The 119,634-nt window shown below is 39.9% G+C and overlaps 7 protein-coding genes, 2 long non-coding RNA genes, 7 other non-coding genes and 1 pseudogene across 21 annotated transcripts; 3 read left to right on the top strand and 14 right to left on the bottom strand.

The window, feature by feature from the left end:
* Positions 1-216: 216 nt before the first annotated feature.
* Positions 217-12,577, bottom strand: p2rx7 (purinergic receptor P2X, ligand-gated ion channel, 7). 2 transcript variants are annotated; one of them, XM_085426395.1, is made up of 13 exons: positions 12,400-12,577; positions 11,671-11,818; positions 11,501-11,572; positions 11,279-11,351; positions 10,264-10,360; positions 9,653-9,733; positions 8,931-9,066; positions 8,280-8,416; positions 8,006-8,096; positions 5,474-5,539; positions 4,582-4,686; positions 4,375-4,482; positions 217-3,599 (listed from the first exon to the last, which is right to left on the bottom strand). In XM_085426395.1, the coding sequence occupies exons 1-13, from the start codon at positions 12,519-12,521 to the stop codon at positions 3,093-3,095; spliced, it is 1,743 nt and encodes a 580-aa protein (XP_085282521.1). In that variant the 5' UTR covers positions 12,522-12,577; the 3' UTR covers positions 217-3,092. The 2 variants fall into 2 exon arrangements, with proteins under 2 accessions (XP_085282521.1, XP_085282524.1); XM_085426398.1 differs by lacking the exon at positions 9,653-9,733.
* A 2,975-nt stretch (positions 12,578-15,552) lies between these two features.
* Positions 15,553-20,949, bottom strand: LOC146658004 (glutathione S-transferase theta-3-like). The gene is made up of 5 exons (XM_085426399.1): positions 20,536-20,949; positions 18,203-18,290; positions 17,539-17,695; positions 16,637-16,813; positions 15,553-15,937 (listed from the first exon to the last, which is right to left on the bottom strand). Exons 1-5 carry the CDS (start codon positions 20,642-20,644, stop codon positions 15,737-15,739), a joined length of 732 nt encoding a protein of 243 aa, XP_085282525.1. The 5' UTR covers positions 20,645-20,949; the 3' UTR covers positions 15,553-15,736.
* A 929-nt stretch (positions 20,950-21,878) lies between these two features.
* LOC146658005 (uncharacterized) lies at positions 21,879-27,857 on the bottom strand. The gene is made up of 11 exons (XM_085427092.1): positions 27,581-27,857; positions 27,280-27,448; positions 25,550-26,495; positions 24,506-24,624; positions 24,295-24,417; positions 23,568-23,633; positions 23,358-23,446; positions 22,578-22,683; positions 22,275-22,380; positions 22,065-22,126; positions 21,879-21,971 (listed from the first exon to the last, which is right to left on the bottom strand). Exons 1-11 carry the CDS (start codon positions 27,754-27,756, stop codon positions 21,879-21,881), a joined length of 2,055 nt encoding a protein of 684 aa, XP_085283218.1. The 5' UTR covers positions 27,757-27,857.
* Positions 27,858-28,861: 1,004 nt separating this feature from the next.
* Positions 28,862-31,255, top strand: LOC146658006 (uncharacterized). The gene is made up of 5 exons (XR_014914222.1): positions 28,862-29,290; positions 29,767-29,921; positions 30,174-30,282; positions 30,388-30,509; positions 30,652-31,255. It is a non-coding gene; the product is annotated as an uncharacterized LOC146658006 (long non-coding RNA).
* A 164-nt stretch (positions 31,256-31,419) lies between these two features.
* Positions 31,420-35,964, bottom strand: LOC146658007 (uncharacterized). Of its 2 annotated transcripts, none has more exons than XR_014914141.1 (4): positions 34,807-35,964; positions 33,917-34,074; positions 33,371-33,428; positions 31,420-32,441 (listed from the first exon to the last, which is right to left on the bottom strand). It is a non-coding gene; the product is annotated as an uncharacterized LOC146658007 (long non-coding RNA). The 2 variants fall into 2 exon arrangements; XR_014914140.1 differs by having other exon boundaries at positions 34,800-35,962.
* A 15-nt stretch (positions 35,965-35,979) lies between these two features.
* LOC146658008 (glutathione S-transferase theta-1-like) lies at positions 35,980-40,147 on the bottom strand (annotated as a pseudogene). Its single transcript, XR_014914139.1, has 5 exons — positions 40,019-40,147; positions 39,443-39,530; positions 38,966-39,118; positions 38,246-38,422; positions 35,980-37,478 (listed from the first exon to the last, which is right to left on the bottom strand). The product of XR_014914139.1 is annotated as a glutathione S-transferase theta-1-like (transcript).
* A 3-nt stretch (positions 40,148-40,150) lies between these two features.
* On the bottom strand, positions 40,151-46,863 carry LOC146658009 (uncharacterized). Of its 2 annotated transcripts, none has more exons than XM_085426400.1 (7): positions 46,702-46,863; positions 45,944-46,215; positions 44,574-44,727; positions 44,245-44,491; positions 43,494-43,594; positions 41,982-42,087; positions 40,151-41,239 (listed from the first exon to the last, which is right to left on the bottom strand). In XM_085426400.1, the coding sequence occupies exons 1-7, from the start codon at positions 46,767-46,769 to the stop codon at positions 41,207-41,209; spliced, it is 981 nt and encodes a 326-aa protein (XP_085282526.1). In that variant the 5' UTR covers positions 46,770-46,863; the 3' UTR covers positions 40,151-41,206. The 2 variants fall into 2 exon arrangements, with proteins under 2 accessions (XP_085282526.1, XP_085282527.1); XM_085426401.1 differs by lacking the exon at positions 40,151-41,239 and adding an exon at positions 43,159-43,309 and having other exon boundaries at positions 42,010-42,087.
* A 5,754-nt stretch (positions 46,864-52,617) lies between these two features.
* Positions 52,618-52,689, bottom strand: trnac-gca (transfer RNA cysteine (anticodon GCA)). The gene has a single exon. It is a non-coding gene; the product is annotated as a tRNA-Cys (tRNA).
* Positions 52,690-54,827: 2,138 nt separating this feature from the next.
* Positions 54,828-54,899, bottom strand: trnac-gca (transfer RNA cysteine (anticodon GCA)). The gene has a single exon. It is a non-coding gene; the product is annotated as a tRNA-Cys (tRNA).
* Positions 54,900-64,569: 9,670 nt separating this feature from the next.
* Positions 64,570-99,573, top strand: LOC146658012 (stromelysin-3-like). Its single transcript, XM_085426402.1, has 8 exons — positions 64,570-64,886; positions 79,077-79,297; positions 87,882-88,025; positions 90,308-90,441; positions 92,131-92,426; positions 95,013-95,217; positions 95,921-96,178; positions 96,780-99,573. Exons 1-8 carry the CDS (start codon positions 64,770-64,772, stop codon positions 96,902-96,904), a joined length of 1,500 nt encoding a protein of 499 aa, XP_085282528.1. The 5' UTR covers positions 64,570-64,769; the 3' UTR covers positions 96,905-99,573.
* Positions 80,152-80,223, bottom strand: trnac-gca (transfer RNA cysteine (anticodon GCA)). The gene has a single exon. It is a non-coding gene; the product is annotated as a tRNA-Cys (tRNA).
* Positions 80,657-80,728, bottom strand: trnac-gca (transfer RNA cysteine (anticodon GCA)). Its single transcript has one exon. It is a non-coding gene; the product is annotated as a tRNA-Cys (tRNA).
* On the bottom strand, positions 81,458-81,529 carry trnac-gca (transfer RNA cysteine (anticodon GCA)). Its single transcript has one exon. It is a non-coding gene; the product is annotated as a tRNA-Cys (tRNA).
* On the bottom strand, positions 82,361-82,432 carry trnac-gca (transfer RNA cysteine (anticodon GCA)). Its single transcript has one exon. It is a non-coding gene; the product is annotated as a tRNA-Cys (tRNA).
* Positions 88,484-88,555, bottom strand: trnac-gca (transfer RNA cysteine (anticodon GCA)). Its single transcript has one exon. It is a non-coding gene; the product is annotated as a tRNA-Cys (tRNA).
* A 562-nt stretch (positions 99,574-100,135) lies between the features above and the next one.
* Positions 100,136-106,328, top strand: LOC146658018 (derlin-2-like). 2 transcript variants are annotated; one of them, XM_085426403.1, is made up of 7 exons: positions 100,136-100,273; positions 102,148-102,213; positions 102,302-102,375; positions 102,475-102,568; positions 103,390-103,585; positions 103,759-103,849; positions 105,333-106,328. In XM_085426403.1, exons 1-7 carry the CDS (start codon positions 100,142-100,144, stop codon positions 105,433-105,435), a joined length of 756 nt encoding a protein of 251 aa, XP_085282529.1. In that variant the 5' UTR covers positions 100,136-100,141; the 3' UTR covers positions 105,436-106,328. The 2 variants fall into 2 exon arrangements, with proteins under 2 accessions (XP_085282529.1, XP_085282530.1); XM_085426404.1 differs by lacking the exon at positions 102,148-102,213.
* Positions 106,329-107,802: 1,474 nt separating this feature from the next.
* On the bottom strand, positions 107,803-115,524 carry smarcb1a (SWI/SNF related BAF chromatin remodeling complex subunit B1a). The gene is made up of 9 exons (XM_085426405.1): positions 115,389-115,524; positions 113,367-113,478; positions 112,753-112,882; positions 111,869-112,006; positions 111,083-111,210; positions 110,831-110,997; positions 110,557-110,747; positions 108,838-108,969; positions 107,803-108,267 (listed from the first exon to the last, which is right to left on the bottom strand). Exons 1-9 carry the CDS (start codon positions 115,470-115,472, stop codon positions 108,228-108,230), a joined length of 1,122 nt encoding a protein of 373 aa, XP_085282531.1. The 5' UTR covers positions 115,473-115,524; the 3' UTR covers positions 107,803-108,227.
* Between the last annotated feature and the right edge of the window lie 4,110 nt (positions 115,525-119,634).

Raw genomic sequence — 119,634 nt, forward strand, 5'->3', positions numbered from 1 at the left:
TAAATAAATAAATACTAAATACTAATACTAATACAGGAAAGAGACAGTTTGACTCCCTTCAGATGTGAAAAGAATCAGCAGATTGAACCTCAAAGTTCAATATGTCACAATCTATTAGTATAAACAACAATTCACTCTTTATGTACAGGGCCCATGAATGTGAGGGCTTAGAAGGACATAGCAAGCATAACATGCAACAGTGACTGCACTATCAAAAAGAAAATGCCAGATATTTTAATCAACATAAAAGCAGCAGTACAAAATCTCTTTGTAACGGTCATACCGCATATTAAAGATGGATGTGAGCGTTGTGACATCACCCTGAAGGCTCAATAGCTGCTACCATGCTTTTTAATCTTTTAAGAGACCAGTGGCATCCAAATGGACTACATTGTAACATTTTAAAGGGTCCAGCTTTGGTGAAGAAGTGCCAGATGTGTAAACTTTCGTGTACAGCATTCACTGACCTTAGATAGATAAGGATAAGATGTGTTGCTGTCAAAACTTAATTATCAAGATGGTGTATTAAAAAAAAACCAAAAAAAAAACCACATAGACACATACACATTAAAAAAGGGTGAAGAAGATGTGAAAAAGCTGGAGTCCCCAAAGTCCTGAAACTAGCAGATTTGGTAGCAGAATAATGCCACATTTAAGATAATAAAAAGCACTTTCAGTCAGCAAAACTGGAGCACAGACCCCTTAGACATGCTGTTAGTACAGTTAACCACAAGCCACGATAATTACCCATTCAACACATTCAACAAGAATCACCAGTTCAAATCCATCACTATCTGACTAGTATGGCATCAAGTACCTACAGGGAGTGCAGAATTATTAGGCAAATGAGTATTTTGTCCACATCATCCTCTTCATGCATGTTGTCTTACTCCAAGCTGTATAGGCTCGAAAGCCTACTACCAATTAAGCATATTAGGTGATGTGCATCTCTGTAATGAGAAGGGGTGTGGTCTAATGACATCAACACCCTATATCAGGTGTGCATAATTATTAGGCAACGTCCTTTCCTTTGGCAAAATGGGTCAAAAGAAGGACTTGACAGGCTCAGAAAAGTCAAAAATAGTGAGATATCTTGTAGAGGGATGCAGCAGTCTCAAAATTGCAAAGCTTCTGAAGCGTGATCATCGAACAATCAAGCGTTTCATTCAAAATAGTCAACAGGGTCGCAAGAAGCGTGTGGAAAAACCAAGGCGCAAAATAACTGCCCATGAACTGAGAAAAGTCAAGCGTTTTCTAAGGTTTTATGGACTGATGAAATGAGAGTGAGTCTTGATGGGCCAGATGGATGGGCCCGTGGCTGGATTGGTAATGGGCAGAGAGCTCCAGTCCGACTCAGACGCCAGCAAGGTGGAGGTGGAGTACTGATTTGTGCTGGTATCATCAAAGATGAGCTTGTGGGGCCTTTTCGGGTTGAGGATGGAGTCAAGCTCAACTCCCAGTCCTACTGCCAGTTTCTGGAAGACACCTTCTTCAAGCAGTGGTACAGGAAGAAGTCTGCATCCTTCAAGAAAAACATGATTTTCATGCAGGACAATGCTCCATCACACGCGTCCAAGTACTCCACAGCGTGGCTGGCAAGAAAGGGTATAAAAGAAGAAAAACTAATGACATGGCCTCCTTGTTCACCTGATCTGAACCCCATTGAGAACCTGTGGTCCATCATCAAATGTGAGATTTACAAGGAGGGAAAACAGTACACCTCTCTGAACAGTGTCTGGGAGGCTGTGGTTGCTGCTGCACGCAATGTTGATGGTGAACAGATCAAAACACTGACAGAATCCATGGATGGCAGGCTTTTGAGTGTCCTTGCAAAGAAAGGTGGCTATATTGGTTGCTGATTTGTTTTTGTTTTGTTTTTGAATGTCAGAAATGTATATTTGTGAATGTGGAGATGTTATATTGGTTTCACTGGTAAAAATTAATGATTGAAATGGGTATATATTTGTTTTTTGTTAAGTTGCCTAATAATTATGCACAGTAATAGTCACCTGCACACACAGATATCCCCCTAAAATAGCTAAAACTAAAAACAAACTAAAAACTACTTCCACAAACATTCAGCTTTGATATTAATGAGTTTTTTTGGGTTCATTGAGAACATGGTTGTTGTTCAATAATAAAATTATTCCTCAAAAATACAACTTGCCTAATAATTCTGCACTCCCTGTAGATGTAGAAAAGCATGCTTGTGTGAATGGGTGTGAATGAGGAATGTTGTTTAAAACACTTTAAATGCTCCAGTAGGGAAGAAAAGTCCAGTCCAAAAGAACCAGTCCAGTCCAAATCATATAAAAAGGCACCAACAACACAAAAATAGTCAAGTGTTCCATTTTTGTGACATGAATTTGCTTAGTGAAGCCCAGCAGACTGCCTATATGGGCGCACCTGTCAGTAAGCTTGATAAAAGTTAAACTGGTCAGTTATATAAAAATGTACCCTCTGTGCAGTAGACTGTTTCTTTACATGCAGAATGAAATCAGGAGTACAGAGTGAAATGGCAATACTGAAAAACATAAACCCCAATAACACGATGACTTTCCTTTAACCCAAAAAACCAGCTGTTGTTTTTAGTCTCATCTGTGTACAAATGAAAATACACACTCAGGCTCCCCACCTTACTGCAGTTAGTGAACCTTAGCGGAGATAGGAAAAATATGTCAAATCTACTCAGGGCTGTTTCTCTCCCATCCTGGAACAAAACTCTCCATCTTTCCATATAATTTGATGAATGTGAACACATTCCTGGCAGGAGAAAATCTTTGTCTGAGCCCGATTAGAGTTATTCCTGCCCTATAAAAGGCAAAAAGCAGCATAAAGAGAGAGAATGTAAGAAAAATGGCAGCCAAGCAGCCAAACGACTTGACAGATTTGAGAAAATGCAATAATTTATTGACTTAGTGAAGTTTTCCTTCACCGAACACAAGCTGACAAACTGATTAAGTTTCATTTTCCGGACAAATGAGTAAAGTTGTTGCATTTTTGTTTTGCTTTGTAAGGCAGACAGTACATGAACACTGTTAGTAGGTCAGTTAGTGAGGGCTTCCCTGCTCTGTAAATTGAAAACACTCCTTTCATAGTTCTCCGTTTTCACAGGCTTGCATGGAAGTCATCTTTACAGGTCTGAAACCACTGTACTGTCCATCTGGGCTCGGGTACTCCCTCCTGATTCTCCACACGCAGCAGCTAGGAATGGCAGGATGGGTGTCATTGGGTGGGACCCCAAACCGCCAGCTGATGTACTCTCTGTAGGCACAGTGACGCAGGGCGGCAGTCTGAAGCTTTTTCACTGAAGGAGACAGGGGATCCTGGTACAGGAGCACTGCTTCCAGCAGGGAGCGCCGCAGCACCAGCTGCCCAAACAGAGGAGACGAGGTGATGCAGGTGCCCTCGGTCCGCCTGCAGCACAACTCCTCCTCTGGGAGGGAGGAAGGAGCACAGGAGTCACACATACACCAGGCTGGACGATGGGGTTTGGCATTTGGATCGGTTTTCTTGCCAAGGGAAGGCTGAACATCATCATTGGTGTCATCACTTGGCTGTAGGAGGCAGAGAATGGCTCTCAAGTGTCCTGGATCCTCCTGCAGAGATGAGAGCATCATTTTAAAAATCTGTCTCTACAGCAAGAAATAATGTTGCATGACATCACACACAAAAAACACACAATTAGGTTTTGTCATCATTTTTTTTTGTTTTATTTTTTTAAATTGTGCTTATTCCGGTCCCTCAAAAAGGACCGATTTGCCTTAGGAGATAGTACCAAGTTCCTGGGATCACCTAAAACCCCTAAAACACAATAAGGTAGTGATTCATGGAGAACTCTGGATGCCTCAAACAAGAGGAATTCTTGGAATGTCCAAGTGAGAGAACTCGAGGCCGACCCAGGACACGTGAGAGGGATTGTGTCTCTCAGCTGGCATGCAAACATGTCTCCCAACAGAAGAACTGGTGAAGGAGGAGGTCAGGGTATCTCTGCGGATGGATGGAACTTCTTTTTGATGAAGATGCTCAAAACTTTCCTTATATTTACATCATGTGTCTATCAGATATAATTCAATTCACAATAGAATTTTCAGCGGTAGGGTATGAATTACGACCTCTTTGTGTTTTGGGAGTAGAAAAGACCTGCTGTGAGTGAAGAATGTGCTACAGGTGAGCACAAATATTATTCTCATCTCGCTGCCATTTATAATCTGGGTTTGCTCATATGGTGTATTTAAAAGCAGTTGAATTAGCCATTAGCATCTCCCGTTTCTTTCTGTAGGGTTGTATGTGCAGGCTACTATCAAGCATCTTTTTTTGTACATTTTCCTCATTTACACTTTGATTTCTGCACTCTGTGCTCTGTAGGTTTACCTTACGTGGCTGAACAGACATCGGTTTGATGACCTGTAAACTTTTCTTTTGTGAGCGTTTTACCAGTCGAAGGTTGTTCTCATCAATGTAGGAAACACAAAGGATGCACTGCAACACACGGTCACATGAAATAACATTAATCTATTACATTCTTTGTCACTGGTTCAGAGCTGCAGTAAACACAAAATCAAATCAAAACACCTTCACCTTCACTTGATCTTGGATTGATTCCACTTTCCTTTCAGAGTAGTTTTGACCGACCTCTGCAGAGTAACAGCTGGTTACAATCAACCAGTCGATCAGGATGGTTGTCTGGACGGAAAGACAGACTTTCACATAAATAGAGATGAGGGACACTTTCCTTCAGTAAACGTGAACTTTACACTAAATATGATAAATTACATTAGACATGTACAAAATACAATCAAGTTGTTTAAATCAAAATTAAGTCAAAAAGTTACAATTTGGACATAAAACCCACATTTATGACCAAACTTTTCTTGCCAAATTAAAAGGTTTACTTGCCATATGTAAACAAAACTAAAATTACTTAATTTCTTTTTTCTTTTTTTACTGTGGATATTTGAAAGGTAAGCTTTTAACTTTTTGAAAATTTTATAAATTTTGTAAAATTTTATTAAAAATCTGTCAAAAGACAATTTCAAAAGTTTTTAAATAAGTTCTTAAAATGTATTAAATAATAAGGTAACTATGACATTCAAAGGACAACATCATGTAAAAATGTTATAAAACTATAATTAAGGTAAAAGTATACATACAAAAATGTTTCTAATGTTAAGTCTTACGTTAAAAGACACTCTACACATGAAACTTATTTGGACTTTTTACTGTGAGCAATTAATACAATATAAGAAGATTAAAATCATGTAAATTTTATGAAATCATGGATAACTTCTCGATTTTTTAATGACATTAATAAGCTTGCTTTGATATTTATGGTTGCTCCCCTGCATCTGCAGAGGAGTTGAATATATTTTCCATGCGCTGCACTCCCACTCTGGACTTTAACACTGAGTCCCACTGTGCTCACTCCTGAAGGAGGATAAAAGCATGAATGGACATGTGTGTGGTCTCTCACCAGGGCATAGTAGGACAGCGTTGAGCCGATGTAGATGATGAGTTGAATGAAGCTAAACTTTCCCGCCTGAAAAACAAATCACATTTTCCCCTTTACATTCTCCTCTCGCCAAAAATTTGGATATACTGACGCCAGAAATTCCCCAAGAGCAAACAGGCAAGCACAAATTGAGTTACTGATAAAGTACATCTTGTATGACTTGTCAGTAATTTTATTTCACTAACAAGATACAAAACTTTTTCTCTTTCAACTGAAAAAAAAAAAAAATGCACATAGCCCGCTAAACATAAAAGCCAAAATTCACAGATACAGAGTCTAAAAATATTACCAATCATATAAATCTGATTTGTCTGATTTGATTACATTTTGATTCTCTGTCCAACATCAGTTTGAATTTTCCAGTGTTAAACTTAGATTATTTCCTACAGCATCACACAATCAGTCCAATTTTAAGCATTTTTTAATTCAGATTCCAGCTGACTTGACATTTGCACAGTTTTAAATGGAGTCAAAGTTGCATAACAGGAGTAGGGAAGAAGTAAATACATAATTACATTAAAACAAGGGGGGGGGGAGATGGCAAAGAAAGTAAAAGAAAAAAAAGAGGTTATGAATGAGTTTTTCGAGAATAGTTTGAAAGAGTTTTTCAAAAAATAAGTCATGTTAAAAAACTGGAGGCTTATGCAACCGATTTCTTTGAATCCAAAAATTGTTTGACATGCAAGGTCAAATGACCCAACTGTAATACATTATACAGTGAACTAATGGTTTGCAGAAAATCTGATCTCCTGGAAGTACATCTAAAATGACCACAATTTCTTCACACAAGGCAACAAAATGGCAGGAAGCAGGTTCTATTACAGCTGTGTGAAGTTCAGAATTCAGAACATATCAGAAATGACTGGTATGAAATAGAAAGGTTAACTATTAACATTTACATTTGTCAGTGATGTTGACTGTTTAACGGAGCACCTCATTGCTGTGCATTGCCGTTATCGCCTTCTAAGTGGATTCACTGCTAAAAGAGGTAATAAAGGAAGCACTGACCAACAATCAGCTCTCAGATACTTCAGGGTCACTTCACTCATTTCAGAGCCTTCCTGAGAAAAGTTCACTTTTCAGCCACAGTCCTGGAACTTTTGTCTTAATGAGGGCTTTTTGATAAATTATTAAATAGGAGGAAAATATACGGTGGCCCTGAGAGGCCAAACGGACTTCAACTTAAGAAACACCAGCAAAAAGAAAAACGCTGCAAAAGCACACAAAACACAACGGAAATAGGAAAAGGAAAAACAGATTTCCAAAAGCACAGGGGAAGTGATTCTGTGGAGACAATAACCCGACGGACCAGTTGCAGGAACCAAAATATGCTAAGAATTGCTCTGGGAGACACTTAAAAGAAGTGGAGGATCTATCGGTTTTGTGAGGAAAGAAAAGATCAGAGGTAAGTGTGTTAGCCTAACTATTAGCCTAAAAACCCGTCATCAGTATTATATGAATCATGATAAAATACATCTACCATGTTTTGGGTTCCTGCAACTGGTCCGTCGGGTAATAGTCTCCCCAGAAACACTTCCGTTGTGTTTTTTCCTATTTCTGTTTTCTTTTTTTGTATATCCATTGTCGTTTTTCCTTTTTTCCCCCCCTATGTCCATTGTGTTTTGTGCACTTTTACAGCGTTTTTCTTTTTGCTGGTGTTTTGTTAAGTTGCAGTCCGTTTGGCCTCTCAGGGCCACTGAAAATATATCATAAACTCACATTTTTCCCACTGGGAACCCATCAGCTTATCTAAACCAAACATTTCCCAAATTAGCATGCCAGTGTGGCTACAGTATGCAAGGACTATAGCAGTGCAGTGATTAAAACCGCTGCCTTGCAGGAAGCAGGTTGCTGGTTCAAATATCCTGGTTGGCTTGGGCCTTTCTGTGTGGAGGTGTGTACAGTGTGCTCCCTGTGCCTGCGTGGGTTTCCTCCCACAGTCCACAGGCATGCATGCTCGATTAACTGGTGGTGCTAAATTGGCTGTAGGTGTCAGGTAGTAGTGTTTTAGGTGAATACTGTGAGTGTTTTGTTCTAATATGATTTGTAATCTGAAGTTCTTTGGCATTACCATGATCGATATCATGGTTTGGGTTTTTTTTTTTATGGTTTCTTGCTCATTTAATGAGAGTCATGCTAATATGCAGTAAAAAAACAACAACAAAAAAACAAAACAAAAAAACAACAGCAGCAGGAGCAGATTGATTTCTCCCAAAACAATCATCTCAAGGGGGGAATAATTAAACTATTCTGAAAACATGACAACAAAAGAGAAATTTTCAGTTTTGTTGTGGTGTCTTATATTAATATTGTATTTTTTTACTCCTCTGGGCCACAGTAGTACATTGTTAGATCGATTCAATGGCTCAATACTGTGATTTTCTAACGAACAGCAGTCTTACTCATTGATGAATTAATTGTTCTGCATTAGCAGTCAGCTTTACTTTAACCCTTTAACAGAGGGACGAAACAATAAGGAAATAAAAACCTCACCTGTCCGAATACCATGACATCAAATCTGATCCCAAATGCTTTGTAGAGTGTTCGCTCCTCCACTCCATTCACAGTGTTGTACTTTGCAAACCTGGTGAAAAAACACAGGATGTGACAGATACAATAACTTTGAAGGGCTGACGTAAATATTAAAGCAAGAGAAGGTTTGTCACCACTTGTGTATAGCTTTAATTGTTTTCATTGTTCCTTTAGTGACTCTTGACTGTCCACTGCACACAGAGCACGATGGAGGTGACCTTTGACCTGCGCTCACCTGAAGTTGAGGCCTGGATAGAGCGTCTTGTTGCTCTCTTTTTCATCTAGTCGCTTGAAAGAGTATCTGGGAAGGCAGCGCTGCATGAGCCTGTCGAGGTTGCAGTCCCATTTGATCAGGATGCCGATGACGCCTCCCTGTGGTCAAAAGCGGGACTACAAAAGCTCAACATTTACAGAGGAAAACCCAGAACTGATTTTTTACATCAGTTCATGTTTCAGAATTTAGAGTTTTTATTGATTACTGTGCTTGTGTAATAAGGTATATTTTTCCCAACATATTAAACTTCAAACCTTCAAATAAGAGTATTTCTACTTATGTCTGAGAAAGAAAGAAAAAAAAAGCAGGACAATAGCAGCAATTAAAACAAAGTGCACCCTGAAAACAGAACATAAAACAAAATTAAACTATTTCTTTATTTTTATGTCCACACACAGTTTGTTGTGGCAACGCTTCCTTTTCTTTCTTTCTTTTTCGCCCATCAGCGGTTTTTCATTTCTATTTGATGACAGAAATGGCTCACAAAGAGGAAGGATGTCCATTTTACTGACTTTAAAGTTAAAATCTCAGGATGGAGAAATATTGTGGTACCAAACCACTTGGGGATGAATTCTGCTTTCACCTGAGAGACCCGTGAACACATTAACTCACCTCCACTGACATCTCAGAGAACCTTTCCCCGGCCTCTCGGACGATGTCTCCCAGTCTGAAGATGGGGCACAGGGAGTCGTTTCCTCGGTGGCAGTTCCTCAGGTAGGCGTCGTTCATCTCTGGGAGGATGTTCCTTCTGTAAAAGAAAGAGGACTTCAATATTTAATTTAAAAATCTGAAGTTTCAGTTCCCTGGTAATGAAGAGGGTCTTTCTGAATGTTTTTTTATGCCAAATGCAAAATATTAGCATCATTAAACACAATGTGCAGTTGCAGCAACCCAGCAACAAGGAGCAAAGGTAACACAGCAGCATAGGGGTTTCTGTATGTATTTGTGCAAACAGATTTGTAAATGCATGGACTGCTGAACAGTTTTGCTCCTGCACAACAGCACAGTAAACCTGAAGTGAAACAACTGTGATCCAGTTTAAGTGATATAACATCATTGTTTTCATTGAAGATAAAGATCTGCAAGATGAACTATAAAAATAAAATAAAATAAAAAAAATCTCCTTAGCATTAAAAAGAAATTGTCACAATGATCAAGTTCCAAGAATTAAAAACTAACTCCAAAACTGCTGATGCAAAAAAAAAAAAAAAAAAAAAAACCCTGAAAGAAAAACAAACTCATTGAAAAAATACAAAATCTCTGCATTTCTTAACTGAAGCAGCTGAAGGGGAGAAACTGAATCTGCTGTATCCGCAGGCACAGAGCAGTCTCACCTGATGTAGTTGAAAGCTGGGAATCGGATGTTGTTTTTGATGAGGACAGTGAAGTTCTCAGCTGCTGCCAGCAGAGCAGGTCTGCGTCACATGAAGCGATGATTATTAGCCAAAACGCTTTTGAGAGCAAACTAGGCCAATTAAAAACTGCTGGGAAGTCCTGTCAGCTTCTCAAAATGCTTCTTGCTCTGTATAATCCATAGATGTTAATATTTATATGAGTGGTAAATGTATGACTCTAGTATTCGAAGATTGTGTGGTGGTTTAAACTTGGTTTCTACTTATTGGAGGGGGTGTGATGGCATGTATTAGTATGTTTTTCTCCTGCTTTACAGTCCAAGCTTTTGCAGAGGACTACTTGTATGATGTGTCTTCCAGCTGTTATCATAACAGAGCCAAAGAGGGTGTGGAAAGAAGGGAACAAATCATGGAAGAATAACAGCTGTGTCTCTTGCTCCCGATTGAGTTGGTATAACCACTGCACAGTCTACATGCATCTAACTAGATGTTGTACCCATGTTTTTTAGATCGAGCTCACATGATGTGGCTGTCAGTGAACTTCAAAGACTTCTGAAATGTCACATTGTGTAGAAAAAAAACATTTCTCTTACCTTGGAGGAGTCGATCTGGTTTCGATCGGACACCACGCAGAAACTTCACAGGTTTTCTTCGATAAATCAAACTTCACACACGATCCCGTTTGAATCCCTGCAAAAGGGAAGCAGTCGTATAAACCCTAAAGGATGTTTGATTCCTACAGCAGACTCAGAGCTGCATAGAACTACAACCATCTGAGCTGCAAACCAGAAATTATTAATTCCTCTGATTTCTGTGGACACAGGACGTCACTCTCATTTTGGGAACAGCACAGGGATCCAGTGGTTAGCAGAGTCACGTCACAGTGGGGCCTTTCTGTGTGGAGTTCTCCCTTCACATTGGGCCTGTGTGGGTTTCTCCCAGCTTCCTCCCACACAAAGATATGCATGTTAGATTAACCGGTGATTGTAAATTGGCCGTGGATGTGAGTTGTAATGTGGGAAGTAACCATTATATAATATAAACACATGGTTAAAGGTGCTTTGTAGTCTAAAGCACTTTGAGTGGTCAGTATAAAATGAAACATACAATATTTTTAATGCTGTGTTTTTATGTTTTGTTACTCTCGATTGTCTCACAGTTTCAGTAAAATGGTTTAGCTGCTCTACTGTTGTGTATGAACCACCTGAAGTTAGTTTTACATTTCTAATCTTTACAGAAAATCTATTTAAACTGACAAAAGCGGGATAAACTGACACCAACAAAGTGTCAGTTTATCTTTTAATACTTAATGATGTCTTTATTCTTAGCTTCAAGCTTATTTATTGCTACTGAATTTCTAATTAAATACTAATTAAAAACTAAAGTTGGATCAAAAACTGCAGTTCCCATATCACTGGTGGAGGCTGACTCCAAGACTGAGTGAATCTCCATAGACTCTCATGTTAAAATGCCCAATTTTAAAGTAGAAACAAACATGTTTAAGGTGAACTGGACCCCTTCTTGTTTGCTGCCCTTCTAGCAGCTAAAAAACCTGCAGTCTGTTGGCCCTGGACATGAAACAAGGTGTATTGAAAGAAGTCACTGTACCGTGTTTCTGCTGGTCCCAGGCTCCTTTCTCACAGTCCTTATCAGTGTGACAGAATCTGCCTTTGAGAGGAACCTGAGAAATAGACAGTGCAGAAAATTGGAGTTACTCTTATTAACAACATCTTCTATTTACTGTAATCTTTGTTAGCAATACAATATGTGATGTCATTAAAACAAGATGAACACAGATAATAATAAAAAATACAAATGATGAAAAAGCACCTGCGCACATTTCCCCTGCTTCTGATTCTTTGTCACAATTGCGTTGGTCACCACAAAGAAGGTGTTCTTCCCCTACAAAGATTTTTAAATAAATAAATAAAGGAATTTTTATTTTTAACAACCACAAAAAAAACCTTCACAGCTCAGCACCCAGAGGATCAAGTTCCCACCTTCCAAGGCCCGCTGTAGTCCACCTCATCCCAGACCATGTTCCCGACCTCGGGCAGGGGCGCCTGAGCCACACCCTTTACCTTTGTGGTAACCGAGCTGACCACCAGGTCAAACTCCTGGTACTTCCTGTTCCATAACATCATGATACTGCAAGATAGGAAATAAATGAAATTTTTAAATGATTAGAGCTTGGGGATTATGAGTCACATTGTCTGGTTTAGAGGATAAAGACTCAAAACTGAAGGAATACGTTCAAGTTGTAGATATTTACCGGACACTGATGGTCAGCTTTTTGTAGCTTAACCAGTTTTAGGCACAAAAAAAGCTGCAATTAGCTTTTATGGTGATTAATCAAAGGCCATTTTGATATCTTCTTGTCTAATAACAGAAAGGTCATGTTTTCCTGCAGCTGTCTCTGCTACTAGCTATGCTACTAGGATGTTTGGTGGGAAGCAACAGAAATGCTCCTTTTCCAAATGGAAATCAATCAAAATGAGTTAAAAACTTGCTGGATATTAAATTTGTTCCTCCACTAATTGAAGATAATTTTAAGGATCTCAAACTGGAGTTCAGACTCAGTCAGATATTCATAAACGATCACTCGTGTCTGTTTCTCCCTGCAGACGCTTCGAGCTTTAACGGGACTTGTGAAAGTGCAGAAGTGAGAAGTGTCAGCTGAGCCGCACTGTGCGTGCGTGCGTGGGCTCAGATATTTCACATCCACTCACCAGATGAAGAGCAGAATGGCTCCGTTCAGACTCCACTTGAGTGAGCCGAGCCGGACGCTCTGGATCCGGACCAGCTTGTTGGTTTCATACTGACACAGAGCGCGCAGCCTGCAGCACGGCATGGTGATGATGGAAAGGCGCTCCGGGCTGGATTTTTAGGACTTTTTGTCTGATTTCTGTGCGGAGGAGGAATCTCTGACTCATTTCTCAACTCCTCTTCCTGTGTGGATGGTCACATGGCCACACTTCTGCAGATGCACCATGCGCTCTCACGGAGGGAATTAAACTGCAGCGCATGTCACGATATCAGGATTTGTATGTCTAACAAATGTAAAAGGTAACCTAGACATCCAAATTAGTTTTCTCTGTCGTTATTTAGTGTTCCAATATTAATGATAGCCCTTAATTTCATTTACTGGGAAAAGCTTCCTACGGTTCCCAGTCTCATTCCCCTCCTAGATAATTTGTTTAATCTGTTCTGCTGATTTTATTTGTGATGTTTAGTTGAAATGTTTCCTGTAATGAGGGATCATTAAGTCTGATATCAGGCTGCTTTTGACTCTTTTTAGCGCGAATTTATGAGCTCAGGTGTGTTTATTCTATAAAATGTTTGCATGTTCATACATATTTATGCTTTTTGTTGATTTATTTTTGATTCATCTTACTGAAACTGCTGTTTTGGTTTTTGTTTTGTACATGATAAAAGTCGGTTGGACCGGAACGCTGATTTAATAAAATAATAATAAGCGAGAGTGTGTGGAGGTTAGAATTTATCATTTATCCTTTTACTAAGACTGCAACGCACTTATTAACTCACAACCGTCACCGAGCAGCTTAGAGATCAATGTGCACAGATGGTTGAGTCTGAGCCGTTTTCAATAACTGGAAGTAGCATACAGGACATATAGGCTACAGGATGTTTTTAAAATATGGAAAATGAAAAGTGACACAAGAATAAAAAATCATTAAAAAGTATTTTAGCTTTTCCATGTTTGTTATTCCACTGCAGTTGTGAATTGCTGCTGCACCGCGCAGCTCATGTTGTTGAATATTTTCTCAACAGTTTTGGAAAATATACGTTCATATTTTTAGTAATATATAATTTCAAAACACAAAATTAACCAGGTCTTTTTGTGTGTGTGTTTATTTCTCGTCTCTCTTGTGAACAAACTTACTTGATTTTTAGAAGAAGAAAAAAAAATCGAATTTTTCCTTCTGGCGTTTTGCCTTTGTCCACCTGCCTGTGTACACAGAGCCAGAGGAGAGGAAATGCTGTGCCACTGCTGACACTGTGTTTGTGTTGTTGTAGAGGAAAATACATTTACCTCTAGACTCATTCGATTGTTCTGTGAACTCATAGTTCAAAATCATGAAAGGAGGTTCAGGATGCAGAGGGGATCGGGAGAAACCACTTTAGGACTGTCAGAAAAGTTCCAGATGAGGACATCAAAATTATTTTTGAGAGGACGAAGAATAAAGAAGAAGGTGTGAAGCTCTTATGTTCAATGTGTAACACAAACATGAAAAATAAAGGTACCAAGACTTGAATCTTTCTTCTGTTTTTTTCTTCGTCTTTTAAATAAACGCCTTCCTGTACTCTAGATGGCAGTGTTGTCTCGAATGAGTTTAGGGGACTCTAATCAGATCACTGTGGAAGGATTACCTCTCTCTGTCTCCATGCAGGCTTATTAAAATTATTTTTAAAAATTTATTAAATTAAAAAATACCAAACTGAAACTTCTTTCCATGCAGCAAAGAGAGAAAACTAAACAGCAACAAAATGAAGAATTTGGTTGTTCCATGTTTGCTTATCTTCCAGATAAAGAGCTTCTTGTCCCCAGCAGGACAAATGGATTGTTGTGACGGGACAGACTTTCCCATGAGGAAACAATGAAACAGTCATGTGTGCAGAGCTGGAATGTCAGTGAGAACATTTCACTCAGGTCAGGGTTTCTATCAGTGCATTAAATGTCAGACCTTTTCCTTTCCATGCAGTAGTTTAAAGCAGGAACTATAGAGCCAGTATCATATTTATTAAATGTGCCTTTAGCATAAATAAGATCAAGGTGGCATCCAGAATTGAACCAAAAATCTCTTGATTTGCAGTCAAATTCTCTACATCTGAGCTCTACCCTACATGTCCCCAGCCCTGTGCAAGCCCATCATACAGTGTGGGTTACAGCGAGCCTGAAGGCAGCACTTTCGTAATCATACAGAGAAGAGGACACACAAAGAGCTCCAATCCTGACATCTCTTCTCTTAGTGGTATTAAAAGTATCACAGAGCCATGGCATCCCCTCACTGCAGGATTCAATAATTCATTTTATTTGTCCATTTTGCCCAAAGTTCCTACATCTAATTTTCCAAAAAATAAAAATAAAACATGATGCCCCCTCTCATATCAGAATTACAGCTCAAATCCTGTTTTCCCTCAATTTGAAATTTTTTTAGAATCTACACATCTTACACAATATTTTTTCATCCTTTTAAAATTAGATCTAACCTTTTTGCTTTAGACGTCCCAAACAGAGTTCCATCAAGACCCTCGGTGCATGAACGGAGATGGAGACTCAGCTGTCAACCTCTCCAATCATGCTATAAGGGACTCTTATTTTAAATCCAGGGGCAACGTTTGAGTTTGTTGAGAAATTTTTATAATTTGGCTTTTTCTTGGTCATTCATCTTGTTTGAAAATGCACGTGCGTGGTGTACAAACATATGCAAGAACCTAAGCTCGTGTCAGTGTATTTAGTTTGGGATATTTTTATTACTGTGTAGAATTTATCTAAATTGTGAAGCATTTTTTAACTGTAAGTTAAAAAAAAGTGATACTGAAATTAGGTTATTATTGTATTTTTTAAAAGGCTGCGGATCTCCTATGGTGAGCATCAGTTTTCTTAAAAACTCACTACAAATGTTTGATTTCAGACGTTCACTGCTGGAGGATGGTGTCTGTCAGTATCACAGATCTGTGGGGGAAAAGCTGAAGATCAGGTTTTAAAATATTTTCTGGGGAGGATAGCCTTCTTGTGACCTTATCTTGACTTTGTGATAGCCACAGGCTTTGTTATTCAAAGTATTTCACCCGTTACATTTGTCTAAATGGAAAAATGTCTAAATCTGTTCTTACATAAGAAGTGATTTCCAGAAATTCTGTGACTGGCTGACAACTTAGTTTTAATCAGATGTAAATTTATTTATTTTTTCTTTGTACAAAGTGCAGATGGTTAAATGCTCATGATTTCTTTAAGTATGAAAACATCCCAATAAAAACAAACTGGACTGATCAGTCCGACCAATAAAGTTTGATTTTGTCGGTTTGCATACAGAAACCTCCTCAGTGGAAAAGCTTCTGCAGTATAGGTTTAAGCTGGGCAAAATTGCCGCTGTTCTTCAGCTTCTGTGGCATGTTGCTGGACTTCATGAGCGCCTCGTGAGCTTCTTCAAATAACTTCTCACCGAGCTCTTTCTTCACTCTGTTCCTCCAGGCGATCAGCTTCGGGCGACCTTCAAACCCATCAAAACCAGTTCCAAAAGGCTGCAAAACAGACAATAGTGCAGTTATATTTGTGGAAATCAGCTGGCAATTGTTAGAATTTAACAACAAATAAAAACTCAGAAGACAAAATAAAGTTAGAACAATCCGAGCATATCATTTTCATTCAGACAATTCACCTGATGGACTATACTGCAGTTATGACTGTCTGCCAGCTACACGCTTATCATCTGGCCCTAATGTGCTCCATGTGAAGCAGGCTTAATGTAGGAGTGGCCCTAATTTAAATATGGTTTTATATGCTAGACATGCAGATGAGTTGAGGTACTCATCACAAACTCATCACAAGTCAATGCTGCCAGTCAAGGCCAAATGTTGTCCATGAAAACAGTTAGATACGACTTTTGACCAAGTCCAAGGGATTTAGACCCGGAGTAAACTGCAGTTTAAGACAACTTAACTCGACCACAATGGACTGGTAACACAAACCAACTGAGCACAGTACCATGGATATGACTAAACTAAAGACTAAAGATTAAAACCTGTACACACGAATGATTTCAATTGGCTTAAATGTGACAAGACTCTTGGAGAAGAGATTTAAAGCTCCCTCTTCACACACGCTGTGGGAGTTTAATGTATACGCAGTATTTACTTATAATTTTAGTTTTAAAATTAGTTACGACAGGCAAAGTAGAAATCCTGCGACAGAAGCAGCAGTAGTGATGGAAATATTAGTACCTGCATGATCTCCACTATGGCCACCACATCAGCCACAGAGATTTTGTCCCCGAGGATGAACGGTTTACTCTGGAGGAATTTCTCCTCCAGCAAGTTGAGCGACTGCTTCACATTCTCAACAGCAAAGTCCATCGTCTCCTTCGGGATTTCAGAGTCCATGACAATCTGATACAGAGCCTGCCATCACAGACACACAGAGATTAACTGTTGGCACCGGCAATGCAGTCAAGAGCCTAAGAGAGGTAGTTATTGCTGATCCAAAGAAAGAGCTTCAAACTTTTCTGTTTAGTTTTGTTTCTGTTTTTCTTAGTTGACTCTTTTAAATGTTTTTCCGTGTGGAATGTGCATAGATTTCCAAATGTTCTTTTGGATATCGTTATGCTTAAAATCTTTAATTGTTAGTGTCTGACTGCCAGGTGGTCATAAACTCAACATTTACTGGATGGACATTCATAGCACGCAGAGGATACACTTTTTGACTTTTCCTTTTGTGGCACCAGCAGGTGATCCTGTGAAGTATCTCAATATCCTGGCACACTGTTTACTGGAAAGTATTACTGTAAATATTACAAACAAAACATTGTACTAATGGTGCTTATTCTGTGGTTTTTTTAGAAGTGCCAGTTTTCAGCTCAGCCACCCTGTGTCATTTAAACTTCATGCAAAGCTGCTGACTTTGTGCCACATTGTGCCTTTCTCTGAAAGAAGAGTCAACTCTAAATTGGTGCAAAAGTCTAAATCCAAAGTGAAACTGGTCCACTGAAACGTCCAAACAGACGTGTCAGTGGGGACCGTAAATCATATCATATCTACAAAAGGAACCAATCAGACAAACGAGGCTGATGAAATGTGTGTGTTGAAAAGCGTCAGGTGAGGACAGTTGATTGAACTGGGACACGAACCCTGAGCAGGAAGACCTTTGAACAGTGAGCTCTGAGGTTCATGTGCTGCCAGGAGAAGTATTCGTTCACACGTGCTCGCTGCTGCAGATCAGCAGGAAACCAGTGATCTGCCACTGACCCCGAGTATTTCTGCATAAGGTACTCCAAGATCGCAGTACTGCAACACAAGAGAGAACAAAAACAAATGATGTTTTAACCCCTACTTGCTAAAGTGCTGAATTTAACGATTCTTAATTATCTTTTAGTTTGAGAAACTCTGTTTTGTAGGTTCAGTTTTAGCATTTAGGATGTCACAGTCCTGTTTTTTGAGCTGTAAATGACCATATTTAGATTACTCTCACAAATATCTGCCAATTACTGCCAAGTATCAAACAAGTGAAAAACTCAAAACTCACTGAGCAACACTGAGGCATAGACTTCTTAGATGTACTCTTAGTACAATTACAGTAAATGCACAGGAAGCTGTTTAACGTGGCACAGAACTGCATGCACAATGGTCCAAAAGGCACAAATGTGGAACATGTGATATTAGCTATGCTGCAATCTAAGTAAAGTATGTCAGAGATACAGGACAAGTAAAGTATTTCAATTAAATTATGTATATAATTATATCATTTAAATAATGTGTAAAGAAGCCAGACCAAAACTCAGACGCCCGATGTACCTCTCAGTCAGAATGAAGCCTCCATCCTTCATGACAGGAACCTTTCTCACGATGCTGAGGTCCCCAAACTCCTTGCTGTACTGCTGCCCTGAGACAAACACAGAATCCATGCACACGTTACAACACGTTAAAAAAACAGGTCTAGACTGCACAACTCCATAAATTGTTTCAGAATGTGGGAAAAGAGATCAAACAGACTAAACTGTCTGGAAGCAGAAAGCATTGCAATGTTTCTCTGCAGAGGTGGGACCAAGTCATTGTTTTGCAAGTCTCAAGTAAGTCTCAAGTCTTTATCCTCAAGTCTCAAGTCAAGTCTCAAGTAATGTCAGGCAAGTCAGAGTCGAGTCTCAAGTCACTGGTGTAAAAGTCCGAGTCAAGTCACAAGTCTGAAACTTTGAATTTCAAGTCCTTTCGAGTCTTTAAAAAAAAAAAAGAAAAAATAATGTTGCAGTTATATGCTAAATGTAAATATTAGACCATGTAATTTTAAAATCTGTGTTTTTCTCAACACATGACAAAATAGTGAACTTAGAAAATATACACAAATTGTGAAATTGCACCTCTTTAAAATGCAGCTCAATTAAACCTAGCTCCAAGAATAATTTTCACCGACAGTTCTGAGATAAGCTGCATGTTATTCTTGGATGCGGTTGTAGGACCAGCTTTAAAATCGCATGACAAAAATATCATACACATTAAAAAAAAAAACTGCATCACCAACGTAGCCTGGACAACATTTGCTAGTTAGATGAAGTCAGCTATCTCATCTTAGCATATTTATATGCATATTTATAATCATACGGTTCTTGGAGTGAGTGCATACACTCATGAAGTTTAGTAACTTCAGGTCACTGCAACAAGCCCAGGTACAGTTTACCGACGGATGGGTACAGGACCTTGAAACGCACCGTGTAGAACGAAAGACCATCGTACGTATCATAAGTTTACCAGTCTCACAAATCGTCGTCATAAATACACATTCCTTAACCGTTTATTAATAGGACCTTTGAGCTCAACGGTAATTAATTAGTAGTGGAAATAATTTCTGGTACCCATCACAGAAATGTAGCAGTGACAATAATACTGTATGCTGTAATCGTACTGGGCAATTAGTGATACAAAACAACTGTTTTATCCTGTGAATAAAAGTATATGTTTTTGTCAATGTACCATAATAACAGAAGCGAAACGCAATATTGTGTCAGGACAATTCACTATTTATGCACAATAAATAAAGGAGCATAGCGCGACAATTTCTGTTCAGCGCCAGACTTGCTTGTAACCTATATCACTAATTATGTTATGAAAATGACGCATTAACTACAACAGCAGACTGACCTTCGTGTAAATGCTTGGAGCAGACTAACCTGTGAGCTGGAGTGTTCTGGGACCTTATATTTGATCTTTGAATGGCTGCGATCCAGGCCATCCGTCGCGTCTTTGTTACTTCGGAAACATGGCTTGAACAATTTCTCTTCAACGACGTAATCCGATAACAACCGATCTCTTTACCCGTCAGCTTCTCGTGGCTGTCATGCGACCGGCTATTGCAGTTAATAATACAACAGCTTCTTGACATTTTTGTGTTTCTTTTTATCGCTGTATAACTGATTTCAATCGAAAGCCTGCGTGCGCTAGTACCGCTTGCCACGAGTTCCCAGAATCCTTTGCGGTTCTACCCGTGAATGACGTCACATTTTCAATCTCTATATAATATGCATGTTAAATTTTATATTTGGGGTAAAATATCAAGTCTTTTCAAGTAAACCGGTTCAAGTCCAATTCAAGTCCCAAGTCATTGGTGTAAAAGTCCAAGTCAAGTCACAAGTCTTAGAACATTTTTTCAAGTCAAGTCTAAAGTCATAAAATTAATGACTCGAGTCTGACTCGTGTCCAAGTCATGTGACTCGAGTCCACACCTCTGTTTCTCTGTTCCTTTGTCTTGGGTTTTTCTCTCTCCCTGTTTTACTTGCTTGAAAAACGTCCCTGTCTTAAAGAGTCGGGTATCTCAGAGTTAACAAAACTCTTTCTGGGTGAAATGTGAAAAATGTAAACTGATATCCCAGAGGGAGATTTTGTGAATGTTAGCAATTACAGCACAAGTTAAAAGCCGTGGGGGCATTCATCTCCTCTGAACTCTTGCGAAATCCTTTTCCAGTCCAAATTATTCGCAGACAAAGAGAACAAGCGGAGTTCAAAGTCTACAGATCATTTAGCTCTATATTTTTTTCCAAAATATACAAATGCTACTATTTTAGAATGTGAGCTGAAACTTTTACAAAAGCATGCATGAGTCAAATATAAACTATCATCTCTGTCCCCAGCAAGATTACCTGTGGCAAGGTCGACAACCTTGAACTCAAAGGGAATCCTGAGCGCTCTGGCAAACAGAAAGACAGAGCGGCAAGGTGGGGATATCAAATCGAGATAGAGCTCCATCATGTCGGAATGTGACGGCTGCAGATGCTTCCCTCTGTGTTGTGGCTACTCTCCTGCCTAGCCTGATATAGTCTATCTGACCAGAACTCCGCCTCTACTTGCTACATGACCTACTAACGTTTAAGTGATAGTGATCGTTCAAAGTAAGCAATGGTTGAGCAATCTGAGCTTTGGTCTCAACTTAACCAAACATTTCATAAACTCTAGTCACTTTTTCATCTACTTTATGGGTCTCTTAGCTCAGCGGTCCCCAACCTTTTTTGCGCCACGGACCGGTTTATGCCCGACAATATGTTCACGGACCGGCCTTTAAGGTGTCGCGGATAAATACAACAAAATAAAACTAGTACAGTGCCAAAGTAGTTACCCCCGTCAAAAATTGTTTCCCCATTCACGGGAGCGCGCAAAGTAGGAGGTGCCACTTGCCCAGCTCCGTTCTGTACGCTACTTGTCACTGATCTGCAGTCGACGCGATAAAGAGTAAAAGCTGGAAAACAGCAGACTCGATGAATTTAATATTAGTTTCGTGACATTGTAATGTGCCGTGTGGAAGACAGTTTACCTTATACTGTACACTGAAATAACCTGCTGGGAGTACTTTGTCTAGAAAAAGACTTTGATACTATAATACTGTAAAACCAGATGCGATCATGGAAACACGTCGCTCTCCAGTGAATTTACACTCGGTTTACATTTTGTAGCGAAGCTATCACGAATGAGTTTATTTGCAAAATCAATCTCAGTATAACCAATAAGTACAGTAACTTTGGAGAAGATGTCTTATTCACAGCAAAAGTTATGGAGGGATACAGATTTTATCAGGCTGTATGGCATCGGCTGCCAAAATGTGTGCCCCCCCATCTGTAATCCATATTGCCTTTGCCATCCCAAAGGGTATATTTGCCAAATAAGTCACAGTATAACCAATAAGTACAGTAACTTTGGAGAAGATGTCTTATTCACAGCAAAAGTTATGGAGGGATACAGATTTTATCAGGCTGTGTGGCATCGGCTGCCAAAATGTGTGCCCCCCCCCCATCAATAATGCACCTTGGTTTTGCTATCACGAAAGAGTTTATTTGCAAAATAAATAACAGTATAACTAATAACTACAGTAACTTTGGAGACCATTTGGTTTTTTTAGACTTCTTAATTTAACATCTACATCTATATATGTAGATATGTGTTCTCGACAATGTGTGCCATAAGAACACTAGCTGTGGACCTTTAGTGTCAACTATGTACAAGCGAGACAAATAAACACATCTTCTGGTGGTGGGCTTTTCACGCAGAGCTGGTGGAACCACTGCAAACACATCTCACACTGAATCTGTAAAAAAATAAATAATTACAAATCCCAATGTTAAAATTTCATTTATGGGAATTGATCATAACATTTAGCAGTCTTTTTTGATGTCATTACCCATTTGTTGTCAGTTTCATGCTCTTCTTCCCCGCAGAAATGACAGATGTTTGTCAAGTCATCTGTTTTAAAAAGTGAAAAAATAGCACACAGAGTATGCTACCTACTGCACTTATTACTTCATTCAAACAACTATATGGTTTGTTTCTACAGCCATCATGATGAAAATATTCATGATGTGAGAACATTGAATGGTGGAAAATGAGTTACCTGTCTCTAGGAGAAGAGTGGTGGCAATTTGCAGCCTGTGTGTGTTTATGGCCTTTTTTGTAGACGGAAAGTCTATTGACTCTTTTCGCAAGATCTTTTCAGCAAACTGAAAAAGAGATTCTAAGATGACTAAATAGGCTAATATCGTAAATGTTATTTTATAGTAATTTGTTTCCTGTGAATCAATTTCTTTCTTTTATTGTGTAATTATCTTATATTCCTTTTCCTGTCATTAACATTTATTACAACACAACATTTCCAATATTCTCGTATATATGTATGTATTACGGTTAAGACTGGTACTTTCAATGCAAAGACTCCACATGAGGTAGCGTCCACTTGTTTTGGGTGTTTGACTGTGTCACAAGTCCATCTTGAGACGTTGCATCCTTTTTTTCGCATGAATGCCCTGAAAGATAAGTACAATAAAAATAAATAACATGTTTTAAAATTTTGGTGACACAAGAAGGTGAACAGTATGGAGAGCTTAAGTGTCTGTTGAACATCAAGTTAAGAACTGACCACACTGTTTTGTTAAAATCATTACTTTTTAAAAGTCTACAACGCATTTCCGTGGACAATTACTTGTGCTTTTTTTTTTCCCGTTTCCGCCCATGATATAGAAATCAATCACTTACACAGTACACTTTGAAGAGATGTGGAGGAGGAGCAAAGATGAAATTCACACATGTATAACCTATGTGAAATTATTTTAGACATTTGTCTGATGTTTTAGTGCTAAACCTCCGCAACACTTTATGCAACTACTAAACATTATTCTCCCCGTGCTATATTTTCTAATGTAAAAACATCATCTCATACAGACATCAGGTCCTCAAATAAACATTGAAACATGGGGAGACTTCTCTGTAAAGGCAAAATTAACCCATAACACCACAATATCAGAAGGCCAACACAAAAATTCAAACCTGTTGCTGCTATTTTTTTAATTTTGAGTGCCAATTTTTTTTAAATTTTTTTTGATTGACATCATACTTATAATTGTCATAATAAACACAAAAATAACAACAGCAACAAAGCGTTTAATAAAGGGTCAAAATAAATTTCAACATTTATCCTTACCTTGTTGATTCCAAACAATTTTGGATACCTTGTTTAGTTTCTCCGAGTGGATCAAGATAGAGTGACTTCTTTTCTTGTGGGTAAATGACCTACAGTAAAATTATGTGGAGAATTACATGTAATAATTCAAGACTTAAGATTATCTGCATGCCATGCATTTGTCTTATAAAACTGATTTGATGAATATTGTAAATGCAATTATTTTTTTACCACTAATGTCCAGTGATGATGTTCATTTACAATTCCCAGAATGACTTCATGCTCCATGGGTTTGCTCTTAAATTGAAACAAAACAATAAAAATATTCACTTCAGAAAGAAATGCAATAACATGTTGTTTAGAGTCCTTTTTTATTAAAGCTATTTATGATATATTATATATCATCCACTTATAAAGTACTCTGCGACAGCCATGATTCACCCCTCATTTCTTTAACCTGTGCAAGAAGCTGGACTATCTTATATTTTTTATAAGTGGTTTTGCACATTACTTCCTCCAAGACTAATAAAGGTCTTTCTAAGGATTTTTTTTGGACATGGAGTTCATTTTCAATCATTTTCAATGCGATCCTTTTACCATCTGCAGAATAATGTTTAATGCTTTCTTAAGCCTCTTTAACAGTGACGTATGAATCACTTGATAATAAAAAGGTACCTATTAAAGAGATGAAGCAGTGTTGATGATTTCAAAAGAGATATTAGCCTAAATGTTTGAAAATCTCAAATCAAGCATTGATTGGAGTGTGTACAAAAAGAGGAGGAAACCAGACAAGCAGAGAACAAAAGAGAACTGTCAAGTCTAATAAACTATCCACATCTACTAACCCCAGTCTCAATTCATTCTTTCTGCATAAGCTGTTATCCAATCTAAATCTGGATGTGGATATGATCTGAGATACTTAAACAATACACACAAGATTCTTTCTAGAGATACCTACCTTGAGTCTTGGAGCTTTTCTCTTCCAAATGGCAGTCATTGAAAATGAATCAATGAATGCTGCTTTTGCTGAATTATGACGATTGCATTGTCTCACCATGATCGCAAGATATGCATTAATAGACTGCGAATACAAAATGTAAACATTTGTTAACTGTTGTCAATGAATAAAACACTGATAGTTGCATTGTTGTCAGTAAAGATCACTGTACCTCACTTTCCAACTCCATGTCTGGACCAATTTGTTGGATATCCCAGTAGAATAATTTGTAAGCACCAATTCTGGAGAGTAGAATGTGAGGACTCTTTCCAGCCCAGGCATCCATTATATCTACAAAAAGTAATGAGAAAAAGAGATAAGTCAGCAGGACTAAATGTAAATCAAAATTTCAAATGCATAATTTCTTATGTAGTTGTCTGACAAAAGACGTGTTTCAGGGTAAATACTTTTAAGACGCTGATAAAATGGGCACATGGTTTAACATTGTATTTTGTAAAAAAAAAAAAGGAGAACTTAAATTTGCTTTTATTTGGGGGTAAAGTTACACTTGCAATGTTCTACAAAGAAATTTAAATAAATTCATATTAATAAAAGAAAAGAAATTTAAATACATAGCAATAGAAATGCTCTTGCCCCCTATCATATCTTTTTTCCAGCAGAAACACCTATTACAACAATTTTTTAAAATTATGTTTAGTTGAAGCTACATGGCTAATTTGAAGAATCTAAGATATAAAAAATATTTTTGGTTCTTTCATACTTTTTGGTTTACTACATCATTTGTGTTAGGGTTAGTGCTCCATATGTGTCCATTCATAGTTTTGATGCCTCGAGTTCTAACAATGAATCTACAAAATAGACAAGGAAATTAAGAAGCAACATTAAAATGAAGGTGTGTCCAAACTTTTCACTCTTAGTGTACATCAGATGTACAATATCAATCATGAACATTCTGGGTTACACAACAACAAAAGAAAGATTCACAGTTTTGAAGGACTCACTTTTTCATTTGTGTAATTTTACACATGTGGCTTACATCCTTTTACAAGTTTTCTATAATGTTTTGCCCCATGAATGTTTTTTTAAAGCATTAACATATTGTTAAATTTAAATATTCTGTTAGGAAATATACCTAACAAAATCTTTTTAAAGGTGTAAAATTTCCTATGCCATGATCTACAGAGTACTGAAACAAACACTGTCATAGGAACAAAAGTCCTTTTTTAAAAAATAAAAAAATAGTATATTTATTTACATTTCTCTGCAACTGTTGGTTCTATGGTTTGTGCTGTAGATTGCTGGGCTGTAATCTGTGGACCTGAGGCTTGTGTGGTTGTAGCATTTGGAGCTGTGGTCTGTGAGGCTGGGTCTGCTGTTGTGGTTTGTGAGGCTGGGTCTGCTGTTGTGGTCGGGTCTGCCGTTGTGGTCTGTGAGGCCTGGTCTGCTGCTGTTGTGGTCTGTGAGGCCTGGTCTGCTGTTATGGTCTTTGAGGCTGGGTCGGCTGCTGTTTTGGATTCGGTTTGTAGAGCTGTAGCGTGTTCTGGTGCTGTAGCACTTGTGGCTGGTTCTGGTGGTTCGTTCACTTTCTGTGCTGTTGCTCCTGACTCTGGTTCTGATACCGTTATTGGTATACCTTGTGGAACTGGAGATGGATGTTGTGTTTGAACTGGTAGTGATGTAAGTGATGCCATTGGTGCTGTAGCCTGTGTAGCTTTAGGAGGAGGTGCTGGTGCTACCGCCACTGGTGCTGCTGTAGCCTGTGAAGCTAGAGCAGATGCTGGTGCTGCTGGATCTGGTTGTGCTGTTAGTAATGTGGCTGGTGTTTTCTTTAAACCCCGGTGTGGCACTCTTGGCATGTTGTCTTTGCTTAACTTTAGTTGGTCAATATTTACTTTTGGAATGATTGTCCCATTGGAATCCTGAAGATCTGCACTTTTACCTTGGATTGCTGTAATAATGTAAGGGCCTAAAAAGTTTGCTTCAAGTTTCCCCCCTTTCCTCTGCTGGCTTCTTATGTTAGCTCTTAAAACTTTGTCACCAACTTTGAAGACGACATCTCTCTTCATCATTTTTATTTTGCCCTTTGTTTTTTCCTGAGCTTTGACCACGTTGTCCTTCACCAGTTCCAACAGTTTTTGATGCTTTTGAATGTCTTCCGACACCTCCTCCTGCCCCACAATGTCTTCCACAGTCTCATCAACCTTTGAATCAAAAGACATGTCTATCATTACTATAATTTGTGTACGATACACAGATAATACATAAAAGAACTGAGAAATACAGTGAAAATTTCAGAGCGTTCTCACTCCCGAGGCGTAACATGTCGACGTTTTGTCACGTCCCGCGGCGTTCCTGAGGAACGCGAAAGGAGACCTTCGGCGTTCTTATGGTACGCGGCGGGTTATTGCTGGAATCCAGTGCAATGACGCTCCCGCGGTAGTAGACGTTCCAGCCCTGTATTTCAGCCCTAAACCTAACCTTATCCCTAGCCCTGACCATAACCTTATTCCTGACCTTAACCAGGACTTTAATGATGTTAAATAGCGTGTTTCTAAGCGATTTGAAGAAAAAGAGCGAACATGTGTAGGTTCAGTCCAGACGGTTCTCATATTTCCTATTTTTCCGAGGTCGTCATTTAGGAACGTGGTGGGTAGCCGAAAACGTAATATGGTGACGATTTGTCACCTAGCGTAAAATGTTACGCTTTGGGAGTGAGAACGGGTTGGAAAATTTACATTAAGTGTCTTTGGTAAGGTTTTAAGACACAATGTATTTCTGGCAAAGCTTCAGTGTATCCTGGAATTGATTGGACATGAAGAAAACTGTTATTAAGGGGTGGAACAATCCATAGAAATATTCAGTGTTGTTGTCCTTTTATGGCGGTGACATAGCATCCATTGAAACTGATCTGCCTGCGCCTCAAAAACTAAAAAAGTTTCGTTGTGTGGGATTTCCGTGTAGTTTGTCACAGACAAAAAGACATACCATGAACTCTTCTGGGATTTCGGAAGGATAGCGAGCCTCTCTGCCAAACATTAGGTAATAAGGCGAGTATTTGGTGGTCACTTGTTTTTTAGTTCTGAGTCCAAACATTACAGCATCCAGGTACTCATCCCACATTTCTGGTTGGTCGCCAACGACTTTACACAGGGCTCTGACAATGAAAGCACATAGAAGACATTCATATGAAAGATCATTTACATTTTTTAATAGTTTAATGTCATGCATTAATGTTTTGTTTGAAGGGAACCCCCATAAATGTATAACATGTACTCCAAGAATTTACCTCTGGATGGTGCCATTCATTTTCTCCACCAGCCCATTCGTTTGAGGGTGATAAGGGGAGCAGAGGCTTCTTTTAATTTTTAACAGTCCGCAAACCCTTTTGTTGAGCTGCAAAAGAAAGTTATATACACTGGCTATAAGCACATTACAATAAGAATTTAAATAAACAGCTGTCATACTAATATCTCAACAACAGATTTATAAAGACCAGAAAATTAACCATTTTCAAAAAATTATTCAAATATGAGTTCACATATTTTTGCCAAAGACTAAAGTACTTACAGAATTGACAAATTCTTTGCCTTGGTCAGTCAGTAAGAATCCTTTTTGGGGCTTCGAACTGGTGGACGAATTTTATGAGACAGTTTGTCACTTCCCCGGCTGATTTTGACTTTAAAGGGTATGCTTGTGGCCATTTTGTAAAATAATAAATAAAAACACATATGTATTGATGTCCATTGTTGGTTTCAGTAGGTTTTCCAATGAGGTCCATCCCAACCAGTTCAAATGGCTGAGAGACCTTAAAAAGAAAATCATAGTTAAGTTAATAATACTGAAATTACACAGAATGCTAGTCTACTGTTATAATTTTTTCAAGTATATAATCAGTAGGTTTCTAAGCAATGAAAACATTGTGTGATTAAATGTGATTATTTGCTATGGTCGATGACTAACCTTTATCGGAATGTATTCTGCTGGTTTTTTAATTGTTGCAGCACTTGCCTGGCAAAGTGCGCACTGTGAAACCTAATCAAAAATAATACCTGTCAGCCTGGACGAATGTGCTGTGTGAAGGAAATTAAATTAAATCAGATCTGAACTGCGTACATTTAAGGAACCTGTTCATATTTAATTGAAATATGAACCAGTGATTTTTTGATTGCTGATTCCAAGAGAGTCTTTGTGGAAATCCTGTTTGGCTTTTTGTTATTTTAATTCTCTTCTCTGTTTTCCAGAACAGTTCTCCACAGTCACTGTCCACATGGGTCAGTGGGACCAAGAAGCACTCTGCTAATGTGTGGACTCTGACCAGCAACATCCCGCAAGACCCAGACAGTGTTTTCTATCTCCCAGCTGGAGTTTTTTGTTTGTCTGTGACTGGAGAGTCAGATTTTTGTTGAGCTTCACACTTGCAGAGGTAAGTCAGTTGGCAGAGATTCCTCCCACCCTGGTTTTTATATGCTAGATTTCTTATCTGAAACAGTAATATTTCAGTGACTGCTGCTTATACCACAGGTTAATACACGCTACTGATCCCTGATGGGAGAATCATCAATTTTGGCAACAAAGAAGCCTGGTGGATGTTTGTTTACAGTCTGATGGTGGGACATCATGCTCTGCCTCTTCAAAGTTTGCCTCCTCATTATTATTCATACCCAGTAATGTGAAGTATGCTTATATCTACTATAACTGAACAAACGCGGTGGTCTTCATTTATGGAGGCTGTTGAGTCTGAATGTTGGATGTTGTGTATCTCGTGTTCTCTGGGTTTTGTTGTCCTCAGTCTTTTCGCAGGATCAGAAAACAAAACCAGGAGGTGCGTAAATGTTTCTTCTCCATGATGTTTCTTCAAATGTTTCTTCTGGATGATGACACGGGATGCCACCTTTGGTCTTGTGATGAAGCAAAGCTCAGGAAGAAGTGTGATTAAATGGTACCCACATGTTGAGAAGGATGTACAGGGGCACCTGCAGCCAAATCCAAGCTTCAGGTTAGTTGTAGTTGCAGAACGCTATAGGACTGAGACAGCTGAGGCATCAAATGTTTGATTAAACGGATGAAAAAGAGAAGTTTCTTCCCTATAATTATCACTTAAAATCTGTAGCAACTTCAAGTCTGTCAGCGTGCTGAGCATGCTCAGAATGTGACAATATATTTTTGTTCAATATTTAATTTCTTTCAGTTGCAATTGTTAAATGAAAAATATATATATATATATTCTTATAATTTAGCAAACTAATTTATCAAAAAAAAATGTACATATATCTGTATTAGTTTTAATAAATTAATTTGACACCTGTATTGAAAATACCATATTGTATTCATACAGAATCAGTTTGGTATCATTGTTTGTCTGATTGCTGAAACTAAGAGCTACTTTGATCTGTTTAGATCTAAAGTATCCAAAGTTGAGCTCTAATGTTTCTTCACTCCTGTGTGTGATATGTGATTCCTACATGCTGGCAGAGCAGAGCAGCAGTTTGTGCTCACAGATGGTGACGGTGTGGAGAGACGGTGGTGTTTCCTCAGAAGAGAGTCACAAAGGACACCAGTCCATCTCACCACCTTGACTTGCTGACTGATGTTTGTCTGCACTGCACAGAGTAAATCAACTGACCGAGGTTTGTCCAGTGACGTGTTATGAATTGTATATTTGTTTTATGCTTACAGTTATGTTTTTCTTGACAGAGGTTCTGCAGAGGTTAGACAAAGCAGAGCAAATATGTGCTTTACATTTTACTGTTATTTTCTGGGATATTTGTTGCCTGATGTTCAGCAGGAATGAAGAAATAGAATCAAAGGGAGATGTTTTTGCTGTTTTTGTAATGATGTAAGTAAATCTTCAATATTATTTATTTGCTTGGTTATATTAGGAGTGTTTCTGAGTGAGGGAGAGAGGAGTCATCATCCAGTTTAAGTGACGTAGATCAGTGGATACACTTGTCTCCCCTTTAAAGGAGGCGATCCAAGTCATCCTTAAATGTTAGTGCTTTCAAATACACAAACATTTTTAAAGGACAAAAATGAACATCCAACTTTGACTGTAATACAAAATAAATCTTTGCATGTGTGTTTTCAAACTCTCAGATGGGCAGGATATCAGTCTTGGACTGTCAAACCTGCCGGAGCAGCACTGAATGACCACCGCACATGAGCATGTTCCTGCAACATTCAGCATCTGATCTGTCATCTGTGTGCTTCTGCTTTTTGTAAGTAGAGTTACCCAACTCCAGTAACTCTAAACACATGCCATCCATTTCTAACGGCCTGGTTACTTCCTGTCAGTTACTTTAGAAACCATGTGGTCACCTGACCTAACACTGTTTCTTCTTCTTCCCCTTAATGTTCAAGTGTCACATGTCAAACAGCTGGAGAGGAAACTACACCAGCATACTGGGATGTTTCAGCAACACGTGCCAGATGCTGTTCCTTCATGGTGACATCACCAGAGCATCTTCTCTTCAGTGCCATCCTCTCCTGTCACCCTCTCTGCACGCAGCTCTTTGAGTATGGGGTAGATAAGGGCGCAGAGAAACCCTTATTATTAATTTGTATTATAATTCAATTTTCATGAAATATTCATATTCAGTATCGGTCCTTTTATATTAATAACCACGTATCCACCCAGGCTCATGGTGGGGCAGGGCTCTGTCCTGGGATGCTTGAGTGAAAGGTAATGTACACCTGACCAGGTATCCAGTCTGTCAGAATTGTTTTCAATATTTGGTTCAAAAACATGAGTGACAACAAAAATCCAACTAGGATTCTTGCATGTGATGAATGAAGTCTGTCTTTGACTGTATTGTCCAGCTGATCCATCAAACCCCCAGCAGGTGAACCTTATTCATGACATAACACGGCAACAATGCAAAAAATGAAACAGCAACAGTCTAAATGTAAAGTGTATTCTAAACTGCTCTTCAATAAATCATATGCAAAGAGTCATTCAGGACTGTAAAACGTGAACTACAGAACCCAGAGTCTTCATCATTAAATCTCTGGTTGCTTCATTTTTCTATCCTATATCAGACACTTTAAGGTTAGGTTAGGTAAAGTTGCATTCTCATGGTGAGGCAAAGTGCTTTATGTGTGTGTGTGCGTGCGTGTCATGAACGGCTATAAAAGGCCTATAATTAAAGAACAAAGCGGGGTTTGAGTTCGAGTTACGGCAGACTGTCACTACTTGTAAGTGGAACGCAGCCTCCCTACGGCGGACAGCTAATAACAGGAATCGGACGCGGTCCACCCGAGTCCACAGCAACCACCATTGCAACCGCCTAGCATGACCTTAGAAACATATTCTGTCTTCATAACGATCAAAAACATGAAATGATTTGCAAAGTGTGAAAGTACAGCTGCAGAGAGCTATGGCGGTATCTTTGGAAGCTGTTTACATAGCTAATAATATACGATGTAACCATGGAAGACAGTCAGTCACGTGAGCTAGCGGTGCATGTTTACTACAGTGAATAAGGTGATTGCGTGTACACGCTGCAGGGGGTAAAGACATTACTTCAATATTGTTTTATACTGATATATATTTGCCTTCTGTTGACCATCACCTCAGGTTCACCATTACAGTTTCAGCAGACAGATGCACACTGTCTAAATATGAACACACTCAAAAACTCATGTCTCAGAAATAAGCACAGATGTTCATGTTTGTCATTAGTTTTATTTGTAAGAAAATTATGAACTTCATATTGTTTATCAAATAAAAGAACATTTCACAACTCTGAGTCAACAGAAACAGGTAACAGAAATGTCTCTAATGTGTACAGTGTAGTGTAAGCATTAAAAGATCATAAAGGAAACACTAACATTTATGTGAAACTAATTGTAATAAAAAAATGAGCAGGTGGTTAATAGATGTAAAAGAAAGAATCTGAAAACAACACTTTTTTGGTCTAAGTGATCAAAGTAGAAAACAGAACTGATGTTCAAGAACAAACCGTAGCTGCACTAATATTACACATCTCCATTGTTGTGGTGAACAGACATGTTGCTTTTAAAACCACATGCAGTGTGTGACCGTGACTGTTCACTGAGACCATGAACGCCACTTCGCTGAAGCCTTCGCCTTCTTCTTCTTCTTCTTCTTCTAAATTGGAAGCAGAAGGAGCACGAGCTGCTTTGATCTACTGAAAGGAAAAAGCAGAATATCTGAGTTGAAACCAGTCAGCTGAAACCAGTAAGACAGGAACAAATTCAATGCAGCGTCTCAGGTGGCTTAGCCTGTTACAACTGTTGATACAAGCTAAATACAGTTAACACACAGTGTCAGGGAGCTCCAGTGTGGGAACTAGTGGCTTTAGGTTTGTAGTCATTTAACTTTCATCCCTTCATTCATTTAATTCAGGAGGAAGAAATGTCAGGTGGGTGCAGGCTGGTTACATGCATTTGGTCCCATGCTGTCTTTAACTTGGTTCATTTTATGGCTGGGCTGTATGTGGGGTTATATCATGTTACTTGGGCAGGAGTACCTGTCCCCTGTTAGACTTAGAAAGTTTCTCCATAAGTAGAGCTTCTAACTCTTCTAGCACATCTGTGGCTGACAGCTTTTTGGTGGCTCTTTTTACCCCACACTGGTTGTGAGTGTGTAAATAGCCCCACTAGTTATTTTGGGTTGCAGTTAACTTGGGAGGAAGAGGTAGGTCTGCCATGACTAGATGAATAACAATTATCTGGGATACATAAATTTCATAATGCATGCATATATCTCTATAAACCTGCCTGAGGGCTGCCATTTTTTACATTCAGTTATTTCTCTGTTGAATCTAAATAATGAATGTGTTACAGTTAAACTGACACTGATCAGTGTAAATGGCTCATTGGGACACAGAAACCTTTAAATTAAACCTGATATCGAGTGTCAAACAATATCAAAGCTGTAAAAGCTGTTTACAGTCAGAATTTATAAAACTATGATTGTAAATAAATTCAAACAAGTGAGCTTTTCTCTTTGTGCTGAATATCAACACTGTGATTTCTTAGACTGTAAGCTTTACTTTAGCACAACCAGTTGTAGAAGCTGCCACTCCAAATGTCTTTGATAACAAGAAAAAAAGACCTTTTCAGTCCACGGCCTGAAGTTCTTCTCTGACATCTTCTGCCATCAGCTTTGTCTGCTGCTTTGAAGACAATAAACCACAAAAAGATGATTTAGTCACTTTGTCTGCGTCGTGCAGCTCGAATGTGTCGTGTAACGATGTTGAATAGCTGTCGTTATCCCTCTGCTGTGTCAGTAGGATTGTACTGTACAGCATCTCATTGATATGTGAGGAATGCTAATGTAAACAGACTTACATCATTAAAATATAAAGGGCAGGAGATATTTAGATATTTTTATATTTATATTACATTTTATAGCTGACGGATATTACTAAATAGATAGAATTTACTAAATAGCTGGATGAACATGAAAAATATGTCTATAATAACAAATGACCATGAGAGCCAGTAGAATTAATTCAACTGGACACTCAAAAGACGTCCTTAAATGCTCTTTAAGTGGCGGAACAGATGAACAAACAGTTGTATCTATGAAGCGCCTTGAGGCGACTTATGTCGTGATTTGGCGCTATATAAATAAAATTGAATTGAATTAATCGCTTACTTGAGATGAAATCTGCTCAGCTACTTTGAAAACAGCTTCTAACTGGTTCCTCCTTTAACAGGATGACTGCTCAGGGGTAAGGCCATCATGCAGTCCAGCAATCTTTATGGTTCTGCTTTGATTCACCAGGAACTATTAGGGAAACCTTCCAGCGCCTCCTGTGAAAGACACAGGGATAAACACACAAACATTTATTAACATGTTCCACAGTGTTCCAGTTTGATTTTCTCATCCTGTGGACAACAACGTACATGGATGCAGGTTTATTGTTAACTTTTGTAAGGTTTATTTAGTGAACATATCCAGCTGCAGCTCCACTGTGATCCTGAACTGGATAAGCACTTAAGAAAATGTGTCAATAAATGCACATACATCAACTTACTATATTTATCCAAACAGACAGGACCAATAATGCTTCACTGAGTCAGAGACTTTAATGTCTCTTCTATGTAAGAATGTCTCGTGCTGATATACCTGCAAACTTGACAACAAAGGTTTTTCAGACTGCATGTAGCTGTCCTCTATGTCAGCTAACACATTTACATTTATGTCACACTTATTTCTGCTTTCCCATTTTATAATTATTACTTACATTTTGATTATAAACCTTGAGTTTGTAAATGATCAGATTACATAATTGGAATACAATGTATCCAATTCAGGGTCGCGGGAGGATGAAGCCTATCCCAGCTGATACAGGACAAAGACAGGCTGCCAGTTTATCGCAGGGCTAACACAATATGTGTAACAGAAAATCCACTTAAATGTTTGATATTTCTTATAATAATCATAATTATGACTATTATTTAAAGGTTTCTTTATAAATACATTTTGATTTTTTATAACCCCTAAAATATAAACCTGAGCTGTTTCAGATTCTGACCTCTGACCTCACTGCAGCTCCCTCTTGGAAGTACGTCTGCTTCTTGTCTACCCCCAGTGTTGACCGCCTGCCCTTGATATCACGTACTGTACCTGAGGAACAAAAAAGGACAAACACTTGCCTTCATTTAAGAAGTACATTCATACAGAGGTAATCTATGGAAACACACTAGTTCAACCTTTGGGAGAAATCAGTTCCTGTGAAACATTTCTGTAAATGAACATCATGTGGAGAATGAATGAAATGAGTTCTTCAGGTGACTCAGCAGTCCCACACTGACAAATGAAATCTAGTTAAACTATTAAGCATATTTGCTCTTCTGAAATCTGTGTTAAACAACAACAAACATAAATTAGTAACAAAAATACAGCTGAGTAGAGGCTTTACAAACCACCAGCAGCCATAATGCTGAATTTTAATCTTCAAATGTTTCTGAGCCGTCTTCAACCTGCTTTTAACACATTAACACATTTTAACACAGTTCTATCACACACCACACAGAAACTTTTCTTTTTTTTTCCTCACACATCAGACTTCACACATGATCCTCTCCAAATGCCTGCAGGAGGTTAACATTCATTTAAACCTTTCAGACCTTTTTGATTCACAGATGAACTGAAACAACCTTGAAATTAGCACAGAGCTGCAGAGCTGTATGACTGAAACAATGTATGTATGTATGTATGTATGACTTTTAGGCTGAGCCTAAAAGTTCAACACAGTAATGATAAATTCCTCTGCTGTCTGTGGAAACTGGTGGTTTCTATCATTGCTTCTTTTTTCTCCCCTTAAGGAGCTTTAATTTTGCTAAAGTTAAACATGTTAAGTGTTTAAAATGCAATATTAAAATGATCTGAGACTTTTGCACATCTTTTTGAGGCCTTCTTTGTTTGGTTTGTTTGTTTTTAATCATGTGCTCTAGATGGCAGTGTTTGCTCAGCTTTGGTAATAAGCGACTCAAATTAGATCACTGGATAAAAGAGTTAAAACTACTGTCAAACTGAAACGTTGTCCTCACTGCAAAACAACCAAGAATTTGATTGTTACATTTTGGTCTTCTCCCAGGAAACAATGAAACACATATATGCTAAAAGCTGAAATATAACTCAGAATGTAATATTAGTGTTTAGGTTTCAACACTGTTTTGAAATAAATACCAGCTCTTTAGTATGTACGTGGATCTATTTACCCTTGTGACTTTATATGTCTACATCACAGAAGTAGACATGCTGAATAAAGGCCTTTGAGTATTATAATCGTCCTGAGCGGGAGAAGCGTTGCAAAGTGAGACCTCATATCCACTCATAGTAGTACGAAATCACCCAAGATGTAAAAGAGTGATAGGATCAACTAAATGCAGTGGGCAGTAGTCTGTTTTGTCTAAGTTTAAAAAAATAAAAGACCACAATACTACATTTTGCTCTACAAGGGCCTGCCTGATATACTCTTCTCAGAGACTACATCAGGTAAAAACATAATTCTTTGTCTTTACATTCATCAGGTCCCAATCAGCCCAAATAGCAAAGAGAAATTAAAAAGGCATCAAAGAGTTCGGGTCTTAGGAGGTTAAACACACACAGAATATTGTTTTTTTGTCTTAATGATTAATACAAGTTAAAAATCACCTAAAAGTTGCAGGAAACAACATTTTTAGCCCTGACTTCAATGAGCTAACAGATTCCACACACATCAGGTGTGAAGGGTTTTTCCACATCTGGGGAGCATGAACACTAAATGCAGTTTGGCTTTGCTTCGTCCTAAGCATGTTCCTGATGGCCTGTAAAACTATTAGAACGACTTTTAAATCTCTCCTTTTATACACAGGGAGCCATTGCAGCGATTTGATGACTCGTGTCATATGGTCCATTTTCGTGGTGTTGATTGGTTTTCAGTTGCCTACTGAAAAAAATAAAATAAAATATATAAAGTTTTTCTGTAACTTTTTTCACCAGTAATCCCTTAAGTCTTGCAATATTGTTAATTAATAGGCTATCTTAGGAGTGTCAGTTTGTGCTGTTGCCCTGTTTGCATAGGAGAATGGAAACAGGGCGACGGGATGCATATTTTAAAAATGCTTTATAGAGAAAGTTATAATTATTTTGAAGTTTCTTTGCAGAGAACATGTCCAGCCATCCATAACGAGCCATCAGACTCCAAAATAGATTTATCTTAAGAAATCACAGATGGTCAAATTTACAGTAAATGATCAATTAAGTTATGAACTTGCATTGCTTGATGGTGCTGTCATTTTCAGGGAGAGTGTGCTGTACTACTACATACAAGTTTCTTTTCTTTTCCCTCTACAATGTGTTAACCACTGGCTTTGTTATACACAGTTTTTCACCCATTTCATCAATCAAAACAGAGAATCCTCCCCGTGTTTTCTTCATGTATGAAAGAAATACAGCAGTAAACTTTAAGATGCAACACAACAGGCAGTCAAAGATTTATTGTGTCTGTTTGTACACGTAAACCTCCTCAGTTGAAGAACCTCTGAAGTCTCAGTTTGAACTTCTGAAACTCGTTGCTGCTCTTCAGCTTCTCTGGCAAGCCGCTCAACTGCATGAGCGCTTTGTGAGCGTCGTCCATCAGCTCCTCACCGAGCTCCTCCTTCACTCACCCTCTCCAAGCAATTGGCTTCGGACGGCCTTCAAACCCATCTACACCAGTTCCAAGAGGCTGTAAAACACATATTGAGAAAAGCAGTTATTGGTATGTGGGATCTATTCCTGTTCAAAAATTCAAACCTTTTTGTTCCTATTTACATAATTTAGATCCTAAAATGTAGCTTTTGAGCATGTAGCCATCAACAAAAACAACTCTGACATCTTGGGCTGAAAATGTGGGAGAAATAAGGTGTCATGTGTGGCTGTGTGGCATGCAGGATCAAGGATCCATGGAACGTAAACAGCAGCTTTATTTGCTGGAAAAATCCTCCACAAAATAAACGTACAAAAAAAACAAACCAAAACCCTGAACATGGAAACTAAGAACTAAACACTAGGATTTGAGGATCACAGAACTAAGAATGACAGAAACCAGAAAAACTGAGACACCTACAGCACATGGAACAACACGACAACAGGCAAAGGAAAACACAGGGCTTAAATACACAAGGGAGTAATGAGGGAAAGAGACACCGCTGGGAGTAATCAAACATAACGAGACGGGGAGGAAGAAAAACTGAAAACATTAACAAAGGACGCGAGACTGTCAAAGTAAAACAGGAAACACGAGACGGGCGCAGAGACACGGATTTGACACTGAAATAAGGAGAAGCACAGACATGAAAACATAACTTGACTAGGACGCAAGGAACACAGGAGAGGCACAGAGACAGAAACCTAAAGACCAGGAATTCAAATCCAAACCATGAAAAACCACAAATCCAAGAATATAACTTAATCAAGAAACACAAATAGAAGTAATGACAGAAGCTGTGGTACCTGCATGATCTCCACTACAGCCACCACATTTGCCACAGAGATTTTGTCCCCGAGGATGAACTGTTTGTTCTGGAGGAATTTCTCCTCCAACAGGTTGAGCGACTGCTTCATATTTTCAAGAGCAGCATCCATGGTCACCTCCGGGACTTCAAGACCCATGATGACCGGAAACAGAGTCTACTCAAACAGACACACAAAGATCAGTAAGCAGCAGTACGGATCCAGCGTGGCAGCTTATAGTGGCCGGAAGACCAGTAGGTATTTGTTAGCATGGTCAAAATATGACAACATAAAACACAAACATAGTAAGGAATTATATGAGTATGTTATCTTTTGTTCTCCAATGTGTACCTTTCTATTGTTTTTGTATATATTTTGTATATTATTCTCCTGACTATTATTTATATTTTATTTCAGCACAGTTGGTGTGGAGCAGACACAAATTCATTTTACGTGTACTATGATAATAAAGGGTTATTCTACTCTATTCTATTCCATTGTATTCTGTTCTATTCTATTGTAACCTCAGAGAACAGTTGGGCTTAAGGAGAGCTTCACAGAGCTGCTAACATGACTGTAGCAACATTAATAGTAGGAGAAGAAGGATATTAAGTATTATATACCTTATAAAATCAGCTACAGATAAGAACTAATCTAGCAAATGAGCTGATGAAACGTGTCATGTGAGGACGCAGCACTTGGTCAAACTGGGACACGAACCCTGAGCAGGAAGACCTTTTGACAGTGACCTCTGAGGTTCGCGTGCTGCCAGGACAAGTTTTCATTGGCACGAGCTGCTGCAGGCCGGCAGGAAACCAGTGATCTGCCACTGACCCTGAGTATTTCTGCACAAGGTACTTCAGGATTGCAGTACTGCAAGACAAGACAGAACAGAAACTAATGATGCTTTAACGACAGGAAATGTGACAGAAACTCTGCTAAAACTGAAGCGCAGAGTGGCTGGATGGTCATTTTGTTCAATTAACTGCAGAATCATCCATTACTGTTTTTCTGATAATAGCACTATTAAGTGTTAATAGTACTAACAGCAGCATTAAACCATTAGATCTTCATCATTAGTAACTTACTGTGAACAAATGAACCGACCAGACTCCCAAAGCAGCTTCAGGCAGCAGCTTGAAAAAGAATCAAACTATTTGAAACAAAGCTAAGCGGAAACTCGACGCCCTGCTGTACCTCTCTGACAGGGTGAAGCCTCCATCCTTCATGACAGGAATCTTCACCACGATGTTGAGTTTCCCAAACTCACTGCTGTACTGCTGCCCTGACACAAACACGTGAAATTCACAGGCGTGCTGAAGTTGTTTGTGTTGGCATCATGTGGAGAACACAGAAATAATAAAGACAAAAATGTCAAACTGGTCTCAATGCCAATGGTTTTAATGACTCATAACCCCCCTTTTTCTTCTTTGTATCTGCTTTGAAACAGTTTTCTTAATTTTCTTTCCCCAGCACGTCTCCATTATACACAGTCAGGAAAGGAAAAGTTGTGCATTAAGACTTAATGTAAATCTAGCTTTCTGGGTGAAATGTGAAAAAGAAAAGCAGCCCAAAGGAGCATTTTTGTTATTGTTAATGGTTACAGTACAAATGAAAAAGCATGCAGGACATTTTAGTCCCCTGAACTCTTGAAGAGTCTCTGTGTAGAGTTGCAGAGCTGCAAACTTCCAAGTTCAGTTGCATTCTGTTAATCTCCAAACTGTAAATAATAATTACCATTTTACTGCAGAAAGTGAGCTGCTGTGAGATTACCTGCATTCAGGTCGACATACTTGAACTCAAAGGGAATCCCGAGCGCTTTGGCAAACAGGAAGACGGCGCGGCAGGGTGGCGAGATCAGGTCGAGATAGAGCTCTATCATGTCGGAGAGTGAAGGCTGCAGAGGTTTCGTCTCCACCGACCTTCCTCTGTTTTCTCACTCCTCTTCTATCTGTCCAGAACTCCACCTCTCCTTCCACTACACCTCACTGACTTTTAAGTGGTGCCAGCTATTCAAAGCAGGAGGTCACTGCGACAGAGTGAGCTGAGCTTTGCCCTTAGCTTTGCCACCATTTTTTAAAAATGCTGAGATTATCACTTTTACCTACTGGTGCTTGCAATCGGATGCACATTTTCAGGGCAGCAACTATATAATAATACCAGCCGTTTGTCTTACGACTGAAGTTCCTGACACAACTTCAAGCTAGAAGATTTGGATTTAACACTTTTCTGTGCAACCACTCACTGAAATAAACTGCTGGAACAAATCACCCATGAGGTATACAACTTTAACTCCACTGATTAAGCTAATTGTGATTTATGGCTCAAGAAGGTTGTAAAGTAAAGCTCAGCAGCATTCCTGTTAAATCAGCTGATCTCAAAGCTAGCCACATCAGCTAACGGTTTCTACATAACCACTGGGAGATGTCATATGGAGCGGGCTGTTTAAGCAGCCTTAATAAGCCCACAGTTGTCACGCATCTATAAGCCGTTTTGCATGGAGGAGTCCCAGGAAAGGACAACATGGGAATATTCTTCTCTCTAAAAACCAACTCATGGTTGGGAACTCAAAAGAACATCCATCCATCCTCTTATCAGCTTCATGTGGGGATTGAAACTAGAGGACAATTTAGAATCACCCAGTAACCTACCCCAACTAATTGTATGTCTTCGGACTGTGGGAGGAAACCAGAGTACCTGGAGAGAACCTGCAAACCTCCACACATAAAGTCCCCAGCCAAACTGTGGAGTGAAACTGAGGACCTTCTTGCTGTGAGGCAACAGTGCAAACCACCACGCCGCCACACCGCCCGCATAACTTTCTGTAAATGTAAATGTTCTGTAGCAAAACGACGGTGATCATTTGCAATAGTACCAGAACAGGCTTAAAGAGATGTTTATTTTCACACAGGTGACGGACTCATAACCACTTTTTCTTCCTCACTTTTGACAGGATTTTGTTCAGCTTTCTGCAGAAGCTCCTGTGTCTGATTCCTGAGGGAGAAACAGATTTTACACGCTGCACACATACACAGGACAAGATTAGGAATGTTACATTTACTACCTTAAGATTCTTTGCTGAACGTTAACACCTTACGTTTACAGAGACTAAAACACATTTTGACTATTTGTCAAAGAAAAATGCAAAATATGTGCAGCACACACTAGGAAGGCCACATTAGAAGTATCATGTTATAAAACTGGAAGGAGGAATTTGTTAGCAAACAGCTGCTTATTTCCACATTCATCAAAGTAATATTACCACTCAGTGGTCTTTGGTTTGTCTGCAGTCGTCTTTTAACATCTGCAGATTCACTTCTAAGTGAGATCAACCCATAAAATAGCCCCATCCTTTTGTTCTTCTTCCTTCACTCTTTATTCCTATTTAAAGGAAAATAATTTAGGTGCTGAACTACTTTTCTAAATATCTGGCATTCATGCAGAAAGGGCAGAACGTTTGAGGCCCAGGACACTGGCTTACTCTACTGTGTGTTAAACTTGAAGCCTCATTTAGTGAGGAATGCATTGTTGTTCAGCTACTTTGATGAGAAGTGTTAACAGCCATTCTGGCTCTGTTAGGACTCGGGCCTCGCAGGGCTCTGATCCAGCTCACTGAGCTGCTGAGAGGAAACAGCTTCAATGAAAACAAGAGATCAGCTCCCAGCAGAGTCCGCACTGTTGTTTTCACAAGTCATGAGAGTATGACACACAATCCAGTGAAGAGCGGTTCCAGTACCTGACTGGCATGAGGCCAGAGGTCATCTTCAGAGCACGGCGGTGCTCTCCAGGATCTCCAGCAGCCTCTGCACCTTCCACTGATTCTCAGACGACTTCTCTGCATCCTGCAGATGACAGAAAATGCAAAGCTTTGATAATGACTGACAGACATCTCAGTGGACAGAGGCATAGAGAAAGTTTTACTCAAATATCTGATCTAGTTGAATATTAAATATTCTTAAAACGACTACCCAGTACATTTGTGAGAATCTAACAGATTATAGTTAATCCTTCTCAGTAGTGGATATGCTAATGCATTAAATCAGGAAGGAGGTGCAGGTACAAGTGAGTAAGCATGAGCTTATAAATATAGTTCATTTTTTTCTTCTAACTGTAGGTTTTACTCCATTTTTACTGCTGTATTTCAGCTCTTACTAAAGTCTAACCATGTCTTGTGTGTTTTTAAGATAATGTTTGATATTTTTCTGTTTGACTGTGGCTCAGGGGGTTGGGAAGCATATCTGTAACCGAAAGGTCACCGGTTTGATCCCTGGGCTCTCTGTCCTGGTCGTTGCGTCCTTGGGCAAGACACTTTACCCTACTAGTGTTGGCCAGAGGGGCTGATGGCGCGATATGGCAGCCTCGCTTCTGTCAGTCTGCCCCAGGGCAACTGTGGCTACGACCGTAGCTTGCCTTCACCAGTGTGTGAATGCGAGAGTGAATGAATAGTGGTGTTGTAAAGCGCTTTGGGTGCCTTGAAAAGCGCTATATAAATCCAGTCCATTATTATTATTACTTTTCTCCTCTGGGAGGCAAAAAGACAACTTGACATTTTAAACTTACCTGTAAACATGACATTCTCCAACCTTTCAAAAGAAACGCTGCAAATTCAAATGTTTTTAAAGAAACCATCATTTGTTGTCTTCGTGACATCTGTCTTTAATTTACAAACAAATACTCTGAAAATAAAGAAAATATTATAAGTTCTGAATATAAATCTTTACTTTGTCTACAACTCTTGCACCACTTGATGCGTGTGTTAAGAATATAAATGGGATGTTTGCCTTCTCTTGAACAAACGCAGCTCTCGTGGACAGTAACCAATATTTTCCTGCCCTGCAGCTGCCACACATATCCAGAGTTTGAGTTTCCAGGGGCACTAAAACAGCGGCACTGATACCCTGACTGTGTTTTACCGACAGGATGTGTCCGAGAATGATGGCTGCTTCCTGCTTGACACCCTCCAGCTTCAAATTCTTGCACCTGACTTTCTGGATCTGGTCTGAGAGTGAAGTTATCCTGGCTGATTTTTGACGACACTCCTCGTGCACTAAAGACAGACTCTGGCTGAAAACAACGGTTAAACACTCGGTTAGAGCGTAGCTCAGTTTAAATGTGTGACGAGAGATGAGCTAAAAATGTGTTTAATAGCCTGAATCTTTTCTTTTAATGTAAGTCTGTCAGTTGGTACTAAAATAAATATGTGTCTGATCCTGTTCTGTGGACATTTAAAAAGACATTTGTCTTCTACCTGAGAGTCTTGATTTTAGCCAGTGTGCGCAGCTTATCCAGCGTACAGTCCTTCAGCTCTGTAGTCAACTGCTGGCACTGTTCTCTTAGCTCATGTACGTTCTGAAAAATGGAAGACAGTGAATGATTTTAGTGATAATTGTGCTTTAATTAATGATATTTAATGTTACTTTTATTTCATAGTCATAAACAATATCAAGCTCAATGCTGGGAGCTGATATATTTCAGGCGTTCTCGTTGCAGAAGCTGCAAACATAATGATTTCATACATCCTATCAGATAAAACATCAATTTTCCATCTTCTTCTTGGGTTTGACCTTCGACACTAAAACAGATATCTTTAAGTATATGTGTAAGTGCAAAACACTGAGACCAGTGCTTGGTCCTCACAGGAAATGGAAGACATGTGCTGTTCATTTCTTATTTGATGTAGAGAAAAAAAATGTAATAAAAAATACTGCGAATTCTCAAAAATCTCAAAAATACTGCTAACTTCTTGGGAAGCAGCAACTTTGAATGATAGGTATAAGTTTGTTTTTTCAGTCCAACTTAAAATCACTCTCATCAGTTGACTGTCTTTTTTAAAAAAACTGAAACTGAGTAGATTTATATAAACTTTCAGTCTCAAACCCGTTCGGGGAAGCTGCTGTGAGCTGTCCGCAGTTCCTGAGAACACTTGGAAGGCGCTTTAATATGAAACATCCAGCGTCTTAGTGAGGTGACATTACTGTCACGAACAGCTGTCCTCTCACCTTCTTGAGGATGGATTTCTGCTGAATAATCTTAATGAAATCTTTCTCCAGTTCATCTTGTTCAGAACAAAGATCCCTCTGTCTGGCTTGCATGGCGTCTACGTCCTCCTGCAGGGGCACCAGCTCACTCTTCAGAAAGTGAAGCTGCTCCAGCCGCTCCTCGTGCTCAGCCCTGTTTTTCGTAAGTATTTTTTCAGTCTTCAGCTTTACAGTAGGCTCCACGATGCTCTGCAATCGCTCAACTTTCCTGGTGAGTGGACGAGAGAGAATAATGGATGAATATTTATTGCTTGTTGTGAAGAAACAGTGAGATCCTGACTGGACTTCACCTGTCCATCTCCACCTGTTCTGCCACCTTCACTGTTTTGGTGGCAATGTCATGCTCTTCCTTCTGTTTTTCCAGCTGCTTCCACAGAGACTCCATGGCAGACAGACGCCAGTTCACTGAAATCAGGTCCTTCTTCTGCTGCTCCAACTTTTTCACTGAGGGGAGGAGAGGAGTGTACAGGTAGCAAAGAGATTATTGATGCATGCTGGGTAATCCAGGTAAGGAAATCTAAAAAGTTGATTCTGAAACTAAGCCTGTGGTTCATTGTTAAACAATAGTGCTATTTTTAGTCGTTTCTAAGGTTTGGGATTTAATGACGTAACGAAATATGTCTCCCTGAGCTAGAGAAGAGATGACGCTCCACTCGAAGGTGTTTGAAACAGTGTGTAAGCACCACCTGTTCAGTGGGGACTGTGACCACACTGTCCTCACTGCTTCTTACATTTTATTTTTATTCTAAATTTCTCTATTTGACATCACACTGTAAACAGCCCTTTACTAAGTTATTGCATCTATACGTATCCAACGTTTGTACATGCACACACCGGCCATTTCATTAGTTACACCTTGCTAGTACTCGGATTAAACTCCTCTTGCCTTAAGCGATGCCTTAATTCTTCGTGGCATGGACTCAACTGTAGCTCATCTGCTATCATCGAAGTTCTGTGCATTCAGAGATGCTCCTCTGCATACCTCGGTTCTGCTGAGTAGTTATTTGAGTTACTTTTGCCTTATTATCAGCTCAACATGGCATTTTCTCCCAGAGAATTCACTGGATATTTTCCCTTTTTTAGCCGATCCTCCGTAAACCCTAGTATTAGCTGTGTGGGGAAAATCCCAGGACATCAGCGGTTTCTGAAATACTGGGACCAGATCACCTGGCACCAACAACCACGCCACATTCAAAGTCACTTAAATCCCCTTTGTTCCCCATTTATGTGCTCGGTTTGATTTTCAGTCGGTCATCTTGGCCATGATGGTTAGATGACGCCTCACGGAGTGTGTGGAAAAGTCTGCTTACTGTGTGGAGAGAGACTGAACTAGAGTTAATCATTCTGACATTGCAACAACAAATCAGTGAATACTAAATGCACTGAGTCACCTCCATGCGAGTGACTGATTAGATATTTGTGTTAAAAAGCAGCTGCAGATGTGTACCTAATAATGTGGCTGATGAGTGCACATGGTTATCTTTCCCTTTTCAAAGAGCTCCTCAAACAACAACAGTGTAAACCCAGGAAGTGCTCTGATGTGCTTCCTGTCCTGTTTTCAGGTACTGAAGAATTAATTTGTAAGAATATCAAATAATCTTTTTGGTCTCATTGATAATTTGCTTTTTTCCTATTGGTGCTGCTGTCAAAATGTTCTCACCCTCTATCTTGTTCTCTGACTTGAGCTTTTCAATCTGCTCACGCATCTCCTGCATCTCCTTGCTGTGCTGTGGCATCAGGTTGTCTCTGTAGCGTTTGGCTTCCTGATGCTCATTCTCCAGCTGTTCCAACAACTCAGTCACCTTCTTTTCTTTTGCAGTCAGGATGCGTTTCAGGTGACCAGTCTGGATTTTTGAGTCCTCCTGCAGCACGGCGAATTCAGAGACGAGCTCCTGGTATTCTTTCTCCATCTGCTCTCGTTTAGGCCGACAGCTGCAGGTTGAAGAGGGACATGGCAGGCTCAGGGATTAGAGTCAAGAATCTAGTTTGACCTTTGTTATACATACAGTGTGCATCATTGCATTCACTTGTTCACTTAATTGTTGCTCAAGGCCGCTTTAAAAACATTTACAAGGAGAACTGGCTCCTTGAAGGCAACACTTAAAGAAATGGGGGCGGTGCCTCAAGACTGTTGCCTGGTACTGCACTTTAAATTAATTCTCTGTTATATTTAACGTAAATATAGTATTCTCTCAATTTTATTTGCATACTACACTATTTGCTTCCCAATAATCTAAATTTCGAGATTTAGGTTAGGCAAGTAGACAATACTGAAGGGAAAAGCTCAAAGTGTTTTTGATAAGATTAACATTAATATGTTAAAAGTGGGAAAGAAAGATACAATTACACTCATATTTCACTGTATAAATGAACTCTTACGGATTTATTTCGATAAAAGTTAAAGAGAAATAGACTTACCTATCCAGCTGCTCCTCTAGATATCGAATTTGTTTCAAATATGAGGCCATTTCTTTATCGGAAGCCATTTTATCTGCTGTGCTTGCTTTTTTCTCCTGTGTATTTTCCGGTTTTATTAGTTATTTAACTAGTTTAAGCAGAAAACGATAACTGCAAACAAACCGTTTGGCTACTGTCCTTGTTACTAAGGAACTGACCGCTCCGGAAGTTCTCAAGTCAAACTTTACTCTTTAATTAAACATTAAATATTATTAAATCGATGTTATCTATTTTATCCGATATCAGTGGCATTTTCTTCTTTGTGCATATCTTCATTCCAGTTTATGGTGTTTTTCAAAAGAAAAAAAAACGAAGAAGAAAAGGAATAGGTTGTTATAATCGAGTGATGCTTTCAGGGACCGTTTGTCAGATCAGTTTTCACAATCTAACTTCAATATTATGTGGTTGCGTTTATTTATTTATATTATTATTTTGAGGATTTAGCCTTTTATTATTTCTAGTTTAAAATTTATATAGAAATATATGTAAGATTTTCATATTTCTTAAATAAGAAAAATTTATTTTAAAATTCCTGTTTTATTTTATACTTATTATAAATTAACTTTTTTCTGTTATATAAATTTCTTTTCCATACTGTAATATTTATAAAGCAATACAAACCCCCATGAAACAGTGCCAACACTGTGATCATCATTAGTTGATTATACATACAATACATAGTGACTGCAGTTTATCTTTAACATCTATGCTTTTAAGCTGCTGATGTCATCTTTTTCTTTAGTTTATTCCTTTTATATTTGGATGGATTTGAGTTCACATGTGTTTTCTTTTGTTTTTTCATCCTGTTTTTGTTCCTTTCCTCTCCATCGCTGATTGTTTTCGAATACACCATGTCACATAGACACTGAAATTAAAGGTTTCCCATTCCTGTGTGGATGGATAACAGCCAACTCAAAATAGAAGAATAAGCCCAGATATTGCTGCATGGATGATATAATAGTAGTTAGACTCTGGTAATAACTACACTTACACATCAAATTGTAGATATGAAGAATAAAACACACATATACGGTCAGACAGTATGTCAGATTGACTTGATTTATTGTCGAGGTCTGTCCTATGATTGGAAATGCAATGAGGTGGCTAATCTCTGTCTTATCTTACCTGTCCTTCCTGTTCTTGAACTTAATCAGTGGTTTGCACCTTGTTGTGAACCCAAGATGATGACATGCCGACCTCCTCAGCAGTAGATGTTGTTTTTGTCTCTCTTTGATCCTCATATTTAAAATCACGGAGAAAAGCTTTACACTCTAAACTCAGCACTTTGAATCAAGCTCAAACATCATGTTTACTTTATTTGTTTGAAATGAAGAAAGAGGCCTCACCTGAAACTGCCTGTTGATTGGTTGTCTAATTAGTTTTGAGGATCTGAAAATGTGGCTCTGTGTATAAAATGAGTCCAGTTCCTGATCAGTTTCTCTAAAGTCTGTACAGACAAAACTACACAATTGTGTAGTTATCCAACAAATTATAGACTTAACTGTATGACTCAGTTAATTAGATTGGTTGTGTACTCATTAATCACTCATCCATTAACATTTTGTAGGAAAGACTGAAGACAATTGGTGTGACTGTCTCACAAAGGGAGATTTAAGTGGGTATTTTTAGAGATATTTTCCAGTTGGTTGCATTTCCAAGTCACCACCAACAGAGGTCAGCAGAGACGCTGGGATCCTCGTTATTCCCCTTTGTGTTCACAACATGTTTGTGTGCATGTTAAGCTGGAAGCAAATATTTGGACATATTTAGGAAATAGTTTGATGACTGAGCCAAAATGAGCCTTTCTTTAAACGTTAGTGCACTATTACTGGAACTGGGAATCCTTTGTTAACGTTTCAGGACTTTCATGGATCATTATCAGCTGATGACATTCCAGATGATTAGTTTTCTGTCTCCTCAAACACTGATGGTACCCAACAACCACCCTGGGGTCTGAAAATAAAGTTTACTGATGTTTCTAAAAGAGGCAAACACCATAAAAAGATATGAAAGTACTTCCGGCTTGCTATTTCAACTCTCTGAACCATCCCTGACAAATGGCAGTCAAGAGAAGCAGTGAAAGTCATGACAAAGTCATTACTGAAGCTTTTCACATAAACTGCACATCAGCTTATATGGTACGTATATGAAACAGTAGCTGGAGAGCTTGAAGGAGGCATGGTGCTCAGACAGGTCTACAAGGAAGTGTTATAAGGAAGAAATCCATCCTTAAATTAAGTCTAAATTTATTGCTGTCTTAGTTATTTCCCTCTTGGGCTTTTTGGCTTTACCGCCACCTCTTTCTGTAATATGCAGTTCTGCTCCTGTGTTTCAACCTGTTATCTTTCTGTTTTGTTTTGTACAAGTATACAAATTCCATCTTTCCAATACTTGACCTGAATTCTTTCACGTTCTCAGAAAACAAACCTCCAAGTGGGAAAAAGCTTAAAATATTTGGAATCAACACATATGTGTAAAAAAAAAAAAACAACAATTCACTTTATTAATTTCTTTTACTCTCAAACTCACCAGGTTTTAAGAGTTACTTACCAACAACCTTCCTGTGTGCATTTTGATAATTTGAGAGGAATTTTCATTTTTAAAAAACACCTAAAGCTGAACATTTGTTAACGTTCATTGTAACATTGGTTTACAAGTTCAACACTTCAGCGAAAGAAAGAAAGAAAGAAAGAAAGAAAGAAAGAAAGAAAGAAAGAAAGAAAGAAAGAAAGAAAGAAAGAAAGAAAGAAAGAAAGAAAGAAAGAAAGAATGAAGCGGTTGATAAACTGAGCCGTCTACAAAAGGCCTTCTTTGAAGTGTCAAACTGAAAAGCATCACTTCTGTTGTGAAACGTGTTTTATTTTTAAAACAAACACAAACACAGTCTGTTCCTGAAAATAACAAATCTGATAAATAAAAAGCAAACACATCGCAGAACAATCAAACATATTTTCACAAAGAAGTCAATAAAAGTAAAAAATAAAAATAGAGAAGTGTTGTGAAAGTATTGAAATGGGACTCTGAGGTCAGAATGTTTTCAAAAAGTTAAAAAACATATAGTTTTGTTGTTGTTTTGTATATGCTTCACTGGAAGCTAAACCTGCTGAAGATGAGGAAGTAGAGGAGGGCATCCATTACTTGGAGGGTTGGTGGTTCAATCCCTGGCATGCCAGCGTATCCTCGGGCAAGACACCGAACCCCAAGTTGCTCCTGACTCATTTGTCCAAGTGTGAATGTTAGATCAAAAACACTTAGGTGTACAAAATTTCTTGTGTGAATAGTTGAGTGGAACAAGTTGTATGAAGTGTTGCAGTAGAGTAAAGAAGTTGTAGTCAAAACCAGTTGAGTCACCATTTACTAGCATTAGTACTTTTACCAAAAGAGCCACTATAACGCCACTTCCAAAGGAAAGTAAGGTTTAATTCAACTGTGTGGCCTTGCTTAGATCCACTGCAGATTTCAATCATTCTAGCAATCAAAGGTCTTGAACACCCACAAGCTCAAACTTCTTTTTCATCCCAGAAATTACAGGAAACTGACATTTGCTGATGTAAACTTATAATGGGAAAACCCATTATTTGACTGCAAAGGATGCTGAAACCAAACATCCTTAAATGGAAATCAAAGATTAGCAGCAGCAGAACACTTTACTCTCCCCGTTTTGATCTCCTTCCTTTCTGCTTTCACCTCTTTGGCCCTTTTGTTGTGGCGAGGGCTGCCACGGGTCGGCCGGGGTCACGCCAAAACGAGGGAACGAGGCTTAATGCCTTCGAACCCACTAATAACCCCCACCGCGTCCTCTCTAGCCCCCTTCAGAGCAATTTTTCATAGCTCTCCGCCCAGTCAGTCCACGGTCTGGTTTGCATTAAATGGACACATGTGCTCTTTGTTTTGAGAAGTGCGGCTGACACGGACCTATAACCAGCCACATGAAAGATGGATTTCTCAGGCAGCGGCTAAACTTTGTTCAGGGACTTTTAACAGGAAGCGTCATAGCGACAGGAAGCGGATGATTTGACTTCATTAAGAATGACGGGTAGAGTATGCCTCCAATGTGGAAGAGTTGATCTGAGAAGACCTTTATAAGCGGGTCAGCAGATAGATATAAATCTAAAGCCAGTAGATGCTGCAGCTCTACCTCATATATCACATGTCAGAGCTCTACACCCGCATGTTGCTGTAAAAGAGAGGCGACTTTTCTGTCCATGACCAGGATTTATACTCTGCAGAATAATAGCTCAGTGTTCAGCTCGAGAGCATGTGGAAGTTGATGGACACATGAGCTAAAGCTGTGACCCAACAATTTATCTAACTACCAAACCACCCTAAAGCACCAAACAGCCATGAAATGTTTTAATGAAGCTCCTTAGGAGGGACCTTGTAGACTCCAGCACCAGCCTGCTGGATTCAAGCAGTTTTGCATGATTCACAATTTAAAACAACCCTTGTTCATCGACTTCCAACAAGAACCAAGACAAGGAATCACAGTTTTTTAAAGCATTTTCACTAAATGTCTCCATCAGAGAGACTGATGGAGACAGAAGAGACAGACAGATAGGTGGATGTTGGGCATAATGCACAAAGGAGGTCTTTTGTCTGTTCCAGAGGTCCGACTGATGAGCTAAAGAGTGTTTGCAGCTTCTCATCCTGTGTCAGCTGGGACGGTCCCCCACAGCACGCCTGTGTTTAAGAAAAGGGATGCGCTGATACCCATGTGAGCAGCAGGGAAACTAGCAGGAGGGGAATCTGGATTTAATCCAGCGATCTTTGGATCTGAAGTCAAATCTCTCCCACTGAGCTATACTCCCTCTCTCCTTCAAGCCACTTTGAAAACAAAACACTGTATAAGAGACAGACTGTGCCCATTATGTCACCTGCTGGTTTGTGAATATCTCAATTTACCTGACAAGCAGACCCACTGAGCACCACTGTGAGCTTATCAGCAACTTCTCAATCGCAATTTAGGTCTGCCCTAAAGCGTATCATAATTTACCAAACATTGCGTTCTGAACGCAGTGGTATCCAGCTTCAATCTCACCTATCTCATCATACAGTCGTTGTCTTACATTATCTCTGTGTGGTCTTTCTTCTCTGGGGCACAGAATATGTTTGAAAATCAAGAGCCTACACGGATGTGGGCTCTGTCATCCTGAATGACAGAATTTGACTCTATTATCAGAAGGCTAGGTGCTCGTTCACTGCATCTTGACGGAAGCATGTGCTGATTGTATATTAGCAGAGGTGGGTAGCAACTATTTACATTTTACATTTACTCAGTTACACTTACTTGAGTAACTTTTTGAGAAAAAATGACTTTTATGAAGTCTCACTACTCTTACTTGGGAAAAGATTCTTGCTACTCTATAGAATAATAAACACATTTTAACCATAAATGCATGAGACACAGACTCAAACCTACAGTGTTTTAATGTTATTCTATCTGCTGAGCCTGTCGTGCCCTTTGGAGAAGTAAAGTATCACCATGTATTGTCACTTGAAGTACTTTACTCTATTCTAACATATATTTATATTACCTTCTCTAAATATTAGTTTCATAATGATTTGGAAAAGTGTTTCCTCTGCTGAGATTTATTAATTTGTAATCATCTTATTTATCTGTAGTATTTTCATTTTGCGTTTCAGTATTAAACTACATATTTTTGTCTGTCTGAATATCTCATTTTTAAACATTAAATCAGATGTTGTGATCAGTTACTCAGTACTCAAGTAGCCTTTTTCACCCAATACTTTTTAACTCTTAGTTGAGTAATTTCTTGGATGGCTACTTTTTACTTGAGTAAAAACTACGTCGAGGTAGTGCTACTATCACTTGAGTACAATTTCTGGCCTGTGTATATTAGTAACAGTGAAAATAGAAGGGGGCACCTGGATTTGAACCAGAGACCTCTTGATCTGCAGTCAAATGCTCTACCCCTGAGCTATACCCCCACATTCTGGGCTTTTGCCTGCATAACACCACCCACTGGTTTATGAACTTTTCAATTAAACTGACAAGTAGACCCAATTCCACAATAGCAAAATGCAAACACAGCACAGCAGATTGCTTGACTGTAGCCACGTTTTTCCTTTAACTTGTCACGTTTCTGTATTTAATTCTTGAGCAGGGGAACCAGAGACCTCCCACACTCTGCAGATATCGTCAAAGAATGTTTCCAGCACCTTGTTCTCTCTGTGCCACAAAGAATAAAGGCAGCACTGACAGCAAAAGGGGATCCAACAAGGTACTAGGAAGGTGTACTTACTAGGGCACACCCACCAGATGATTGTATTTATATAGTACTTTTGTAAATCCACATCATGAAATGCTTTACAGAAGCTACAAAATAAAAACACGGATAGGTAAGACAACATTAGGTCCAATAAACTGTAATAAAAACAAAAAATTGCTTGAATTATATTAAAAGTAAAGCAAAATGAGGGGACTTTCCCATAAATATGTGTTTGAAGACATGACTGTAAAAGAAGTCACTTTGTGGGACATATTTATAGAACATTGTTAAACGTGCAAAAGTGTTTAATTAAAAGATTGAAGTTTGGATAGCTTGTTGTGCTGAGCGCAGCATCTTGAAACGTTTCGCCTTTGGTGTTGTTTTGTCTGATCTACAAGGTGTTTGAGTGGCTGCAGGGCTAAAACACTATTTAAAGTTCGAGGGAGACGCCATGTGTTTGAGTGACGTGGGATAAAGTCTGGATAAAATGAAGCTCACAACCTCAGTATGAATAGAGCCACTGTTGGTTCGGGATACGGAGACGATAAGAAGAACAGAATACGATCAACCTTTAAAGGATCCTTTTGGAGCCTGTTTGAGTTATCACACAGCTGAAATGTTCCTTCATGATTTGCTATCTGTGACATTTGCATAGCTGCAGGCATCACAGCTCATTTTACACCTTCAGGGGAGTTCGTGAGCTGCGCTTAATTTACCTAAAATACAGGAAATAGTTTCCAAAATGTAAGATCAAACTTTCAGTAGCCGTGAAGGAAACAGCACTGGTGCATAATGTCACACCCTGCTTCCCTTCAATCACCTGAAACCAACAGGAAGAGTTTTCTCAACTCACTGAGTCTAATGTGGCATGCAGGAACACACACACAGTTACCCAAGTTCAAAAGGTTCTTAGCAGCGAGTTTCCAAGTTTGGGGTTTCAAGACTGTCAAGTCAAGACAAATCAAAGCCCTGAATCATTTCACAAGCATCGCCTGCTTGTATAATGCGACTCGCTGCTCTATGCTATTTTAAATTGGCTGTTGCAAAGAAGTAGTCTGAGTGCAGTCACAGATCAGTGTTGATGAAGCTTTGATTTTGTCAGTCGCCTGTGAGCTTCAGAGAGGAGACACAAGCTTACTTCTCGGTCCTGGCTGCTGTCACATACATCTATAAAAGATGGACGCAATCACCTTGATGTAAACCATTGGTTTTGGAAACATGAGTGGCATCCTACCTCATGCATTAACTTCAGCTCTACCAGATAGTATTTTATTAGTGACATTAATGCTAGAATCTCACTCTGAAGAAAACAAACGCCACAGCAGGTCAAAATATTCATAAGATAATTAACAGAGATTATATGACCTCCTATGCTCCTAAATTTGAGCCTTTTGGATGAAATAAATTCACCCTTCTCTGCAGTTGTTGTGAAGGAGGAAATGGCCATAAACCAATGAAAGATAATCTTTTTTGCCATGCTTATTTCTACTAAAAGGTTGAAGGGGCCTTGTTTTTGGCGACAGTCTCAAGTGCACATTAGAAAAACTGCAATTCTTTGCTGGTTCCACACCAACTTTATTTTTCAGCCCCGTGGTTACCATGTGGATGCAATCTGCAACTTCTCCACTAGCTGCCACTAAAACCTACGCACTGCTGCTTCAAGGTGTCATTGCGCAACTTCTTCCTCTCCCCTCCATCAGCTCAGTTTTTAGATTAAAAAGTTATAAGGCATAATTTATTTTTCTTTTAATTGAAGTGCCACTTTGCTCTTGAGTGCTACACTATCATCACCTGTTCCAGGGGGAGTGTTTCATGAGCCCTGACAAAATACCTCATCCTTGCAACAAACAAACACTCAGGGGGCATCTGGATTTGAACCAGAGACCTATTGATCTGCAGTCAATTGCTCTACCACTGAGCTATACCCCCAGCTGCCTGAAGGCACTGAAAAACTTAGCATCAGGTTCGCAGTTTATTAACAGAAGGGTAAAGGTGATCACTCAACTTGATGGAAGTGTGCATCAAAAGCCCTCGCAACACATCCCATCATAGTTACAGTTGAATTAGCATAGAGACCTCCTACGCTGCAGTTAGACACCAAACCCTGAGCTATATCCCTCGTTCCCAGAACCCACCTGTACAAAAACTGCATGAAAAGTTAGGCCTAGTGCCCGTCACATCACCCACTGGTTTATGAACCTTTCAATTCAACTTATAGGCTGATCCAACAAATCCCAGTGAGAAACTTAGCAACACTGTAAGCTTACAAACAACTTGTCAATCAAAATGTAGATTTGCCCCAAGACGTACCCTCGTTCACCTGTTTTTTGAAGGTTTATCACACATTTTGAATCTAATGGGATTATTTATATAATTTACAAAATGATCACCATGCGATATTTAGTAAGACCTTCCACACATCCACTTTTCAGAACTTTTTATACCTTTTTATCTACTGTGTGTGTTTATTCTTGGTTTCTATCACTATCCGCCTCTGCCTTCACTGACAATGGGGCTCTTTCTTTTGCCAAGTACAGTTTCCATAGTTAGTCCAGGTAATCTACCATCCCCCACTCCATTTACCCGAGGAAAGCTACTGATAGCAGCTGGGAAAACAGCATCCTTGTCCTCTTTTTATTCTGCAGTGGAGGCTGAGCTTTCCTGCCAGTAACCAGTAAACACTCCAGTAAGCCAAGAAAAACACCCTAAGATCAAGAAAAACGTCCATAGATTTTCACTGTTACGCTTTAGAGGGGCGGTGACAAACTGGCTGCTGGGTCTTTTTATGCTGTAACATACAAAAACCCTTCAAATATGTATTTGTGTTCAGGCAGATGTGATAAGGGAACAACAACCATCGCACACATGCAAACAACAGCTCAGCATTATGTCACTGGCATGTCACGCTGCACAATTGTTTGTGTGTCTATTTTTTATGGTTTTTGCATTTTTACCAAAAGGAAAAACACGGAGCTCCATCAGCATAATCAGAGCGTGTGATAATAAACAGATTGAAGCCTCCGTTCAAAAGGCACCAGCTGCTGGGTCAGGACCAGATGGGAACCTTTTCATCTGAAAACATCCTGGGCTTGACTTCACCTTTACAAAGAGATGGCATAAATAAGGATTGGACATAAGCCCGGAACCAACGTGCAGCTGTTAGGCTGTGATGATTGTTATGTGTGTCAAATATTTAAAAGCATGATCGTGGATGTTGTTTTCCTTAATGTGGATGTGACGTGTTTAACCTAAAATGCTGAATGAGAAATAAGTAGGTTAACTTAACCACAGGTTCATAATGTGGACGTTAACTGGTAAAGTAGATCTTAGTAGAAAAAAAGCTGAACTTTACTGAATTTAGCAGATTTCTGTTACTTTAAAAAAAAAAAGCTTATATACTGTACATGGATCAAAATAAATTCAAATTTTACAAAAAATGTCTTGGTTTGTGTTTCATTTCTAGCAGAAAGTAAGCAAAGCAAGGAGACACTGGTGGGTTGGGTGTGTTGTAATGCCTACATATCTCTGTCCTAACTGCCTCACAAATTACGTCCACTGTAATACTCACACTTAGAACCTATTAAATTATCCCTGTTTTAGAGGAGAAAATACAAAAAGCACAATGATAAAAACCTTTTTAAGTTAGAACTGGAACAAGTCGACTTAGTGTGGAATCTGAAAATAAAATGAACTGAAAACTGTTAAAAAAGACGACTAGAAGTAAAAACTGATTAAAAGTACAAATCTGAAAATAAATCTGAGGATTCAGAGGTGGACTGGTTTGGTGACTCATGAAGCGCATCACTGGATTTTGTCACAGTGTGTTACGGTTTCAACATCCAACCAGACAAAATTATAAATGATTTTTATGTGTCACTACTTTGAATTAATTTCCCTGCAATAATCCTTAGAAACTTTCTGTCAGATAGAACTGTGAGCCCTCGGACTGGGATGGTTCATGGGTGAGGCGTTTCAGGCATGTCCACTCACGAGAGGTCTGGCCATCTTTTCTTAGATTGTTGCTCCCATGACTTAGACCTGGATAAATGAATGGATGAATGGATGGATAGACAGATGCATCAATAGAACCAATTTCTTTTTGCGCAGATGACTAATGACCTATCATTAAAAGGGAAAACATTTTTTCAGACGGCAGTGTTAAGCAAAGAAATGAGACACATAGGAACCACTTGGGAAGGTTCTGAACAGAGCCAGGAAGACGGTTTTCTGGATTTCAAGAAAACAATAAAAAGAAAACAAAGATGAGATGCAAGAGGACAGAAGCTTTTCTGTGCACACTGGTGTGTACTGAAATATATCAGCTGGCTCTTTCAAAAAGTTTGACAACTATCAAATTCATGAAGACACATCTTCTGTTTATCTTCAACTGTTTGTAACACAGTGAACTAACCAGTAATGCCATCCAAGTACAACAGAGTCCAGCCACTCTCACATGGCTCACATCTGCAGCCACTAGAAAAACTACCTTGAAGCAGCCTGTGTTAACATTTAGTCCTGGATGCTGGCATTTAAACCTTTACCGGTGGCTGTGTTTCTAATTACATGCATCAGCATTCTGCAGCACCTTAATCAGCATTTTAAATGAAACGCCAAGTTTCCATTGTTTCCTTTGACCAGTGTCACTCCAGCAGATTCCTGTTCATATTTATTGGACTTGGCAGTGACTTGGATCCTAATTTTGAGGCGTATTTCTTTTTTAATTGAGAGCTGCTGTCATGTGTTGGAGCAGTGCCACCACTTGTAAAAAAGAAAAATAAAACACAGAGGAGCAAAATGTATTGGGACCATCTGTGGGGAAGTGCTCATTCATGTAATTCACACAGTGACACTGGCTAGCTCAGCACAGGTTTATGTACAGTTACCAGAGCTGTTTTAAGTATGCGCTAACTTTAGACAATAACACATTTGTGGAAAGTACGGAGAGAATGAAATAACAGACCTGCTGGAGATCAGGAACACTCTTCTTTCAAACACAATAAAAATATATGGAGCGTGATCAAAACGCAGTAGATCTGAGGTTCAGCTACAAACTCTCAGATGCCTGCCTGAGGCAAAAATTATCTCATTGGTTTGGTTCTGTCGTAATAGATGGAGACAAATATGCAGCTTTTGAAGTCCAAGTAAACTGGCAAACTTTTAAAAATAGAATAAGTTAAAGCACCAGCGACACCGAACTATAAAAACAATGGTTTTTCTTTGTGTTTGGGCTTATGGCCTCAATCGGGGCTGAAATGTTTCGGTCAAGAAGTGAAGTTGTTCTTTATATTAAAAGCACCACAGGAGCTTTAAGTTGTCCAGATCTTATCCTCTTCTCCATGCAGACATGATGGTTTCTTTAACCTTCCTCCATCTCGGTCGTTTGCTTCATGGAATCCTGTTTAAGGGCTACTGGGCTAAAATGAGCCAGTAGGAAAGCTGATCCACTGCTTATATCTGGGAAACCATACATCATTCTAGTCACTTAAATCTAAATTTAATAACCATCTTTCTTTTCCTTTTCAATTTTCATCTTTCTGTGGATGGCAGAACTTAATAGATAACATATTTTTCAGTTTTTGCCTATCAAAGCATTTCTTGGCACCACAGATTTTATCAGTTCCATGTCAAAAGCTTGTTATCTCCGACCATGGCTTTATATCACATGCTGATGAAGTGCCAGTGAGTAAAAACATGTGACCGTATTAGCAAAAGTTGAGCTCCGGTTTGCAGCGTAAGCACTTTTTCTAAATAAGTGGTTGTGGGGAGAAAAGAGCCCATCTTACTCTAAGACATCAATTTGTACCCTTGAAATTCATGTTTCAACACAGCCTTTCATTACTTCTATTCAGTTTAATGTTTCCCCCCAAGTTTTTAGTCATTTTGAAAAGCATTTTGCAGGCACATGTGACAGGCTGGTGGTTATATTATTTACTAGAAAGCCTGGGAGTCAAAAATATTTCCAGCATTTTATGCCTTGCTGGTATTTACGGTCATGTGAAGAAAGAAATTTTCACAGGAAAGCATTCCTACAAAAACGTAGGACAGTATCAGCCATTTGGAGCTAATCAAACACACCTGACTAATTGAAGTTTCACTACCTCTAAAAAGTAAACATTTAGACAGTTTTTGATTGTCTGAAGCTTTCCAGTCTATGTTACAACAACACCACAATCTTCCCAGAAGTGGACGTCCCAGCAAATTCACCCCAAGATCAGACCGCACTCAGAGAAACTGCAGAAAACCCAACAGCTACATCCCAGACTCTACAGGCCTCAGTTTGCATGTTAAATATTAAACTTTGTGATAGTGCAAAAAGAAAAAGACTGAATTTTTTGGAAGAGTTGTTAGAAGAAAGGCTCTTCTCACTAAACAGACCACGGCAGCGCACCTTAGGTTTGCAAAATTGCATCTAAATAAATGTCTTGATCTGTGCTCAATCATCCAGGTAAGTAAATCCTAAAAGGTTGATTCTGTTCATCTGGACCAAAAGCACCACATACTGTGTCCCAATTACATTTGCACACAATTTACAGTACTTATATGCTTTGTTTAGTGAAGACCAAACACAGCATATAAGCACAAACACCTCATACCAACTGTCAAGCTGTAGTGGAGGTGTGAGGATCGGACAGCTTGAGTCTAATCTCGTCTGGATACCAAAGTGTTCTGTAGACAAATGCGAGGCTGTCCGACAGTTAAAGCCTGGCTAAAACTGGGTAATGCAACAGAGCAATGATCCCAAGCACAGCAGCAAATCTACAACATAATGGCTGAAAAGGAAAAGAAGAAGATGTTGCAAAGGCACAATCAAGGTTTTGGCAGGACCTTAAGAGAGCTGTGAATAAATGAATGTGTGGAAACTTCAATGAACTGAAGCAGCAAAGAATAGTGGGCCAAAATTCCTCCTCAGTGATGTGAGAGAACGATAAAATATTTACTTCAAGTTTTTACTGCTGAACTTGGTTCTACAAACTCCTGGGATTCACAATGTTTATCGCCGGACTGCATAGAGTGCGTAAAATACAAATTTATTTTGTAAAATAACTGGACTTTTGGGTGTCCCCTGAAAGTTTGTGATGCTCAAAAGAATAAAGGTTTCTTACATTGAAAGACTTCGGTGTTATTCATTATAGGATTTGAAATTTCAAATGTTTGTTTTTAATCATAATAAATGTTACAGTTTAATTAATTAAACTGTCAGTTACAGTTTAATTTGTCACCGTGGACAAAAACAACCGTGTCGTGCTGTGGTTCTCTCTATATATACTCTCATCAGCCCAGTGCAAGCTTTAAATCAGCCTGTTTACGTAATTCATCTGCATGCAGTAACATTAATTACAGTCTCCTGTCCAGAAATGAGTAGTGTTACTTTCTTACAGAGCCTTTCCTTTTTCTCTGTCATTACACTTGCAGATAACAGGCCTGATGTGGTGCAGGGCTTGCAGTTCCCTGTCAGCCAATCAGATTTTATTGAAACCCTTTTACACGTTCAAATAGCCTTCAGAAACCTGACAGTCATTACACAGAAAGGCACTGCTAAATTCTTTACCGCTATTAGTGGTTATAATTACAGAAGTGTTCTCACACCGGCTCACAAAGAGGTTTTCCTCACGAAGGGAGTATTTTTGCGTCAACACACACACTCACACACTCCTTGAATTGCTATAAAAACTTCACCTCACTCATACTCCTCCCTAAGAGGTCAAGTATTATCATACTAAGTGTCCTTTCATCAAACTCTATTGGGCAAATATTAGCAGTACTGGAAAGTAACAAAGTACAACAAGTACAAGCTAAATTGTGCAACTAAAATACTTCGATTTCCATCCATCCATTCACAGCTTATCCAATTCATGGCTGCAGGGGGCTGGAGCCACAGCTGTCACAGGTGTCACAGGGCTGCCCTAGACAGGGGTCACTGTAACTTCAGTTACTAATTACTTTACAAATTCAGATTACTCATACAAAATTCTATTAATGGATTTAATAGGATTAATCTATCAGTGTTATATTTAATGCTGTAATGTAGTAATGAACAATGTATTAATGATGGGTCAACTATGACACCACAAGGAGAGAAAACCACATGCAAGCACGCTTTTTATGTAAATTGTTAGCTAGAGCTTTACTGCTAGCTACATTAAAGTGAAGCACGCATGAATTTAATTAGTTTGCATTTATGAAACAAAACTGTTTTGGAATAAAGTTTGCAGTCAATGAAATTGACCATCTTCACCATCTACACTGCAGACTTCTCCCACAATTCCACCCAGTGCTTCCTGCAGAAGTTCTCTGATGACTCTGCAATAGTCGGCCTCATCACTGATGGGGACGACAAGGAGTACAGAGGTCTGACCCAAGACTTTGTGGACTGGTGCCAGCTGAACTACCTCCAGATCAACGCCCGGTAAAACCAAGGAGCTGGTGGTAGACTTCCGCAGGCACAAGCATTCTCCACTGCAACCACTGAACATCCAAGGTATGGACATTGAGGCTGTGGACAGCTACAGGTACCTTGGTGTTCATCTGAACAATAGACTGGACTGGACTCATAACTCAGACGCCCTCTACAGGAAAGGGCAGAGCAGGCTGTACCTGCTGCGGAGACTCAGGTCGTTTGGAGTGGAGGGCCCACTCCTGAAGAAATTCTATGACTCTGTTGTGGCTTCTGCTATCTTTTATGGCGTGGTCTGCTGGGGCGGCAGCATCTCTGCTGGGGACAGGAAGAGACTGAACAGGGTGATCCGAAGGGCCAGCTCTGTTCTAGGATGCCCTCTGGACCCAGTGGAGGTGGTGAGTGACAGGAGAATGGCGGCTAAGCTGTCATCCCTGATGGACAACGTCTCCCACCCATGCAGCAGACTGTGACAGCACTGAGCAGCTCCTTCAGTGGGAGACTGCGGCACCCACGGTGTGGGACGGAGAGATTTCGCAGGTCTTTCCTCCCCACTGCTGTCAGACTCCATAATAAAGACTTTAACTGATCAAGCACACACATCCATACATATGCAATAATACTAAGTGCAATAATCCTTTCTGTCATCATTGTATTTTTACTCAGTTGTATATAGTATTTGTATTTGTATTCTATTTTTATCTTATTGTATATTTATTTTATTTTATTCTACTGTATATAGTATTTTATTTTATTCAATTCTGTACAGTTGTGTACTGTATTTATTCTTATTGTATTCTAATTTTTGCTACATAACTTTTGCACTGTCCACTTCCTGCTGTGACAAAACAAATTTCCCACGTGTGGGACTAATAAAGGTTATCTTATCTTATCTTATCTTATCTTAAATTGATGTTTTTTGACCTGCCTATATGATATTATTTGGCTATTAAGTTGTTCAATTACACACACACACACACACACACACACACACACACACACACACACACACACACACACACACACACACACACACACACACAAACAGGGCTCTTATTACAATAAACACATCATTTCATATTAGTTGTCACAAAATTGCATTAAAATGCTCCAAAGCGGGCGACGTGGCAGTCTAGAGGTTGGGTTTGTACCTCCTCCCTGTGTTCACTCGCCCAGTCCAACTACATGCATGTTGGGTTAATTGGCCATTCGTAGCTGGTCATATGTTTGTCTTTCTCAATGTGTTAGCGCTGTGACAGACAGGTGACCCGCCTCTTGCCCCATGGCAGCCAGGATAGACTGCAGCAGTGTTCACAACCTTGAAACAGTGGACAGAAAACCAGCTCAAATAATCAGAGGTGTGTAAAAGCAGACATCTATCAGTTATATCTTTTGGCACACCAGTCAATCAAAGGAGGCCTGTCCTTATTCATACACAACTTTAAGCTTTATTACAATTAAAATGACTCAGTTATATATGTTTACAGACTCTACACTGAATCCAGTGGAATCTCTGGATAACCTCTCTTCCTTGGGGTACATCACTCATCTATAAAGGTCATATAGGTCCAGTGTTATCACTTACAAGTCTACTTTTAGACATGTTACGCTTTAATAGAGTATTAAAAACCATGTACAGACACAAAGTTTTCATTTGTTTAGTTAAATGTTACAAACTTTGAGGTCCAGTCCTCACCAGTGACCCACTAAACCCACCTGAAGCTTCTAGAGTTCTGGCTGGACCCCTTCCAGGTGTTTGTAGCTAATGTAGTAATAACGTTTCCATGACATGACAGTCAGAGGTGAGATTGGCAGCAGTTCCACTGCAGCCACTTCCAACAATAAGGGAATTTTGTGAAAGTAAGGACACCCTGATTTACAGGTTTTAAATCTTTAGTAATAACACTTATTGGAAATGAACTCAGAGTCTTATTTCTTAATGATGCACTCAGAATTATGTCATTGTATAAGTGCTTACCCTAACCTAACACAATAATGTGCTGGCACAATCACCCATAATGTTACCAAGAAAAGGGGGTTTGGTGTCAGGCAACACAAAAAGTTTAAATCACACCTGCTTTGCATGTGATACCATTACATTCCATCAGAAGGCCAAACACAATCCTAAAACTCTGATGTTTTATGATATTCTTATTACAACATGCTGATGTCAGCCTTTTTTTTATTACAATGCGATGATATCAACAGTTTTTATAGATTATTAGTGCTGATGTCAGGATTGGTACTACGGAAATCTAGTAGTGTATTAATCTTTGTGTGTTATTGTGAATTCATACATTTATGTGTTGAAAAATCAGATTCTACAGATCTCAAACAAAGAAAATGCTTACGTCGCCCAATGACATCAACATAATCTATTGCGTTACATTTAGGGCATCATCCAATGGAAACTAAAGCTTTTTCCTAATTCACCTGACCCTGACCTTTGACCTGTGACACTGAAGAATTACATATTGAAATGTTTTTATTTTATTATCTTTGCACATATGGTCGGAGCCAAATTGGCTGAAAACTTTGGTTCTATAAGCTGTAACGTAAATGAGGTTTGAAGATACATTCATGCATTGTGTGAATTTGCCAACTTTATGGCGCCAGTGTGATCTTGTAGGTCTTTTTTTTTTTTTTTAATAAAAAGTGTGCTGTACAGTTTTCTCCATATGGTATATGACTCAATAGTATACTGATGTGAAGTTTGAGGATAATGTTTAAAAAGTGGGATTATTAATTTTCACATTTGCTGTAGATCACTTTGACTTTGACCTTGAACATATTTTCAGGAAGAATAAATCAGCTCTGGCTGTTTTTGGTTTTTACCATCACACAGAATTTAAAAATGATATCTTGAAAAGTGTTAACTGCGAACAAACAAACAGACAGACAGAGCCGATTACATGCTACCTGCGTGATTATGGAAATTAAGTTTTAAAAAAAATTCTCCCACTCACTCTTATTTCATCTTGTTTTCAGAATAATCGCATTGCATTTTTTCTAAAAGTACTGAATAGTTCCGCTGTACATGTGTTTGAGTTTATAGTTCATGCACTTTCCCCACTTAAACTTAATCCTGGGTTAAACTTAATCTTGTCTCTGAAATAAATAAATAAAAAATAACAGGTGGGTGAAAATCCCAAAGCCATCAACATCATCTGTTTTGCGTTGACAGGCGTGGCAGTGAAAGGGTTACGAGTCACATGGTAGCGGGTGGTATTATCAGCCCGGGGCTGTAGAAAAAAGAAGAAGAAAAAAAAGAAAGTCTATCTGGAGAAAAAAAACTGAGAACAAAGAAATCTGTCTATATAAGTTGCCCCAGATCCTGCAGCGGTGTGACTCCGGGCTCTGCACTGCGCAAAACAGCTCTCCTGTGCACCACCACCACGGCTCCGATGGCTGCAATGATGCGGACTTCTCTGGTCGTGTGCTGCTGTGTTTTTGCGCTGCAGTACTTACAGGTCATGCTTTGTCTTCCAGCGCGGGGGTCCAGCAGGTACAAAGAGGCACCGGTGAGTTGGAGCACGCCTGTTTTTTCCCCATTTTTGTAACTTGTCGCCGAGTCGAAGCATCCGTGCTTTTGCAGAAGTTTGTAAACTTTGAATGAGTGGTTCAGCTCTGACACTGTTGCACGTATCAAACATGACTTGTTGCTTTTCATTTTGAAGGACTGTGCAGTGTTTGCTTTCTTCATTCTTTCTGCTGCTACAATCGGCCCCAACGCCCCCTAAAACACACACGGACACATGTGCACACAGTCGTGCACAATAGCCCGCTTTACCGTGCAGACTTTAGAGTCTGCTCCAGAATAAACACGCTATTAATTGTTGCATAAAAACGGCTTGACTTGAAATTACTTCCAGGTTTTCTTACGTGTTTCTCCAGCTGCAAAAGTGCTCGCACGTGCACGCGCGTGGCTTTCAATCATCACGACCAATGACCTTTGTGTTGTAATTAAGAAAATGGCTATTTTAGGGGCGCACAGCAGTTGACCTGTCACTGTAATTAGCCCGAGAGCTGCTCTTACTTTGAAGAAATTACTATCATCACTGTTTACTTTTTGTCTGCTCAGCAGCAGCATCCACGAGCGTGACTGCAGCCAAACCTGACGTCTTCTGCATTGCATGCACGCAGGGTGACAGCAGAGTGTTTTGGTTTTGACTCAGATGTAATGAGGATCTGATGGTTTGGGAGGAGGGAGAGAGAAAATAAAGGTTGCAGGGTTCCTGCAGTCTGTCTGCAGGGCAGGAAGCTGTAATAACAGCTCTTAAAGGCATTTTGTCAACAACACCATAAAAGTGAGGGGTCCTCCATATGGCCCCGGCATGATGGCGTCTTTCTGTCATTGTCATGTGCTGTGGTGGCTTTTCTAATTTAGCAGTTGTTTGGTCTGTTGCCATTATGGGGGACTTGACCACATGCTGCAGTGTTGTTTAATGTAACTATTTATTCTAGCATTGTAATTTAAGATTCAGCTATGTTTACTACTCCTTTAATCCGTGTTTTTATTTACACGGCTCCTCCTGCATCACGTGACTCCTTTCTAGATTATTTAACTGTTATTTACTCAGTGAAGGCCTGTTTAACACGGATGCTTGTTCTAAGGAATGTACTGTTTATAGGTATACAGCAAAAACGCATTTTATCAAAACAATCTGGCAGCTCGCATATGCAGTTACAGAGAAGAACGTAATCCTTACCCGGAATAATGATTACATTCTGCTGATTACAAGTTAACAAGAATTTTTTAACCTATTTTCAGATGTGTAGAGTAAATAATGTGCATTATGTTTTACACACAGTGCAATTTGGACAAAAGTTGCACAGCACAAGATGTAAAGATTTCCTGACAAGAGATTTCCAGAGAAATAAGAATACTTTAAGGCAAGTGTATCTGTCAGCTGGGAAATAACAACCAATTGTTTCATGAGAAATGCAATGGCGAGTTTTGAACTTTAAAGCAGGGAAAGCTATTCCTGTAAAGGTCTTAATCCAAGCTAACACCAGGTCCTTGATCAGGTGAGAACATGCCAGGACTGGTCTACCATAACAGCAAGCTAGTTTGGTAGCAGGTTCATACACTTTGTTGTACGAGTCTTCAGGACTCGTGCCAGTGACTGCTGCCCTGGCATGATTTACTGGTATGGTTGGAATACAGCATTTATAAATATGTTGTCATTGGTTTCCAATTGCCTGTAACTCCGACTGAGCTCTTGATAACTACACTGGTAGCACGTCCTCTCCCTAATATTTATCCTGGAATGAGGGCCTTTTATTTATTACCAGGAAGTGATATTTTTCAGGCACGCACAACATAAACAGATTTCACTCATATCTGTTATGTGTAGTTATTTAAGAATTAAATAAATGAAATTATATGACAATGCAGCTTAAAAATAATGTTTTATTTTTACAACAAGATTACCCATTAACACTCTGCCTGACTCGGCTTAGGGCAGCTGGTTACTGTGTTTGTGCTAGTCCAAACACAGGGAAGTTGCAGAGTGCCCTCTGGTGGACAAACTATGCAACATCAGCTCATTATATGTTTGAATGGTGTTTCTCCCGGCTCTTTTTTTTTTTTACATAAAACTTTCCTTTTTCAGCTGTCACAAATACTAACAGCGATATCAGCAAATACCATCAGCAAGTAAAGAGTAGGGTCCAATTCTTCATCGATTTCTATACAGTCTGAGTACTTTTTGCAACGAGCAGACAGAATACGTTCATTGCTACACAACTGGAAACTAGTCTAAACAGTCATATAATCTTTAAGCATTTTCAACATTCAATATTTTAAGTTAAAGCAAGAAGTAACTTTCTAATGGCTGTTTAGGGTGCAGCAAAAATCAAGAATTCAAGTGAAAAATTAAGATAACATGAATCTGCTTACAATAATAGAAGATACCCAGTATTTCTTTTCTAGTTTTCTTAATAGTAAACAAGATTTTTTATTTAAGCAGTGGAGCAGTATTGTCTAAGACAGAAGAGCTATCCATGATCTGATGTCTGTTCTACTTTATGGTAACTTCCTCTCACTGGTAGAGGCAAGTTCTTTAGCCACACTTTTCTCCCACTGAATTACAGGAGACATTTAGGATGATGTAAAGAGGACGGTTCAGCAGGACCCAATTACAGCTCAAAGTGTGGGGTCTGGGTCTGGGTTATGCATATCTTTGTTACTGACTGCGTGTTACTGCTAATTCGCCTTGTAATCCGAAGGTTGCCGGTTCAAGCCCTGGGTTGGACAAGCTCGGTCATTGTGCTTGGGCAAAACACTTCACCCGTTGCCCACTGGTGGTAGTCAGAGTAAAGTATAGCTGGCTAAATCCACAAAGAGCAGTGAATATTGAGCTAGCAGCATTGGTCAGCTGATCGCAGCCTGACATGTTAACCTGCTGTTGTGCTTCCATTGTTTTGAATAATTTCACATATTGTTTTCCACATTCTTTCAATTCTTTCCTCTTTTTTAATTTAAAGTAATCAGACATCAGATCACTGCAGTGTTGTTATGACACATTGTCACGGTGTGAAGAAATATTGCTATACTAGCAACACATTGTCAGAACTATGTTGCACCTGTGGCGAAAATGGTTTTATGACTCCTGGTCATTTCATGGGAAACTGTAATCTGCAGTGTTGTCACTTTTTTTCTGTCTTTCTCTGTTTTTTGACAACAGAGTGAGCGATCACACAAGCCCGGGCAGGCCCGTGTGTCTGTGGCATTCAGGGCAGTGGGATACATAGCGCCTGTTTTCTCTGGGGTAAGGGGGCCGTAAGAGCTAACTGTTTGCATTTCGCTTTTGTCAGCAAAACCGGAGTGCCCCTTGGTTTTCCCGGTCTGTTTTTTTCCATCACGTTGATGCCATTCAAGCAAAGGGATTGGCCGGGGAACCGTGAGAGCAATGGTGACATCAGAGCCAGCCTAGGTTCCCATCAAGCGGATCTGGGTCACAGCTGCAGCGGGCTGAAATTGTCGAATGAGACACCACAGGAAGGGGATACACTTAAAAACTTGTTATTTAAGAGGAGGAGCCTCATTCTGAATCCTTTACTGATAAGGTGAGAGGAGGTGGAGGGTATCAGACCTTTATATTTCCAGTTCAGGTTACTCTACTGACTGAATGCAATGTCTCCCAGAGAATTACACTGTATTTGTGTCTGTAGTGGGGCAGTAGGTGTGCACACACAAGATCAGACTTCATACTCTTGGACTGTTGCTGCAGGAGGTAGTTTCACTTTGCAGCCTTGGTGAGCTCGTCATAGCGGCACATGAACCAGTTGCCCACCTGCAGCAGTTTCTGGTTAGATGCAAGTGTAGATGCAAGAAAGCTGGATGACATCGAGGCTGTAACCTAAGCAGCGTGCCTTGAGGCAAACATTTTATGGAAAGGGTTGGGGGAAAAAATCGATATAGCAATGGTATCGTGATATTTTGAGTGGCAATACAGGAACACCAATTATCATTATTTTATTAAAATATTCTGGGATTACTATGAATAACAGGGTTCATTTCATTCATCAAATTTATGAGTTAATGTTAGCAAATCTACATTAAATCGGCTCAACAGAAAAACCTCCAACACAGAATTCTGGGAGTCGGAGTTCTGGCTGAATTCTAGGGCATCAAATACGTATGTCACAAAATGACACCCAAATCAGTTCAGAACTTTTATATAATGTGTTATTTATGGATTTTTGGTTGATATTTTGTTCGTCTTGGTTCAAAATAAACTAGAACTAAATGAAATTAGAGATTATTTATTTGTTTCTAAGTGAGGAAATCTACAAATTCAGCGAGGCATCAAAAAATAATGTAATCACAGACTGATATCAGACAGACTCCATCTTTAGTCTTTAGGTGTTAGTGAAAACAATAACTGAAATCTGATAACTTTATCTCATTAGATAAAACAGATAAAGACAAAGTTTTACTTTGAGGACATAATTTGCAGTTGAAAAAATGTGATTAAGCAGTAATTCACCATAATGCACTCAGCATGTGAGAATATATTAAAAATCACAATAATATGTCACCGAGAGGGAAGCGTTGCAATAATATTGTAATGTGGGAAAAATCTGTTGATTCTCACTTATAAAGTATTCATAATAAAGTCTTTAAGACTCTAAGATGGATTTATGGATTTCTGTCTCAGGTGTTTTAGGAGCAGGTCTCACCTGTTGTTTTGTTGTCTTAAACTAAATAAAGAACAACTGAAAACTCAATTTACACAGTTCGAGCAGCACTGCTCATGCACCCAAAAAGGTTATGAGTGCATAGCCTACATATAAAAGTATATATAGCGACTGTATATAGTGATGTCACCCACTTGTTAGTATTGGCATGCAGCGTTTCAGGTTGGTGCTAAAGCTCAAACTGCGTTACTGTAAAAACCAATCTGTTGAACAATATTTGGATTTTACTGGTCCAGTCCCCAATAAAACTTGAGCCTGATTAATCTGTGGTAGGAACGTGACCAATCAATCACATCTGTTAGACACAGCGCATACGTTCTTCTCAAGAGTTAAACACCTTCTGGTGCCAGATTTGCTGTTTGTTCTGTTAGAACCGTACACTAAGTAGTCGTGACTGATGCAGGCTGAACATCAGTCGGTGGTGAAGTTCTGTAATTGTGAAGCCTTGAGCACAGCATTTTTGCAGTCGCCATCTTGGTGTTTTGAAACCAGATGTGATGAGCGAGGGGCGAGAAACAGAGCACTGCACATGCTCATTGGCTAATAATTTGTGATTTGTGAAATGGCAAAAAAAGTGACCACAGTCGTCAGGGAAGAGTTTACAGAGCTCATGGATCACATGAGCTGGAGTCATGTCTCAATGAAAGGTGATGCCCCCCGCTGGCTGGTAAAAAAGTTGTCATGCCCTTCCCTATTGGCTTCACTTTTCAGGTCTGTAGGCTACGTGCATCTTTTCTACTGTCTATGAGCCAAATTATAGAAGCTTGCAGAGCAGTAGTAGTAGCATCTAGCTAGAAAAGAGGAGGAGAAGATTGAAGGCTGAAAGGCATAACAAAGATTTTAAAGATTTTTAACCCACAGCAGCTCAGAAACAGGTAAGGAAAAGAATTCAGGTAGCATAGCATAGCTACTGAAAAGGCCACTGCTTATTGGACATCCAGGACTCTTTAATGTTATCGTTTAAGTTCAGTTAGACTGCACACATGTTGTGTTTGGCCCTTCTTTGCCGTACGTGTGAGGTGTTTCTGTAGCTTACAGCAATGCTCAGTTAAAATTTATTTACACAACAAAAGTTAGAAACAGTATCAGAGCAAGATCAGCAACAGCCAGTGTGCATGCACTTGGCAACAGCGGGGCAGAAGAACCCCCTTTAAACAGGAAGTTTGGTGCCTTGCTGCAGGATTTTTCCCTTCTCTGGAAAGAAATCCTGTTCAAACTATAGTCCAGATGTTGAAGCCTTGTACCTGATGTCCTCACTTTAACTCTGGCACGTCTTACTTGTGTCGTTTACTTTTCTCTAAAAGCCGAATAGCAAATCACACCACAGTAACCTTAAAGAAAAGCCAGCTGATTTTCCTGGTAGTTGGCTCTCCTGGGGGTTTTCTCTAATTAATAATCACAATCAGCAGTGAAATCATCCTGCGGCCAGGCGAACAGGAGATCTGCGAGTCTGAGGTCATATGAGGAAGCCTTTTGGGTTTTTTTCTTGACAGGAAAGATAAGAGATTCAAGCAGATGCCCAGATGGTTTGTATCACCTTCAACTGCCGGGTGTTTCTGATCATCAGAAGATAAATTGGATTAGCGAAGTAAGAAGGAAGATAACAAAGTATTTCTTGATGAAAAATTGTTATACTCCCACCATCCCCACCCCCACCCCCCATCTAGTACAATAAATGTTCTCCTACTGTAAGCAATCCTTTTCCCCGTTGTTTCAGTAAGAGCACACCCTTCAAATTGAATCCTTATCTGTCTCCTCAAGTAAACACTCACTTATGACTTACTTCCTGTTATCTGGATTAGGTTTAGACTGTTTCTTTTGGATACTCAGATATCATGTTGATGAAAAAATCTTTACACTTCTTGTTTTTCTGCCATAAAAAAGACCATTGTTTGAAGCACTGGCAGCATCACCTGTCGCCTCTTTGAAACTTTTTTTTTTTTCACCCTGGGGTCCTTTTTCCTTTTCACCAGTCTGTGCTACTCTCTGAGTTTCAAGAAGATGTTTTCATATCAAATTTTATAATTTCCTTGTTTTATGTAGCCAATTTCCTTTATACTTAAGCTGCAGTTATAGATTTTCTACGGTCCTTATTCAAAACACATGTTGTGTGGACGTAATTCACTCTGCTGTACTGAAGCAAAGGGTCTATAAAAATGTGACTTTTTCAGAAGAATCTCCCCCAGATGCATTTTTTAATAAAAACAATGTCTATCCTAAAACTACAGTTAACAAATCTGGCAAATATATACAGTAAATCTTGAGCCACTCCTTATTTCTTTATATTTTGCTTCCAAGGAGACTGGCTGTCCTAAACTCTGACTATAAATCATCGAAGCATAAAAAGACACCGAATTTAAGTGATGAAATAATGTTGTGTCTTCCAATAACAGACGACTGAGCAAAGTAACAATTTCAAATAGTATCTTTTAGCACTTTGTTATAGCAACTCAACACAAAAACACATTTCCCCCCATTTCTTTAGCTGAATCTATGAAAAATGCCAGCGATAACACAGTTTAAATTAGGCATAAAATAGTATATTTTTCATGGTATTATGGAGTGTGGTTCAGATGCAGAGAAAAGTGAGTGAGTATCTACGTTTGTGCTTTTTTGGTTGGTAATTGTAACATTTTTACTGTGTTAGACTTTTATTCAGTATTTTAGAGGTGCATTTCTTGACTCCAGCTGTGTTTGTTAGCGTTTGAAAGGTTTTGTCTGCTGTGATGGTGAAATAATTATATAAATAGTATGAAATTGAACAAAAGAGTTAAATTTATAATAGGAACTCTCCTTCGATCAGTGTCTATGCTCTGTGTCTGTCAAAGACTATACAAAAGGACACTAAGGAATGTCAGTGGCCCAGCAGAAACCTGGCTTTAAAATTTAAAGTTAAACCAGTCATTAAACATTCACAAAAAGCTGAAGTATAAACATATAAACTAAAGTAATCACAGGTACATTCCTCTGGTAATTTCCTTCTTCAGTTAAAAAATATGAAGTTGGAATAACTACTCCAGAAGTAGTTGCATGTGCTTTCACTAACAGCTTTCCCAAATGTCTGTAACATATTAACTGAGGGACCTCTCTGCTCGTGTGAAGATGTGCTGTGGATGAAAGTGTTTTTCTTCTTCAAACGAGTGGAAACCATCTCCCTGGAGGTTCTCTGTCACATCAGTGACCCGGCGGGGGGTTGTGGTGGATTTGTTGTCAGACTGGAGACGCTCTTCAGACGCACCGTGCCCAGACTTGTCTCTCTGTGCTCTCTAAATACCACTCGCAGATCTCCTGCACTGCTTCTTGCAGATCTTGTCAACACTGTAACCAGAAGCTAGATGTGTCCGTGCATGTAACGGATGACCCCCTTCGCCGCCACCATCGCACACCCCCTCCACATGCTCTCAGCGTGAGTGAGCACCTTCGGGCTTTTTGGAGATTTCGTGTCTCATCGCTAACTTGCATTCTCAGCAGAAAGTGACAGATTAATTGTCCTGAAGGTAGTTTTTCATTTCTTTCTCAAACATCATCACACACTCTCCTGACAGGATTTCCATTGTCTGTGTGTGCACACCTGCAACATCCAAGTCTCATCAGCAAAGTTGTGGAGGTGGCATCAAACAAAGCGGTCTTTCATATAACTGAGCTCAACCTAAAATGTTGGTAAGACAGAACACGTTTATCCTAAAATATACCCCCAAAAAACTCATTGTTTTCCAAAGATTCTTCTTTTAGGTTAAATATATGCTGTTTGGAGCTGCACTCTGAGTCTGAAATTAACTTTTTATCTGCTGAAGATTAAAAATCCATCAGCTTGTTTTCTAACTGGGAAAAATAATACGTCAGATTCTGTTTCACTGCATTTCATCAACGACATCGGCTAAGATATCATCTCGAGTACAAACTAAAACACATTTAGGTGAAGATAATACCTGTGCTTGGGTTTAACCTTGAACGTCAGTGAACCTGTTAGGAATCAGGCACATTTATGACTGCGGGGTCACGCGGGTCAAACAGTCCATTTGACACACAGCTGGGGAGGCTTAGTCTTCAACAGGATTTCTTTGAAATGACCAAGCAGTGCCCCCCACACCCCAACCCCGTGTACCCAGCGCCAGGTATAGTTTTACGACCCTGAAAGCCGACACTCGCTCACCTCAGCACTGATGTGATTGGGATCAGGTGGGGGGCAGCTTCAGTCTAAACTGTCTCGTTTAGAGCCCGGGGTTGGCTGGTGTCCAGGTGATTCACAGTTCAAATCCCCGTCATCAACACAAACCACAGAGGCTTCGTGTTGTCCTGTCAGCAAAACAGCTATCGTTATTATGTTCAAACACCTGAGATGATAACGACCAGGGGTGGAAAAACAACCAGGCAAAGATTGTAACTTATATCACAAAATACCTTTAAAGTTTTTTGGGGGTTTTTTAAGTTAGCCTATGTGAGGCTTGGGGATGGTTTGCACAGAAGACATTGCCCCAGAGCTGCCTAAAGGTTAGAACAGGCCATGACCTCTTATGATGATGAAAAGGTGTTTTAAATTGAGTTTTTATCTGTCTGCGTTGCTGCATTGTGCTTGTAATTATCACTTGCACAGATAAACAATCTCAAGAACAAAAACACGAGCAAGAGGTCAACCTCAGTGACTCCAATTTACCGAGGTGAGGCCTAAAAGACGGATAGCAGCTGCAGTCATTTGTGTGGATGTGTGTCAGTTAAAGCAGCCACAGCGCTAACTTTAAGCCTCACCAGTCTCCAAATGGATGAGTCATTACAACAAAAACATCCATACAGTTAATAAGGCGAAGGGAACTGTACATGACGACAAAAACCTTTTTTTATGCCGGGCTGCAAACATATGTTTCTTCTGCAAAGTTGGACATGTTAACATGGGAATCTGTGGCGATTGACTCACTTGTGGAGACAGCCTCAAGTGGCCGTTAGAGGAACTGCACTTTTTGGCACTTACCAGCTGTACTGTTTTACTGTTTCTGCTTGAGGCGAACTGGCAGAGAGGAAGTGAAACATCAAAAGTGCAACAGAATGACCAAATAAATGAAAACAAAACCTCAAAGCCATGATAAAAAAAATATCTGATACATTTTGCATAATCTGTAATTGAACTAAATGAACATGAACTCACAGGCTTTGCCAAGTAAGATATGTTCTGTGCTTGTAATGTTTTCCTCCAGTTTAAGATCAGCAGCCATTAGATAGATAAGTTTCAGAACACATCGTATCGTGATAAGGGTCTTGTTGTTTATCTGAAGTTTTTGTTGTCAGTATGAACTGCAGGAAGGCAGATAATAGCGCAGAGACAGAAAGCTCGCATCAGACTGGTGCTCAAGGAAGAGCAGAAAGAAGCCGAACAAGGTGTAAGCTTTCCAAGGGTGCCTTCGAAATCTCATGGGGGGGGGGACTCTGTTTAAAAGGCCTTTTTGTTCAGTCGTAACAACACTAACAAGCCATTTAAAGAAAAGCTGCAGGACATGAGTAGAAACATTCCCCTGAACACGAATAAGGGCTTTCTGCAACAAAACAAGCAGCTGAAATCTCCTTTAAACAAAGTGAAACGCGGGAGGTGGAGGGCCGTGTATGCGTAGTGTTTGTTCTGCAATCCAGATCCATCAGTCACTGCGTTTCTGCAGTCTGGAGCACATTCCACAAATCCTGCTGGGTTTTGTTCCCCATAACCTGCCTAACAGCGACACAGTAGAGTCCTGCAGAGCAGAGCGAGTCAGGCTCATTTAAGCACAGCACATGCACCGCTGTGACCGTACTCAGATAAGCATTCTTCGTTTAATTATTTTGCTTTTACAGGTTGTGTGGCTTTAATGGGAATTCATGTTGGGCTTTTGATATAGTAAAGGTTAGACCTGGCTTTCTGTCAGCACTGCAAAACCTCTGTAACATCAAAGTAATGATGCACGATGGGTTGAAATACATTTTGGCCTTTTAATTTTGCAATCAGGTGACATAAAGTTTTGCAGAACCCGTTCACTGGATAGCTTTGTTTCATTATCCTGCACCTTAAGTGTAAATAAGTAGCGTCTTCTTTCTGTGGCTATAACTGCAAAATCCTCAGTCATAATGAAGCATTTAATTTAAGCAGGTTTAATGCTTCATGTTTGATTTATTTCCTCTGTCAGTGGTGAAAACTCTTAAGGAGAACTTTTTTATGCTTTTCCTTTCTGTCTTTTCTGTCATATAAAATGGTTTATTGTCATATTAATGAACATGGCCCAATTGTCAGAACGTGTATTATTATTATTATATTTATCTTGGTTCACCCCTCAGTTCATCCCCAGTCTCAAAATGGCGTTTGTTAGCTCCTCTCGCCCTTCCTTTAAGCCACAAATTCCCAAAAAACATAGCCATGTATGGTGACAGTAACCACCAACACACCCAGCTGAAGTCTATCTGTGTTTGAGGTCAAGGTTACCTCAGTGCAGTGCTCTGCTGGGTTGCACATTCTCACGGCCGTGAAAGAGGACAATCAGCATTAGAGGAGGCAGGAACCAGAAACCCTCAGAAGGACACCAATGAGAAGAAGAATTAAAACAGCAAAGCTGGAAAGACCGCAAAGGAACCAGAGCAGATCAAAAAACCAAGGTCCAAACAGCAGGTTAAGAGTGAAGATGTGCAACCAAGTGCAGTGAGTCTAGGAGCAAAGCATAGCAGTTCCACTTTCTGAGACAGGAGTACGGGTAGCCTCACACAGATTGCTGTCTCTTCATTGAGTTTCTCTTCCTGAAGACATATTCAAACTCCACTGCTTTAACTGCAGTTTGGCCCTTGCTCTCTTTTGCAGACTCAGTGAGCTTAGCATAGCAACACTTAAGCCTGGTCTCCACCTGCCGCAGGTTCTGGGTCTTCTGATTGGCTGCCTAAAGCATAAAGTTTAATAAACAGCAGGTAGGTGGAGCCATTGTGGCAGAGATGACTATATTAGCAATATCCCTTTCCTGTGACATAATTCAGATCAAAGAGTAGAAAAACTGCATGAAACTGAAGATTTAGGGCAATCTGAGTCTTGTGTTAAATTGACCTTATCATTTTGAATTTGGGCCATGTTTAGTCTGAGCACCAACAAACGTAACACATATTTTAAACTGGTTTTAAACTAACAATGAGTCTTAAAAACCTACAGATCTCCCACCTTTTATATTAATTGTGCAGCAAAAGTCTCATCTTGAAACATCCCACAAGCATGTAAACTGATAACCAAATGCTAATTCCTAAATGCCAAGGAGAACTAGTGCTCAAAGGGAAGATGCATCCATCCATGCATGCTTCATTATTTCATAAAAGGACAATATCCGCAAATGTCGGAGCTGCACTGGCCTGTGGGAAGATTCACGGGCACTGATAATGGAGGTAATTTGTTTCATCTGCACGTATATCGATAGTGTCTTTTCCCACAGGTTTTTCTGAGTGGCACCGGAAAAGGAAATGCACATCATTTTGTGATAGGATGAGTACACCCAACTGTTCCCTGCAACTGCAGAGCTGCAGATGCAGTTTTGCTTTAGGCTGAGGACAGAGTGAGATGAGGAGGTGCAGATGGGATAGATCCGCTCTGTAATTTGCTTCTGTGGAAATAAGCAGAGGCATTTCCTCTTGATCTAACAGGGGGGAGGGTGGTATTAATGATAATGGGACATTCTGAGACCAACTGGCTCTTAAACTGAGGAAAAATACATGACTCAGTGACCTGATTATGAGGTTATGCTGTCATTAACCTCGGGGTTCAAAATGATGATGATTCAAATCCAGAGAACATTGACCTCTGCCTCAGGGCTTTCTGTAGTTTGTTTTTGCTTCTCTCCCTTCTTATTACTTATTTTCTTTGTCTTGTTTCTTCCTTTCTTCTTTGTTCTTTTTAACTTTATGTCCCAAGTCATCATAGTCAACTTATAGTTGGATTATCACTCAGTTAGCCTCACACATTCACATTCCCTGCACCACGAATCATAACCACTTTTGGTGAATTTGTAGCAACTTCACAACTGATAAGATGCACATATTATAGCAACAACTGTGTGTGTAGAGCCAAGCATTCACCCTCTAACAGCAAACTTTAGGTCATTCAGACTGAAACATTAGTGATTGCCTGCAGAGGCAATGAAAGATGTTGTAAGGCTTCTGATAAAGCCAGTAGATATCAGAATAAAGCAACACTTCCTCTTCTATGCGTCCATCAGAGTTTAATTTAAGACTATATATGCAGAGCATTTCTAAAAATCTGGTTTTGAGATTGCATATCAGCACATGCCTCTGTTGCTCTCCACAGGGAGAGTTTGCCTGCATGCACTTGAGAACTGCGCAAATGGGATTTGCAAATACTTCTTTGACTAAATACTGAGTAGAAATGGAAACCTAAAAGGGGGGCAGCTGTGGGTCAGGAGGTAGAGTAGGTTTTCCACTGATGAAAGAGTCAGGTTTGAAAAGTCACCAGTTCTTTCACGTGCTAAAAATGATTGGTTCAAGCATGGGCAGCACAGTGTGGGACCACCACATAGCTACAGCACACTTAATCTAAGCTGTCATGTTTCTGCATTTCCATCTAACGCCATGACATCATATCTGGCTTCACTAATCTCACAAACAGCTGCAAACAAAACAGCAATTGTAAAAATACGGGCTTATCTAGTGGGTCATCGGAAAGGCACCATCTTAACAACTGGCCTCCCGCTGCCGTCATCTCAGTGAGGCCTTGTTCTGCTGAAGGTCTCTTCCTGTTAAAACAAAGCAGATCTTTTTCACTTCCGCACTGGCCTTTCCGTTAAAGTAAAACCTGCCCTGTGGCTGATTTTGTCGTGAAACTGAATTGAAGTTTATTACAACCACAACATTTTTAGAAGTGCAATGACATTATACTTTAATTGCCAAGATTTTTTTTCTTTTTTTTGTCTTTGATAACATCTGGAGGAAGTTTCTGGTGTTTCTGGGCAGTCAGTCTTCTGTTATCGAGCAGCACATACTAAACAAACATCCGATAATTCTTTCTTCAGATATATGAAACAGTAGTTTGGAAACAATCAAATATTGTTATTTGTGTAATTGTGCCTCTTATTAATGCATCAATTCTAAATAATTGCCAAATTGGATGCAATTACATGACAGACTTCAGTCTCCCTGTTAATTAATATGCATTGCTCCATTTAACTAAAATAAACATAAGCTTAAAGGTCAATTTTGTGTGTTGGGCTGTGATATCAATTGCAGGAGAAACTGGGGCTCATGCAAACTCTATATTGCCGTGAGGCCTATGTAATCAGATTAGGTAAGTAATTGTGTCAGATTGCTTTTAGTTCAGTGGGTTAAGTTACTACTTACAAAAAGCTGCCAAGTAATTTGTATTCACTGACATGTTCAAAGTAATCTGATCCAACCCTGCCTACAGCAAACTACTAAGTACTGACCCACAAGGTCACGTACAGACATGCCGAGTTGTCCCTGCCTATGAAAGCATGACGTTGTCTAAATGAACCACGTTGTTGTTTCAGGTCTCTGAAAACTTTCAGGAGCTGAAGAAGAGAGCAAAAGCACCTCAAACTCAGGAACTGGTTAAAGAGCCATACTCATTGACAAACAGCACATTGAACCATCCCCGCTGTGGCGTACCGGACTACCCCACCAAGGAAGAGTGGCGGCACCGGGGGCGATACCGCCAGAGACGCTACACCCTGTATGGACAACGCTGGGACAAGACGGACCTCACCTATAGGTACACACTGGGGCCCTTAGCTGTGTTGTAACTATATGCTGTGTTTGATCATAAATAAAGCTTACAATAATAAAACGTGAACTTCTACAGTCCCGAGAGAACTCCGTGCTGATGTAAGCCACGAGATTCATCCGAAATGTGCAGCTGAAAAAGCGTCCTGCAGTGTTACCATTTGGTGCACGAACATACGATTGTTTTTCTGCTTCAGCAGGCGGCTTTTTCAGACGAGAAAAAAAACTGTTTTCTCAAACCCGAACAGCAGATGGACGCAGTTAGAGATTAGATGGTGAATATGGTGGAGTATTTAGGAACAATGAGCCAAATATAGAGACTGAGAAAGTAAAGGAATTGTAGCGTCTTAGTAAAGTGTTTGGACAATGATCACAACACTTCAGTGCAGCCTGGTATTGATCCTCCAAATCTCGAAACATCATTCTTCCAAAAGATATTCATTCAAGTGGTGAAGGAGTAGAAAGCTATGACTGTATGGATGTGGGTGATGTCCACTCTCATCAGCATAAAAATACTTCATCACTGGATAAATGTGATCACTAAGAAATGCTTTGCAGTGACGTTTCCCTCCATCAGCTTTTAAGTGATGACACATTAACCTGTTTTCAAGTTAAAGTACTGTGTGTCATTATACCATTATACAGTTCATGTCTTGTGTACCTTTAGCTCATTTTTTAAAAACCTCAGGACCCCAACTTTTTGGTTGCAAAGCATTCAAAAACAGGAACTTCACTGATCTTTCAAATGAAACCTACTCCCTCTTACTTGTACACCCAAAGGACTAATTACATGCAAACAAAATGCAATGAATTCATCAACACCTCTCATGTAAATTGGGAAACAGGGGGCACCTGGATTTGAACCAGAGACCTCTTGATCTGCACTCAAATGCTCTACCACTGAGCTATACCCCCTCAGCCAGTCACTTTATGCAGAAGCTAGACATAGGTTCCAGTCTTGGAAAGTGAAGGTGATGTTGCTGTGCCTTACAGCTGCATTCTTTGAAATGAGCAGCTCCAGAGTTATATAGAAGTTTTTGAGAAAATAACCTAGTTCTCATTTCAAGTGTCATCACTTTAAGTTAATTAATGGACATCAATTTAAAGTCATGTCTCGTCTACTTAAATTCGTGTTGACTCACTTCCTCGTTCCCATCTCCACTGGGAGACGAGGAGTTGAGCATGTGCAATTTGGGAAACGATAATGGGAGAGTCTTCCAGTTAAAGTAATATACACAGTAAGGCACAAGCATATGGTTTAGGGGAGAGGTTGGGAACTCAAGGCCCAGTGAGCCTTGGGGTGCTCCAAGGAACAGTCCTTATTTAAACATATAGTTCTTATTTAAACAGGGGGCATCCGGATTTGAACCAGAGACCTCTTGATCTGCTGTCAAATGCTCTACCACTGAGCTATACCCCCACAGAATGGTCTTGACTGTTTGCAGAAGATGGACATAGGGTCCAGTCTTTAAAAGTGAAGGTGATGTGGCTGTGCTTTAAAGCTGCATTCTTTGTAATGACCAGTTGTATAGAGGTTTTTCAGAAAATGAACCTAGTTCTCATATCAAGTGACATCACTTTAAAGTCATGTCTCTTCTACTTAAATGTGTGTTGACTCACTTCCTCATGTCTCTTCCGTGTTCCCATCTCCACTGGGAGATGAGGAGTTGAGCATGTGCAATTTGGGAAATGATAATGGGAGAGATTCCCACTTAAAGTTAAAAAAAATATACACAAAAAAGCACAAGAGTATGGTTTAAGGGAGGAGTTGGGAACACTGGCGCTTGAGGCCTGGAGTTCCCCACCTCTGGTATAGGGCATGGCCCCTTTTTCAATCAACCATTGTCCATTGATTTTTTAGTCAGATAGGTAGCATTTAAATAGGAATTTACTAAAGTAAAATAATCCTCATGTATCTTATACTTTGTGCCAGCCCTTGTTTTATCCACTGTCTGCAACATTGTCTTAGGCTTCTCCTTTAAGAGAACTTTCTTCTGATTGGCTGACCCCAACCAAACAAAAGGTTACGCCCAATTCGCACCACCCATTATGGCCATATTTGGTGGTTGCCATATAGTGCAGCTTGGAAAGTTGTTTTTTTTTTCAACTTAAGCAAATAAATGAAATGAAAAACAGCTCTTACACAAACAGGGGGCACCTGGATTTGAACCAGAGACCTCTTGATCTGCAGTCAAATGCTCTCCCACTGAGCTATACCCCCACATTCTGTTAGCGCTATTGACTGTATACAGAAGATGGACATATGGTCTTTAAAAGTGAAGGTGATGTGAATGTGCTTTAAAGCTGCATTCTTTGTGAGGTCCGGCTCCAGAGTTACATAGAGGATTTAACCAACCAAGTTCTCATATCAAGTGACATCACTTTAAGTTAATTAATGGACATCGATTTAAAGTCATGTCTCTTCTACTTAAATGTGTGTTGACTCACTTCCTCATGTCTCTTCCTTGTTCCCATCTCCACTGGGAGACGAGGAGTTGAGCATGTGCAATTTGGGTATTGATAATGGGAGAGGCTCCCAGTTAAAGTTTAAAAAATGATACACAAAAAAGGCACAAGCATATGGTTTAGGGAAGGAGTTGGGAACTCCAGGCCCCAAGGGCCGGTGTCCTGCAGGTTTTAGATCTCACCCTGGGTCAGTACACCGGAATCAAATGATTAGTTCTTTACCAGACCTCTGGAGAACTTCCAGACATGTTGAGGAGGTCATTTAGCCATTTAAATCAGCTGTTTTGGATCAAGGACACATCTAAAGCCTGCAGGTCTGGAGTTCCCCAACCCTGGTTTAGAGGATTGCTATCTTTCGATTAACCAGTATCCATTGGTTTTTCAGTCAGATAGGCTGCATTTTATCCACTGTCTGTGACATTATCTTAGGATCCTCATTTAAGGGAACTTTCTTCTGATTGGCTGACCCCTGCGAAATTCGCACCACCCAATATGGCCATATTGGGCATAACTGCCGAATGGTCCAGCTTTGAAAGGTTGTTTTCAACTTAAGAAATTAAATAACTAAATCAGTCTTTATTCAAAGAGGGGGCACCCGGATTTGAACCGGAGACCTCTTGATCTGCAGTCAAATGCTCTACCACTGAGCTATACCCCCATGTCCTTATTTGCTGCCTGTCATAGACTGTATATAAAAGATGGACACTGCGTGCAGTGCAGCATTTTGATTGTGGTCTTGATTGTTTTCCTTTAATTTGTCATCTAAGCATTAGCAGAGAGTAACAGCAGAGCTAAAAGAGAGAAAATACACATTCAACATATGAACATCACTCTGTGTTCACATCTTGTTCCTGCTCTTGAGACAGACTGGATTAAGGACATAAGGAAAATAATCAAAAATTACACAACCTACAGAGCACTTTCAGTCGTCAACTTGACCTTCAGAAAAAGGGGTGGTGCTTTTCTTTAATCTAAAGCCGTGGTACCATCGAGCGTCTGGCGGTCTGGCTGCTGCCTCTCTGTCTGGCTCACCCGGTGTCCCTTTCATTGTACTCATTCTTCAACCTAACACTATACGAAGACAGGCAGAGCGAAAGCAAGAGGTAGGAGGGTGATTTTAATAGCAGCACTGGCCACAATCTAATTAGATTCTGCTTCACAGGACCAGCTCATGGTGACACCTGACGGAGTGATGTGGTTTACCAGGATCAAGGCAACACCCAACTACGTCAAACTCTCACTGTTATGACCATAATAAGGCCCTCGTTCCTCCCCAGCCGTTGTAAATGAGTCTGATATGAGAGTGGAGCCATGCTAATGAGGCCCTGTGTTTATTTTTTATTCAGAACCAGCCAGCGTTTTGAGCTTGTGAGGCAAGCTCTGGCATGACACCGAAGTCAAGCTGGCTCAGCTGAGAGCGCTGTTGTTGTAACCGCTTGAATGGTTTTTAGATCAACTGAAAAGGAGGTCTCAGGTGGCTGCAAAAGGTTAAAGGATGGCAGGGCTGCGTTAAGGGAGATAGATTCCACGAGTTTGCTTTTTTTATATATGTTAGACTTCATTCTTTAACTTTCTTATGTTAAAAACATTTTGTCTACTGCAAGGAAGCAAAATAAGTTGTAAAAGGTTCGCTTAAACTGGTCTGCAGTGACAAACGTTGCACACACATGGAGTAATGACTTGTCAGTCATACAGTAAACCAAACCCTGCTGCTTTTTGACTGTAAAGGAGACAGAAAAACATCATAAAACCCACAGGGAAAGTGTTTCCTGTGGTCACTGCTTCACTTCAGGACTTCTAAGGAAACAAGAAGTCGTCCCTTTAGGAAGAATGCTGGTTTAAGTCACTTCAGGTATATCTTTGGCTTTTAACCCAGAAGCTGCATCCATGTTTATACAGTTTATGGTATTAAACAGCAATTTATCCAGCTGTTACAGAGCAACACCATTCATTTGGAAACAGATCGACGCAGTCTAAAGTTCTCTCTTTTTGCACTGCTCTCCACCAAGTCTGAGAGCATGGGCTGTGATAGTTTCACCTGCTTCTTTTAAAGTGCTCCAGTCACAGTCACACACTGGTGATGGCAGCTACATTGTAGCCACAGTCACACTGGGGCGCACTGACAGTCCAAAAGACTGAAATATGTATTTTAAAGGGAATAATTTATTATTTAGTAAGTACCTAAGTACCTAGGTCGTATTTAGATTTATTTATATATATCTTCTAATGTATAAAATATTTGAGCCATACAGGTAGATGTCTCTTAACAGATCAATACCTGTACACTTTGTATCTGTAAAAATACACTCTAAATTCAGAATCAGACACTTTTCATTTTTCAGTAAACACTCTGTTGGTATTTCTTTTCCCACACATCGAGGTTTAAGAATTTTTTTTACGCTATTTGGAGGGCAAACTAAAAAGGCAGTTATTGGGATGAATGTCTGGAGTTTTTACTGCTTGTGTGTCTCCAAATTAAGACCATATTTTCCATAAAACCCCCAAAGAACAGGAGCTGATAACGACCACTGTAAATAATGGAAACGTGTCCTGTCTTCTCGATTAGTTCCTTGAAGCAATGCACTAAATTCTTAGTGATGGGCTTTGTCAGCCGTTAATGTGCTCGGTTTTAAGTTGCTGTAGTTGCTTTGATTTGTTTGGTACAAATGGTTGCAATGGTTAGTTTCAGATGTTGCTTTTCTGCTGGTTTTAGTTGCCGCCATTGCCGTGTTCAGTTGAAGGCGTTACTGTGGTTGCAGCATTTGGCTTAGCTGCTGTAGTTGCCATATTTCACAGTCGCTTGAATTTTAGTGGTTAGTTTAATTTTTTTTGTAGTTTAAATGTAATATTGGTGTAGCTTCAGTATTAGTTGCTGTAGTTTTACAACAATTAACAGCAACTGTAGTTTTGTAGTCTTTGGGTAAGAAAAAGTTGCCCAAAAACAAGTGCACAGATGTCATGCTCAGAGCGAGAGAGGTCTGTTGCAAAAGCGCTGTCTCCTTTGCCTCTCCGTCTGTTGTGCTGCACATCCAGCAGGCCCTGATGACATGACCTCAGGGACTTGCTGGGGACGTATGGGTGAAAAATTTCTCTGATCCACACTGGCGCTTGTCCATGCAGAACTCTAAAAGTCAAAATCTTAAAGTGGACTCTAAAGGCAATGGGGAGCTTACTTTATCCAGAAGTCTCACAGCGGCAATCTGAACAACCTGCACGTGTTCCAGGGAGGTTTTGTTAAGACGTGAACAATGAATTGCAAAAACCCAGACGTGATGAAATAAAGGCATGAATAAATGAATCTCCAATTCAGAATGTGACACAGTGGAATTCAGCTTGGCAATATTTCTCAACTGATGAAAGCCAGAGTGAGCCAGAGACTTAATGTGAGCATCCAAAAGGAAGGCTGAGTCAAAAGTTACACTAAGATCTCTCATCGCTAGAAAAAGAATTTTGTTGTTGTGGAAATCATCTCAGCCACCATTATTAAAGTCTGGCTACAGGATATCTTAGGACTCTTACAATTGGAGAAGATAAAATTCTCCATCAGAGGCTCATCGGATAGATTTTTTACTTAAATACTTAGAAAAGTTACCAGCACGAGAAATCTCTCTGTAGTCCACCATATGACAGTGTACAAATTTTTCTGCTATTCCCAGCAGTGGCTGTTCTACCTTATAAGAATACTCTATTTAAAGATATTCCAGCATTATTAGTTTGTTTCGACCGAGGAGCAAGTAATCATTAATATTAATATTAATATTGTTACTATTGGTTAAGATTTATATCAATATTGATTAATGTTAAGACCTTGTTTTTTGAGGCTAGCAGATGTTAATGTTAATATTAAACTATAAGGATACGTAGTACTATCTTATTGTTGATTTCTTTTCTTGTTTTTTGTTTTGTTTTTTTACTTTGTTTTGTTTTCTATGGGTCAATTCATTTTCTCTATAACATATTCATTTTTACATTATTGGGAGGGAGTGGGGGGTATTCAGGTACTCATCCCATTTATGTTTTTTTTTGTATGTTATAAAAAAGGAAAAGATTATTACTTCTATATGTACCTATGTGTTTTATGACAGTTTGGTATTGAAAAATAAAAGAAAGAATAATAAAAGTTACACCAAGGTTCCTGATATAAGATTTTTCAAATGTGGTAGGAGGCCTAGAGTTCCTCATCATTAAGTTGGATAAAATTATCTGCCATCCAACTTTTAATAGATTCAGCATCATCTGCACAGCACTGATAGGAAATAAAAGTGCTTGAAATGTACTAAAGAGGGAGTGGAAACAACAGAAACAACAAAAGGCCCCAAACCAGAACCTTGTGGCACACCGTAGACAAGAGAAGTGGAAGAAGACAGCTTAGCTTAAACAATGGAAGAGTTAGCCTGGTTTCATCCACTCATATGTCACATTAATGAACATTTTAGATTTTAATGTCTTTATACAATAGGAAGTTTAAAACCATAGTTTGTGGCTTGAGAGGACTCTTTACAGTGAAGCTATTCATTATGAACAGTCAGGTTGCGCGGTCTGGTACCACTGTGCCAAAAAATGTTATATAGCCAGTAGCGCTACATACAAGCTAAGCACGTCCTGACAGCTCTGAGCAATCTTCTCTGTGTATTCACAGAGTTCTAAAAAACTTTACTCATGTAATTCAAAAAACCTCATGTAAGTCTAGATCATACTTTACAGAATTCAAGTACCATTCCTGTTAAAGTTCTCCACTTAGCACCGTACAAAGTGTAGCAACACATGGACACACATTTGTGTCTTCTTTTAGAGTACTTTCAGTTAATGGGGTGTAATCTCCTTTTTAAACCCATGGTAACAACCAAATGCAGGTGTTTAACACTTCTGCACTGTGATGATTGGACAGTCAGGCCAGCTTGCTGCTTGTTTTCAGCAGTTATGCCTCTCTGCAGATGTTGCTGTAGTCCAGTGGGTACTTAAGCTGGAGATGTTTAAGTGTGTGGTTGCAGATGTTTCTGTTTTCGCAGTGGTTGCTTTACCTGTTGCTTTTGCCATTTATAGTTGTGCATTGCAGTAGTCACAGCAGGTATTTTAGTTGCAGATGTTGCTCTGTTTGCATGAAGAGGGTTCATGTATTTAGTTGAAGGTGATGACGTTGCTATATTTAGGTGCAGATATTTCTGTAGCTGCAATGAGCAGTTTAGTGGCAGATGTTTCCTGGTAGTTTACTAGTTGGTTTAATTGCTGTAGTTGCAGTGGTGCAGTGGTTAGCACATTTGCCTTACACATTAACGCTTCCTGGCTCCTCCCTGGGAGGAGACACAGCACCAGCCTCATGGGGTACTCAGTGAGCTCCCAGGGCCGGTCCCATGGATAATTGCGAGGGTTGCGTCAGGAGGAGCATCCGGTGTAAAATCTGTGCCAGGACAAACATTGCTATAGTGACCTCTCGGGATATAAGAACGCATCCGAAAGAAAGTTTCAGTGACTGGGTTAGTCAGAGTAATTACTGTGTATAGTTGTGTAATCACAGTGGGTAGGTTATTGACAGACGTTTCTGTAGTTTGCTAGTTGGTTTAATTGCTGCAGTTTCTTTAGTTTCAGTGGTCAGTTTCGTGTCAGTAGTTACTGTGTGTAGTTGGAGGTGATGCTACAGTTTTTTTGGTCGGTGTGGTTGGAAATGTTGCTGCATTCAGAAGACGTCCAAAGCTTTGCTTGCCAGAGGCTGTTGCTTCATACCAACCCCAGACAGCTGTGCATTTCCATAATATGTCACAGTAATCTCATTTACCGCAGAAGCAACATTGAGATTTGATGCAAAGCCAGTGTTGGTCCATATGATTTATGAAGCATTTCAGTCTTCTTGGTAAAGCGTGATATTTTGTGGATTTTTGGTTTTATTTTGTGGGTTATCACACTGGGTGGTTTTATCTAAAAGGAAAGGGAGGAGATTTTACCGCAGTGTTTTGTTAGCAAGCCTGAGGGTAGAAGAACACCTCCCCACTAAAGAGACAACTGAAGATATCTGATTAAAAGGGGGATGCAAGGCTGGTGGTCTCACTTTGCTACTGTACATCCTGTGTGTGCGTATGTGTGTATGTAACACCTCTATTCATTTCCTGCAGGATTGATGGATTTCCTTGGCAGTTTGGAGAGGAAAGGGTTCGAGGTGTCTTTCGGGATGCAGCAAAGATCTGGAGTGACGTCACTCCGCTCACCTTTACCGAGGTCCGTAACGGACACGCTGACATTCGCATCGACTTCAGAAGGTGGGAAGAATTGCTGAAAAAAATATTAAAAAGATCAGGAGCAAATGTCAAATTACACCATGTTGTGAATTATAGTTAATTAGGCCTAAATATAAAACGTGAGCATCGTTACACCTGAGAAATACAGCTGCATTTGAGCTAGAATAATACAGTTTATGATGCGGTTATGCCACAAATCATGGTTAATAGACATTGCTTTAAAATGGCACTCAAAGGACACATTGTCTCCTTTTTCTTTAATATCTGTTGCCTTGATTCCCGCTCCTTGTGTTTTTTCCTCGCCTCCTCCACTTGCATCTCTGGTGGGAGGGAGTAAAGCAAAAAAAAAAGAGAAGCAGAGGAATTGAAAATGTGTAATTTGGTAAAGAAGAGTTTTTTTTCTTGCTGCCCCAAAATGCACAAAGACCCAACTAATCATTGTACAGGAACAGCATCCAAGATGTGCTAGCTTCAAAGTCAGGGGGCACCCGGACTTGAACCGGAGACCTCTTGATCTGCAGTCAAATGCTCTACCACTGAGCTATACCCCCACCTGCCAGTCCTTTGCAGAGCTGACTTATATCTGCTTTCTTTGTAAAGTCCAGCAGGTCACCTCTGTATGCAAAAAGATAGTATAGAAGTCCATGATAAAACCTTTGCTTTGTAATTGCAGTAAACACTCTACACTAGTTCAGGTTAATACAAGATGTTTATTTCATGAATTATGTTCTCGTGCTATCATTTATTGGTTGATGAATGAAAACAATTTCTCAACATATCGGTAAATACCTAATATTGACCGATAATGTTGCCAGTTAACCTAATTAGTTGTAAACTGTTCCTCCATTTTTCTTGCTTTAGCACTTACTTTTGCCACCTTTTATTGCCGCCGTCCCAACTTTTCGAGACACGTTGGTGCCATCAAAATCAAAATAAGATAATGCTGTCTCACTTTAAACATTTTCTGAGTTCTATTGTGAATAAAATGAGATTACATTTACATTTTTAGAGTTGTAGTTGTAGTTGTGAGTTAGATCCAGCATAGATCATTTTGAACTAAAGACAAAGATCTTTGCTACAGAGGGATTTCCAGAATCACAAAGATGAAAACACGAGATTACAGAGCAAGAAAAGACGAGGAGATTATACCAGAGATATAAAACTGGACTTTTGTGGGGGATCTGTGTCATCCTTGGAATTATGTAAATTCTTTTGTGAAGCTTTGATTGGTTATCAGTGGAGCGATTTTTATGTTTTTCCTCTTTTGAATCAGGTTGTGTTTTTGCTTTTGAATTGCTTTTATCCACTCTTATAGAACCAACTACAGATGAATGATAAGATAAAGGAAAAACCAGCATTAAATGCCCCAGTAACCTTTACGGCCACCAGGTGCTCGATTATTCAGGTCTATGAGCACATCTGGAGGGTTGATTACCTTTCTTCCCAAATATATTCTCTTATTTTTTCTTGCGTTAGTAGTGATGGAGAGTGAGGTCACACATTAATCCAAGATGTCCCATTGTTGTTCATTTATGACTACAAAGACCAAAACATACGGTTCATTTTCCTCAAATATATATAATCAGCAAATCGTTTAGTGATCCCTGTTAGTGATGCCTGGGGCAGTTCAGCCATAACTTTAGACTTTTCCTGCTCATACATGCTTTGAACGATCTTGTTACCAAAGTGGACACGCAACAGGATGTCATAGCGTGGCTCAAGCACGTTCATCATATCTTTAAACCCCTTGTTTTGCACAACGGAATATGGCCTCATGTCTGCAGCCATAAACACCTTTTTTAATAGCTTTAGCCCGGTCGGATTGGGCAGCAAAGGGCTGCTTAAATGCCGCAAACTCCTCTGCTCCTCCACTTGGACCGCTAGCGCTGGCCATAACTATCGCTTGACAGACTGACCACGCGCACCATACACACATTTTTATTTTATTTTTCGAATCTTCGGATCACGTGCGTGCCGAACCGTGGAGTGGGAACTGTTCAGATCACGGATCAATAATGATCCGTTGCACCACTAGAATGCACACATTAAAGGATATAGGGAACTACAGGGATCTAGGAGTGGGGGGGACACACAACACTGAGGGACAACAAGCAAAAGAAGAGACGAGCAGTACATTGTTAATTTATCCAAATGTGCTTATTCTTTCTGCTAGTGTTGAATCCTCCCTTAAAGCTGAAGCTGACAGATGAATGTTTAGAATCTTTTGTCTGTAAAGCTGTTAAAAGGTTTCTGCTCAGTGCCTTTATTGCTCATCGGAGTGTTTGTTTTATAAAAACCTGCAGTTTATGGCATGGAGACAACCTTCCCTTTGATGGCCGGGGTGGCATTCTTGCTCACGCTTTCTTCCCTAAAACACACCGACAAGGTGAAATTCATTTTGACGCTGATGAGTCATGGACACTCGGAAACCACATGGGTGAGTGTATGGCTGAGTTTATTTTTTATTGCTGGAAGCTGTGCATAAAAACTGTGAAATGAATAGAATTACAGTTGTGATTACTGTCTGAATATCTCCATTGTCTGCTGCTGTCGCTGTCACTTGTTTCCCAGCAGAACATTTGTTTCAGTAAATAGCTGCCATGTTTTGTGGAGTTGCAGAAGGCATTCATCTGTGGCTCTCAGTAATATCCAGCCTATTGTTATGGGTTTTTTGATCCCCGTATACCATAACAGGAGCTTGGTTTTCATTGCTAGCAATAATTCATACTGATGATTTAGTTCATAATTTTTACTGACAGAATTATTGGGCACAGCAAAGGGACAGAGGGGGTCAGTGGTTAGAGGATTTTGACTTTGCTTTATCCAGATGATGTGGTTCTGTTGGGCAGCTTGAAGTCAGGTGTTAAGAACCTTGATTGGGAATTTGGTTAAAGTGTGAAGCCGTGTGGTTCTCAGCATGAAAAGGATGGGGTATGTACTCTGGGTAGAGATCTTTGGAAGAAGTGTCCCAAGAGGGCAAGAAAGAGTGGAAGAGATCAATGGAGAGGGTTGTGCAACATTTACAATGATGCAGATGGTCTAACGGTAAAGACAGATGAACATGAAAGTAGAATTGTAACTTTATGGTTGATTTAAGTTCCTGGCCTCACTTTGGGTTGTGACAGAGGGAATGAGTTTGCAGATAGCAGCAGGAATGAGCAAATGAGGGCATCTGCTACGTGCTGCATGAGGTAGCGTGTAGCCTCCTTTCAGAAGAGCTGGATGACATGCCCAGGGGTGGGAAGTTCCCTGTGACACTAAGATAAGATAAGCAGCTGAGGATGGATGGATGGATGGATGGATGGATGACTTTTGGACTGATGGACATTTTTTTACTTGTTTAATCAAATTATAAAGTAGTTTCCAGGAGCTTCCATAGTTGTCAGGTACATTACTTTAATATATGGGCTGAACTGACATATATCTAAACTTTCATGCTGCAGTTTTTTTAGATAATAGTGTTATCGCTAAGACCAAAACAAAGCAAGGCATACTTTTATATGAGAAAAGTACGAAACTGACAAAAATAGTCCATGTTGCTGTCAGTTTCTTAAACCCAATGTTTGTGACAGTCCAGAAAATAAGTTCACTGTACCACAAATGAGGCAGTAAAACAGCCACGTAAATGACATAAATGTGTTTGTACTGGAAACATGATCAACAACATCTGTGTATTGTTTTAGACTCACAGATGTTTTTGTTGTCTTGTTGTGACCAGCTTTGGCTGGGGAGACAACGTCACTTTTTCAATCATGTTTTCTTGAGGTCATACATTCATAGAGTGCTTGTCACACCTTGCAGCTAATTTTATATTGCCAGTAAGAAGTATGTCGCTGAATCGTCCAGAGTACCCAAAAGAAACTCGTGCAGGCGTGCAGATTCAAATCGAATTCCTTATTACCGTGCACTGCTGCAGCACTGATAACGTCTGTGTGTCGGTGAAATGTGTGGCTGAGAGTAGATATGAGTCAGCAGGGAGAGGTACTTTTTATGACTCGTTCAGGAGCCTTGGCACTGGATGGGCTTAGGTAGCAAAATCCCCACCGTGCAAGCAGGTCAAAACAAACAAAACTATCTTCAGACTTTGTTTGAACCAGGTGTGCCCCTCCATCCTTCCACCCTGCAGGCATGGACCTTCTCCAGGTTGCCGCCCATGAGTTCGGGCACGTCCTGGGCCTGCAGCACACCCGTACGAAGGGAGCCATCATGTCCCCACACTACTTCTTCGCCGACTTTCCACCCAGAATAAGCAATGACGACAAGTGGGGCATCCAACACCTGTACGGATCTCGGAGAGTTCGAGCCCCCGAACCCCAAACCACAACCGCCACCACAACCACTACCACAACTACCGCTACCACCACCACCAGCACCACCACCACTACTACTACTACTGAGAGCAACGAGATCTTCCCTACTGGAGTAAGTGAAACCGATGCAACAATCACAGAGTCATGAAAATGACCTAAATCTACACAAGAGGTGTAGATTTAAACCTTTACCCTGAAGCTTTATGCAGGCATTCGTGGTACCCAGAGGATAAAACTTTTGTTAGGATTTCATTATTTGCATATGTTATATCTGAATATACTATATCTTGACTCTACTATATTTCTGCTGTACGACTCAAATTAGTTGTCATTCAATTTAATAAACAGTTGAATAGTTTCCAAAACAACCCATATGGAAAAGATATATATAAATCTTATAAAGTTTGTATCTGTCTTGTGTGAAACTTGTATGAAAAGCATATAAGAGTGAAAACAGATATAAGATCCCTTGAAAAATTACATAATGAAACTTGTATGTTTTGGATACTTACTAAAACAATGTATGAAAGTAATGAGAAAGTGGCCACTTTCATGAGTAATCACATATAAGTTTTTACTATTTCTTTTCCATATGGGAAGAACCATAACAAGATAATGGTTTTTCTAAACAGGACAACGTTAGCCTAAACAAGTTAAAGTTTACCTAAACGGGATCATGATAGCCTAAACATATTATTGTTTTCAAGATCATCAGGGTTGCTGATAGTCACGTTTCTGGTTTATGAAACACACTTTTGCATTCATGCTCACACTGCCCAAACAAACCTTACACCTTATAAGGATTGGCCTTAAAAAGGCATTTCCGGAGCTTAAACATAGGAGAATGCAAAAAAACAAACAAGGTTTACATGTCTGACAATCTGACTGTAAGAGCTTATTAATCAGATTCCTCAGTAAACGCAGCTGATCCTGCTTTGATAAGACTTAAGCTGGAGCTGACGTGTTGTTTCCAGCTGTTTATTAAATGCCTGCACTTTCATAGCGTATGAATCCAAAAGTGAGAGAGTCACGCACATTTATGCATGTGGCACAGTAAATATCAATCAGTTACTGATTGGTGATTAAAGGGAGTTTAACCTTCTCTGTGTCAGGAGAGACTTTAAAGCGCCCTGAGGTGACTGCTGCTGTAATTTGGTGCTATATGGATAAAACGAATGAATTGAGTCATATTGAATTATTCGTTACGCTGAGGGAGGCCCGGTCAGGACCCAACACTGGGCCAGGTCGGCTTTGACGCAGAGTCACAGTTTTACTGTTAAACACAGGTTGAGGAGCTTCAGTCAACTGTCCTATTCTCAGTCTTCACCTCTTCACTAAAGTCAAAGGTGTTTTTTGTTGTTTTAAAACTCAGAGTCAGTGTTTCCAGTCGAATCTGACAGCATGGCAAGCGCTAATGAGCTACAGGCAAAAAGCATGAAACAATCCAGAGGTCACACACAAGAAAACGACTATGAATGGGAGGAAGAATGAACAGACGCAAGCAGCACTGCAAAGACGATGAAATGATTTGGCCAGTTGGGAGGGAAACATAGGTTCATATACTGAGGAGGGCAATTGGCTAATTGTACACAGGTGTGGCCCAAGAAGAACAAAGGTATAGTTTAAGACAAATAGAGATTTCAAAATAAAGTAGAAAGTGACTAATAGAACACAGGTGAGTCTGATCAAGTTACAAAGGATGGAAAGCTGCCAAACAACAAAACAAAACAGCAAACGATCGTCACATCATGACAGTGTATAACTGAGACTTATGTTCATGCATGCTTTGTTAAAACTTTTGCATATTGCCACTGATTAATTAGCTTCTTAATAAAATGTATTAGCTTGCTAAGCTGTAGATGTCTGATAAATTATCACTATATGGACAAAATAATCAGTGTATCAACCAATGAACTATTTGGGGTATATACACAGTGGCACCTCTTGACTATTTAAAGAGCATACCTGATTTCTTTGTGTTGGTATTGCTCCAACAACAGTATAATTACTGTTGTTCCACGACCACCTAATCAACCACTAACCAATCACATTGTTGTGCTTTTTTATTTTTAGACATACTGTATATTTAGGGGCTCAGTCTGCATTAGGGAGTTCCAGCGGATAACCTACATGTGTGTTTTTAATGGGACATATGGCTTGTTTTGGGAAAACAATGGAGCTCGGTTGAGTTTTATGGGATTTTTCAACAAGCCTCATCCTGTGAATGGCATCGATTTGTGCGGTCAGGAGACGCTTATGTTGCAAAATATATTTCAAGGCTGCATGCCAGTCTGACAGTGCGTGTCTTTGAAACTATACCACATTAGACATGAGTGTTTTCTTTCATCAACCATACAAGATAAATGGGGGTCAAACACAAAAGTAATCTTTTAGTCTCGTGAGAGTTTCTCTCAGGCGAAGACCGGGAATTGTTTCCACTTCACATCACTTCTTTGTGTAAAATTTGTAACTGAGAGGATTTTCACTTATACTGAAAATCCCTGAAATTCCCTGTGATCGTTTGTGGGAATAAAAGTAGTCTTCAGCCTTACGAAGCACAAAGACCCACTTTACTTGTCTTTTCAGACAATAAAACGGCTCTTTAACACTTCATTACGTGCAGCATAAATCTCTCAAACCTTACATGTAAGCAGATGATTGCATGTGGAAATTAACATTCGATCTGTCTTTTTTCCAGCCCGATGCCTGCAGGACAGAGTTTGATGCCGTATCTATGATCCGAGGAGAGCTGTTCTTCTTTAAGTCGGGCTACGTTTGGAGGATCAGGGACGGGCATCTGGAAAGCGGTTACCCGGCACTGGCGTCCCGTCACTGGCGGGGGATTCCCAACAACATCGATGCCGCCTTTGAAGACAAGTCAGGGAATATTTGGTTCTTTCAAGGTGAGCAGTAAAGACATTTGAGCTGCTCTTAAGTGGTTTATGGTTTTATGTAAGCGCAGTTCAGGGGAGCGATAATTGTACAGAAACACAGAAGTAAAGCATTCTGCCCATGTATGGGCATGTTTAAATAGATGTAAAAATGTTAATTAACATGGGTCTGTGATGTTGCTGCAGTCGAGTGTACCAAACCACCATAGACTCCCAGAAACACTGTAAAAGCTGTTTTTATAATTATACGTAATTATACGTATAGCTACGTATAGCTAAATAAAATAACTGTTGCTCTTATCTTGACAAACGTCAGCTGCTTGATCAGCGTCTGCTTTATGGACGGGCCAGTCAAAAAGTCTTCTGACATCCTTTTTTTAAAAACATTTAATGTCTACTAAAGTTAACTTAACCTATCAGTGGAAGAAACAACAGGTCTGAAGTCACCATCAAGATGCGTTTAAGAAATCTCAAATGAGGTTGAAATAAGGCCAGGCAGTACTCTCATGTAATACCACACTGGACCACAAGATGGCGAAGCGTCTTAGTCAACTTGACACATGGCTCAGCATACAGCGTTCAGAATTCACGTCATACTTAACCGATTCGTTTTTGTAGCTAGAAAATACATTATACCAAAAAAATTAACGTACATTAATTACAAGTCATCTTATTATATAAAAATAATATTAATTGGAGCCCACCGTCTGTGCAGGTGCAAACTACTGGGTGTTTGATGCTGAGAGGCGGATCAGGGGGCCGGAGTCCATCAGGAATTTGGGCCTGTACGAGTCTGGGATCCAGGCAGCACTGCGCTGGGGCCAGGACCCCAACTACAACACCTACTTCTTCAAGTCAGGCAGCTACTGGAGGTTCAGCCCCCAGGACAACCGAGTCGAGTCTGCCCCGCGCAGCATGCAGGACTGGATCGGCATCCCCAGCGTCGTGGACGCCGCTTTCCGAGACATCTACGGTACGTGCGCGTGTCTCTGAAATAAAATGACATTTGGAGCGCTACATGTGATTGTTGAATTAAGACGCAGGAACGTTACCATGCTATAAATATGATAATAAACAGTTTAAAATACTTTACAAGCTTTGTAAGTTTTAAAAATAACTCAGCAGTGGTTTTAACAGCTTTTCAGCTTTGCAACAAACAATGATTTTCAGCATTAAGATAATCTGATTCAGAATCACGCCGCAGTCGGGTTTCATGTTTTACACGAGCGCTATCAGTTTATAACGATTCCTTTTGATTTCAAGCAAATCAAACTAAAAACACAAATGCATGGAGAGAGTAAGAGAGGCTGTAAGTGTAACTGTACACACAACACAACAAGGATAATTTTATCTTCAACATGTCATTTATGAATGACCCAGTTATCATAAAAGCTGCTGCATGTGTTCCTGTGGATGTTTTGCTCTGCACGCTGCTTGTTTTCCTTGTTCTGCTGCTTCAGGTTTTCACTTGCTTATCTGACATCTGGCCAAGAGCGAGCAGCTGTTGGGCCAACGCGGGTACATTCGCAGTGGCGCTGATAAAAAATGTTTTGTTTGTGCTCTCTGTGTTTCAGGCTACGCTCACTTCATCCGAGGACGGCAGTACTGGAAATTTGACCCTGTTAACATGAACTCTTTGGAGGGCTACCCTCGCTACGTCGGCGTGGATTTCTTCGGCTGCAGAAACGGGCGATTCTGAATCTGAGGATCTTTTTGTTTTTTTGCAATGGAGTAGTCTCTTTTTTTGTCTGTTTGGTTTTTTTGGAGCAAAGACATTTTTATCTTTGGAGAAAGATTCAAAGGAGACGAAAGCGTCTCCTTTGAATCTGTTTATCTTTCATTTATTGATACACAGATCAAGTACACCTTCTTCTCAGGAAAACCAAGTTGTATTCCCTCAGACTTGGCACCTCCTGTGCAGCTATACTCATATTTATTTTGCACATTTTTGTCACAGTAAGGCTGAGTTCTGGGCCCTTATCTAACGATGTGTGCTGTGAACTGCACACTTCTCACCTCCTTTCTCTGAGCCGAAAAGTGAGATTTTGGTCCGCAGACTGTCCTCCTTAGTCTGTGTTTTCCATTCCAGCAGTTGTGTGTTTTCATCATGGACGGACTTCTGCTAACCCTATGAGGGTCTGAAGAGCGACATCAAACTTTGTACATGAGCTCCTGTAGGTGGCGATCAGAGTTTTGTTTGAACGATGAAACCCAGGAGCCACTCAGCAGGAATGTCAGCGAGCAACAATTTCAGCTATGCTTCCCTTTCTTACAGACATGATTGCACATGTAGTTGATTTTCCTGCCAACCTGAGTCCCATTAACCATAATTCAAAATCACCAAATCTATAAAAAGATGGACAGCCCACCAGATAGTCCCATTCTGAAGCCTCGAGCTGAGCATTTCTCAAAAGAACGCAATGTTACACAATCTCACAAGCGTGAACATTGATCGTCCTTTATGACTGCAGGGAAAGGTATCATTTATACCCCGTGTTGTATTCTGTATGGCTTTAATTTGGCAAACGAGGCCATGAACTCATTAGGTTAAAATTATATTTGATGTAGCTTTATGTGCATCTCTTATATACAGCCTACGATCAAAACACACCCAGATGTGAGAGACATTTGGCAGTTATGGCAAATGTAGTGTGGGCCAGATGTGTCTCAGATAGGACACAGATTTGGTTTGGGCAACATCTGGCCAGATTCACCATCACTGCTGGACCAAAGAACATTTGTGCCAAACATTCATTGCTGTTAGATACCAAAAATATAGTGCAGATAGCATTACCATAATATTATTCATGCATTATTCAGTGAGTCCTTTCAGAACTGATGTTTTCAGACACCTGAGTCATGATGATTTATGCCACGTTTCCTTTGCACTTTATCTAATTTAAATTTTTATCCGTACGAAAACCAGAAACTTCCAAGATTATAGCATTCGAAGTTTCTAATGTTTCAAGCTCCTATTTCAATTCTTTTCCTTACACCAATAGAAAGTTTTGATAAAATTAGATACACAAAAGTGAATGAAACAAAAAGCCAAAGAATGAAGAATCAAAAATTAACACTGTAACCACTCGAGTTGCTTTGACAGATAGAATCCACATACCGATACACCTCCTACAGCTTTTTTCATGTCAGCCTTGCTAGAGGTGAAGCTAGCCACAACCAAAGGTAGCCATGATGTGACAGTTAGTTGGTCACTTTCAGCCAGTAATAGTTGCCATAAATAACGTGTATGTTCTTCTTTAAAGTTTGCTCAGAGGTCTTAAGCTAACTCAGGTGTGAGTCACTGAATAAATATAAGAAACCCAGCCTCTCCTCTGGGTCAGAACATGTAACACCAGCAACGTTTCATCAGTGTCCGCTCCCCTGCTGTTTGAGACGAGGAGGTTTTGCCTTTACTTTTTATATTTGAACAAGAGTTTTTCAGATACTTTTCTTCCTGGCATTAGTAAATATTTTATGTTTTATACAGTGCAGGGTCTTTAAAAAGGCAGAAGAAAAGCGAATGCCATTGCTGTACATCACGTTTTGATGTCACTCTTCCAGCATGATGGTGTAAAGTTCTCACTTTCTCAGCGTGCAGGCACCTGTTGCAGGAAAAGCTTCAGGGCGCCATCTAGAGTGCAACACTGTCAACCACCTCAGAGACCGTGGTCACTCTTTGTGCCATCTTTGAAGTCATTGCGTCACCATCTGTCACATGGTGCTCTTTTCTGTTTCATTAGTAAGAGGTTTGGGAATAGCAGCGGCTGTGGAGATCAACCTGGTAAATAAAACATTTTTAAAAAAAATAGGATTTAAAACTAAATTTGAGCTGAAAATTTTGTTGCAGCAATAAGAAAGTTACATTTGGTTTCGTCTGCACCAGAGTCATTTTCAAATACTATGTTGGTACAGTCTGAAATATTAAATAAACAAAAGTGTTCGAGGATCAGCCTGAGGTCAAAATTTACAATATTTAACATAAAACTGTAAAGAAAATTCTTTCCATCAATGCCGGAAAGTAAAAGCAATTTAAGGACATGAAAAACTCTGGTTGCGACTCCTCTGTAGGTCAGCGCCCCCCAGGTTGAGAACCATTGCGCCATCATTTCCTTTGCTGCCTCCTGATGCAGCGCTTGAAGGCTCAGTGCAGGACACTGGCGAGTTTTAACAGCTCTCATTGTTGTTTGAATCATTTCTGCAACCCGTGAACTCTGCTTTCAAACATATTTATACACAAACAGCTTAGGAAAATGTTCCTGTATATACATGTCTTTAATATTGTTTTTAATCTTTTGTAGCCTTTACCCTGTTCATTGAAATGTATGACCTGCGTATTGTTTTCTGTTTTTTCTAAGTTACTGAAATAAATTCATAACCTTTTTATCCGTCTGGCTCTGGGGAGATTCAAGCTCAGAAACTGATTCAGACACTTTAAAACAGAAACTCACATTCTATAAGATATATTTCTGTAAAAGTAATTACAGTTTTAACCCGTAACTCAGCCTGACATTTTTGTGCTTATGCAAGCCTTAAAAACTCCTCACAAGGATTTTAAATAATATTGCTGGAGTTTGTTTGAAGCAGCCTTCTCTGCAAGTCAGGGATCTTACATCACTCCAGTGAAACTCCATCTGGGAAAGACCGACCAAAAGTACAACAAACATTAGAAATTATGCTGGCAGGGTAGGGAAGCCAAACTCTAATACTGTGTGTTTGCCAGGAATAAAGCATGATGTGGATTGCAGACCTCTGTGTCCAGTGCAAGTTTGTTGCACAACACAGAATGGCATTAAATTGTTCACTTGAGCTTTCCCTGATGGTCATGTATGCTTTTATATAAAGTTATTTAAAGTTAAAGACCAGAGCTGATGAGTGGATGCGATTGTCAGGTGGTGGGAGGGGGCGTGGCCTGTGCTGTTCACTCGGGGAGTAAATCATGGCTGACAGTGAAGCAGGAGCAGCAGCAGCAGCAGCAGGGATGGCTCACAGTTTCACTCAGGAGTATTTTCAGATCCCTGTGGTGACCCGAGCGTACACGACCGCCTGTGTCCTCACCACTGCTGCTGTGGTAAGAAACAAATCCTTCAATTTACAATCTGCCGATCAGAGGGGAAAACCTGTTTTGTCCTCAAACTGTGCAAATTAGAGATGTTGCCTTTTGTTATTCTTGGACTCTTACAACATTTTAACTGTGAGATTGTGAGTCTTAGTCAGGAGATCTAAGCACTTGCTGCACTTTAAGTAAAAGTTATGGAAACACTTGAGTGGTAAAGTTAGGCACCTTTTAGCACACAAGTGTTGAATCTAGTTGTAGCCTCCTCATGTAGAAAGTGTCAGTGAGATCGTGGTTATATCTGAAGTACTTTATTATTTAATATGATATGAAGTGACAGCAAGTCACGTGTAATAGAAAGTACCTGTAGTATCAGTTGATGTGTTACCACTGAACTTGGTAAATAATTTCAAAGTGAAAGCAATAAAACTGTCATTTGAAAAGAGGTTCCATGCAGGCGTTTGGTGTTTCCTCTAGACAGAGGAAAGGGGAAAATATTCAAAGGAAAAAGTTGGTTACAGTGAGGTGTGTGGGACACTGGATACTAAGGAAGGAGAGAAGGACTTGTACTGATTGGCCAGGCAGAGAGATCGAGCTGGAAAGGATGTGCAGCAGGTTAGGATGTGAGTGAAGAAAGGAGTGTGATGAGAAGATGGAGGGGGCACTCTGGGGAGCTGATGAATGAACTAAGTAGAGGATTAGTAAGGAGTAAGTGAGAGGATCTTCTGTCTAGAGGATACACCAAACACCTGCGTGGCACTTCTTTTCAAATGACAGTTTTATTGCTTTCATTTGGTCCAGATGACATACCTGTGCAGGTAAAGAGAGGGTGTCTAGGGGAAAAGGAAGTGGACTTTTTGACCAGAAATGTAGAAGACGTTTACTGTTACTGATATGGGAAGGAGAGAGAAGCTAGGCTAAGGAGAGCGGTGACAATCAGCGAGTAGTAGTATGGCTACAGGCTAACAAAGAACATTACAGATGTAATGTTTGCGTCAAGAGTTTTTTATGGAGCAGTGTTGAGAAGATAAGATAAGACTTTATTGATCCCACGATGGGGAAATTTTTTTGCGTTACCTCAGCTCAGGTACAGATATCAGAAGGAAATACAAATAAGTCCAATCAATGAAAAAATAAGTAAGACAATACACTAGGTCATCAGAAGCAAGACAGAATACATGTGTGTGGATGAGAGGAAGACAGGTGTAACAGTGAAGCTGCAAGGAGTAGAGGTAGCGAAGGTAGATGAGTTTAAATACCTGGGGTCAACGGATGGTGCACAAAAGAGGTTAAGAAGAGAGTGGAGACAGGGTGGAGTGGGTGAAAACAAGTGTGAGGGGTGATTTGTGAAAGAAGGATTGCAGCAAGAGTGAAAGGGAAGGTTTACAAGATGATAGTGAGACCTGATTTGATACGATATATGGTTTGGAGACAGTGGCACTGACCAAAAGACAGGTGGCAAAGCTGGACATGTGCAGAGCAGGGAGAGTGGATATGAAGATGAAGATGGAGCTGCCAGGAAAACGGGGGCACTACAGTAATGAATGATCCATGGGTTTCGTGAAGTGGGACATGTGAGGGCAAGCGTGACAGAAGCAGATGCTACGGCTAGGATAGGATGGAGGAAGATGATTGGTTGGGGCAACCCCTAAAAGGAGCAGCTGAAAGACCAGGTATAGAACAATTATCAAAAGGTAAAAGAAGAGCAGCAAACATCTAAAAAGCTTTCAACACACCTGCTGGTAAAATGCTGCCCCCTGGTGGTGGTGAAGGTTTTGCAGAGGGTAATGACATCAAGGACTTTTTAAGTGAACTTCCAGTTAGTTATAGCGAATAATCATACAAGCTACCCAGAATTAATTAATTTTAGGCTGTATTTTACTTTTTAGCAACTTGAGTTCATCAGCCCATTTCAGCTCTACTTTAACCCAGAGCTCATCATCAGGAGATACCAGGTACCATTTACCAACTATTTAACTGAAACTTTGAGTTAATTATGTGTTATATCATCACTGTTACACTCCTCTTCCCTCTCTTTCTCAGATATGGCGCCTGATAACCAGCTTCCTGTTCTTCGGCTCTCTCGGATTTAGTTTCGTGTTCAACATCATCTTTCTGTATCTTTTTCTGTATCTTAATATGAAAGTTTACCGAATTGAAGCTCACATTATGGTGAAATCTGCAGCAGAGCTGAGCAGACCTTAACTGAAAGTAAGCTATCGATACTGTCGGATGCTGGAGGAAGGCTGTTTTCGGGGCAGGACGGCGGACTTTGTTTTCATGTTCCTGTTTGGAGGGATCGTGATCACTGTATCCTTTAACGTGTTTAGGCGAAGGATGAGTGATGGGTAAACAACCACAGCTATGGGATGGCATAAGATGAAGAAAATCTGGAATAAGATCCTTTGACTTTAACACAAGCTCTCTTCTCTGTCACTGAAAGTCCCACTGTATGTCGACTTGTGTAATTTGCCTGGATTGGCGGCATCCAAACTAGTTGTGAAATCCTGTTCCCAGATTTTCCACAGATAATTTAAGACTTATTTCCACTTTGATCAGAAATGTCAGTCAGAGACTTCCGCAGACGTCTGCAGGCTCCAAGTGTGTAAAGTCAGTCGCTGTACAAGAGTGCACCTCTTTTTGATGATGCGCAGCAGTTTGCTCAGATTCCAGGTTAATGATGCTGTTGTGAGTGGGTTTACCACAGACGTGTCTCTGGGTGGTTGTTAAACAGTTATTGTGCAGGTTTATGCAGTCATGCTGTGTTTCATGGGGAGTTTGAACTGCAGGATTAATTCTGCTATAAACATGTAACATGGTTTGCTGGAATGACGGGAATGTCATAGTTTGGCTTTTATTGTGGAGGGTTTAGCATTCATTAAACAATAACATTGTCTCTACCTGCAGAGATGAGATGGAAAAACTTGTTTCTTCTTTTTGTTTAGCTTAATCAGCTACTGTGGGGTTATATTCCAGTTCTGTCTGACTAACAGATGTATAAAACCCTGTTTCTTCAAATAAATAGCTTTCTCTCTTAAACTAAAGCTCCAACTGTTCAGGTTAGTTTGTCCTCTTAAACTTTGACTCTTGATGAATAGGTGAATGTTTTTATTTAACCTGAAGTCCCGCAGCTGTTCGGTCTGTTCGCCAACATCTTCTTCCTGGGTCAGGCCTTTATCATCATGCTGGTGTATGTGTGGAGTAGAAGACATCCGCTCATACGTATGAACTTCTTCGGCCTCCTGAACTTTCAGGCCCCGTTTCTTCCCTGGGTGCTCATGGGATTTTCATTGCTGCTCGGGAACTCCATCGTGGTCGACCTGCTTGGTATGAGACGACTCGAATTCTGCTCATTCATTTAACACCAGTTAACATGAATGGTTGGCAAAAGGCGCTTTTTAGGAAAAGACCGGCTGACTCAACCGACTAACTAATTCTTCCCCTTATCCGATCCAATAGTTTATTTGAAATTCGGGTGTCTGACTTTATTCTCTCCTCAGGTATCAGTGTCGGTCACATGTACTATTTCCTTGAAGATGTGTTTCCAAACCAGCCGGGAGGAAGGAAGCTGCTGATGACTCCAGAACTTCTGTAAGAACCAGTGTTTATTCAGCTGAAGTCCAACATGTGGAAACTCTTTTCTTAGAGAGATGACCAGTCGAGGCACAGTCTGAAAACTCGGTCTCAATACTGGTTATACCACCTATACACCTTTTATATTTTGCTAGGAAAATGGGAAACTGGTGCAGCAATTTATTGAAACGTGCAAATATACATGGAAATACAGCATATAAGCCAAAAGTGTTTGTACAATTATAACAAGCTTGAAAGGCAGTATTTGGAATGACCACATTTATTCTATGACAGTCTGAACTCTGTGGGGCAGCTCTCTCTTAATTTCTTTCAGTAGTCTTCAGGAATAGTTTCCCAGGCTTGTTGAAGGACATCCAAATCTCTCCCTTCTGTTGTTCTCTGTCAAAATGATCCCACACTGCTTCAGTGTTGAGGTTCGGGGTCTCGGGAGGCCAAACCAAGACTGACAGTGCTCCATTATGTGTTTGTTTTTTTTGTTTTTTATGTCCAGGGATGCTTATACTGCACTGGCTGTGTGTTTGGGTTCATTGCCATACTGAAAAATGAGGCTGCCAATCACATGCATTTTCAGATGGTATTGCATGGTGGATCAACATCCTACTTCTGAATTCATAATTCCATAACTATTGACGAAATTCCCAACACCACTGGCTGAAATGCAGCCCAAGCCCTGACAGAGCCTCCACCATGTTTTACAGATGGATGTACACTCTCTCTCTCTCTCACACACACACACACACACACACACACACACACACACACACACACACACACACACACACACACAGTTCTTGTGTAGTTCGGCATACCTCAGACTTTCCTTCCTGTTTCCCATTCTTAAGAATTGCTTTTCCGATGAGGCTTCAGTGAACAGTAAATGATCAACTGAAGGATCAGATCTCTCACGTCCCGTGTCAGGTCTTTGCTGTATTTTTTCCAATTCCTTAAATACATGACTTTTAGGTACTGTTCACTTGTTCAGTGTTCTCAGATTTTCTTTTTTTATGGACATACTGCACACCATGCTGAGATGTGTTTTCAGCTCTTTGGGAATCATCTTGTTAGTGAACTCTGTTTTATGCCTCCAAAACTGCAACATTTTCAGTCAAAGAGATGTGAACAAATTATGTGTTTTTGTAACAGACTGCTAGTAACAAAATGCCTAAAGATAACATTTACAATTGGTTCTTTGCTAAGTTGTGGGTTATATGTACACACAACATTGGTGCCTTAAGTTTTGTGCTTTTTTTATGCTTAAACAATTCAGCACGTCATTGTTAAGTAACTTAGCAAACCAAAGAGAAACCTTAAAATGGTCAGGTACAAGGACTAGACAACAGCACTTTAAGATAAGGCACAATAAAAAAAGTCTGACTCCTTGGAATCCAAATATGAAGAAATGTGAGGTGACTCAAGAGTTTTGCACGGTACGGTATGAGGTGAAAATGAACACAAGCGTCGTTTTGTTCTCTCCTAACAGACGGGCCATGTTTGATCGGCCAGAGGACCCAGACTACCGTCCCCTCCTGGAGGAGCAGCAGCAGGGTGGAGCCCTGCAGCCGAATGGGGAGCAACACAACTGAGAGCCCAGAGAGCTGTGAAAAGTCAGACACAGACCGCCACAGGACTGTAAAGCTGTATAGACTGAATATTTAGCTTTGTTCAGCGTATTGTAACCACAGAGATTTCATTTGCCTTAACAAGAAAAAAGGACCAGAAATGGAAGAACAAGCTGAAAACTTTTCACTATGGATGGACATGGAGGGTCCACAGTTTGCTACACCAACAGCTTTACTCTGTACATGTGCAGGTTTTATACTTCACAGCAAACTGGTTGAGTGAGATGATGTGGATGACGAGCTCAGTCAGAGGGACGCTGTAATAAGGTCAACAGTAAGGAGACATTGGTTAAATGCCACAATTGTTTGGGATTTTTCTTACACTGATGGCAAACATACCGCGTTGTCATCAGTTAATATTTCACCTCAGTCTGCTCCACACATGATGCAGGAAAAGGAGAAATGAGCACAAATATAAAACAAGAGCACCCAGAGTGCAACTCCCCCCGAAGGGCGAGGGATATACTGAAACATTGTTTCATGAAGTTTTTATTCCAACATGCTGATGTCAGCCTGTTTTTCTTACAGTATCATGGCATCAGCCTGTTGTAGCATCGTTGTGACGTTGCAAGCGTCATGTTGAAAAAATAAAAAGCCTGTTGCACAGCTCTCTCCGTGCCCTTTCATATGATATGATATATGATGTATTACTCGATATGGTTTCTCCTCAGCTCGCATTGTTATTGGTATCTACCATCACACAAAATTTGAAAATTATATGATGAACACATGGAACCGATTACATAAATAAAATTAAAAAAGCAGGAAAAACTCTGTTACAATACTGCAAATAAATTAGGAGAATGGCAATAATTCTTTTTAAAGTTTGTTTTTGTTATTTTACCAATAAATACCAATTCAGTGAATTTCTGATCTTGGTTTTATTCTTTTTATAGTTGGGAAAGCTGATTTTGAGTCCAGGGTACGCCGCAAACACGTTTAATGACAACATCTCTTACCGATGTCCAGTCTTTATTGGAAAAAAGGCTCCAAAACAAAACTTGCATTGGTGCCTACATGCAAGTTTAATGTTCTAAACATTACCTGAGCTGATTTCTAGGAGGAGAAAATGGATGGTCGAGAATTGTTAAATAATCTTTTGAGCTAAACAAAAATGAAAACACTGTTGATCAAGAGAAAAACTATCTAGATCAGGGGTGTCGCACGCATTTAGGCCACATACAGCCTCATTCCTTTTTAAGGCCAGGTAAAACAAATGCATACGAGGAAAAGCTGTAAAACTTTAAATAAAGCCAGAAGTTAAAAATCTATGCACTCTTTCATATTTTCCAAAGCCGCTCAGTGGGCCGGACTGGCGTCTTTGACAGTTAGATTCTGTTCCCCAGTCCTTATGTTTGACACCCCTTTAGCAGGCTGGTTCTGGCCCCTGTCAAATCTGTAATTTGAACTGTGGAGCATCTTGATTTTGACCTCCTGCTTTCGTTTTATTAAGCAGATGTGTAATCTCAGGTGAGGACGAAGTGAAAGGAGCAGGACTGACCCGTAACTCTGCTCTCTGCTTTCCTGCTGCTGCCTGACTGAACTGCCGACGGCCTGAAAGCCGCCTGCACACGCTGCACTTTCACCCACCGCCTTTGTGACTCAAACACTGGGAACAAAATGGAAACTGCTTAGCACAACAACACAGCAACCAGCCTCAGTGGGACCCCGACAACAAAACAAGCACTTCATCATCTTGTGCAACAGTGCTGCTCGTAAGTATCAAGTCAGGGGTCAGACTGTTTTTTGGTTTGAATTTTGTGTTTACAGTAGGGTTTTTTTTTTAAGCTTTCCACATGAAAGGACATTTGGGGAATAATTCAGAAATCTCCAAATTAATTTTTTAAATTGAATTTTATGGGTTTTTTTGGATAGAAACTCCAAACATTAAGTGTTACATAGATAATCTTCTATGTTATGCAGCCGTCCTGGCTGGACAAGCCCACGACCATCTAGGAGAGGCCTTAAAACCATGACTGGAAAACATTTAAGCTACAGTCAATTTGAACTGATTGATAGGGAATTTTTTAGGAATTATTTTTTTGGGGGGGGAGACTGGCACCATTTGGCTCCTTTTACCCTGAAATTCTCCAACAGAGAGCATGCAGAACCCACAGAGCCACAATAAAGACATAAATGAGAAGCATGTTGACTTTTTAAACAAGCTGTAATGATCCTTTAAATGATCGCTCGCTCCATCTTTTTAAGGAGACTCAATTAAAGCCGATGCCTGGGAAATTTCAGCTTTATATAAACCTACAACAAAATAACTTGATTTAATAGCAATAACAGCAGCAAACTCACTGATAAACTAAACAGAATACCAAGTGCTTTATTGTTTTTTGTCTTTTTTATTACTATTTTTTAAGAATTATTAAAATGTACAAAAAAAGACAACAAACACAACATAATATATTATCTGAGACTGGTGTGTGTGTTTCCCTCCCTCTGTGGTCAGGTAAAGACAGTCAGTGGTCAAAGTGAGAGAGCAGCTTCTCCACGCTGAGTGTCAAAGGGAAACACAAAGGAGGCGAATTTCCTACCAGGGTCTTTGCCAAACTGAACAGAATTATCAATATTAATCATAAAAAAATAACAACAACATGGGGAACAGCTGACGGAGGTCCGGGCAGAGCAGGAAAACCCTCCATCCTGTGACGGAGGAGCTTCTTCACGGCCGATGTTGCAAACCGAGATGATGTCATACTGCGATGGTATGAGCGCTGTTCCAGTAGGGGGCACCAGTGCTGCTTTGTTTACCACGCAGGAGCCGTGTTCGCGAGTCGCCTCATTCGCCTGTGCAGCAAAGAAGAACAGAGCATCAGTAGAGGTATCCAAAAAGGTTTTTTGTTTAATCCACACTTCTTTTTCTCAAAACAGAGAAATAAAATATTCACATTTAGAATAATTTGGCTGAAATTTAACCATCGGTGAAAAGTCTTTCAAGCAAGACACACGAAGACAAACGTGAGGGTTAAAGCGACCTTGTATTCATGTAAGAAACCACCATTAAAAGCTGGGACCGTTAACGGCTGCAAGATATTCTTGTAAAAAATAAATAAATAAATACTAGCATTTAACCTTTGCTTAGTTTTAATGGAAAAACTACACTCAACATCAGGACTTCTGATTCCTCTCTGGATCATTTGGTGTTTTTTTCCAGGCTGATGCTGGCCAACGTCAGCCTGCATGATAACAGGGACAGAATCCAAACTATCGAATGTAGTGATGTCTCGTTTTCAGTTGATGAGGTTGGATCATTCATCCACGTTCTGGAGTTTATTTGATTCAGTTTATCAGCCGACTCCTTTTTTTTTTTCTCTCCAGCTAATCAAATAATGATTTAAAATAACAGGCCACACCCACCTTGTGTTTCTGTCCTGGTCTCTGATCTTCTTCTCCATCTCTGCGTCTGTCAGCGTCTCCAGCAGGGGGCACCACTGGTCAGCATCACCTGTGTTTCTGATTGCTATCTCCACTGTGGGCAGAGGGTTTTCACTGCAAAAGAAAAACCAACAGAGACTTTAATTCAGTTTCCTTTACTACAACGACCGCTTCCTGCTGCAGCTCACACTGTGATGTCATTGAGTTTAAATGTTTTCCAGTCATGAGGTTCAAAGACGAGTACCGGACACAGTTTCCGTTACACCAACTAAATACAGTTTTCTGCAGCTACGATGTTTGTCATGTTTTTGATCATGAAACAAATAACATTCCTGACTTTGCAGATATTTTAAAAACATCACAAGAAGTCGAAAACTGATGTAGAAACAAGCAGAAGATGAGGCACCGAAACGGCCTGAACTCATGTTTTTGTAACTGTTGACCGCCGTCGTGAGCAACCGCTGGCAGAAGCAGCTCGTTACCACACTCCCTGATGCTGAACTCTGTTCAGTGTGACTCTTCTTTGCACTGTTTGCAGTGAAAACACTTCATCAATCACTCTTCGTTGCCATGAAAGAAGCAGCAAAACAAACGGTCCTAAAGTAGTTCTTCCACAGCTGAAGTCCAGCTGTGACAGAGATCAGCGCTGCCGTCTGGGTTTCAAACATTTCATCACTTCTCGTCTGATGGCAGCAGACAGGCGGCGACATTTCAGCCGAGGGCAGAGGAAATGCACCCACCCAAAGAGACCCGAATCCAAAACCCTTCCACTTCTGACCGGTCAAAGGTCGCAGCCAGATGGCCACTGCACCAACAGCAAACACACACCCAAAAATTTCAACACTATCTGCTGCTCTGGGTTTCTGCAAGCTCAGAGTTTAACTAAAGACTTTCAAATATCAGAAAATAAATGTAATACTTGTAAAGATGACAACTCATGAAATTACCCAGTAAGTGCACATCGTTGCTGTGCAGGGTTCCTAGCATTCAACTGCACGAAATAACACTGTTGAAAGGGTACGCATACATTTTGGCTACGAGCTGCAGGCAGCCTGGATACCACATTATCAAGGAAGTCCTCAATTTCACGTGTCAGTGTTTGGGGGAATTTTGTTCACTGCTCCTCTGGATTTAAGGAAACTGTCAGGAGGTCATAAAATGACACTACAGCCTATAACATCATGTTAATGTTTTTCCCATAAATTGTATTAAATGACATACCAATTACATTTTGAAGGAAAGGTGCCGTTTTATCAGCTCACTATGGTCTTTTCAGCTTTATATTATGTTTTCTGCACATTTCCACCTCTATATTTTTTATCCTTTGACTTAACTACAGCAGCTTTGCATGAGTCACATACTGACTCAGTCTGAAGCCTCACAGGGGATACTTATACATACCTCAGGGTTCTGTAAGTAATTAATACGTAAAGAAAGGCATATCCTTATCTCCTGAACTGGATTGAAATCATCTTTAAATCCAAGTCGGGTGAATTGGCGTTTACAACATTTAGCTTTCAATGAAGGCTCTGTGATGAAACGCCGCACATCCTCAGCTCATGGATGCGTAATGTTCAGCAGAATAAAATCATTTTATCAAACTATTAGACAGATATTTATTAAATACCAAAACTAATTATTTCTCCAACAAATCTTCTGTTGCTTTCTCGCCTTGCTTAGACTGCCTCTGTGATCCCGTACCTGAAGGCGTACGTCCTCTGGTGCCAGCTCAGCTGACCACGGATGCTGTAGGCGATGGTAGTGACAAACTCGCCGCCGAGGCCGAGCTCAGAGCAAAGCTTCAGGGCAAACTTCTCTGGAGAGTTCTCCCTCTCAGACATGTCCCACTCAAACTGGTCCACCAGAGAGATGTTCCCAACGTGGATGTTAAGCTGGAACAAGAAGAGAAGAAGACTGGGTAAACTTTTCTGTGCTACAGGTATGAACACGTCCGTTTACGTGGAGTGAGCATCACCTTGATGATCACCCTCTGGTCCGTCTGGTCCTCCAGGAGGCTGTCTGTCGGATAAGACTCGATCTGCTGTCGGATGGCGGAGGCGATGGCGGGGACGAAGGCCAGCGGGTTGAGGTCCAAGTCGTCACACAGGATCTCAGCGAACATCTCGGGTGAAATGAGCTTCTCTGTAAATTCCAGGAAAGGAGAACAAGTTTATAGTCTCGTGCTGACTTACTAAATTTCCAAGCTGAGAGGATGTGGTGACGTTACCGTTCATATTCCAGGTGAACGCATCCCTGAGCTTCTGCCCCTCAATCTCCATGTCCAGGCGGATCGGAACGAGGACTTCGGACTGAGTGGCATTTTCATGGATCACTGCTGGATCGTGGTCATCAAAGCTGGGAAAGAACCACCCCAAGAAATAAGAAATTATAACCAAAGAAAATAAAAATCAACAGTTAAATATCCGGATGGTCTGAAAGATATAAATGATCGATTTTATTTTTAAACATAAAACTTTTATCTGTAAGTTAGTCTTTGCTCTAAAATTTAGTTCGTTAGATCTGCTTCTGTGTGCAACGACATTAAGCACTGAAGATGCAAATTCAATATTATTAGAAATTATTCATAACAGATATTAAAATAAAACCTTTTCATTAAATATAACAAAACTTTAAACAGAAAAATCACCCTTCTTATCCTTGCTAAAAGAGAAGATGTGTTGCTCTTTTCATCAATCGGCACAAGTCAAATGTACCAAAAATAAAAAGAAATGCATGTTTTCACTTTATTGGAAATACATTATTTAAAATCTGTTTTAATCTGCCTCACAATTATTTATTTGTGTTTATTTATGTTCCTTTTTAAATGACCTGTATTTGACAGATACAATCAAAGATATTAAGAAGGAATCCCATTATTATTATTATTATTAAAACATAGAAACTTTAGCCAGAGATCCACAGTATAACATCTTCTACTGGAGAGAATGTGTGTTGATTTTCGTGCACTCCAATACTAAATGCTCTTCAGTCTCTCCAACAGCTCGATGCTCACCACAGGGGGAAGGTCCTCTTCTTGTCCCGGCCCAGTCGGCTGCGGTTGATGGTGGTGGAGCAGGGCACGGCGTCCAGATGATGGGAACTGTTGGGCAGCGTGGGAACCCACTGACTGTTCCTCTTTGCCTTCTGTTCCCTGGCGGGAGACAAACACAGAGAGATTAGGATCTAAAGTAAATAAAGTGCGATGTTATGTATTTAATGGAGTCTCTGGAATTGACTCCTATCCGGGAGGCCTGGAAAGGGTTAGCCTAAATGGAGCTTTAGGACTCGACTGTCCTTGAGGCCTTTTAGCAGACAAAACAAATGACAGCTCTAGCTCCTTGTTGACTAGATTTTCTTATCTGCAGGGTTGAGGCAGGAGGAGGTGTATGAAACTCTGTAAGAGCACAGCTTCACAAGTGGATCAGCATACCTGGTGCAGCACATCTTTATAAAAACGCAGCAAAAACCAGTGAAAAAGCTAATATGACAGAAGTGCCAGCACTTCCTCTAACAGCCACTTTAGGATGGCTTCAAAAGTGAGTCAGTCAAAGGATTATCATGTTAAAAGAATAAGCTAGCATGTTTACAGCCAGTGTTCTCGGTCTCTCCGGATAGTTTCTCCTCCTGTTTGTAAGGGTAGTCTCTGAACTGGACCGCTCTCCTCTCCTCTTTTAATGCAATTGTTTGTTGTTTCCATAATAGATATTAAGGTGTTATTTACACATTTATGTATTTACGTCCACACGATTCACCCAAAACATAATCTATATTTTTGTGTTATTATCTACGTGACTGAAAACAGATCTCTCATCTCTAACAAATAAATAACTAAAATTATAATGACACACAGTAGGGGATGTTGTCCTGTTTTGTAAATTTTATAAGTAATGGGGGTACCTGAGGTAGGCGGGAGGCTCAGTGCTGATAGAAACCGCTTTGTACTTTTCGTCATTTCCTTCAAGAATCTCCTCGACCTCAGAAGCCTTCAGCAGGGTCACGCTGGTGGCCAGCTGAGTGTAGCCATGGTCTGAATGAGAAGAAAGAGGTCGTTCAAATCAACAAAGAAGCAGCAGCCAATGAACTGAAGGTGAGATTGAGCGGAACAAATAAAACAATGTGTCAGATTACATAACCTTCACCACATCTGTAAATAAAAAAAGATTACAATCTGTAATTCTGCAAAAGCAAACAGATGAACATGAACACTTCTGACATTTAAATGAGTTATTGTTGGAAAACTGTCACCATCAAGGTACTGGTCCTGTCACAAATCCTTTTGTGGGCAAAATCACATTCAATGCAAGAAAGATTAAATGACATAAGTGTCACTTTATTTCAGTTTAGACAAATTATGAGTGCTGTGAGAAAAAAATAAAATGTAAGCAGAAGTTCAGCTTGGTTGACTCAGACTCTTTGTGTTCTACCTCTTCAGTGCCCCCTGCTGGACTGCAAGCAATTTCTGTATAAATCTGGAAAGACCCTCAGAGGAAACCGAGCTTTTCTCTACTGACCGTGTGATGACTCCACGATTTTCTTTCGTTCTTCTACCGACGCCAGTTTTCTCCATAATGACGGGTACCTTTTATACAAGGAGCCTCTAAACATGCGAAGGTAGTTTCCCACCTGGACAAACAAAGACATGGACAAGGCGATCATGAAGAGAATCTCAATAACAAGTTTTCACATTTAGGTAATTTCTTACTATAAAAAAAAGAAGTTTTTTTGTATTGTAGTGCATTTTGTATATTTTATACTTTTTATGGGGAATATATTATGCCCTGCCCTTATATCGGGTTGTTCATATGCCAGAGTAACGCCAAACCAAAAGAGATTCAGGTCTCATTATTGCTGAACAGTGCAAAAGTAAATATAGCAGCAGGAAATGGACTGTTTCGATTTATTCTCCAACCAGAAACCACAGGTAGAAATAATGATGCTCTCTCACTCTGCATAACACTGGGGTGTATATGTATGTTATTGGGATTTGTAATGGCATGCTTCCTACTTCTACAGATGTTTTTATTTTTATTTTTTTTATTTATAAACAGGAATTGGCTCATTTCTGTGTGCCAGAACCTAAAAGGAAGTGTAAAACACAGGAAGGCAGCAATATGGTGATATAAGGTATTGACAACTAATACACGTTTTGCATTCAAATAATTTAAAACCATTGTTAAATTAACCAACAATATGTTGGTTAATGGCTAACAAAGGAATAGATAACAGAGACTGTCTTGATGCATGCTCAATCATCCAGTAAATCCCAAAAGGTTGATTCTGTTCAACTGGACGTAGCGTTTTCAGTGGGAGAAACATTTCGTCACTCACCTCACAGCCCATTGGTCATTCAGTGGGCTATTGTGCAAATGTGCTGTTTATACGTTTGGGGAAACCTGCAGTCAGCTGAGACTGAAGAAGTCACTTGGATGAGTGACAAAACATTTCTCCAACTAAAAACACTACGTCCAGATGAACAGAATCAACCTTTTGAGACATAACAGAGACAGTATTCGTTTGATAAACACAATTTTTTCTCAGCAACAGATTCCTTCAACCTCGCTGTCTGAGGGAACGCTACAGGAGGTCATTCCTTCCTGCTGCTAACAGACATATGGACAACTCAATTTCCCTCTGGGATTAATAAAGTCTCTGATTCTCATTGTGAAATGCAATCATTAAATGAAATGACAGCCCCATTCTGTCATTTTAGTCACCAAACTGTCATGATCCCTAAATATGTAAATATTAAATTCAATCAGGACTATTGATTGACTGACAATTAGTAGTTACACCATTTCTCTGGATATTTTTTTGTCATTTCTACCCTCCATTTGTGCCAGGAAAACAAATATGCATTATCAACAGCTGCTTTTTTTCCAGCCTACAATGTGCATGTTAAAGACACGTTTTTAAAGGCCTTGTTTCATGAATGCAGAAAAATCTTAAGCTTCCAGAACAAACTTGCAACTGTTCATGAAGATGTTTCTAGCTAAAAGCTGGAAAGGTAGGATGTAGGAAAAGTACTGGAAAACACCTGCCCTGCCAACAATGAGCCCTACAATTTTACAACGGTGCGACGTTCATTTAAGCTACGTATCTCCGAACAGACCAACAAACCCGTAAGAACACTGTGAAGTGTCAGGTGATACACCATCTTGAATTACAGACCCAGAAACGACACAAATCGAGTAAAATTATCTCTTTTGTTATATTAAACACCGCTAACTACCCAGCTGATTACTAGCAGTTCGGGAGCAGAAACCGAGCAAACATCCGGGTGCAAGTTTTCAAGTTAAATGTCAATCTGAAACACCAGAACATAGGTGGACTTTCTTCCCCGGTGGTAAGGTTCTAAAATTATTTAGCAACAGATCTGAAATCAATGAATGAGCTTCAGCGCTACTGGCGTCGTTAGCTAAACTATGCTAGGCTAAGATAAGCTAACGGATTGGTCACCAGATTAAACGAGGCATTATCCGTTCAAACACGTATATATTTACAACAACAGACTGTCGAATACGTTAAATACTGACCTCCGATCCGATCATGTAATAGTCTCCATCCTCCTCGAGCTGAAATTTTACCGGTTTTTGTCCAAACGTTTTGCTCAGCGCCATACTGAAATAACAAAGCTCTGTGCCACTGCGCAGGCGCACGTGACGACGAGCTCGTTCTGTCCCAGTTAGATGACGTAGAACATACGCGTCGAGCAGCCTATTTGAATTTTTTTATGTTTAGTGAGACAATTTAAACAGCTCTGTTTAGGTGTCACCGCATCGAAAATCATCCCAAAAAACACAAAAATAAATGAAATAATAATTTTCCATTGACATGCTATGAAAATGCTACATTTTACAAAAGAAGACCCTAAATATGACCATGGTAATAATCATACCTCCTGTATCTTACACAGGAGTTCATGTTTAGCATTTTTGAGTGTGTTAAACAGCTTTATGACATCAGTCTATGATTTCCAGTTTGAGATGACACATGTAGAAAGCACTCAGGTGCATCTCATCTAGGGTTGCCAACTCCCTGAAAAATAAATAAGGGACACCTCGTGGCCAGGGCCGGGCAACCCAGTTGTCTTTACCCTTCCCAGTGTGGTAGCTCTTTTTTTGTGTGTGAAATTATTTTTTTAACCATTTGACTTGAAGTTGATTTAAGCAGATGCATATTCTTTGTGATATGAACACATGGGAAACAAATGATCATTTAGCCATTTATTTTTAGCTCAAAATGAAAACATTAACACAGTAAAACAGGTCTCTTTCTTAAACAGAAGCCTGTCATGCTTAACTTTTGAGAATATAAGTAAATCTTTCTTTAAAAGAACTCTGTCCTGCTTAACTTAAAATTATATAAATTAATAGAAAACAATAGAAAGAAAAATATTCTTGTAACTGTGCACATATAGTGCATTTAGTACAATTGGCTTCAGTTGAGGTATTATTTCAGCTTTTCTAATGCTAATCAGCTGCTCCTGTTTGTAAACCCGCTTGTTCCCATGATTACGCATCTTAACTCACCATCATTATTCATCTATGTATTACTTTTATGTATTAGTGATCTATTTGTTGTAATCATCTATCCTTGCAGTTGTTTATTACACAAAATATGGTAAATGGCCTGTATTTATATAGCGCTTTACTAGTCCCTAGGGACCCCAAAGCGCTTTACATATCCAGTCATCCACCCATTCACACACACATTCACACATTCAAAATAAGTTATATTATCACACTTCTGGCCACATAGCGCTGATATTCACTGCACATGCCCATATTAACTTTTTCCAGCCAGGTGTTTTCCTTTTCCCATTCCTCCCTGTGCTTTTGCAGCCTATTTTTCTTTCTCTGAGCGAACAAACATTGCTGCTCTAATGCTGGGCTCACACTGTGCGATTTTTGGCCAATTTTGAGACGATTTCTGAGTCGTGCGACCGATTTGGTGATCAGACCGATTTTGGCCTTCATCGTGCGTCGTGTAGTATACGTGGGGTAACGAGAAGCGATTAACACCTCACGACCAGCTCCCGATCATCAATCGCTCGTGAGGGTGTCACCGCAGCCGCTCACACTGCGCACGCGCAAACACGTAAACGTCGGTGAAAAAGACGGAGCAGCACGGCTGTGCAGCGTGTGATCTGGACACAAGCCATGGAGGCACAACTTGTAGAACTTTGGAAAGCTCATCCGAGCCTTTTCGATGTGGCATCACAAAATTATCACGACCACAACAACCGTGAAAACAGTTGGATTTACATTGCTGCTCAATCACAGCTGCCTGATCAATGTTTTTCATTAGCAATTTAGCAAAGTTGATGGTGGTGGTGTGTCTGTGTGAGTGAAAGACAGAGAGGGAGAGAGCGACAGATTTTCTGTTATAACCTTCATTTTATGGACGCACAGTGTGAGCTCTCAGGTCGCATCAGAGCATCGGGCGGTATAGTGTGAGACCCTGCATCGTGACCTACCAACTTCTAACCCCTGCGAGTCAATCGTGCAGTTTGAAAATCGCACAGTGTCTGCCCAGCTTTAAGTGTACTGTCATCCGAGACTTGCACCGCAGTGTCGGCGTTTGTTTCCCTGTTGGCCATGCTTGTTGTTGTGGTCATCTGTTGTCTTCCGGTATTTTCTCTGTAAGCGACCTTTCCTCGACCAATGAGATAATCTGAATTGTCATACTCGAATTGTCATAAGTGTGCTGTCAGCTCATTGGTCACAAAGCAGGAGAGGGGCTGGGAATTATGTTTTCAAACAAAGCGTTAATTCCATTAACATTTATAGACTACTTTTGATTCTCACTGTATTACGGGACAAAGTGCGTCCCTTATTAGCTCAATACGGGACGTGTACTTTTGTTTCGAAATACGGGACGATTCCGTATTTTAAGGGACGGTTGGCAACCCTAATCTCATCAAAGAGGACACAAACACCTCATACTAGCTGTCAGCATGGTGGTGGAGGGCTAATGACTTAGGCTAGTTTTGCTACCACGGGCCCAGGGCCCCTTACAGTCTTTGAGTCAACCATTAACTCCTCTGTATGAAATGCCATCTTTGCACAGCAGCAAATTTACAACACAATGGCTGAAAAAGGAAAGAATCAAGGGGTGGCAATGGCTCAGGCCACACCTCAACCTGACTGAAATGCTGTGGTGGGAACTTAAGAAAGTTATAAAAAAAGAGCGGGCCAAAATTCCTTCACAATGTGAGAGATGGATAGTCATTTAGGAGATAAGGTCTTAAAGTTATCGCTGCTACAGGTGGTTCTACAAGTTACTGAAGTTTTTCCACACAGTGCTTCTAGATTTTGGCTTCATTATTGTTAAATAGAATTTGACATGATGTAATATGTTGGTCATCAAAAGCTCTGTTTACCTCAAGTTTAATACCCAGTAAGGGCCAGATCAGTTTTATGTTCCGATACCTAAAAATCGGATGTACTGTTTTAAAAAAAACAAACCACAGAAATCATGAAAGTTTATAGAGGTTTTCCTTAAAAATAAGCACAAAAGAGACACAGAAAGTCCTTTTACTTTTATAAACTTAATGTTTATTCATATATACATGAATATATTAATCTATAACCAAGAAAGGAGAGAATGTACAATGCAAAACAAAATCTTTATATACAAATTAATAAATAAACAAAGACAATCAAGGACAGTTTCTGTTTTCTACACACGTTTTGTGTTCTTGGGGAAAGTAAAACAAAGAAGCAGTTAGAAAAAGTTCTGAAATCTTTTTGTTAAAATGGGAAATGGCACCCGAGCACAGTTCAGGGAACAAAATAAAAGAATTAAAATACACACACACACACACACACACACACACACACACACACACACACACACACACACACACACACACACACACACACACACAAAAGCTGGTTTCCAGTTTGTTGTATTTTTTCTCCTTGTAAACGCAGCCTTTTTTCTTTTTTTTGTTCAAACTCGCACAGAATCAGGTCAAATCACAAAAAGGTATGTCACTGTCAGCACGGGCTACAACGAAACACAGACTGGTCCATCACGTCAACCTCACCAGCACAGAAATGCTCGCAGGGTCAGGAAATTTGACACAAAGGTCCGCGCACTTACACAAAGAGATGGAGCTGCTGCAGAAAACCTGCTTTCCGATTACTCCAAACATCCAGAAAAAACAGGACTCAAAGTGTGAAAGTTTCGTTCCAACCAAACAGTACAGAGAAGGAACTGATGCTGCATTCAGGTCACGTTTGGAAAAGTGAAACTCTAAGGCTGGGGATGTTCTGTTTTGCTTATTGTCAGCCGAATGTGGATTTATGTGAAGGGGGAAATGGTTCAGAAGCAGACTAACGCTTGGACGTTTTGATCTTTTCAGTGATAGATGTTGACAGTAAGACAAATAGTGATTATAACACAGCCTTATTGTTTATAAAAATGATTGTTTTTGTCAGATTTGTTCTCTCATTTATATTTATGTAATCAATTACTGACATGTAGGAGACAAAACTATTTTTCACAGAAATAGCATGAAATTTTCAAGGTCCTGTTGTGTAAAGAGGAAGGGAGAAGGCTGCATGCTGCACTGATTGGCTTGGATGATATCACAACAATATGTTGGTTAGCACCATTGCCTCACAGCAACAAGGTCCTGGGTTTGAATCCACTGACCGGCCAGACCCTGTGCCTTCGTGGGCTCTCTACGGGTACTCTGGCTTTCTCCCACTGTTTGCATGTTCAGTTAATTGGTGTCTCTAAATTGGCTGCAGGTGCAACTGTGAGCGTCAA

This window comes from Rhamphochromis longiceps, linkage group LG12 (assembly GCF_057381845.1).
Source record: "Rhamphochromis longiceps isolate RC_006_pf linkage group LG12, R_longiceps_female_GT1.1, whole genome shotgun sequence".
In the NCBI taxonomy this organism is placed as follows: domain Eukaryota; kingdom Metazoa; phylum Chordata; class Actinopteri; order Cichliformes; family Cichlidae; genus Rhamphochromis; species Rhamphochromis longiceps.

Bases quoted from the DNA above. Each gene is read 5' to 3' on its own strand.
- LOC146658018 (XM_085426403.1), top strand. From the start codon at position 100,142: ATGGCTGACAGTGAAGCAGGAGCAGCAGCAGCAGCAGCAGGGATGGCT. The intron at 100,274-102,147 runs GTAAGAAACAAA...TTTACTTTTTAG, and splicing joins TCCTCACCACTGCTGCTGTG to CAACTTGAGTTCATCAGCCC. The intron at 102,214-102,301 runs GTACCATTTACC...TCTCTTTCTCAG, and splicing joins TCATCATCAGGAGATACCAG to ATATGGCGCCTGATAACCAG.
- p2rx7 (XM_085426395.1), bottom strand. From the start codon at position 12,521: ATGCCGTGCTGCAGGCTGCGCGCTCTGTGTCAGTATGAAACCAACAAG. The intron at 11,352-11,500 runs GTGCTTTTTCAT...TCTATTTCTCAG, and splicing joins AGCAGGGGAAATGTGCGCAG to GTTCCTCTCAAAGGCAGATT. The intron at 8,097-8,279 runs GTGAGCGCAGGT...TTTTTTCACCAG, and splicing joins TATCCAGGCCTCAACTTCAG to GTTTGCAAAGTACAACACTG.
- LOC146658012 (XM_085426402.1), top strand. From the start codon at position 64,770: ATGGCTGCAATGATGCGGACTTCTCTGGTCGTGTGCTGCTGTGTTTTT. The intron at 88,026-90,307 runs GTGGGAAGAATT...AAAAACCTGCAG, and splicing joins ATTCGCATCGACTTCAGAAG to TTTATGGCATGGAGACAACC. The intron at 96,179-96,779 runs GTACGTGCGCGT...TCTGTGTTTCAG, and splicing joins CGCTTTCCGAGACATCTACG to GCTACGCTCACTTCATCCGA.
- smarcb1a (XM_085426405.1), bottom strand. From the start codon at position 115,472: ATGGCGCTGAGCAAAACGTTTGGACAAAAACCGGTAAAATTTCAGCTC. The intron at 111,211-111,868 runs GTGAGCATCGAG...GTTCTTTCCCAG, and splicing joins AAGAGGACCTTCCCCCTGTG to CTTTGATGACCACGATCCAG. The intron at 108,970-110,556 runs GTACGGGATCAC...TTTCTTTTGCAG, and splicing joins CAGAGGACGTACGCCTTCAG to TGAAAACCCTCTGCCCACAG.
- LOC146658009 (XM_085426401.1), bottom strand. From the start codon at position 46,769: ATGGCTTCCGATAAAGAAATGGCCTCATATTTGAAACAAATTCGATAT. The intron at 44,492-44,573 runs GTGAAGTCCAGT...TCCACTCACCAG, and splicing joins GAACAGGTGGAGATGGACAG to GAAAGTTGAGCGATTGCAGA. The intron at 42,088-43,158 runs GTAAAACACAGT...TGTCATCTGCAG, and splicing joins TTCTCGGACACATCCTGTCG to GATGCAGAGAAGTCGTCTGA.
- LOC146658004 (XM_085426399.1), bottom strand. From the start codon at position 20,644: ATGATGGAGCTCTATCTCGATTTGATATCCCCACCTTGCCGCTCTGTC. The intron at 17,696-18,202 runs GTACATCGGGCG...CTTGTGTTGCAG, and splicing joins GGCTTCATTCTGACTGAGAG to TACTGCGATCTTGGAGTACC. The intron at 16,814-17,538 runs GTTCGTGTCCCA...CTGTGATGGCAG, and splicing joins CAAAGGTCTTCCTGCTCAGG to GCTCTGTATCAGATTGTCAT.
- LOC146658005 (XM_085427092.1), bottom strand. From the start codon at position 27,756: ATGACAGCTGTTTATTTAAATTCTTATTGTAATGTGCTTATAGCCAGT. The intron at 27,449-27,580 runs GTAAATTCTTGG...TTTCATTGTCAG, and splicing joins ATGAATGGCACCATCCAGAG to AGCCCTGTGTAAAGTCGTTG. The intron at 24,418-24,505 runs GTACAGTGATCT...TTGTATTCGCAG, and splicing joins ACATGGAGTTGGAAAGTGAG to TCTATTAATGCATATCTTGC.